At 42.4% G+C, this 121,789-nt stretch overlaps 2 protein-coding genes and 1 long non-coding RNA gene across 5 annotated transcripts; 2 read left to right on the forward strand and 1 right to left on the reverse strand.

The window, feature by feature from the left end:
* The first annotated feature begins 1,848 nt into the window (after positions 1–1,848).
* Positions 1,849–69,997, forward strand: LOC118211494. The gene is made up of 7 exons (XR_004762015.1): positions 1,849–1,938; positions 37,339–37,442; positions 57,352–57,549; positions 63,572–63,575; positions 68,627–68,630; positions 69,291–69,345; positions 69,580–69,997. It is a non-coding gene; the product is annotated as an uncharacterized LOC118211494 (long non-coding RNA).
* Positions 18,719–52,039, reverse strand: LOC118211493 (teashirt homolog 2-like). 2 transcript variants are annotated; one of them, XM_035388741.1, is made up of 2 exons: positions 51,733–52,039; positions 18,719–24,130 (listed from the first exon to the last, which is right to left on the reverse strand). In XM_035388741.1, the coding sequence occupies exon 2, from the start codon at positions 24,123–24,125 to the stop codon at positions 21,135–21,137; it is 2,991 nt and encodes a 996-aa protein (XP_035244632.1). In that variant the 5' UTR covers positions 24,126–24,130; positions 51,733–52,039; the 3' UTR covers positions 18,719–21,134. The 2 variants fall into 2 exon arrangements, with proteins under 2 accessions (XP_035244632.1, XP_035244631.1); XM_035388740.1 differs by having other exon boundaries at positions 51,514–52,038.
* A 3,298-nt stretch (positions 69,998–73,295) lies between the features above and the next one.
* On the forward strand, positions 73,296–117,587 carry LOC118210516 (sal-like protein 4). Of its 2 annotated transcripts, none has more exons than XM_035386742.1 (4): positions 73,296–74,019; positions 109,583–111,931; positions 112,523–112,803; positions 113,813–117,587. In XM_035386742.1, the coding sequence occupies exons 2-4, from the start codon at positions 109,624–109,626 to the stop codon at positions 114,248–114,250; spliced, it is 3,027 nt and encodes a 1,008-aa protein (XP_035242633.1). In that variant the 5' UTR covers positions 73,296–74,019; positions 109,583–109,623; the 3' UTR covers positions 114,251–117,587. The 2 variants fall into 2 exon arrangements, with proteins under 2 accessions (XP_035242633.1, XP_035242632.1); XM_035386741.1 differs by lacking the exon at positions 73,296–74,019 and adding an exon at positions 106,765–106,889.
* Positions 117,588–121,789: the final 4,202 nt, after the last annotated feature.

Genomic DNA, 121,789 nt, shown 5'->3' on the forward strand with positions numbered 1-121,789 from the left:
TCAGCAGGCCTGATTTATAACATTGGCTGGCTGCTGTTATCTTTTGTGAGAAGACAACTATTTTATTTAACGACTCTGCCTCCTTGTTTCAATATGTACAAATGTACGGCCCTGTTACATACAATAAATTGAGAGCTTATTGTGCGCTGTCTTAGGAAAGCTCTGATAGAACCTTCTGTTGCATCACTAAAAGCCTAATCGGCACATTATACAATGGCTGCTAAGAGGACAAATGTACTCAATGCCTTAACCAAGCTTATGTTCGCCATTTTGTTTTTTGTTTTTTCTAAATGGGTTACGTTTCGGCTTACGCCCCCACCCTTTTTGTATACTCCAGTTTCTTACCTCTGTCTGGTGGGGGTAGCCACGGATGACCCCTTTCCCTCGCCTTGCCACTCGACTGACACGACCTCCGTGGGATTTATCTTCATCGTAGGCGGGGCTTCATCAAAGGGGAGGGGTCAGACTGTCATACTGTACATCGGGTTATATAATAAATAATTTTCACCCAATAGTTTCCTGGTTGTTTATTTTACATGGTGTTCCTGTGTCAGATAGAGAAGAGTGCGTATGAGGGGGAAAATAGCCTTTTTTCTTTGATTTCTTTTGATTAATTAATATTCCATTTAATATTCATCTCCAACTGAGTTGATTATGGCAGTCCCACAATGCAGTCAGACATATATATTTAGAAATGATAAGATCGACAGATATACTGAAAATCATACTGTTTTTAAACAAGCGTTACATTTCCTTTTATTCTTACATTTAAATTAAAAAAAAGATATTGACCAGTGAAAGTGTACATATAATTCAATGAGTGTCAGCTTAATCTTTTAATTAGAGTAGAGGGTAAAGCGCCAATAGGGGGCAGAATGAATGTTTTAAAGGTGTTGAGATTCTGAATTTACCCAATGTCACCTGCAGAGGTCAGGGAAAACAGCTCGGGTAATGATCATCATAGTGACGGAGGAATGCTCCACACATTCAACTCTGAAATACTGAGTAAGGGGGAAAGGAATGCCTTAGACACACTGTCATCCAGCGCTTAATAAATATAAGAAACATAAATAATATCTCAAAATGGATAGCCTGAGACTACCACATGCAAAAAACAATAAATGACTGAAGGGAACTTGAATTAAAACCATCTGGAAATGTGAAATATTTTGCCCCATAAATATTTAGCTGGAAAGAGACTTTAATTGTCTAAAATCCATAATAACAATTTGTGATTCATATCTGTTGGCTGAGTACAGTTAAATGCCAAAAGAATGTATTCTGGATCAAGCCTTTGGAACTATCTTCATACAAGACTACTTGTTATCAGCACCCAGTGCAGTGAAGATCTAAAGAAGGTTCCGCATCAGTCCGTCGCTATTTGGGGAAAATGGTTGTAACGGGCAAACAATCAAAACCATTGCTTCTTCTGGCCATTTTTCTGGGTATTTATTTGATAGCAGACTGCATACCGTAGGCCACGCTTGAAATATTAAACTTTTGCCAAATCCTGTAGGCAAGCAAGCGAGTACATCTCTGTTACGCGATGATGGTCCTTTAATGAAGTCACGCCATGTATTTGGCAAGTCTGTGACATAACAGAATTAAAATCTTCTTCAAATTTGTCCATAATTCTGTTTTTAGCAGATAATTTGGGTTAGCTCCATAGCTTTGTCCATTTTGCTGGTGTGTTTCAGTCTACTATATTCAGTCTAAATTTCTACTTTAAATAATTTGTTGGCACCTATTTCTAGTTGAAAATTAGAAGTTGATAATTACTTTACAGTTTAACAAACTCGTTTGTAAAATTAATAATATTTGTCTGTGTGCATCATGCGATGACGTCACTTCCCGTTTAGCCACTTCCTGGCTCTGCAGAAAAACGAGACAGACATGTAATCCACTCCATCCACTATGAAGCATCATAGAAGCAATACCGTAAGTTGATTTATTTGACATTAGACATGTTAAAGATCATATATTAGTAAGTATTTTGTTAAAAATTATGTTTGATAAGTTATTTAAAAATGGTTTTGTTTATTGTGTACAAGCTAACAGCAATGCTAGTAGGCAGAGTAACTGCTACCTACAGTGCAAAACAGCAACGTATAATCAAATTTACAGATATGTACAATGTAATGTTCAGTTAAGAACACAGACACCAAATATTTTTGTATTGTTTTTATTCACAGTTTTCACCAGCTTGTTAATGAGGAAGTGTGATAGTAAATGGTCAATCTTACTACGACTATGTCTTCATTGGCTAAGGTTTAAACTTGGTGTTTAGTCAGAGTTTCAACCAAGCGGCCAAAACCAGACTTCATTTTTGAAGCTCACTTCCTGGTCTTGTTGAGAGACCTGGCTCACTAGCGCCACTGTGGTTGGCTCCAGTATAGGTGTTTCCATATCCGGTTTCTATGTAAGTCTACAGTACAAACGCGGTCAAAATACAAAGTCAATAATTTTTTCTCACAAGAACAAATAGTCACAATATGTGTATTTTATTCATCTTATGATTGTCCATGGGCCGATTTCATGATTCATTGTGTCATTTGAGCACTGTTATAATATTTGTTGTGGACCAATGAGGTACAATTTGCGTCACTTCCTGATTACTGCAGAGGACTAAGCTACAGTAGGGGCTACAGTCTATGGTCACTGGGGTGGGAGGTGGCGCCTCTTGGCCTTGACATTGCGGCTCCGACTCATTGTCCACAGTCGACCTGTGCGAAGTCAGAAAATGTTTTCGAGACCCACGGAGAGTCAATGGGTGACGTCACAGTAACTTTGTCCATATTTTCAACACACTGCACGAGAACACTGTTGAAATTCTTAAATTTGAAATATTCATATAAAATTGCATGAGATGAAAATGGACAAAGTAAAGGCTGTGCAACATGTGTCCATTGTTTGTGAACAATTTAGAAGTTTCTAGGTCCTTTTGTCTAGGAGCTGTTGAAATTGAAAGAATTTGTTTTCTGTAATTTGTTGACAGTCCCTAACCACTTGCATTGACTAAGCGGAAAGTAGGGAAGGGTTGGGGAAATAAGACGATACAAGACTGGGTGTCTGAATATCTGTCCGAATGTCTGAATTTCCAACGTTGTGACGACCGTTGCATTGTGTCTCTAAACCCTGGGACAAGCGGGAAATGGTCAGTGAGACTGGGTGTCCGAATATCTGTTGAATATCCAACTTGAAACCAACTTCACCTCGGTCATTGACCGAAGCTTCTCTGCTGGTTCCCAAGATGGCGGCGTGAAGATCATATTTAGTTACACTTACAATTTCTTTCAATTTTTTCAGTTTTTAAACTCAGACTTCCAGTTTTGCTGAGCGACATTTCGCGCAGATTTAATTTAAATAGCTGTTTTTGTCAGACTGATGCATTTCAGTAGGCTACATTTGAGGGATTCTTTGAGAAATCGCATGCGTCCCGTTGTTGGTCATCACTTGTTTCCCACAATTGTTTTTTGCAGTCCCTTTCCTTGTTTTGTACACCAACTAATGTAAAAAGTTATAACGGTAAAATATAGCAAGGAGGTTGGTCATGGTGTAGCCTAGTTCACAGGGAGGTCTTGCTAAATGTTTCAGAAAAGCACATTATGCAGTGACCTCTAGGATATGCATAAATAATGACCATTGATGAGTTGTATGATTGAGGGATAATATGATTGATGGGAAAGTGGACTGGATTAATAGGCTATGTCCGTTTGGTTAGTGCCATGTGTGTTGAACTTGGAGTTTTGGGCCTGTGCTGCCTTCCAGGGTTGCCAGGTCCATAAAAAATCCAGGCCAAAAGGTATTGAAAACCTGCGCAAAGGTGAGGGTGGGGGATTTAGGGTTAGTTAACTTATGGTGCAGGAACCATAACAGTTTGCATAACTGCTCCTTTTAAATGAACTGTATGGCTGACAGTCCAAGAAAAGTCACCTTTTCCGCAACTGCGCATTTTCAAACGGTGAAGCTACAGTTTCCTGCAAGACCTGTCTTACTTGAGCAATACCGTTGTGTGTCAGTAGACTGTCATTTTTTGTGATGGCGTTGGTGTATATTTGCAGACTATTTATTCTATTTCACTGTTCATTGGATTGAAGTAGATTCTGGTTTTGCCTGCTAGCCTAGGTCATGCCCTTTCAAGAACTGAAGGCGATTTATTGCCAGGGAGAATGAATAAAAATGAACTTATTATAAATATCATAAAATGCTCAAAATTGCAACAATTGAGTTTCAGCAATCGAGAAGCAGAACTTTCAATGCCATTAATATGGATCATCTTTAAGATCATTTTAGACACACTCTCATACTGACAAGAACCTTCTTGTTGAATGTGTATTCAGTTTAGAGCCATCCTTAGTTTCAAAATCATTTGCTGTAACAGTACTTTGTTTTTTTGTATGGTCCTGATTTCTCTCAGAAGATGTCATATTGATTTCCATGGGTTTTACTGGAAGTCACAGCTGCTGTCAGTGTTGTAGTGAAGGTTCTTTCTATTCAACAAAAAGTTGCTACTTTTTTCCTGACTTGAGCAATAGCGCAAGGTACACCAGGGATAATCTCAATGGGAAATGCATTTATCTACATCCTGAGGTTTTCAACGCTGTAATACTGTGTTGAAGTTAAAAATAAAAAACTTCCAGCAGAAGACATTCAGAGAAAGAATTGCTTGAATTCTGTGAGTAATTGCTCCCCTCTAGTGGTAGGAACATATATTTTCATGGCTAGTCTCAATGTGAAGGTAGTAAATTTACAATTTAAGCTCTTGGATGCTTTTCAACCAAATGGACTTATACTAAGACCACCACTGGAGCTGGATTTCAGTAAAGCTTCAATCAAATTGGTGGCCTCCCAAAGATGAGTGCCTCACGCCCTGTACAAGAAAGGGAGAGAAAGGTTAAGTTTTGTGTACAGATTGGGGTTGGAGTTATACGGTATTACCCGAACCCCTTTTAGAACATGATTTACTAGGTGTGTGTCCACTCAAGAGTCCTATAAATCTCAAACAGAACCTGCATACAAATAAAAAGAAGATTGGCAATATAACTTTTCCAGGGTGATGCATACTAGACTGGTTTGGTAAATTATTAAATTCACCTGATTTTATTCTGAATTGACTGAAATTAAATGTATGTACCATTTATAAGTTTTGAAATGGAGCCTTTATAAAATTACAAGCTCAACAACCTCAGTGGCTATAACGCAGGCCTGAATACCTGCCATAAAAAAATTTAAAAAACTTATATAAACCCCCCAAGGAGACGGTAATTTTTGAAAATGATGAAATTACCTATTTTTTGAGGACTTTAAGACAATTAAAGCCACAGTTAACGTCGCTGGAAGCAGAAAATGACGTTTTCTTTTTCTATTTTTATTATCTTTACTCGACACATGAAGTACAGAGTGCCTCATGAAATACAGAGGCTCTGAGCAGGAGTGATAGGCCCGCCTTTCAGTGCTGGCAGACCTCTTCACCGGGCTTCCCCCCACACGGTCTCAGTCACTTTACGGCATCTGCCGCTACCGGACATCAGTCTACATCACAAAGTCACTGCGATGCAAATTAACAGCCGGGGCACACCGGAGGGCCAACGGCTTCATCTCGGATCCTGTCTGCTCGCTGGCACCTTGCCCGAAATTAGCCAGCATTACCACAGGTGCCATCACCCCCTTCCGATGTCTATTTTTGAGCCACTCTCTACCACGTATGTGCTGTATGAATCTGCTTCCCAATTACACATGTCCAGATGTTGTTGGCACACCACTTATACCATGCGCGTCCTACTTTGACAGCCACGGCCAAATACAGTGGTCACCCTTCTTAACCACACACTATTAATGTTAAGAAAATTTCATTCCCATTAAAGGTTTTGATTGAAGTTACATTGTTACTAAATTATATTGAATCCACAGGTAGAATAAAAGCAGAAGGGAGACTCAAAGTAGGAGTGTTTTAACTGGAAAATCTCAGTTAGCTGGTCTCATTGTCTTTGTGTAAAAGCCAATCTGACAGATGTGTAGAGCTGTTTTAATCTCTTTAGCAGGCCTGCACCCCAGCGGTGATAGCTTGTCCTCAGTTTCAAGGCCTCTTGCTCTGTAGGGACACATATTCTGGAATCCCTCTTCCATTATCCTTACATCACCCCCCCCAACTCTCCCTCACAATCTGCAATTCTTCTCCGTCTGACTTGTCGCTTGACGAGGTATTTTAGCACAATGGCGGTTTCCAGCTCTGCTTTAAGTTGGACCCAATTGGCTCCGCTCAGCGTCTGAGTCCTCCGTGGCGTTTTTTTTACCATGACGGAAAGGGAGCTGCCTCAGTCATTAGGGCATGAAGGAAAAATCATTTCACATTATGTATCGTAGAACTGAAATTCTCATTCTCTGTTGTTATTCCAAAGCATCCGTGTAAGAACAAGCATCTGATCTGCTGTGTTTCAGGCAGCCTGATTGTTCAGTTGGAGGACTCTGCAAAGCTTTGTCTAGCTGTGCGATTTTTGCATTATTAATTGATTTTCTTTCTGTAGAGGGATATCGCTAGTGGCATTTTTACATTGACTAAAAGTTTTTTTTACAATGTACTCAGTGACAGTGCAATGGTTGCATTAATGCAGGATTCTGGGTTTTTTTTTTATGCAGAAAGAGAGCCAAAACTCGGAGTAAAAATACTCTGCGTTCTATAGATGCATATATTTCCTGGTCTTCTTTTAAAGATTACAACAGGTGATAACCCAGACTTGAACCACATAATTAGGCCTACTCCTGTTTCGTAGAGCCAATTCTCCCTCAGTGTCTGACAGTTATATTTTTTATTGATGTTCATATTTATACAGCCGTTGGTAGCATTGCAAGATTCAACAGTGGTCGTGTCAGCGCAGGATTCTGTGATTTTTACTCAGAAAAAATAGCCAAAAACACAGGAAAAAATACACTTTGTGCTATATAAACACATGTTCTGGTGGATCTTCGGGCAGCCCTGTCCTAGAAACTTATATTATGTCAAAAGATTAAAATACGTGAACCTTTTTTTCTGCTGGGTGTCAGGGGGAAATAAGCATAGAATCCTGGAGGAGATTCTGAACTCTCCTCTGGAGAGTGACCAGTGCTGTTGTTGTTTTTTTCTTGTAGACTTGATGTTCCTCGCCCTCCCGCAGGTCCTGCTTGGCGATGTTGATTATCCTCCACTGACTCTGGAGCTCGGTGGTTTTACAGACTTCTCTCAGGCCATAGAGAACGCTCTCAGCAGTCAGGGAGGACCTTGCAGGAACCTGTTGAGGGAGGCAGAGGGGGCAACGAGGCCCCAGACCCGTCTGGCTATAGACTACTCCCAAAATAAGTGACGTACATGTGCATCCGTGGGGGCAGTGCTCAGTTAGTGCTAAGTGCTGTTTATACATCATGAACACCCTAGTGGGAGACGCTTAATGAGAGGGCACTCAGGCCATGTCTTCTGGTTTATTTGTGAGGCATGTATGTGAAACATTAGTCCAGATTGTTGCGAGGTCCAGGGTCGGGCCTCCCCTCAGGAGTGTAACGGTATGGCTTGATCTTACAGAAGCCATAATTACTTCATAACTCCACGAGGTTAGCCCAGCCCTGGACAATCCCTTCCTGAAGGCGAAGTCCTGCAGGGCCCTATAGACGTAAGGGGTAACCCAGCTGTATGGTACTGTCAGGTCTGGCCTACACAGGCCCATCACCCGGAGTGGCACAGTACCTGACAAAGGTACCAGTGACCTTCTCCACCTTCTGTACATTCTGGACCAGTGCAGCCAGTTCCTGCACCAAGATGATGGTAACTATGTTTGGGAACCCCCCCCCCCCCCCCATTCCCCTCCTTCTTGAGAAGGACTGGCCTTTTATGCTTCTCCATGGTGCTCCCCCAGCCAAACCAAAAGGCCGTCCTGGCTATGATTTTACCAGGAGCCTCATCTGGGGGAAACACACCCCCACACCCCCCCCACCTCACATAGAGGAAAACGTGTTTTCAGTATCGTGGCTAAAACCTCTTATGGGAAACCATTCCACTGAGAAAGGTGTGGAGGGCCAATAATGTTTGGCTTGTGCCGGGGGAGGGGAGGGCCGGGGACTGGGGGTGGTGCGTCCCACTGAGTAAATCCCTCCCTGTTGACCCTGTGTCCAATCACGTACACCCCTGCCTGGCTGCGGGTCGTTTCCACAATCAGGATTAAACACCGGTCTGTGGGGCCCATACACACACTGCAAGTGTGCTAACAGTATGAAACGCTCAGAGGCCCTCACGTAACATATCTTTTGATGTTGGTTAATATTCATGGAGGTCATTTTACATTCTTTTATCCAGCTCGTAATATGAAATTGAAATCAAGTAAGTCCTCCAAGACTGCCTATCAATCATTTGGAAGAATGTCTTTGCAAATTGAGTTCTCTCTGGTGCTGCAGAATTATAAAGAGCTCCAACACCAAAATAACTTCTAATCAGACAAGGTAACATGTCCTACTTTTTATTAATTCCCGTAATTAAAAAAGCCAATTATATCTTGCATATACAGATACAAATGTAAATGGATAAGGAAAGATCTAAAGGAGATTCATTGCTCTGCTTCTCAACAGAGCTCACTAGACCTGTGGCCAGCTTTTTGAAAGGAACGCAGAACACCCCCGTGCGTTCATCTTCTTTTTGGCCATTCCCCAACTGCACTACAGACCGTGATCTAGCTTCGGTCCACATTTTCCCTTCCCTTTCACTTAATAAATAAAAATTTCTTCCCTGAAAAGTAGTTTAGCGCTCTCCAAAGTTTTTAACGTTTCAGAAATGTCATTTGTTCTTCTTTATAATTTGAGGTAAAGTACAAATATTGATTGAGTCCAGGCCATAATCTTTGTGGTGTTGTGGCTGTTTTTCCCCGTGTGTCAAAAGGGCCGGTAAGTGCTGCTACAGATCACTGCGAGTACGCCATTTTAAAGCTAACCTTGCACAGTTATTGTTTTATGTGAAAGACTTGATCAGTGAATTAAAGCCAGAACTTAATTGCCATTTCCTTCGTTGTCCCTATCCCATGACTCAGTGCACAGTTCTTCTGTCGCTTTTTGTATCTCTCACAGAAAACCACGTCTGGCACTTTCCTTACAGATTTTTCTTCCCCACCTACCCCTTTCTCTTTTTTCCTTTGTATATTTTGCTTTAGCACTGCTCCTGATATTACTGTAATATTGCCGTAAATAAACCTGTAACTTAAAAATACTTGTGTGATAAAAATGTGTGTCTATGTGGATGTAGGAGTGTGTGTGTATATTTGTGTATGTGGGTGCATTTGTGTGTTTGCGTGTGTGTGTGTGTGTGTATACTGCCACACAGGAGCCATAAGAGGTCTGTGCAGCGAAATGAGTACTGATTCCAATGAGGCCATAAAGCTGGGCCCTGGAACTTGATAAATCACGTCTGTTTCTCATTGCCAGGCCTTACAAATTGTAGAAATGAGTTCTTCGACATTCCCTGGCCATTATCTCTCCAGTGGCACTTTATTTCACAGACAGCGAGAGGGGACGCGGGGGGGGGGACCAGGGGCTCGGCACAGTTTATCAAGCAAACCCTAATGTCGTCCAAGGGTGGGGAACCTGGAAATCAATACTTCATTACCAAATTGTTAGAGAGAATGAGGAAAAACCGCGCCCACTCGTAGGCGGCGGCTGGATGACTTGGGGGCGGGAGGACCCGGCGCGTGCCAGGAAGCGACCTTACGGGGAGCCAAATGGAAAGAAACATCTCCGTAATGAGGGTCTGATCAGAGAGGAGAGAAGGGCCCATCGTCACCATTTTTGGGATAAAAGGAAAAAGAGTGTTCGCTGCAAAGGATGAGGGTAGTGTTCAGGAGATGGGAATTTCAAGGCACTCTTCTTTGAGGAGACCTAGATTTATAAAGCCTTTATTAAACTGACAAATCCATATTGGGGAAAGTTTGCAATCAAGAATGTGGGGCTCTTGTGCTCAGGAACGAACAGAAGCGAAGTACTCACAACCTAGGCTTCATGTAATGGTAAATGGCCTTGTTCTGGTTGTAGCTTTTGGCCCTAGCATAAGTTAACATGTACAGTAGCTTACTGGCCTGGACAGGTGATGAAATCAATTAGTCAATTGAGAAGGGATACCTGCTGTATCTTCGAGCTATATATGTACTATAGAGCATCAATATAGGTACTCCCTCCAATGTGTGCTTTTCAGTGAAAAGACGAACTGACGGAGGTGTCTGCTTGCCATGGTAAATTTAGGCTACGTTCTTGTATTAATTTTGCCTGTGGGTGGCTGCGAAAATCAAACCATCCCTCAGCGCGGTGACAGTTTCATCTCCCGCAACAGCTCCCCGCCAAAGACGAGGGGAATATGATTAGAAGCGAAACGCGGTCGCCGCAGGACCCAGCAGCTCCAGCCCTGAAGGCGCGCGGGTTCAGCTCAAGTTAACATTCCGCCAGAAGTCCAAACGGCATTAATCTTTTTTTTATGCCCCCCCACCCCCACCCCCACCCCCCGCGGTATAATCCTCGATTTGGAACGCCCAATCGTTTGCGGCCGCGCTCGCGCTGCGATCTCCGCGGCCTGTCCTCCGTGATTGCTGGCTGCTTCTTATCATGCTGCAGCGTGCAAGCTAAGCTCACGCAGATGTGTAGGCCGCGGGCGCCCGTTCGACCCACAGGGGGCGCCAAAGAGCGATGAGATGCGGATCCCGGCCGACTATCCTCCTCCTCACCCGTTGCCTCGTGGGGGTAATCAGCCACAGTCACCATTCGATCCCAGACCGTACGGCCCGTCCACATGCTGGAGCAGTGCCTTAACAGGTTGAGCCACCCAACATCCCTCAAGGGCTTTAATCTTTGGCGTGCTATTGATAAGCAGTCTTCTTGCCTGCCATTGCTGTCTCTGACCTGCATATACCTGCGCGCGGGTTCAGCTCAAGTTAACATTCCGCCAGAAGTCCAAACGGCATTAATCTTTTTTTTATGCCCCCCCACCCCCCCCCCCACCCCCCGCGGTATAATCCTCGATTTGGAACGCCCAATCGTTTGCGGCCGCGCTCGCGCTGCGATCTCCGCGGCCTGTCCTCCGTGATTGCTGGCTGCTTCTTATCATGCTGCAGCGTGCAAGCTAAGCTCACGCAGATGTGTAGGCCGCGGGCGCCCGTTCGACCCACAGGGGGCGCCAAAGAGCGATGAGATGCGGATCCCGGCCGACTATCCTCCTCCTCACCCGTTGCCTCGTGGGGGTAATCAGCCACAGTCACCATTCGATCCCAGACCGTACGGCCCGTCCACATGCTGGAGCAGTGCCTTAACAGGTTGAGCCACCCAACATCCCTCAAGGGCTTTAATCTTTGGCGTGCTATTGATAAGCAGTCTTCTTGCCTGCCATTGCTGTCTCTGACCTGCATATACAGTAGCAGTGATAGAGTCACCAGGCATGTCCAAGATTCTCAGTTTGCGGAACTATTCTCCAGTTTGAATTGCCACATACACCTTAAACCCTACTTCACTGGGCTGCAGTAATTGGTAAAAAATGTATATCCCATAAGGTGATGGGTAAATCTCTTTGAATGACACAAAGAGTAACATTTTTCCAGTGTTATAGTGGAGAGGCTACCTTCCAACATACCGGGTCTCATAAAATTATTTTTAATTGTGTCACTCTAATTCTAATTACTGCATCTTATAACCTGCTACTTCAAAAGGTTTTGCTGGATGTTTTGATCATTTACTGAAGAGGTGCCATTCTAAAACGCATTATATAAAACTGTACATGCATGTATGTTTTCAGAGGAACCTAAAGTGGAAATCGGAGAAGACTTATTCTGGAGGAAATTCCCCAGTCACCACCCGTGCCCTTTCCTCTAAATCCTACTAGGAACAGGAAGGACGCTTTTACAATCAATAAATAAGCATTTTCACAGCAGCGGAGCTTTTGTTTGACTGTGATTTCTCGGCACGGTTAATTATTTCCTCTTTTTTGCGTCTGATAACCAATGACAGTCTGGCAAGCCTTCCCAGAGTCGTGGGGTTGCCAGTGCCGGCTCGGAACATACTGTCAGCTGATGTGACATTTCACACACAGCTGCCAGTCAGTTGGGGGTGGGGGAGTGGGGGAGGGGGGGGGGGTAAATGATGGCAGGCCTGTCCTTGCTCAATTACCGCTCTGCGCTTTGCATATTTTCCACATTCCTGCTGATGACTGGCAGCTGTGACTTTCTCCTGCTGCCTTTTATTTTCATTAATTTTGACGTGATGTAAGATACGAAAAAGACAATTAAAAAATGATTGACAGAACAAAAAAAATGACTTGTCATTCTGGTCACGTTTTTTTTAATTTTTTTTTTTATATGTAGTTTTTTAATGTGCAGAATGAACTGGTTAAAGCTAAATGTGGTACTTTGATTTCTCTTTGTAGTTCGTAGCGCAGGTTAACCCAAGTTAAAGTACATGGGATTTCGTGCGAGAGGCGTGATGAGATGCTGGTTCTTGGCTGTATGTCATCTTATGATGGATAGCAGACTGCTGCCTAAAGCTCAACCTGGATAAAACAAAAAGGCTGTTCAGCCCCCCCCCCAGTCCTCGCCACTACAAAAACTCTCATTCAGATTTCATGCAGATAGGAGACTTCCCTCAGAGCACTTGCACCATAAGAAGCCTAGAGGTGACCCTAGATATCCGTGAGTGAGTTGGGCTTGCAGACTCTTTCTGTACAATTCCCGAAGAATCTGACCCTTTCTTACCGCTTACTCTTCGCTGTTCGACACAGCCGTGGCGCTGGCACGGGCAGAAAGTGCGATAAACCTCTCGCCAGTCTCCCCTGTGTCACTGAACCCTTGCGGATGATACAGAATGCAGCCGTACAACTTGCCTACAATCTTCTCAAGCATGTGCATGTCACAACCCCCCCCCCCCCCCCATCTCACAGAGCAGTGAATGGAACAGCTTCAACATGGGAGGGAGAGAGGGACAGACAGAGGCACTTGATGTTCACCAACAGTTAACTCAAGGTTATAAATGTGGTGTCTTTTTATGAAATATTTTACTTTTGTGTAGTGAGTGACACAAGTGAGCTGACTAAATATTCAAGAGCAGAAGTTGGCATGAAGTCAGAAATGGGCCTCTGCCCATCCCTGAGTTAACGGACGATGGTGACTGGCCAGGATGGATTTTAAAAGTACTGGACAGACCCTACTGTTGTGTCATGCAAATTTGGAAAACACTTGTATAAGATGTGTATTGATCCCTGCATTCAAGGAAAAGGAAAGCCAACAAATGGTTTTGTTAAATTTGTTTAAGGAAAACAAATCGAAATAAAAAAAAAAAACACTTTCTGTAATTGCAGTGCATGAAATATCATTGCTGTTTGTTAGTAAAGCATGTGTATTTAATGGAAAATAATTAAAATAATTCCTCACTTTCACAGTTGCATGATATCGTTTTAACTTTTGATTAAGATGTCCCTCTGTTTTTATCTAGACCGCCAAAGCAAAGCAACCGGGAAAACCACTTGTTTCATTTCAAATGTTTGATGAATCAATCCATCAGAAAGCTCCTGGCGGCGTGTTGATGAAACAGAACAGATGAAATTAGCATTGAATTGGATATGGAAAGCGAGCTCCGTCAAACTCATCGCTGCACTCGGCATAATTAGAATGTTAATTTGGCTTGTCATTAAGGGTAGTCAATCTGGAAGGGAGAGGAAATGTCATCAGTGTTGGCAGGTGAAAATTAACAGACAACTGGCAACCACCACAGCGTTACACAGGGACATACCCAAACTCACAGTAAGGACTGTGCACGTAGGGTTTTTTTTCCTGTTTGTTTTGTTTGTTTTTGTTTGTTTTAAGCTAAGGCTTTATATTCCATCAGACTTTTTTTGTAGTGAAACTGACATTTTTTGTCCCGCTTTTGGCGTAACGGGTCGAGGGTATCTTCCGTTTCCAGACGGGGTTTTTCCATCGCGTTTGAATCAGAGGCGAATTTGTTACGGCACGCATGCGGCCGGGAGGCGGCCGCAGCCTTCTCTGCCGCTGCACAGCCGCGTGCCACAGTCTGGAAAGCCGTGGCTTTTGTTGGTTTTCTTTCAACCGTTTGGTTTCGTTTTGAAATCGGCAGCCAACACAGGCCCGAGAAACCATGTGAAGAGATGTCCGAATAAATGTTAATCCGTCAATTAAGTGCTGAGTATCAGAGGAAGCCAGCAGACGTTAGAGCTGTACAGGAAGTCTGTTTGACACCTCTGCCGTTAAGCAGTGGTTCCCAACCCTGTTACTGGCGATCTACTAAGTCATCATATCTAGTACCAAGTACTAGATATGATGACTTTATTTCAGATTATTAATTTGTCCCATTGCTTTTGCTCCCCTAAAATGGGGTTGTATAAAAGTGGCTGTAATTACACAGATTGGCTCGTTATGGATATGGATGTAATTGCCCTCATATAAAGGCTGACAGTCTGCACTCTAACCTCATATTCATTGTGTTATTGTATTTCAAATCCAATGTGCTGCTGGAGTACAGACCCAAGGCAACAAAAATTTTGTCGCTATCCCATTACTGTTGCATTTAACCGTAATGGTTCTGCCTGACAGCTTGTTATGTGTATCCTATTGTTCGTTTTGATGATAGTTGAACATTAAAAGGTTTTGAACATGAAAAGGTGTCAAATGCAAATGTGATTATTTAGAGAGCTCTGGTTTACACTCAGTCTTCTACAGCTAATTCAGAACTGAAGAGCCTATGATGATGCAGTTAAGGAGTTCTGAAAAAAAAACATGATTCCTGTAGCCTAATTATTAGTTTATTTTTTTCTACATATGTCCATTGATTGGTTATTCTGGATTCTATACATTGCCGTTTCTCTGTGAAGCATTGTTAAATGCACGTTAATGAGTTTATTGAAGTGAATTCCAATTAAAAACCAAAGCAGTGTTCATTGAATTTTTACTGGACATTGTTAGGACTTCATAATTATTTTTCATGATGACTTCATATTCTTTTTGCCACAGATTAAATGGGCATTTGAATAGTTTTTATGCAAGATTTAAATCTGAGGAGACTGTTAGAATGTTGCTGCTCTTGCCTATATAGCATTCCACCTTTAACTGATGAGCAAGCATAATATTTGTAGCATATTAGCAGGGGTTTTAGTGTATCTAAACCACAGTATGTGAACAAATCAGACAAACATTGCAAATTGTCTCAAGTGGCACAAGATCATCCCCTGACTTTTGTGGGCTAATTAATCCTATACAAGTCTTGTAATAAGCTGCACGCTAAGCTAACTAAGGCCAGAGATGAATATATCAGAGGCACTTCAAATTTGGGTGCTGTATTTAGTTCCCCCCAGTAACCCCAATATTGTATTCTACTGGATCTTCTGCTTACATGCACCTGGTATATACAGAGAGAATGTATTCACTAATCTGAATTTATCGCAGACGCACAGCCAAAGTGTTTTAACTTTTTTAAGACATGAGATTTAAGACTGCTACAGAGCTTGGCTTGGCCTGACCTGCGTTTTTGATCTATGGAATTGTGGAACCAACTGCTTTGATAGCCTACACTACACCGCTGGAAAAAAGGTTATTTTAAAATGCTATAAAAGGCTTGAGAGTTGTTGGAGATTCATAGAGGGTAGGAACAAGCAGCTAAATTATTTAGCGGACACAGACATAAGCACACGTCTTCATTGCTGCAGTGTTGCGGAGATGGGAACTGGAGCATTTATGTTTGCCACACCACCCCCTTCTTCCCCCTCAAAATAAATAAATGAATAAAATGTTTATGGTTTTTTTTTTAGTCTGTCTGAGGGACGGGGGGGGGGGGGGCAAGCAGGTTTTCTTTTGCTGTAGGTCTGTGAACTCTTGGCTCCGTTTACAGGAAAAGAGAGAGAAATTGATGAAAATCTGGCAGATTCACTGCGCGCTGCTCTCGGTGAGTGATGGGTGACCGCGGGCAGCCGCCCTGACACCAGGACAGATTAAAAATTAACGGTCACGGCGCGCCACAGAGCGCCCCCACAGAGGGAAGGAGGGCGGAAGGGGGAGAGGGAGTGAGAGAGACTGGCTTGACCTCTCCTCCTTCCTTTCTAAGCCTTGAGAATGGATGTAGCAGAAAATGTAGCAGAAGGTGCTGTCGATGTTTGTTGTTAACAATCATTATAATTATAACGCAAAATGGTAACTGTGTGGTCATAAGTAAAGTTAAGTTTGTGAAATCTAACTTTAATGTCAGAATTATGTGGATAACTGTTTATATAATTCATATTAGCTTTGCAGTGGAAAAACTTCTTCTAAACCATCTGACTCTTCCTTAGAGTCAAGTCTATAAAATTACATATTGTTTCTCATCTGCACTTCATTCCAGTATTTGAGATTTTTCCACTATGAATTTCCTGATTAGTGTTTGTTAGACGCCTGTCCTCCGGTCAGTGTTCATCATTTGTCGTTTTATCTGGAGTTTGTCTTCTGAGTTCACTCAGTTCCTCTCGGGTCGGGAGGAATTAGCGACCCGTTCCAGACTTCCTCGGATTTGGTCTTGTGAAGCGGGGCTGACGATTAGGTATGACGATCAATAAAAGTATGGTCTTGCTGCCTCGGTGTGTGTTTTGGCGGTGTCAGGTTTGATTTCAGCCGGCACGTCGCTCTGGGCAACCAGTGGTGCCATGTCTGATGGAGGTGCCAATCGATCGCCGGGGCAGAAATGATTTTCATTAGACTATTTCACCTTGCCCGTGTGGTCATGTGAAGGTATGTAATAAGAATATTGTTTGATTGTTAATGCACCCTCTTATCCGCTGCTTACAGTACGTTGGTTTACCTTCTGTGCTCTTGCACGGGATACTGAAACGAGTCCATTTGAGCGCCTTGCTGGAAGGCTTAGTGGCAGCACTGTTAAGGCTTTGAACCTGCATCCTCTGAGAAGCAAAGCCTGGTTGCTTATGCATTTCACTGCTCACAGTGCATAAAATAGTCATTTTTGTTACAGGTCTTACCATTTTTTTTTACAGTTGTAAAAATTTACACACAAAGTATTGTCTTGCAAACCAACTGGTGCTGCATTGCTGCTCTGTAGTTAAGCTAGTCGAGTAATTCTCCCCTGGATTAAATCAACACTTGTCTTTAACGTTGCCTTAAAAATCTTGATATTCTTCCCACTTCCAAACACAGTAAAAAAAAAAAAAAAAAGAAAAACAACAAAATGTTTCTCATCAACTCCAGTAATTCCAGTACTCGCCAAAGTGTGCTTTGTGCAGGAAAAAGTACCACTTGCATTTATTTCCTGGTCAGAGTTAAAGTAAAGCTTTGATTTGGGCTTTATTTAAGTAGTTGTAAAATACAGCTGTGTTTTTATGGGTTCCCTTTGGAGTTTACTCTGTGTTGCTTTTCGTGCAGGGCTGACTCCGGCATGTGTAGTAACAGGCAGTCGTGCCTCACGAGGTGACATGAGGGGACGGCTAAAGGTTTTTTGGATTTCTGCTGCTGACGACCAAATACGGAAAGAAGCTGCTCAGTCAGCCACACTGTCTTTGGGGCCATCAGTACAACAAGCACCAGAAGAAGAAAAACAAATGGTAAAGACAGCCGTGACAAGCTGAGAGAGGGAAACGGGAGAACACGCTTGTATTTTTTCTGGCCAAATCAGACGTGTACAGTATTTAGTGGCATACGTAAGATATGTAAAGTGTCAGCTTTTCATTTTATGTGATGGACCTAGTCTTTATACCCCCCCAAATTTCACACCAACATGCATCAGTTGGTCACGAGAGGAAACGTATTTATTGTGCAGATTCGAGCAGGAAGACTTCGCTGCACGTTTATACCAGACTTGCACATCAGAAATAAGTACACTGATGCCAAGTGTTATGCATACATTTATCACTGTTTGATAACGTGTATATGAGAGAATCATGCACTACAACTATGTCTTGCACAAGGGCAGAATGGTAAATAAAGGTAGTTTATGATATTTGATCAGTTCCATGGAAAGGAATGGGAGATTTTTACATGGTTTTGAGTTTGTTGCCTATTTTAGGTGTTTGGACTCTTCCCTCGTTTCACAGTACTATTTATGCTTAGTGCTGATTATAACATCCTTAAGGAACCATAAGCAACCCCACCCCCCACGTTCTTGTCTACAGTGCGCTTTCTTCTTCAAACTATCACGTTTTTTGTCCATCAGTTTGAATTGATGGAATAACAACCATGTGAGCTCTGAAATTCACTTTCACTTCGCCAGCACACAAAGTGTTTCAGATTACGGTTTGTGTGGCGACAGGCTATAATTAACACACACATTGTTTTTAGAGCTGGGAATTATAGGGTTCTAACTGACATTTTTGTCAGAAATTAGTTATTAAAACAAGAATTCTCTTCATTATATTCTACACAACAGACTGAACACCTCAAATGGCTTTGTTAAATGTTACACGGATTTAAGATGCAACAGAGATGTGGGACATGATTAAGTCAACAATGCATTAATATAATAATTATAGTGTTAAAAAATATTTTATCCTATAATGCATTAATATGTAATCACCTGAGACCTTTAAAATAAAGTTTAAAAAATCAAGAAAGTTAACCACTGAACAGTTTGTTTGCTATATAATATTCAATAATTTATTGACAGAACAGTATTTGGCTCTTATTTTAAAGAAGATAAATACTGAGGGAGCCAAGGCTTGCAGCAAGGCACCCTTGTTTAACTGCCAAATTTCATAAAAGCACTTTATTTATTGTAGCATCAGAAAAGTGAATACAGTTTCCCATAAAATAAAGAAAGGTTTGTTAAGCACACAGATTGTTACATACATGGTGTGGATAACAGTCATATTCAAAACCTCGGAATACGATCGAGGATAATTTCTGTTTTTATCCTGGTGTCACTCTCTTAGAGAAACCCTCATTAACATGTATGGTGGTACGTTGTGTTTAATGAGTCATGCAGCTTTGCAGACAGATGCTAACATGAGCCACGATTCCTTCCATGCTCTTCTGAAGTTAATTAGCCGGCAGCTCTATACTATCTTGCACCTAACTCCTGCCCAGTGGTTAAAACCAAGTACATTTGGGCTTGGTAGTACCAGCACTCCTATCTATTGTAATGAATTCTAATTATATTCGTTCAAGTTTTGGATATTCCTCTGTGTGTACTTACAGTCTGTAAAATGTATAGCTTGGCGTGGTAAACTTACATTTAGCGCTTTAGTGATGTTGCATATACACTCGGCAGCCTGGAAATATTAATAGCCAGGTCTGACACTGTTGCTCATATAAGTTGAGTGAATTCACTCATGTTCTTTTACATTGTAAGTTGCTCTGGTTAAAAGTGTCTTAAATGAGTAAAAATGTAGTCGGCCACCTAAAAATGTTGTTGCTGGAAGTGGTGTTTGCGAGCCACTAGGGGTCAGTCTTCTGTCTGGACTGAGCAGAAGACAGCAGTGACAGACATCTGTAATGTAGGATACCTTGTTTTTCAGATGAGATGCTTAGCTGAGTGAGGTGAAAATATGGAAATAAATCAGTCATGCTCAATGGAATGGTCTATTGTACACTACCAAGAATATGTGTGAGGCCTTCTAAAGTTTAAAGCATACAGTAATATATTTGGAAGAGAAGGAACCCTTAAGTCTGTCCATACGCAACTGTGCAGACCATATAAAATTAACACTGAGCAAAAACTAGAGAAAGAAACTTATGACACCATATGACACAGAGACCAGTCCCATTTTGCAAGTTGGTAACTATCAGGCAGTTTTTAACCCAACCACTTATTACATGTAAGTGCTCATGGTTGTTGCCCCTGTCCATACTTCTAATATGCATTCTGTGCCACCTAAAATTCATAATTCTTCCAGTTCAGGTTGACATAATTTAACGATTGATGCACACTCTTTCATTTAGAAAGAGGCGACGCTGTATTTTTGAACCTTCTCACATGTGAACATATGCAGTGTCAAAAACTGCTTGATTTCCATTAGGCCAGTGAGGAACTCTATGTGGCTAATCAATGGGTAATCCTATCTGAGGGCACGGGGGTGAGGATCTCCACACTGTTGACTGAAACAATGTGTGGAGTAAAGTTGCATTTGTTGTGAGTGTTGGTGGCTGTGCATACGGAAGTCATTTTTAAACCAACTGTTCTTACACTGTTAAGATGAGGAGTGGTCAATATTTTCTCTTCTGTGAGGTTAGCAACCATGCAACCTTCATTGTGAAAAGTACAATGAAAAAAGAACAGAATTGGCATACTTCTCAGATCTTGATGGGATTTCTCTCATTTATACTACAGTAATGGACTTTCTGACTAATGTAGAAATGGTTTAGCTGTTGGATTTTCAGATACTGATTAAAGTAGCAACATAGAATCAAAGTTAGACATTAGAAAGTGGCATAATTTCTGTATGTGAAATTTAAATCAAGGTCTTGGAAAATGTTCATACTTTATTCCACTCTGCTCAAAATGTACTGGTCTCCTACTATTTTAGTGTCCGGTTTGAAAGGTATTTTGGATCTATCAATATTGTGTATGACTGTTATACCCTTACAGCCTTTCTACAATAGTTGTGCCATTCCAATCATTGACATGACCATTGGCAGAATTTGTGCCTGGTGATGAGAGATTTATTAAAGTGCTTTTCTGTCTTCTGTTTTACAAAGGAATTTACCATGAAATAAAAGTACATTTCAGTGTTGCTTCAGGTAAATCGTCATTAAACTTTAAATCACATTGATCAACATATAATTTGTGTACTAAAATGAAACCTTGGCATATCATACAAATAAATGGTCATAGCCAGTGCTATTGCATGCAAATGTCAGCAATTATTTTTCAAGCAGTAATACAGCTTATTATTGGTGATGCATCAAAACATATTGCAAAAAAAGGTTATTTATCCCTGATCTATGTTTCCATCATCAAAAAATCTCAACGGTCCAATTGTTAGGTAATGTGCATATCAGTTTTTCCAAAATGGATGGTAATATTTAGATAATGTTACTTGAAATTATGTAAAGTGAAACAGGCCTACAAACGGAAATGAAAATGGCAAACAATTACAATAAATACCAGTTACCTACATTAAATTAAGAACTAAATTAAATAGACAGCAACATTTGTTTTAAGTACCGATGAAGCTATTCTTGGTCCATTTCTACAAATTGTGAATGGCTCTCAGGTGATTTGCTGTGAGTTTTACTTAAATGGAGTTTGACAGCATGGTTGCTGATGAATGATCGACAGCAAAGCTTGCACTTGAACTTGGAGTCAATTTCATCCTCTGCATTCTGTGTCTCTGCTGGTCTTTCCACAACAGAGTTGGTCAACTCTGGCTCCGCTTTTGAACGATGGTCAATTGAAAGTTTGCCTAAGTCTTTGATTTGGAACCCGAGGTGGGATTCTAGATGGGATATGAAAGCAGCGGGTGTCCGGAATTTAGTTGCGCAGTCATTGCAGTGCAAGATGGGATGTCCAGAGTCCATGTTCTTCAAGAACTTTGTCCCTCCTGTTTTCCTCAACTGATATTTCACATTTGCCAACCAGTGGCTAATGGTGGTCAAGGAGAGTCCAGTAAACTTGGATATATGCATTCGTTCCTGAGGTCCAAGTTCTGATAGCAAGTACTTGCCATCAGTGGTCAGGAAAAGGCTGGACGCGAACTGGGCTTGCAAGATAAGGAGGTGCTGCGGGTTCCAGTTGGACTGCCTGCCCTTCCGCTTCTGCGACACATCCTCAAAGCATCGCATGTCCGTTTCAAGTTTCACCATGGGCGGTTTCGAAGGCAGTGAAGGCTTTGGTGTTGTGGCTTTTGGAAGAATCTTGACCATATCAGCGATGTCGGATAAAGCGTGTTTCCGCTGCAATGGAGCGCTCGACTGCAGGCAGGCGGTGCTTAGTTTAGGCCTTTTGGATTGCGTTAAGTCCATTGGCTGATCATTGCTCTCAGAAGTAAACTCCTTGGTCACCCTCCTTGGTCTGGAGGGAACGGTCGGTAAAGCGGGGCTCTCCAGATTTTTTCTTACTTTGGACAGTGTTGTCTGGACACTAGCGGGATTATCTGGTTCTGACATTTCATTGGATGGTTTGTTAGCTTTCCCCAGATGATTGTTAAAAACAGACTGCAGCGCACTCAGCGGGTTTGTACACATCACCTCAGGAGAGTTGCCAGCGAGTGGTGACCCATCGCTGGTAAAAGAACATGGGGATTCCTTACCTTTCTTGTCTGAGAGTTGAGGACTCAGCCTCTTTTTTATCACATCGTGGCCTTTTTCCACGCAGTCTCTGTGAACTGGCGGAGAAACCTCTTTGCCATCGCCTCCGTCCTTTTCGCCACGGCCAACCTTCCAGTTTGGGCACCCTTTGCCGACATGAGGGCCGCCATTCTCTTTTTTCACATCCAAGCCGTGACGCTGCGCTTGGAAAAACTTTGCCCCCTGGGCAGACCGGTGCGGCGGCCCCTTTGGGGCTATTACTCTCAGTTTGTTGTTTAAGGCCTGTTTCAGCTGGACAGGCTGTGACGCTGGCGAGTTTTTTGACAGTCCTGAAAACTGGTATGCCGCGTGGATGCTGGGATAGGCACTCCAGCTGGGGGTTCCAGTTTGAGCCTTGTTGATGGCAGAGGTGACCGTGTTGGCTAAAGATTTCAGTATATCACCTCCTCCAGTCGATACGTGCGCAAGGTCTTCTTCACGCAGGTACTGGACCTTGAACGCTGTGTCCCCTGGCCTTTCACCTTCAATATTCCGTTTGTCGTAGCCTTTTCCTTCAGCACTGCTGCCATTTGTGTCCTCTTCCATATTTTCCTCATGGATGTCCTTCTCAGCATCCCAAGTAGAGCTTTTCGGCAGTGCTTTATCGGCCTCGCCGGTATGCTGGGTTTCCTTTCCCGGGGATGGCGCAAGCGGCTGCATCTTCTCCACAGACGCGGGGTCCAGGGCTAAGAGTTTTCCCTTCTTAGACGCGGAGCTAGTTACCTTGACAAAGTGTCCTGTCACCATCATGTGAGCGGTGAGCTGCTGCAGAGTGTCGTGTGAGCTCCCGCACTCCATGCACTTCAGAATCTGGGACTTGCACGTCTCAAATTGAAACGCGTAGCTGGCACCGTTCTGGTACCCATACCCGGCATGGGAACTGTGAGAGGCAAATGACATTAGCGGATTGATTCTAGTAGCCAGCCCTGTCGTGGAGTCCGGAGAACAAGGCCTGGTGGCTTCATGCGCCCGCTTCTTAGCGTGTGGCACTAATTTAGGCGGCAGTACAGGAATGGGCTCTTTCAAAGGCACTTTTTGGTAATGCTTAGTCTTTATCATGTGAACGCTTAAGTCCTGGAGGGTGTCAAAAGAATGGCCGCAGAACATGCACTTGAGGACCTTCTGGGCATCCTCCTTACACTCCGAGACCTGCAAGCCCTTTTTTTGCCCCTTGGATGAGGAGCTGTTGCTCTGGGACCCATCCTGGTAGTGTCCGCTTCTGTTCATGTGGACCGTCAGCTCCACCAGGGTGTCGTAGGCTGAGCTGCAGTCCCTGCAGCGAAACCGGCTGGCCCCGGTGAACACAGACCCACACGCCCTGCCGCTCTGCCTCTGCAGGTGGACACCGCCGAACAGGTTCGTCTTGGAGGCGGGCTTCAGAGCGTGGCCTGGACGAAAGTGTTTAGAGAGCGCGTCCTGGTGCCAGTCAAATTCGCTCTTGGGGCCGCCTTCGTTTGTGCTATCACAGCTGCCCTTGCTGCCCTTTTTGCCCACCTTGAGGCCCAGCCCGACCCGCGTCCAGTAGGAGTCGGACAGGAAGTTGGCGTAGGTGGAGCTCCTTTTCTCCAACCCGCCATTCGTCCTGTTCTCCAGCTTTGTGCTTTTGCTTTCGTCATTCTTCTGGCTCTGGGCGGACGTGTCGCTCTTGTCGGAAGGTATATCGCTGACATCACTCAGGCGGGACTCTAATTCTGCCTCCTGATTGGACAGGACGCTGTTGGGAGAGTTTTGGCGGCTGTAGCTGTTTTTGTCATCTGTCTCTTTGTCCTTTGGCTCCTTTGGATTGGGCTCCTCAGGACGCTCTTCCCCAGCTTGGGTACTTTGCTGTCCTTCACCCTCTGTGCTGGACTCTTGAAAACCTGATTCGTCATCAGGCATGTACACTGAAAGAGAAAAACAGAAACATGATTTTTGTGAGCAGAATGTACAGTGTGGTTCAGATTTTCTTGGTCTTATAGAGGACTGACAGCAAAGTATGGATAGGGTGAGGAAGGGTTTGGGTTGATTTGGCTGTCTTGGTATCCCAGTTTATTTTATCTTTGTGGGAAAGTGTTGGTAATGATTTGTTACATGCACATTTTTGATAGAATAGTTGAAATTTCACTTTCAACAATCATCACTGGATATTTATTTCTTTATTCTCCCTTCTGCACTGTAAATAATGTATAAGTAAACTAGATCTAATGATGCATTAACATTTCTGGTGTAAAATGTAATGATTATGCTTAACAGGGTTTAAAACCTGTAATTTAGTTTGATTGGCCACATTCAAGAAGACTTAATAAAACGGCCATAATGCATTTGTGGGTTTATTATTACTAAATGAATTAATTCAATGGCAGTACTTAATACTGTAAGAACCTAGTATATAATATAATGTGTATCTAGTAAAGTTTAACCATTGAGTTAATAAGTATTTGAAAATAATTTGCATGTAAAGTGTTTAGTTGGTCAGCCATGGCACAAGTTAATGGTCCTGACAAACCAGAAACTTAGAATTGCCGGATGACTGAACACAAAAATTTTTCATGATCTTTCCCTCAAGATCTCAACTGGCTTGAGGACTGTGAGTTTCGCTCTTTTTATCTTTCTTTTTTCTTTTGCATTATGATGAAATGCTAAAAAAATATACTGTTTCCACTTTTGAGAACACAATTTATGAATATGAAATGGTACTACATTCATCCTCAAATCATCTGAGAATACTTTTTTTTGAATAACTGAAAAAACAAGGATTTTTTTCTTAGTATCTGACATCCTGAATTAATTCCATAAAAGACTCAAATTGACTGCCAGGCAAAAGACAAAAATAGTACCAAATTGGCTGATGTCTAAGCAGACCCCTCTATGTAACATGCATATTATTCCAATCCTTTGGAGTAAAGCATTTGTAGACATCGACATTCTGTACAAAAGCTCACTATCCCGTAGCTCACTACAATACTCTGTGGCCCAAAAACATCATGTTACGATACCATGTTACGATGCAACCTGACTCATGTACATCATGATGTAGACACAGTATGTCACAAACTCTAGGACTGTGTCAATGAAAATGAAAAATATATCCGAAGCTTAGGGTGTCCATCAGCAGTCAGCTGACTGAGGTACTTATAATATGATTTGGTTACAGTGTAACCCTTGTATTATTTCTGCAGCAGTAAATGTCTGAACAGAAAAAATGTGATGACATCTACACATATTACAATACAGGCTTTTAGCAGACACTCTCACCCAGAGGGACTTACACAACATTCTACATAGCATTTACTTTGCATCCACTTATACAGCTGGATATACATTGAAGTGATGCATGTTAAGTACCTTGCTCAAGAGTACAATTTCCTACCCGGGAATTGAACCTGAACCAGTTCCTTACCCATAATACTACACTGCCGCCTCTTATACACTATATACTACACACGTAGTGTAGTCCGTTAGTATTTCAACAGTGACAGATTTTTTTGTTGTTGTTTTTGCTCTGTACTCCAGTACATTGAATTTGAAATTAAACGGTGAATATAAGGTTACACGAAAAAAAAGGCCAAGTTAGAGTTTTATAAAAAGTACTTTTAAAAAACAGTAGAGTTCTGGAACAAACTCTAATTGACAGATGAGCATTAAGCTGTACCAAAGTGATGGAAAGAAAACTGTGACGAAAGACAGGAACTGCTCATGATCTATGAGTATCCCCCCTCATCTTGGAAACATCCTGGAGGTAGTGTTATGGCTTGGGCATGTATCTCTGCCACTGGAACTGGCTCACTTGTCTTTATTGATGATGTGACTGCTGACAGCAGCACTGAAGTGTACAGAAACATCTTATCTGCTCAAATCCTACCAAATGCCTCAAAACACGCTGAACAGCGCTTCACTTTGTAGCAGGACAATTACCCTGAACTTACTGTTAAAGCAACCAAGGAGATTTTTAGGGCCAAAAAGTGGAACGTTCTTGTCTGACCAAGTCAATCATCCAACCTGCTGTTCCAACAGAACATGCTTTTCACTTGCTGCAGGCAAGACTGAAGGCAAAAATCCCCCAAAACAAACAGGAACTGAAGATGGCTACAGTACAGGCCTGTCAGAGGAACAACAGGGAAGATACCCAGTGTCTGGTCATGTCTTTGAGTTGCAGACTTGAGGAAGTCATCAAATGCAAAGGAAACTACTAAATAGGATGAGTTTATTTCATTATGTTAATCTGTCTCCTAAAATGGGGGGCCTGTATATAAAAAGGGCTGTAGTTTCTAGAAGGACCACTGGATGTGGATTAAAGCTGACAGTTGGCACAATCAAAATTAATATGCATTTTACATCATTTTTTTTTTTTTTTTGGACTTATCCTTCATGTTTTTGAATATCATATCATTTATTTACCCACATTGTGAGGTGGCTGTACTGTATGAGGGCTATCACCTTCTTTTTTTTTTAATTCTCAAGGCAAGTGCAAACGAGATCTAATGGATGATTAGATGCAGAAAACCCGGTCTGAACTTGACTCAAGCACACTTTGACTTTAATGAAAGTTGCCACCTTTGACCCTCTGGGGAGCTGGGCAAGTCCAAGTTGCCAAGAGAGGAAGTGACTGAAAATCACTTGCATCTGTTAGCTTGTCAGGCCCTTCTAAAATAAATGAGAATTGGCAGTTTCTGTACGTCACAAAAATCAACAGCATGGTTCCCTCGCGCTTGCCTTTTGTCTGGAAAGCCCTTGATACAGGGAGAGGAGAAGCCGACATGTTCAGTGTGAAGAGATTGCCGTCACCTTTTCAGGCCAGTACGCTCGTACATTCCCTGTGGAATGAAAAAAGACTCCAAAAAATCTATTATAAACAGTACAGTCACTGGTTTTTCTTTTTTTCTTCACAAATTGTTTACTCCCATTTTAGGATCCTAATGAATAATCTTCAGTAAGTCTAGAGAGAGCAATAAATGTTGCTTGGTTTTAGTTTGATAGAATAGGCAGTGAAGCTGAACTTTTGAGTAAAGCGTTACCCAGACTGAAGAAAATATTGGCATCCTATCACCATGGTCCATTTGATTAAAATCTAAATCTTAACTGATTGCTATCTATCCACTTTTTTCCCCAGTTCATTTATCATTCTGTACTTCCTCTGATGCCCAAAACTCAAAAGTATGACTTCCACATGCATTGGGATTGTATTCTTGGAAAGAAAATGTCTCACTTTTCTATGACATGACTACTAAGTTGTACCACCAAGTATAGTGGCCATATGAACAAAAAAACCTGCAAACTGCCTGTTGGTGTTGAGTCAACTTGTGATATTTAAAACATAAAAATGCATGCTAAAAGTGTACCATCCACTTCAATTTGTGAGCAAACTTGCTTGATAGAGGTACAGTCTGAACAATTTCTGCACCATCCCTCAATCATTAATTAATGTCTTTAAATTATTTTATGTGATCACGGGACACATGTATGAGCAGGTTGCGCCACCCAGCAACCCCAATTGTTCATTTAGTTGACACTGGTAATCTTGCATTTTCCCTGTTCGTCTGTTGGCCGAATGCCGTCAGTGTTGTCCATAATGCCACGAGTAAAGAAGCTGTTCTGCTGCCCGCGTGAAGCTCCCACTCGAAGGACAGGTCGAACAGGCCTCAGCCTGACTGGGCAGTGAGGCCTGAGATCTGTGAAATGGCATTTCGTCATTTGTGTGCGCCACCGGACATCTACACACCCACGCAGGCGCAGACACACACACACACACACACAGTAAATTGCACAGTGTTAATTCATCTCTTAAGAGTTTATATGAGTCCACTCTGGCCATAGTGCACTCATATAAACACTGTTGGAGTTGATTTAACACTGAACATTTCACTGTGTACACCTACACACACACACACACACACACACACCACCCCTTTGGCCTCTTGGAACACTTAAAAATATCCTTTCTCCCGACGCTGTGTATAAACATATGAACATTGAGCCTCCCCCAGACATCCCCCCTCAGATTTCCCATCTGTTTATGCAAAGGCCCATCAACACACACATCTCCACTGCAAAAGAACAGAACTTGTTTTAGCTTTTTGTTCCTGACAGTCGACATCCTGTGGAATCAAACCACAAATTCCTCTGTTTAGACGATACTACCTTCACAAGCTAGCAAAGGTCTTGTGAATTTGATATGACTTTATTAATGCAGTTGGCATTGTACCCAGGTTTTTTTAGACTACAAACGCGTTTTTGCAGTTCTCTTACCTTCCCATAGTCTGTTAACTGTTTGTATTTTGACACGCGTTTTTGTATGGAAATTGGAATATGAACAGGAACATGCAAATAAAAAATGCAACAGAGAACACTACACTACAGAGAACACTACATTACTACAAGGCAATGTGAGGGATTAGAGAAACCTTATTCAATATTTTTTTATTTATTTTGTAGTTCATTAGGAGATAAGCAAGGCTTTTTGTTTATTATAAAGGCCTCCTTAATTCTGAGTTGCCTGTACCCACCTCAATATCCATCAGATTTCTGTTTCTGTTTGTACTGGTGTGGAGTCTCACAAACTGAGCTTGAGACACACAGTTTAAGGTTGTATAGTAACATAGTTAATTACCGAGCATGAAACCCTCCATTTCCTGACAGAGCAGAATAAAAACTCAAATGAATGATAAAGTGCAATATTTCATGATTCCTGCCTATATGCATTTTCATTACAGCATATTCCAGCATAGTCTGCTCTGTGTCACAACATTGCTCATTCACCGACTCTGCAAGTGTCCAGTCTCTTTGCAGTTTGGCTTGTTCAGTAATCACCAAATTTAAATCCCCACATTCGTTAAACAAAGACTACAATGCTTTTTGTGTTTGAATGAACTCATAAATGCTTACTGAATCCAGGCCAGTATCAACACGTTAATCGTTGACAGTTTTGCCAAAAGAGCATGAGAAATTACATTTAAAAAGTATCACAACAGTCGAAGTACACTGTTTACCATTATCGTTAGGCCCGGACTGCAGATCCAAGCGACCGCAATACCGCTCGAGCTTCTAACTTGCATTCATTACCCGGGAAAGCGGGTCGTTTATTGAAAGGCCGGTGGAGGGGGGGGGGGGGGGGGGGGGGGGGTGAAGCGGCAGACCGGAACAGACACCGGCGTGTCAATAAGGTTGCGCGCGAGGGGGGGGAAGGAGCGGGTTCGTGGGCGACGGAGGCGAGGCCGACGGCGGGACCAGTCGATGGAAATGAGTGGCAGACTTTCGGGGATGATTTACAGCGCGGCGCTCGGGCGCGGCGGGGCCCTTGATGGATGAGACCTGGGAAAGCGGAGAGAAACCATAAATCACGTCCTTTTGATAAAGACAGAGACAAAAGAGGCGGAGAGAGGGGAGCAACGGCGTCGACGCTCGCCCCGCCGATAATGTACACTGACGAGCCGCGGCGCGGAGCTTTAATTAAAAAAAAAGTGAACGCCCCGGCTCCGCTCGCCTCGCCTCGCCCCGACGACGCCGGCGGTAATTAAAAGATGGAGCGCGTTCCCCCGACCGGCTCGCAACTTTCTGCTGCAGCCCGAAGGAGCTCTCGGCCTGTCGCGCAAAACCGGATCTTTACCATGTAACGAGGGAGACGCCAATCATTCTGTTCTCCGCTTTTCAATCACTCTTGATTGGACAACACACACCCATCCTTGTTCCTTTTTTTTAAAAAGGCAATGCATTACTATACTGTTGAAGTAGTATCACTTTTTCGAATTTGTTTTGAACTTTGCGCATTATGTAGGCTACTTTAAAGGTGATGCGTCCTTGACAAGATGTTTTTATAAAAATGTTTCTCTCCTTTTTAGCTGCCAAAGACATTTCACATTAAGTATCTAATTACATGAGAAATGCAAATTCCCTTCGTATTGAATTTGAGCAAGAAAATAGGACTTCACAGCTAACTCGTAATGCCTCGATAGAAGCAAGTTCTTTGTTTGTGCATATAATGGATGAATCCTGAAGTAAGCTTCCATGACTGGCTGTCAACACCTGCTGTTGAAATGCAGAGCTCATTTAAATGCATGCACTATATAGACCAATTCTGTATATAGAACCCCAGGAATGCAAACGTGCGCCCGAACCGATGAAACTCTGCTAGGAAATGGAACACTTTTCAGAAGCGGAGACGTGCTCTGAAATGAACGCCTGCTCGAAAAAGCCAATTCCTTCTCCAAAAGTGGCTTGCAGGATTTTCCATGTAGATCTTTTAAAGTAATGCAACAGCCAGCTCCCTATATAGCTCAGCAATGATAGCCATCCAGCTTAAAAACAGTTTGGAAACTGCAGTGGACACTTAGGAAATTAATGTTGCACTTGTCATATTTATTTGTCTCTATATTCATCGTACTGTTTCCTATATCTATATATCAGCATATCCTAATCTACTTCTATCTAAATTTATGATAAAACTGACAGGCATCAACTTGGGAGAAACTGCAACAACAAAAAAGACTCGCCCATATACAACACTAACAACAGAAAACGTCACCCTCATACAGCACATACGATAGATAACTTCACCCTCATACAGCACATACAATAGATAACTTCACCCTCTCATACAGCACATACAATAGATAACTTCACCCTCATACAGCACTTACAATAGATAACTTCACCCTCATACAGCACATACAATAGATAACTTCACCCTCTCATACAGCACTTACAATAGATAACTTCACCCTCATACAGCACATACAATAGATAACTTCACCCTTTCATACAGCACATACAATAGATAACTTCACCCTCATACAACACATACAATAGATAACTTCACCCTCATACAGCACATACAATAGATAACTTCACCCTCATACAGCACATACAATAGATAACTTCACCCTCATACAACACATACAATAGATAACTTCACCCTCATACAGCGCATACAATAGATAACTTCACCCTCATACAGTGCATACAATAGATAACTTCACCCTCATACAACACATTCAACAGAAAATGTCACCCTCATACAACACATACAATAGATAACTTCACCCTCTCATACAACGCATACAATAGATAACTTCACCCTCATACAGCACATACGATAGATAACTTCACCCTCATACAGCACCTACAATAGATAACTTCACCCTCATACAGCACATACAATAGATAACTTCACCCTCTCATACAGCACATACAATAGATAACTTCACCCTCATACAGCACATACAATAGATAACTTCACCCTCTCATACAGCACATACAATAGATAACTTCACCCTCTCATACAGCACTTACAATAGATAACTTCACCCTATCATACAGCACATACAATAGATAACTTCACCCTCATACAGCACATTCAACAGAACATGTCACCCTCATACAGCACATTCAACAGAAAACTTCACCCTCATACAGCACATACAATAGATAACTTCACCCTCTCATACAGCACATACAATAGATAACTTCACCCTCATACAGCACAGGAAACAAAAAAACCTCCCGCTCATACAGCTGCTGTGCTCAGACCGCGGGCAGCTGCGGGCCTGCTCGTGACAGGGATGACGTTCCTCAGCCCTTGGACCCGTCGTCGTGTTGTTCTTGGACTGCGGTGAAAGCGAAGCGACAGCCAAAAGGGCCCCGGCGGTGGCACCGAAACCAAAAACCTGAGCGGCCATTCATCAAAGGCCAGACAGCCGGCAACTCCCCGAGGGGCACGGCCATCTCCCCCTGCTCCCGCTCTTAACTACGGCTCCGAATAATTCCACAAATGACAAATGATACTTTTATCTCTGGCCCGCGCCGAATCGATAGGCGAGCTGAGGCGCTATCCATCTTGAGAAGTATTGACAGCGCGGCCTGTCATTGGCGGAGAAGCAGTCTGGCAGGTTTTTTCAGACAAATTTCAGAGGCTGTCTGACAAAATGAAGTTAAAGAATGGAGTGTGCTTACCATACGGACACACAAACACAAAAACAAGTTGTATACACACAAACACACACACACACACAGTTTACGTAGCTATGCATTTTATCGATTAAATGCATAGATAGAGAGATGGTATGTTCGTTTGATTGGTTTCTTTCAGGGTATCTTACTGGCATTGTGCTAGAGAGATACACTATGCACAGCTGGTGCTGAACATGGGTAGCTGTCTAAAGGTCAGTTGCACAGTAAATCATGACCAGTCTCACTGACTCGAACCTTCCCTCGACGACGCTGCGACCAATTATGCCACAGTCATGGCGCCGCAGCCCGGTTAGCGCCAGCCTGGCGTACATCCGACAGTTTACCATGGGCCGCGCCCGCACACTAATCATTTCCCAACCGCTATGATTGCCCAAGCTGATGATGCAGATGCTTGACTGACAAGCGTATGAAATCAATTTCCTGAAGATCCGTTGATGGATTAAAATTTTTCGTGTAGGACTAAATCGCAGAAGCTGCAACCTTCTGATTTAAATATCGAAAAACAGTGTGCGAACGTTAACAGGTGTTACGTTCACTGAGATGGGTGAAAATGAGCTGACTGGCATTTGTGTACCAGTGCTCACAAAGTGATTTTCTCTCAGCAGTTGCAGAAGAGCTGTGGCAGTCCTAGCAAAAATATAAAATTTGCTCTGACAATTAGTAGCATTAGAATAATACCCTCAGTACATGAGATGTTTCAGCTGTTTTCTTATGCACAGAACTAATCTACATACAGTAGCAAGGGAGGCATTTTGTTTTGAAAAGTAATATTCCAAAGCTCTGTTGAATAATTTGGAGTGTGTGGACACCTGACATCGAACATCTCGTTCAAAATTATGAGCATTAATATGGATGGGGTCACGCTGAAACAGGAGAATGCTTTCCCCAAACTTTTGGAGAAGCACAGAATCTTATACAATGTTATTGTATGCTGTAGCATTAAGATTTGCCTTCGCTGGACTTAAGGGCCTACCCCAAACCATGAAAAACAGCCCAAGAACAAGGGGTATCCAGATACTTTTAGTCATAGAGTGTATATATAAATAGTGAAATCATTAAATAATACTCAGCTCATTATTATCAAATATTACTTCATCATACTATTTTCACAGCATTGGTTTAATTGATTTAACATTTTATTTTTATTTTTATAACCGATTTTATCTCAAAATGGCTTTTTCTAAAGGCTCCATTTATTTCATAATGCGGTACTTTTCAAATGGCACATTTCTGAGTAGCTCTTTTTTCATTTCGTGACAACACTTTCCATTTCGTGACACTTTCATTTCGGTTTTTGGTCATCTGTCAGTCAAACAGGAGTGGGTCACGGACAGACAAGATCATTGGCTGCTCACACAATCAATAGATGGCCTGCGTTCTGTTTGAGCTGAAGACCGGGAACAAAAGTGTGTCACTCGACAGCGTGGCTGAGGGCGAGGGGTCTGTTTCTGAGTCACTCAGAGAGGCAGCCAAGTCCAAACTGTTTGGATGGTATGCCTTCACCCCGGCCTCTGAGACCAGTGTCACCGCTGAAGCTGGCACCAGCCCAAGCCCTTTTCGACAGGGTACGATTTGTGGGGGGAAAAGCAGAGAGCACAATGTTTTTGGAGCGCCCATTTAGTCATAAAAATAGTCACAAAAGGTATAGACTGTTGTGTACCATGTAGGTCACAGTATCTGCTTAGGACAGGAGCTTGTCATACTGCTTCTTTGGGGAAAAATATACCTGAACCTTTTTGATCACTTTGCTTTAACTAAGCTAAGCTAATTTTAGTTATCTTAGTTATTTTTCAGTTAATGTGTTGGAGCAGTACATACAGTGCCTTGAAAAAGTATTTGCCCCATTCTTGATTTCCACTTTTATTGCATATTTGTCACACTGAATTGTGGGATGTAATATTACTCGAAGAGAACCTGAGAAAACACAAAACACAGTATTTAGTATTATTTCATTTATTTAATGAAAAAAGTCATAAAACACCCATATGCAAAACGTACTTGCCTCCTTAAACTTATAATCATTGGTTGCACCGCCTTTACAGCAATAACTGCAGCCAAACACTGGCTATAATTTGATATAAGTCTTTCACATCGTTGTGGGGGAGTTTAAGCCCACTCTGCAGAAATGCTATAATTCAGGCAAACCGGCAGGTTTGTAAGCATGTACTGCTCCTTCAGGTCCTGCCACTGAATCTCTATTGTGTTAAAGTCAGGACTTTGACTAGGCCACTCCGAAACGTGAATTTTGTTTCTTTTCAGCCATTCAGGCTTGCTTTTGTTTTGGATCACTGACTTGCCGCATAACCCAATTACGCTTCAGCTTCAGCTCACAGACAGGTGACCGGACTTTCTCCTTAAGAATTTTCTGGTACAGAGCAGAATTCATTGTTCCTTTAACAATGACATGTTGTCCATGTCCTGAGGCAACAAAGCATCCTCACACCATCACACTACCACCACCAGTTGGACTGTTGGTATGATTTTCTTAATGTGAAATGCTGAATTTGCTTTACACCAAAAATAATTTGGTGCATGTCGTCCAACAAGTTCCACGTTCGACTCAGTTGTCCATAGAACATTGTCCCAAAAGGCCTGGGGATCACACAGTTTTTTAAAAATGTGAGAATTGGCATTTTTCTTGGTCAGCAGGGTAGTTTTTGCCTTGCTGCTCTCCCATGAATCCCACTTTTGCCTAGTCTATTTCTTTATGTGGAGAAATGAACACTGATTTGAGGCTAGAGAGGCCTGCAGTTTCTTGGATGTTCCTCTGGGATCTTTTGTGACTTTCTGGATGAGTGGCAGGCCAGCCACTCCTGGGAAGATTCACCACTGTTCCAAGTGTTCTCCAATTGGAGAAAACGGCACTCATTGTGGATCATTGGCGTCCCACAGCCTTAGAAATGGGTCTGTAACCTTTCCAGACTGATATATTTCAACAACTTTCTTCTCATCTCTTCTGGAATTTCCTTTAATCATGGAATAGTGTGCTTGTAGAAACTTTGTGGTGAATACTTCACTCTGATGGTAAGGTTTAGAGAGGTTTAGATTCAACAGGGCTGGCTGCAATCAAGCCTGGCTGTGTTCAATCAGCTGAATCTAGGAATCAATTCAATTAGAGTAATTGGTTGACTCGGTAACTAATGGGGCAATTACTTCACATGAGTGATTTCGGTGTTTGATAACTTTTTAAATTAAGTAAATGAAATAATAATTTTAAAAATGTGTTTTGTGTTTACCCAGTTTCCCTCACATTTTCTCTGATGATCTGCAATCAATCAGTGTAACAAATATGCAATAATAGAAGAAATCAAGGAACTTTTTCATGGCACTGTATGCCCAAGTACCATAGAAGAAACGCTAATGTTATTTGTTTAATTTTGACACAAATGTGATTCCATTAGTCTGCGTATATCAGCCTCTTTAAAGTTTTGGTTTCACATGTTTGTAATTGTGTAGTACAATACATAGTGGTGTAGCAATGGCCACTCCAAGAAACAAATGAAAATTTGACTTGGATGCTGTATTTTATTGAAAGTGGTGCCTGAAGAATCGGTAAACTGGCACAAAACAGTTACAAACTCCAGTTCCGCTTCAAATGAAATGTCGTTTTTCAAAGGAAATTGAATTTCATTGCTTTGAAAACTGCCAGTTCAATCCTCCAGTGATAAATGCATGTTGTCCCTTCTTTATATTATACCAGTTGCTCTCATTTTTTATTATAGAGACTTACTTTTACAGAGTTATGAAGCTACTAATAGAAGCGAGAAACAAAATGCATTTTATAGATGCATGAAATTGCGTCCTGAAATTTCCTATTTCAAAGGATGACAGAACCATCCTCCTGTTGCCAATATGCAATTGTAACACTCAGTTACTTTCATGTGTTTTTGTTTCAGCACATAGTTTGTTGCTGTTTAATCAGCTGACTATGCCGTAAATATAGTTGACATTGCATACCAGGTGTGCGGTTGTGCCCACTAATGGCTACATTTCTTATTGGATTTAAAAGCTACAGTAACAGATATGAGGAGGGGGGAGAGTTAATGATGCCTTCTCTTTTGAATCAAATAGGTGTAACTAGTGCCAAGATTTAAAAATTAATTAAAAAATAACAAAAATGCACCCCGGTTGGATGATCACAGTAGCCTCTTCGATTCCACAGCCACACCACTTTATGAAACCGAAACGTTAAATGAGAGATCTCCACATTTTCAAAACATTCAGAGCAAAGCGCACAGCCCACACATAAACGCATCCAATATTCCCGGTTTAGAAGAAAGTAAATATCAAATTTACATTTTAAACATGTTCATTTACATTTTAATCGTTTTTAATCACACCCTCCCCGATGGATGTATTCCAGAGCTATACTGATTATAAATGCAGGGATGGGAAGATAAAACAAAAACCAACTGCTAATTCTTGAGAAATGCTATTAAAAGAAGAACATGGGGGGAGGTTTGTGGGCCGTCACATTAATCATGATTCAGGATCATTTATTTTCTCATTCTGTGGACAGAATCAAACTGGCCACCATTGTATTTTCTGACACCTTAATCAATCAAAATACGTGGTCAGAAGCAATACCTTAAAACTGAATTCAGCGAACCACAGTCATTATTCACCTACTGTAGCTTTTGTGTATGTAGCTTACTTTTGCCAAAATGCAAGAGAATCTAGTAAATTTTGAAGCCTAGATGCCAGCTCTTGAAACCACAGCATGTAAGTAATATCGGTGCTAATTGTTTACTATGGCATGAAATGGCAACTAAAAGACGCACATATTGTCATAAAATATTCATTCAGACCTTCTCAAGTGCTCTCCAAATGTGAAAAGAGGGCTATTTTCAAACAATCACATTCAACTAAACCTCATTTCATGCCATGTCTCAACAGCAGTCCCAATTAACCACATTTGCAGGTTTTGGCTTATTCTTGTTTCCCCAAAACCAGCTATGGATCTGCATCTGGACCCGCACCATCTAATCTGAAACCAAGCCCTGGATCCACACATCCTACTGTTTGTCCCAAACATTCGCTAACATTGACTTATTTAATCAAAGTGTTGTTTGATAAGTTCACAAATTGTTTGAGCCATACCTAAGTCCAAATATACATCCAGGTTTTTTTTTTCTTTCTATTTACCCAGTATCAGGAATGACTGAGACAGACACTGGACTGTCCTGGGCGAGCACAGACGCCCTGAGCTCTTCTCTGCATGTGGAATGGACTGGATTTGAGCAGGTCTGGCAGGTACCGAGTGTTTCTTATGCCTTGGGGCTTTGGGAACACTACTGCAGCTGAGTCCGGTGGCCGCCTTACAAGACTGTGTCTGCTGATCCGCCGCAACAGAGACGGGTCACGAAGGCCCCCTGGATGCATTTAGACCAGTAAATGTCTGTCAGCTTTGTTCCAGTAAAAGCACGCCCCCCCCCCCCCGTTGAACTGAGATTTTTCAGACCCGTCTCAATAATAACCCCAGTAATATCAGTATGAGACATGAGTGTTGATTAATGTTAATGCCCTGAAGGATTGTACACAAGAAAGCAACATCCTCAAAATGCATTTAGAGCCTCATTGTGATCGACTTGAATTGGTATTCTAAATCACTTTTATGTAGGCCTTTGCTAATCTCATACATTATGCAGCATACTGTTCATTAATTTGTCATCGTTAAGTAGCTACGCATGGAGACGCCGCCGCAGATCGGCTTTGAAAGTGCTTCGTTGAATATCTTCAGCGAAAAACATTCTGTAATGTTAGTTCACCATGAGCCGCAGCTCTGCAATCCCTGCGCTAGATTGAGCTTAAACCTCACATACCTTAGACAGGGTTTCATTAGCGTAACCATGGAACTTACTCTTTTCTAGTGTCCTTCTTTGTGCTAGTTTTCCACTGAAAAGTATTTTCTTTTACAAATGCCTTACGCCAAACTGTGCCGCCATTCAAAAATTCATGCAGCACATGCTCTCATTTCGAATAGTCCCACACCATGTGGTAATGGAAAGCTGTTACCTGTTACATACCTTGTATACCTGGCTTACTGTAATATGAATGTTACCATACGTTATCTGCTAAGCATTGTCAAATACTATATGTGTAAGCATGTTCTTTATAAAACCATTATGTGGAATACTGTACCTAAAATATGGCTAATACATGTCGATATTAAGATCAGTGAATTCATAAAATTAATTTTAGATCTGCTTCTTTTTTATTCTTTGTCAATGCTGGCAGCCGCAGGAAACGGTGTGAGTGTAGGAAAAAAAGGGGAAGATTTCTGGTCCCTTCGGAGAGCGGCATCAGTTAAACGATCCTCAGCTCAGGGGAATCTCCACACCTCCGAAATAATTTCAATCCCTTTCTCCCACAACTGCTTTGAGTCCATATGATAAACGACACCTGTCATTCTGTCACTGCCAAACAGCACAGGAGGGAATTCTGCTGATGTATGATTCACTAGAACAGGAAATCAACTCCCCTCCTGTTTCTTCCTCCCCATCCTCTATCATTTTACTGTTTGCCAACTGAATCTGACCTGGACACTATCACAGCACAGCTGAGGCTGAAATTTCTAAAAATAACAAAGGAATGCTTTAACCAGCTGATAAGAATCAAGTGATATACAGTAGCTGGTTTTAGTCATTTACTGAGAAGTTGTAGTGGACCTCACTGGTCACTGATTTTCTCTGTTAAGTTCGGTAGTCTGAAAAGCTAGTCATAATTTCATACTCGTGCCACTTTTGTAGTTTTTATTTCAAGAACTATATTTTGTTCACTAAGGAATGCACATTTTAGTCATGTTCTCAAAAATCTCAGTATCTGTATACAGTGCTTTTTATAGAATGTATAACAAGGCTTAACTGCAGACCCTGGCCTACACAGCCCACACAAAAGTAAGCCTATTCATAGTAAGTTAATAATAATAAAATCCCAATACAATGTCATAAATGTGGCAAAGCTGGATTTCACATTCATGACATCCTATCATTGAAATTTTAGCTAGATTTCAAAGCTATGTGAAAAAAACAGGACTGGTGTGGGGTTACACAATGACAAAGGATATGTGTTTATGCAAGACTGTTGCTCCCCATTTTCAAGAGCTCATTCACACTGCTGGATGTAAATGTTAAATTTGTTAAACTTTATCTATGAAGAAAAGTTAAAAATGCCCAAAAGCGAATGGTAAATTTAGCGTGTCATCCGGGCTTTATGCTAGGTTTTGAAAGTACATCCAGCAGCATTCCATTAAAAATGATACTCACTGCTAAATGATTGATTTTCAATCCCTTGGAAAAAGGCTTATAATGGACTACTTTATGAGGTATATACTTCAGCTTAACAACTAAAAGAAGAAATGTCTTGTTGAAGCCAAAGATGTTTAATCAAGATCACAGTCATTTACAAAGCAATTAAAAGTGCTTTTATCCTTTTTAGCTGCTTTTTTATTTTTGCTTGGTCTGGCTTCAGTCAGTTTTTTGCTTAATAAATAGATTCAAGTTGTTGCAGGCAGCATACCCAATTGATCAGACGGACACCAAGCATGGGTCTCTTGGCCTACAAAGGGATGTTTATTTATTCAGAACTGGGAAACAAATGAACCAACTGAAACATCTTTTCTCAAAACAAAACCAGAGAAACTTTGCCGCTCACCCTCACAGGTATTCTGGTGGAAATAAAGCCAAATCAAAAACCAAAACTTTGCAAACACTTGTTTGAAATTGTTCCCCTTTCCGACAATTTCTGAAACCGAGAACCCAACTTCTCTTCAGCTCCTAGGCACGTAGTCAGAGATGAGAGGCCCGTTAAAATCCTCAGATACGATCAAATGAAATGCAAATCAGATACGCATATATGCCTGGAAAGAAGTGGCACCCAAGCAAAGCACACTGAACTCTACACATGCCACTCCCCCAAAGAGGAGTGGCCCTGGTTTGCCCCACCCCTTTCTGTAAGCAGTTATCCTTCACACGTGCTCTTCAAAAACAAACAGTTTTAGAAGTTTAGCGATCACCAAAAAGTTGACTGCCAAACTGTGTTTGCAATAAAAAAAAGCAAGGGGAGGGGGAAACACTCGCTTGCATGTACTGCCAGAGTTGAAATTCAGGTGCTGATTGAATCCTGGCTTTTTTGTAAGAACAAATCTGTCGCACTCGCACACATTACGCAGCGGAACACAGTGTTCCTCCGAGCGCCTTGATTGCTGGCGGGACGGTTTCAGACTGCAGGGCTCGTGTCTATCGCCGGTCCTGTGAAGCGGGCGGCTTCGGTAATCTCTTCCCTGCTCCGCCTTTCCAATAAACCGCAGGCCTCTGCTTCAGCCTCCCTCCGGGGGTGATTGATTGCTGCCAGTCATGAAATGCCATTCCTCTCTGACTGCTTTCGGTCCCTGAAATAAGGAACTTTCTCAGTTAACACCCACCAGGCTATTAAAGGTCAGCATTCATGCGGTGCCAAGGCGAGAGTGGGCGGGGTCAGCGGCGTTGGGGCTGAGTATCGGCTCACAGTGTTCTTTTTGTTCAAAGCTGGTCCTAACTTAACTAAACTCACAGGCTCTGGAAGTAAAGTTATTGGTCTACACAGCAGAACAGCACTGAAAGATGGGGACGCCTTGTGTTTCTCTATCAAGATCATAACTGATGTCAGTATGAATATTAATCAATGAAACCAAATTTAATGTTACAGTTGGGCAAGATTTATTTCTTTTATTTGCAGATCAGCATTTCAAACACAGTGTTGTTTACACTACTTTGACGCATGTTACCTGATCAGGAGATTTGTCATTTTCTTTCCATAAAGTACACCTGACTTTGCTCACAATTCAATCCATCAGGGCTATCCCAAGCCACCTCCTGAACCTTGTGGTCTGCCACCCCTCCCTCTGCCCCAACCTGCCACCGCACCCCGGGACCGCCGTGCCCAGCTGCCTGCACACAACCAGTCTCCCGACGTTTCGAAAAAACTAACTCAAACCCTCTTGACCCCCTTCCTCAGGAGGAACCTTAATAGCAGGGGAGTCGGCTCAAGTTATGGGTTCAAAATGGCAAAGTAGACATTCCGGTATTCGCTTCACACTATACGACCTTCTCAACAGGGTGCACCGTGACGATGTGTCAGTCATTGATGAAGCAATAGCGGGGCCCTAATAGTCGGCCACACACCTGCCGGAACACAGACTGATCAAATGGTTCTGGGTGGCGGCAGACAGCAATAATAAAGTCGGTAATATCACTATCTTTCCCCTCCTCTCTAAAGGCATGCTATAAACCCATTTTGAAAATTGCACCCATATATTTGCGGGAGACAGTTAGCTCATCCACTCGACAGGGCAAACTTTCAGGGGAGAATAATGCCGGTGTCATTCCCAGACATTTATCCAAAGTGGTCAATTACTCACAGGGTGAAATCTCGCATCAGAGTGCAGTGCCCATAGCCTGGTAGAAAGCCACTGCAGGAGACTACCGGAGTCAGTAGTACATACATATACAAGTACACAAATGACAGGCAAGTGTCCTTAAATAGCACACTTTTACGGGTGTTAGAGGCCATATATTTACACTGACATCTACATATAATACAAATTAGTTATTTTTCCTCATTTAACCAGTATTTAAACAAGGTCAATGCGATTAAAAAGAAGGGGTGGGCTATAACATTTTATACCGTGTGTCTATTCTTACCACAGGTTGAGACCTATTTATCATATGTCGTGGAGTCAATATATTTTCCCTTTATGATTTGAGCTGTAAGGTCTATAATGGTTTTGAAAGTCACAATGCCTCCTATAGTACTGTGTTCCCATCATGGCTTTGGGATATTGTATTTATATGACCATGAGGGAACAGCACACCCTACCAGGGCACAAACACCAACATTTTTTTTTCTACATTGTCTTTTTTCCCCCCACCCCTATACCACAACTTTATGGCTATGTTGTAAAAAGGTTCAGTCACACTTATTTTCCACAGGAAACCATTTTGAGGACATTTTTGTGATCTGACAAATTCACAAGAAACGCATGACTGGATTGCATGCCATAATTGCCTGTTAAACAGCAGATATGCTGCAACAGAGCGGGAACAGCGCATTCAAAATGTAACTGAGCTGTGGGCCAAGCTTACTTACCTAACTTACAATGCGTTTATTTATCTCCTAAGATGCTATCTAGAGATGTTTCCCCTGGGGAATCCAAAGCAACCCAAGCGACGTTCTTGTGAAGGATTACATCAGATGAAAAGAGATTACCAGAGCCTTCATCTGGGCCTTTGTCAGGAAAGGGCAGGAAATGCTTTAAGCAGATACTTTCTGAGCTGCCATTGGCTTCCCTGGGAGAAATGTTACATCTGAATAAAATCCAGGAACATCACACTACTCAGTCGTCAATAGGGCTGTACTGACTCACAGTTTCTGTTACACTGATCATCCCCAGCTGTCTAGGTCAGACGATTCATGAGGAGCCAGAGGTGGATATGACTACAGACATGTACCGTAACTTCCTGTAACCGATATTCTATGTTGGTTGCCAAATGTGGAGAAATTCTGTCACAAGGGTCATTGTCAAATTGCATAACCAACGTTTACTGTGAATTTCTACTATTTTAAAATCAAAAAAGAAAATTACTCACAGTGACACTATCCCAGAAACCACACTCATTTCACATTGTTCCTGATACATTTTGTATCATTAGGTTAGTTTATACTTTTTGCAATCCTGGTTAAAAGTTTATTTGTCCCTCTCTCTCTCTAAACAAAACGACAACAAACACCATCAGCACATCCTGGTTTGAATAAACAAATCATAAAACCAAATCATAATCTGTGACTCAGTGGATACATGCATATTTGTTGCAAGTCAATTTAGCCTCGAACGCAAACAAGGCACACAAAGGAACAGGCATTCATTATCATTGTCTGTTCCAATGCAGGCATGATCGAAGATAAAGAGCACACATTCTATTGCTTCAACTATAAATGAAAATGGGTTGAATCCAGTGTGTTTTTCTTTGTAGACATGATGTACGGCTACAACTGCCTGTGTGGCTGAGCCTCCGTGGCCCCCGCATTGAGTTTCTGAAATTCAGGTCAGAGAGAGGGAGGGAACCGTATCACCAGATGTAATTTCAAGAAAAGAAAAAAAGCGGCCGGATCCAGCTCCAGTTTGCGTTGCAGCGCTTGCCAAGAGGAGGTGGAATGAATATGTATGCCCAGAGGTGAAAGGGGAAGGAGATTTAGAGGCTGATGAAGTCCCCAAATGAAGGCTCTGGACAATGGCTGAATCTCCCGGCTGGGACTCTGCCAGGGTGCAAGTACTGACGCAGAGCAGGACAGAACACACACACACACATACACAGCATACACACCACACACACACATACACTTACACACACCACACACATATACACATACACATACACACACACATACACAGCATACTCACCACACACACACACACACCACACATATACACACAGGCATACACATACCATACACACACACCACACATGCACACACACATATACTCACACCATACACACACACATACACACACACAAACACACACACAAAATCCGGCACATTCGCACGCACACGAAAGCTCTCGTGCACCCACGCACGGACAGAATGTGACTCAAAACGGCCGTCTCACGGACAAGCCCGTGCCAAGAAGTCTACCAGGTGCAGCAGTGGCCACATGGGTTCTGACATACCCATGAATCTCTCTGATTGATAGCACAGGGGAGGGCCTACAGGAAGCAATGACTCCCGACATTCATGACATGTTGTCTTTCTGGGCTTCTCGGAGCAAGCCTGGGTGATGGGGCCTAACTGGGGGAAAGAGTGTCCATCTCTGAAAACGCATCACTACTGAAAAGGCTTCCAACAGTTATTTAACGTGATTGTCCATTATAAACCCTTCATACTGTACGAGTTCCACTCTGAGGTTGTCTTAGCTCAGATTTCACAGGAGTAAAACTGATGGCAGAATGGGAGCTTGTTTTTTTTCCCACATTAAGTATTAATACATTGATCTTTGTCCCTATTGCCATTCCGAACATGTCTCCAGAACTCTCCACAGCTGGGAGAAATGCTTCCTGATGCTAAAGCGTAATTTACCTTCCGCTAACGAAGAGCAAACCCCGGCCAGTCGCGGCCGTCGCCCGGCTCGTTCTCACGCGCGGCGAAGTGTGAAGCCCACCCCGGGGCGGATTTGTAAAAAGGGGCTCAAGGTCGAGGCGCGAGCTGCGATCCGCGCTCGACGGACGGGGGAAGCAGATGTTCGGCCCGCTGATAAACCCCTCGGAAAAAAAGGGCGCGCGGCGATATGGGACGGGCACAGCGCGGCGAGGTAGAGGCAGACCAAAAAAAAAAACGAAACGGGCGGAGTCCAGAAAAACGCAGAACCAACGAAGCTCGACTGACCCGCATTGTTAGCCGGGTCACGTGCGAATGTTGTTTTCCTCCTCTTTTTTTTCCTCCTCCCCAAAGAACAGTACGGAACCGCGACTCCTCGCCATCCATCACCTGACTGTGAAGTCCGCTGGCTTACTTACCAGGTGCCCGTACACCACGGAGATCTTGCAGTGCAAGAGTTTTGCCGATTGCGAAGAACTGACCAACGATGTAGCAGGCAGTAACAGGAGGCCATTGCAGAGGGGTTTGTTCAGTCCATCCACAACGTTCCTTGACCTTCCCTCCGGCCAACAATTTTTTGTATTGGTTACATTTTCACAGCTTATACTGTATATTTTCAGTCTTCCAAGTTTCCAGATTTTACATTGAAATTCACTTTTAGTCCAAAATTATTGCAAACCTGATAACGGTAGCCTACTGTATTTGAAACACACAGAGGGATAAATACTACACTGCCTGCCCAAAAAAAATGTTGCACACACTTTATTTCGTTGGACCGCCTTTAGCTTTGATTACGGCGTGCATTCGTCATGGCATTGTTTCGACAACCTTATACAACGTCACAACATTTATTTCCGTCCAGAATTGCATTATCTTGTATTGACGACGGGAGAGTCGAACCACTCTGTAAAGTCTTCACCAGCACATCCCAAAGACTTTCAATGGGGTTAAGGTCAGGACTCTGTGGTGGCCAATTCATGTGTGAAAATGATTCCTCATGCTCCCGGAACCACTTTTTCACAATTTGAGCCCGATGAATCTTGGCATTGTCGTCCTGGAATATGCCCGTGCCGTCAGGGAAGAAAAAAACCATTGATGGGATAACCTGGTCATTCAGTACATTCAGGTACTCAGCTGACTTCTTCCCGCATAACGTTGCTGAGCCTAGACCTGACTAATTGAAGCAACCCCAGATCATAACACTGCCTCCAGAGGCTTGTACATTGGGCACTGTCCAGAAAAATCCAAACAGCGACTTTTTTGGCCAGAAAATATGAGAAACATTATTTTAAGTTTAGTATCACAAACAGATGTTTCAATAGCACATTGTAAATATTTTTATTCATTTAAAGTAGCACTGGTAGTCATTTTTGGTCCTAAATATTTAAAGTATGTCAGTAGGATAATGTCAACATTTTTTGAGAGAAATTGAGAAGAAAATATTTATATAATCTCTTTGCAGTAAGTATCAGTGGTGTGTTATCATCTTTCACTTAGTTGTATCATTCATGCTTCTGTACAGCAAGATAAACTCTGAAAGCACAAAAACACCTACACATTAACTCTATGGATACACACTAAGCAGTGTGTGCCTTTATGAAGCATGTAGTTCTCATACGCTGGTTAGATAATGACTTTAAAAAAACTGTTTAAGTAGGTGGTGGATTTTAAGATTCTGCAAACAATAGGTTGTCAGCCACTGACGTGACTCTACACCCACAATTTAATAACAGTAATCGTTCACGAGTCAAGTCAGTTCTTTCAAGAAACACTGCCATCATTGCTTCTACAATATAAAGGTTGGACACATCAGACATAAGTGTTTCTGTTTAATATAATGCTAAGTCATTTGTAAAAGCAATCATAGTTGTAAATCCATCATTATGGAAAATGGGTTTTTGAACACCCATTTTCTAATTTACATTTGTATTTGTGATTAGGCACTTAGCAATTCTCTTGTCCAGAACAACTTGAATCAAGGATAGTAGAACTGTAGGCTGTAGGAAGTCAATGAATTCAGACCAATGCAGCCATTTAAAAAATTTCTTGTGTGGGCAACAGATTTACACCAAAATGTTGTTTCTCCTCAATTGGGAAATTCCAATTCTGCAGCTGCACCACACACCCTGACAAGAAGCTGATACACGCAGAAGAATGCGTTCCAAATGCTCCTCTGTGTCTCCATAGAGGAACCCTATCTAGTTCAACAGTTCTTTGTCAGGGCAAAATATAGGGTTCCATAAAAAAAACTGAAAAGGATTTCCGTATGAACCCTTTCAAAACCATTTTTTCTAAGAGGGCATACTCACCAGTGAGCCAATGACTATTTTACACCCATTTACAGTCCGTACCACACTAAAGGAGAGACCTAGTGACTGGCTTACATCCTACAGTGCACACAGTTCTACAGGAGAGCTAGAGACCATTTTCCATCATACAGTGCACACAGTTCAGTGCTCACAGTTCTACAGGAGAGCCAGGGATGATTTTACACCCTACAATGTACACAGTTCCACAGGCTAGCCAGGGACTATTTTACACTACAATGCACACAGTTCTACAGGAGAGCCAGGGACTATGGGGACTGTGGGAACTCTTGCCAGCTCTCAATTTCCATGGTGGGAGCCATGTTGCTGTGGACGTTTAAGTGCTCTGCAGCCGATGACATGTCCAAGGCTAAACCTGAGATGCCTCAGCTGTAGGTTCTAGCCTTCACTTTTCTCACCTTTAGAAAAATACATCCGGTAGAGTAGAACCTCTGAGTTATGAACGATTCGGATTACTCAGATCACTAAAAGGTCTGTAACTTTGTCAACGACATCAGAATAAGCTAATTTTATTGAACCTTACGGATCCTAATTGTTATTACTGTGGCCTTACTGTGTTAATGCTTTTTGTAGCCGTACATCTGTTTAAACAAACCAGTAATCCAACCAGCAGTAATCAGGTTCTCATTAGGACATTCATTATCTCACACCTCCACCCCCCACCCCCACAGCGATTTTCTGAAGGATACATTTTCAGTGACTCTTTTGGCCTCTCTTGAAAACAGTTTGACTTTACTCTGGCCCTTCTTCACACTGAACACTGCTGATCGTATTCTTTTGGGCTAAGGCATGTACCTTTGTTCAACTTTGCCTTCTGTTTGTTTGTTTTTTATTAATGGAAAATGTGACTAGCTTCAGTTTTACGCTCGCCCTTTTTGCATCAGTGACATTAAAGAGCTTGATATTGATAGAGCATAACTGTGTAAACTGCTTCCACGTTCATACTGCATTGGGTGGACCCATAACTGTGTCCATAAGGCTGAGGTTTGTATCTTTGTGGTTCTACTATAAACAAAATGGTTTATTAAGAAATGAATTACATAGCACACAATGATGTCGTTAATGAATACTTGCTCATTATAAGCGAAGGAGAGATGGAGACAGGAGTGACAGGAACAGCTCCATCATCTTTAAGCATCACCTCGTTGTTTTGACCTCCGTTATCATTTTGATTACATTACCTCGTCGGCTGGATCTTGAGGAAGAAAGGGCTACCTCAAATTCGTGGAGGTGATCCCAAAATGGTCGCTTTCCTGCTGGATGATTGCTACAAGAACAGAGGCGCCTGTGTAATTGTGTAACAGCCTATATATATATATATTATTATTTTTTTTTAAGTAGTTGTGCCATAGAAAATAAAAAGCTAATACTATAATACGAAGGAACGCTGTGGCTTTAAGAGAGAGCGTATGCCTTGCATCTTATCCTAATACCTTACTTCCCTTGTTCTTCCCGCTCACATCATTAAACACATTATTATAACACGACTGTCAGCCTTCATCTCTTTGCCCCTCTCTCCCTCCGCCAGGTAATCAATTTGTCGTCATTCCCCGTAACCCCAGTAAAGTCATCAGGCGAAATGAGTTACAGCTGGAGAGAGCCTTCAGGAATATAAAAAGAGGAATGACAACACAGCCAGGAATACTCCAGCCTTGGCGTTCCGCGGGCCCGGGCTCCCGAAGATGAAATATTAATGCGCGATTTGTTTATCTGCGGGCCCACATCTTCCCAGCGCCGAGCTGTTAATTTTCTATCGGCGCAGACAGCGGATCAGTCAGTCATGAACTCTTCACAGCCATTACCCGGAGACATTTTGATTAAGTATTCCTAATGTAGCGGACAAGAAAGAATGAAAACACTCTGCCTGCCAACTTTTGATTGACCATTAAGCCGCTGATGAATGTGCCTGTCAGGGAGGAGACAATTACCTCAACAATGAAGAGACTTCTGGAAGGCTTATTTCTCCACAGGGCTGACACATTTACCAGGTTACGGGCTCTGCGCTTTGAAAGCGCACAAACTCGGCGCCGGGGAATCTTCGCCGAGGTTCTCAAAATAATTGTACATATATAATGTTAGATAAAGGCTGCTGCTGAATGAAGTATGAATGAAGGGCTGGGGGGGGGGGGGGGGGGGGGGGGGCCCGAATGGGGGGTACTGGAATGTAGGGACTCGCATGAGTGTATTCAATTCTTTTGGGGGTGGGGAGGGGGGGGGGGGGAGAATCTACCGTTACTGGCACAGAAAACCCACCATCTGGAATCTGAAGGCTAAACCGTAAGGAAGAGTGATAATTGCCCAAATGGCTTTTATGCTCGGAAACAACGGTACTGTATTAGGCATGGTGAAATTCCAGCAATGCAGTGCATTTATGTCACCATCTGTCACTTTATGAAGGTAAACTAGCAGCAGAGCAAACCGCAACGTCTCGAAAGAGAGCATGAGGATTAAGGTAGACTGTGAAACATGTACCTAGAAATCCTACAAGACAAATTCATCTTGAATAAAATGCTGACAAATTATGTTTATGTGCAGTAATTTCTAGAAGACTGAACCGCTTCTGAAGACAACAAATAAAGTGCTGAAGCTAAAGTATTGAAGACTGATATTTTGAGTCTCGTTTTGACAGAATATTTTTTGAAATTCTATTCTTTGTACATTAATAGAAAAAGCATCATAATCCAACTGCTTGGATCCTGGATTAATCAGTGAAGAATTGACTGTGATAATGTACGACTCTGTTCCTTTTGAACTTCTCATTACACAGGCATTGTTGTTCAAATAATAACATGGCTGCAATGTGTCTGGAGGGCTCCCACTCAGATTAGTGTTTCTCATGAGTTTTCAATATTTAGAATATAACTAAGATTCAATGATTTTTATTTTTATTTATTTATTTTTGTTGATGTACTTGTCTAATCCTCAGTGGCTTCTTTGAAGATGAGGGGAACTGCTGTAAAGACACATCACTTACAAAATATGTTGTGCTTTCACATACTGTTGGCAGTGAATGCTAGCCACCAATTACTTCTGGTGATGGACTTAATGTAAAAGCCAGAGAGCTTGCCAGTGCATTACCAATAGCAGCACACTAAAAATTTTAGATTTGATAGTAAATGCCATGGTGCTAGACATTTATTAAGAATAATTGGGCTTATTTCACATAAGGTAAAGAAAATGGATAGCACTTTATTCTAGATCATCATTTTCAGGGAAAGTCTTGGAAGAACCTTATGGAAATCCTATGGGACTCTGTGTATCTTAGCCCTAAAAGACTAGCCCTAGATCCTAGCCTTAGGCAACTTTTTAATAATTGTTTTTCTTGAAAGATTAGGTGGTTATTGAGTTCATCATGTCATGTACTGTACTTACACAATCTATGTGCATGACAGACACCCTCATCCAGGGTAAAATATTGCCTTCATTACATGTCATGACAATCACTCAGCTTTCATTTGACATTAACTGTTTCCAACAAGCATATGTCTTTAACTTTGACTTAAATTGTTCATTTTAATTCTTCTTTTGTTTAGCACGCTAATTGTGGTGACTGTTGAAATGGGCAAACTGTGCTTGTGAAGATGGAGAAAATCCACCACATTTTTTATCTGTAAACTAAAGGACAAATTTAGATAAAAATCCTGACCATAATATCCATTTACAAAACTTGATTTATGCACCAAGGCAATTTCAATGAAGTACCTTGTTCAAGGGCACAACAGCAGTATCCCACCTGAGATTCAAACCTGCAGTCCTTCAGCCCCCTAAAACTATGCCACACTCCATTCTCGTGTAAGGCACTTTGAGGACGATCCCTTACTCAAGGGGCATGGATTTCTTTTCGAAACATTAATCCTGCTTTGAGGGTGGAGGCGGCTGGGGTGGGTGGAAGACCATCCACCCACAATATAACCAAAACAAGACAATAATTGTACATGTCTGAACTGGGGGGACTCAAAGGGCAGGCAATACGTCACCAACACACATGGGTTACCAGCGCGAGTGACTTGTCATTTATCAGGGACTGATAGATCAAAGCGCACCCTCCCCCTCCCTATAACAGGTGATCAATCAAATGTCAAATCTAAATCTGGCAATACAACAGAGGGAGAGCGGGAGTGAGAAAAAGAAAATATATTGGGACTATGGATTACCAAGGTTGTGCATGAACACGCAGGTCCCTGAATCGATAACAAGGAACATCAGAAATCAAAAGAGATCGTAGCTGCATATAAAATGCGAAGTAAAGGAATGCCAGCGCTTCATATAGGCTACAAATAAAATAGATTACGACAATTCATTGCCAGCCTTTTGTCTTTAACTACAGCATGTGTTCTGCTCCAGTCAAGAAGTAGGCTAGTATACGAATGTTAGAGCCTTTCAGAGTTTCCAGCGAACAACTTCTGATCTGTTAGAGAATTTTCGTCTGCTATTCAGTCACTTGCATTACTCGTGGTGATGTTTTAATACAATTACGCCTTCCACATAATGTGCTCCTTGTAATAACAATAGTTATCCTTATCGTCTGTCTAGTAACTACATTTTAGAGAAGAGGCTGAAACAGTTTCAATAGTTATTTTTTGAAAGAATTCAGCGAAATCCAGTTCATTAAATAACATTTGGTAAAGTAGGCTATGTGAAATTTTGAACGCATATGGAAAAAATGATTCATTTGGAGACTGTGATGTCGGCGCTTGGAATGGGACATAGACTTGAACATGATCCAGATATTTTAGCTGGCGCGTTCATCAGTTATCCTACAGCTGAAACCGTTCAGAAATCAGCATATTCCCTGTAAAAAAGTTTCGTCTCTAAGAAGCGTGAAAGAGCGCAATATGGACGCATGATAAATGAATTTACCCCCTTACCCGCAGCCCGCTTCGGCGCTTGCTGTTTTCTTCTTGGCATCTTTGAACCTTCAGATTCGCGACGACTGTTACCCAGGTAAATGCGTAGGCTATGTGATCTGAAATATTACTCAAAAATACCAATCCGTACTATTTTAGTAGCCTACTTACGTTCTCTTCTTTATAATCCAACACCACAAAACGTTTCTTGAAATCATATATCATAGAGAGGTTTAAAACCTTTAATTCCAGGTCTCCGGGAAATTATTTCCTTTTCCGCTATCAAAGCTTAGCTCTTGCTGTCCAATGCTGGTCTCTTCGCTCCTGTATGTAGGCTATAAAGCAAGCACTAAAGTCCTGGGATACACTGTGACAGTGACACACGCATCACTAACGGGGCGAGGCCATGCCAGCAAAGGACGACCCACAGAACAAACTGAACATTACACTCCTCCCTCCACGCTTGGACTTGACGGCAGCAAAACATTTGTTTGACTACATCCACGAGTCTATTACAGAGGCAGGAGGCAGGAGGGGGAGGAAGACTGCACTGAAGTGAAATGACAAACGTTTGCAGCATTAGTGGTAAGGCAAGAAAATAGACTAATCGTAATGCAACCTGCCTCTGTTAGGTAGGCTACTGATTATATATTTTATGGGTAACCTACCTATTATTTTAACGAAACATTATGTCCGGTTGTTTCAATGGTTATTTCGCAGGTAGGAATCCGGTAGTTACTTGGTGTAAACTATGCTGAAACCTACATTGGGGGTGTCTATTCTTCGTGTATTTATTTATTTATTTATTTATTTAGATCTAGCTGGCTGAATTGTTTAATTAATATTACAATAATTAAAATAATAAAACATCAAAAAGTGTGCTTCCATGTTGTGTTTATTTGTCATTTTTAGAAATATTTTAAATGAAAAAACCTAACACCTTGTCGACGTCAGACATCCAAAAGTAAATAACTAAAATGGTATATTATATTCTGTTTGGTTCACGACCTCGGGTGCAATGCATGTGGCTCTGGTAAAATAAGTGTTTTATTCCCTTGGTCATTACTTGAATTGAGGGACATTGTCTCAGTGCACGTCTTTTGATGCTGCTATGATTATGAAAAAAGGAAGGACTCAAGTAATGCTGGGATCAGACTGCACAATATTTTTGTCTTTCACGATGGTCACCATGTCAGATTAGGCAATCATAGTGCCATAAATTCTTGCCGTGTCTTGGCCGGGAGACACTACAAGTATGACCCCGACCAATCATCGTATGCTCTTTCACGACCTTGCGCGAGTTCATAGGTCGTCGGGGAGGAGGGTCAAGAAATTGTCAATCATGGCTACAGATGCTGGCGGTCTGGTGCACCAGAGAGCACTCTGTCGTCCTATTGGTCAACGTCAAGGAACACGTAGTAGGAGTTGTCAAACTAGGCAGGAAAATACAAAAGATTCTGACATGCTAGACTTTTCGCTGGGGTGTCGTGGTCCGTCCCAGACGCCACATCGCTGTTCTTCGATTGTGTCACACTACAAGGGGTAAAGACGCCCGTTCGTCGTTCCCGACGTTCATATTCGGGCCCGACGCTGGAATTTTGTCGGCGACGACAAAATCGTGCTGAAATCAGGCTGAATTTGTGTACTCTGATCCCCGCATTAGACTGTAACACCATTTACTTCCATTTTAAATATGTGAAACCTAAAAATGTAAAACATAAGCAGTTTAATTTCTCAAATTCACATAAAAGGGAAAATGTATATATTAATGCCTTCAGGTTTTTTTTTTGCAAAGGGGACCCTATAATTAGTAATAACTTTCTCCTCCTGAAAGGAAGAGTAAATCTGCATAAGATTCATAATTTCCTCTCAAATTAACGCTCATATACTGTTGCCTTAAAGCATTTGTTTATATTTAGGCTGTGCAGAAGGCTCAGCATTGGGTGCCAGCCTGGCCATGGGTGGGTGGCGGGAGATGGGAGGGGCGCACCGAGTTGATAATCTGCTGCAGTCAGTGTTACCCTCTGCCCTGCAATAACATATTTCATCATCCCCTCTCTTTTCTCCGGGACACAGGGGTGTCATTCGCCCGTCGTGTCTAAGCCTCTCCTGAACTCCTTCTGAACCTACGTGATCAATCACCTTGGAAACCTACCGCTGTCAGGCCCCGTCTGACAGCTTTTAGCACCCCCACCCCCCCCACAAAACATGCCCACGCTGACAGGCCCCATACATCCCTCCCCTGGAGCGCTATCTCCGCCGGCACGCTCCGCTCCGCCGCTCGCCCGGTTTCCGCGTCTAGTCTGACCTCGTCCGCACGTCCGCCGGGAGCCCGGGGCCGCCGCGGCCCTTTGTTTGCGCTCCCGCGGCGAACGCAGGCGCGCGCGGGTGTCGTCCGTCCATCCAGCTCTCGCCTGCAAACAAACGAGCGCGTGTCAGGTGTTTGCCGAAAGACCAGAAGTTTAAAGCGCGAGGCGTGAAGTGTTGACACGGATGAGTCAAAGGGCCCTGTCTGTCGTTTTTTGAAAACCGTGAGGATATAAACTTTACGTTGACTGAAATTACACAAGGCAGGCCCTTACTGATGTATGCATTACATAAGTATAAGAACATTGCCAATATTAATACATAGGAACTGATAATGCTGATTAGCAGATATTCAATTTTAATTTGCAATTACATACTTAAAGATGAACCAGTTGCTACTCATGGTAAGCTGCAGGGGAATTTTTGACAGTAACTTTTGTACAGTGTAGGCCTTTGACTTTAATATGCAAAACAAGATGGTGCACTCAACTACAGTACACATCTCTGCAAACAATCAGCGTCACAAATGGGGATGTGTAAAGGGTAAGCTCTATAAAATGCAAGTCATTTAAATCTCCCTTGACAAGGAAGTTTGCTAAGCAAATTAATAACGTCATTTAAACCCAAGGGATGAGAGAAGAGATCTTTGATAACTTCCAAGCATGCTTTGACAGAGGGATTTATATGAGTTTTTCACTTTTCTTCAGGATATAAATATGACAGACTTCATGCTTTATTTGATACAGAGTATACTGAAAACATCCAAAACTCCTAATCACTTTCTGGCAATCTGCAGTCATCTGTACACTGCAAAATGGCAAATTACTGCAAATGCTATGAAATAGGGAATATTAACATATGTGTTTAGGGTCATTGTCTTGCTGCAGGATGAAGTGCCAGCCAATGAGGTTGGAGGATATGTCTTTGTACAATGCCAGACATCATCTGCATTCACACTTCCAAATGCATCCTACTCATGCCATCCTCCATCACATCCTCTGTATAGGCGAGTTTCACAGATGAGGTGATATGCTGTGAATCATGGACTGTCCCTGTCTTTCTCCACACTTTCTGCTTGCCATTGCTTTTGTAAAGGTATATTCTCATCTGTCCATAAAACTTTGTTCCAGAACTCTTCAAGTTTGTAGATATTTTTGGGGAAATTGTAATCTGGCCTTCTTGCTGCTGATGAGAGGTTTGCATTTTACAGTATAGTCTCTCACATTCTGGTCTCACAGTCTTGTGCATACAGTGGAGTGCACCTGTCCTCTGGAGACTGCAGATGATGACACTGACTGTTGTCTTAGGGTCTGCAGCCCTTAGGATTCATCTGTCATCAATTGCACGTGTCTTCCTTGGCTGACCTGTATGATGTTTATTTCTGGGACCCTGAGTGGTTTATTTATTTTTCAAGACTTTACAAACTGCTGTACTTGATATACCTAATTTCTATGCTATCCATAATCACTTCTTCTGTTCTCTCATCTTACAGTTTTATTATTTTTCAGCCATATTTAGTTCACTTGTCTTCATAATAGTATAAATCTTCTGACTCCAAATGCAGTCTCCATGGATGAAAAAAGCTAATGCCAAGACTAGGCTCTTTATCTGTGAACAATCCATGCAAAACTCGAGCAGCAGTTTACGCCTGTCACTCATCCGTTTACTTAATTTTGCACGGCTGAAAATGGGGTGCTCAGCACAAATTCAGCTGTTTCAGTAAAATGGCAAAACATACATTACGTGGCCAAAACTATGTGGACACCTGACATCCAACACCATATCCAAAATAATGGACATTAATATGGAGTTGGTCCACCCTTTGCTGCTATAACAACCCCCACTCTTCTGGAAAGGCTTCATAATAGATGTTGGGTCCTTGCTGCAGGGATTTGCTTCCATTCAGCCAGTAGAGCATTTGAGGTTGAGCACTGATTGGGGGATTAGGCCTGGCTCACAGTTGGCTTTCCAACTGATCCCAAAGGTGTTGGATGGGGTTGAGGTTAGGGCTCTGCACAGGCCAGTCAAGTTCTTACACACTGTTCTTGACAAAACCATTTCTATATGGACCTCACTGTGTGCCCGGGGGCAATGTCATGCAGAAACAGGAAAGGGTCAAATCAAGTAAATGATTATGCTAATGAAAATCCCGCCAGGCACGAAATCCTGAAATGGCCTACCCATTTCTTGTAGCCCTGCATCATAGCGTATCATACGAACACCGATCTCCATAACAGCTGGAAAGTCTGAGCATGAGGAAAAGCCCATTCAACAGTCATTTTAGAAATGGAGTTTCCAATGGTCTAATGACATTAATTCACAGTTCAATGCTCTGTTGACATCACTCACAGTGCTGATCAGAGTCTTTGTATCTTCTTATTCCTTTGAATTTTACCCTTGTTCATATTAATTTTTTTTTTTTTGCTGTTTTGCAAATTGTCTTGACAGATGGGTGGCTGATATCTACAAATCAGTCCTGAGCTCACTGGCAATGTATTATTAGACTATTCATGAATAGATATGATCTGCAGATTTCAGTGCGTTTTCAATACGATTATGAGAAAACACAGTGTGTTCTGCTTCCAGTGCTGTTCTGTAGTAGTCTTCTTTCAAAGTGCCCGCATCAAGAAAAAAAACCAGGCACAAAGGAATAAAATGAAGGAGTATCCCATTTTAATCTAAACCGCACGCAATGTGTTTTATGTTGGAAGAGAAGCGTAAGTGATCCCGGGGGTTCATCCATTTAAAACCTTTCCTGAAAGATTGCATCAGGTTTGTCATCTAAGAAACGAGCAAGTCATTATCATCCCTCATTGTGTTCACGCACAGGCCCGAATGACATCAAGAGAAAGTAATGTTCAGAAATGTGACTCTTTTTTCACGTTCTTTTGTTCTGTGACCCTGTTCAAAAGATAGAATTACAGAAAAATATTTCTGGCCAAATATTTCGTAATGGAAGGTAGAACAGAAGAAGTGAAGCAGTACATTCACACAAAATGCTATTTACTTTTGAGAGTAATTATTTTATCTTGTATTTTTTATTTTATTTTATTTTTAGTGCTGGGGACCAACACTGATATAAAGATTAGATTGAATTAGCATTAATATAAATAAGATTTATTTCTTATTTATTATTGTCTCTTTTTTTGATACTGCAAGGTGTGGATTTCAGTTCATTTTTGTGTTTTGTGTATTTAGTGATTTTGACATGTTGGACATTTTGTTGGCGTGTGTGTGTGTGTGTGTGTGTGTGTGTGTAATCATGTTGTATACAATAACATTTTTTGCCCACTACAGGGAACCCTGTTTCTTACAGCACCGTGTTTCTACAGATTTTACAGATCTGAGTGGGCACCTAAATTTTGGATGTTGATGGCTGTAATGTTTAGTGTGTGTGTGCATGCGTCCGTGTGTGTGTGTGTTGGGGCATTTCTGCATCAGCTTGACTGTCGCTCATCATGCGACGCTCGGGCGTGTTTAGTTGTGCGGACGGCCTGTCCGCCCTGCGTTTGTCAGCCGGTTTTAGCCTGACCCGTCCTGTTTGATTCGCAGACGCTGACGGACGTTTCCGGAGCTTCCTCCGAGGATTCGTCACCGAGGGCAGAGCGAAATCGTGGCACATCTCAAGCTGATGTTTTGAAATACCTTGACAAATGTAGATGGTGGTCAGCTGTTCTGTCATCCTCCATCAAAAGTCCATCTGTTCTGATTCCGAAATTGAGGCTTCCTCCAGCTCATTAAGTTCCATCAGTAAGTTTGATCTTGGCATGATATTTAACTTCCTTCTGTCTTTTTAATATTGAAATTCAAATGATCATGATCCTCTGTACGTCTATGAGATGACCTTGGAGGAAATCGTAGTCACAGTCACGGCTCTCCCGCATATTGTAAATATTATCTTACTGTTTTCTATTTTATTTTCTGTTTTCTGGTCTCCAAAATGTACAGGACTGGACTCTATCAGCATACATCTTTGACTTGATAGCATGAGCTTTTATTAATCACAAAGATTTTAGTGGGCAAACTGCAGTGATTGCCAAACTCACTCACTGAACTGTCGAAAAACTTTTTTTAAATGTATTTTACTTAAATCACTTTCTTTTATTTAAAAGAGTATTTTATTATGAGTCGAAGTGTAGGACAAATATTGATTGCCTCCAAGCGTGAGTGACAGATTAGGTTCTAAAATTCCTTTCTCTGTTTATTTATATTTTGTGAGTTTTTGTGCTCTTTCAAATGTCAGATGCAGGGCTGTAATAAGTAGCCTAACAATGGTATCGGCCTTGTTCTTATTTGATTGAGACGGTGACACGAGCTCTCACAGGAATCTGGTAATGGTTCAGACCCAATTTCAACAGACATCACGGCTGTCAAGTAATTAAAAGCGCCACCGAAATCATTGTTTTCCAAGAGGGGAACAAGCCCAAGTTTAAATAAGCACGTATTAAGAAGGCAAACAGCTGGTAAGTGGCACGCAGATGGTAGGTGCTTGGCATTTCCGGGGCTGGATCACACGTGCAGATGGCTCATTATTCTAGCATTTGGTTATGCATATTGCACAAAACTTTCTCCTCGTGCTTAACAATCAGTGAATTTAAAACAGGTGTTGCTGTGTTTTACGCTTCCAGCCAATCGGCGGTGTTTCACATACGCGAAAATACATACACGGGGAAGCTCGAACGACATTCGGCTTTTCCTTAAATTTTGCTTGCGATTAATGCAGGTGGTACTTTTTCCCACTTCAAATACAGGTTGGGGAGGTCACTGTATCGATTGCTCGCTAAAGTTGCTTGTGAACAATCTTATTGCTCAGTTTCCTCAATTGCCCAAGCCCCTTTTATAATACACAAGCTATCTCCCCGACCTAAATCCATTAGCCGTAGACATATGTGAACCTTGGGAACAAAAGGTACTCTTTCAATGACACTTCCAGGATATGTCAGCCACAGCAGGTCTTTATTCAAGTCGCTCCACTGCTCAGGCATACAGGATTTGCCCTGGGGCAAAACTGAGCACTTTTTCCCCAGAAATAGCTTTGCCTAATTTTTCATAAAGAATGAAATTACCCTTGGAAGAGATTCATCTGAATTCTTGTCCTGTGATTGGCAGTGATAATTATGTTTTATATTGAAGTGCTTAGTGTTACTCTGTGTTCTTTTAAGGTCTTGTGGCTTGCTTGGTCGAACAATAATCATGGAAATAAAAACATAACTCAGAAGTAGACAGGCCTGGATTGGAAGAAAATATCAATATTAAATAAATATTGTTCCCAGTACAAACATGCATTAATTCAGTTATTTCTAAAATTGAGTTCTCACATGTGGCTCCAGGTTTTTGCATTTAAAAACGAGTAAATTAGCATGACTAGAGGTCCTTGATTGAAGAATTCTGTTTTTAGTCATTTTCACTGCTGGCTATATTGCAGGGGGCTAATATATTCTCAATCATAACACGCATTGGTAATTTGATTATGCAAAATGGAAGCGTTTAATTAATGTGAATTAAGCCTATTTTTTCAGTGCATTACATTGTCAACTCAAACAGATACAATGCTGAAGTTAACAACAAATTATATTTCAAATGAGATATTTGGGTCCAGCAATTATACCTCATAAATGATATGATGAAGTTACATTGACACATTGGCCTGGGTTCAACAGAATGTGTCAATTGTAAAACAAGGTATTTGTTAGTTCCCTTGTTTATTTGTGAATGTGCTTGTATATGTGTGCTTTGTTCAGTTAATTTTTCATTCACAAGCTAATGCACATGAATGATTTGATTGGACCAGAAAGAAAGTCACTATTCTTTCAATGCCTATAAACACAAGTAGACTGTCTGTTATCAGACAGTAACCAGCAAATTCATACATGTTATACTTTGCATTACAATCCAAGAACATCTGCTTACTGGACCCATGTCTTCTCAAATTCACCCCCACAATCCCAATACAACTTGTGAAAAATGTGTTTCCCACCCCTCTTCTACTGACAGCATCAAGAAGGCTTTGCTAACTTGTCACTTTTCTGTTTCTTCGTACAACGCCCTGACTTTCATATGACCACGCCTGGTATCTTGTGGGACCTCATCAGGTGCAGCCTGTTTCCCTCTACAAAACCTGACAACCTTTCTGTGGCTTGAATGTACCCCTCTAAAGTGCACATATATTAACAGATTTGATCAATAACAATAGAGAGGCTAAGTATTTGGCTCTTGGTTCTGTCGTATTGAATATCTTGTAAAAATGAATGGTCTTTCACTCACTCCACTCACTCAGACACACGCACACCGACACGCACGCTCGCGCACACACACACACGCACACACACTCACATAATGCATTCATTTTAATTGGAGACAAAAATCTGGACAGTCATTCTCCCCTGACATATTTGTTCTTTAACCAAGAGAAAATACACTGCCATCTGACGGCAGGACAATGGCAAGATGAAGATCGTCTTCATTAAGCGCATTAATATTCATGGGAAGCAGAACGTCCGACTCCAAAGAGGACGCACTTGGTAACCTTTAGTCATATTAGATTTTTCTTTTCTTTTTTTTTTTTTTTACTTCTTGACACAATTATAGTCCAGCGGTGTCTTAATTAATGCTACTGTCTGTCAACGGGTTATAAAGAACTGCAGAGCGTGGCCACCGGTCCACCGTCACCCAGGAGTAAATGTCCATCAAACCCACACCGGAAAGAGTCTTTTAACTCTTCATTCTGAATCCGTCCTAAAAAATGTGTGTCAGTTACCAAGGTTTGGGAATTTCCCTGCTTGGTTTGTGGACCCGTTTCAGTCCTCTTTTCCCGATGTGGTTTGGTTGACTCACGCAAACGAGGCGGAGGATTTACACTCACGCGCAGGTCTGGATGCCAACAACCCGGACCGTAAAGGCCGTGGCTAAAGCAGCCACTTGAATTGATTGGTTGACTGACTAATTAATTGATGTGATTGCTTGATTACTGAGGGGAGTGATTCAGCCAGCAGGTGGGCCATGTTTGGTCACGCACCAGGGACCCCTCCCGCTCTGGACAGTAGGGCAGCCACAGTCTTCCTGCACAAGCTGCATATGCAGTGTCCTTCTCTAACAAGCTGCATATGCAGTGTCCTTCTCTGACAAGCTGCATATGCAGTGTCCTTCTCTAACAAGCTGCATATGCAGTGTCCTTCTCTGACAAGCTGCATATGCAGTGTCCTTCTCTAACAAGCTGGATATGCAGTGTCCTTCTCTAACAAGCTGGATATGTAGTGTCCTTCTCTGACAAGCTGCATATGCAGTGTCCTTCTCTAACAAGCTGGATATGCAGTGTCCTTCTCTAACAAGCTGGATATGCAGTGTCCTTCTCTGACAAGCTGCATATGCAGTGTCCTTCTCTAACAAGCTGGATATGCAGTGTTCTTCTCTAACAAGCTGCATATGCAGTGTCCTTCTCTGACAAGCTGCATATGCAGTGTCCTTCTCTGACTCTCTGCATCTGTGAAGCTCATCCAGTGGACTAAAGTTTGGAAATGAGCAGCACTGGACATCACTTGCCCTCAAAGGAGAGGATGAGGTTTTCGACAGTGAGCTTGGGGCCCCAGGGGGCCCATGAAAGTGTCCCGGGGCATTCTCTGTAAAAATTAAAAAATTAAAAAATTAAATTAAAAAACAGCATTTTTGCCTTTTTAATATTATTTTCTCATGTTAATATGTTTCATAAATCGCATATTGTCGACAGTGGGACAAAATGTGATTTACACAAAAGGTTTCCGTGCCCTTAATAATATTGGTGCCATTCTCATGTAGTACATTATGTTTAAATTTTCATAAATGCTTGTTGAATAGTGATCCATAGCATATGAAATCCACTTTTACACATGCACTGGTGTGTGAAATGGCCACTTTATTGCAGGATATAGTAGATGTTCAAGTAGGGGCTCAACATATACCATTTTATTATTATTATTAACTGGGGGTCTTCCAGCAAACAGGTCAATATTTCGAGGGGCTTGGATATTCAGATTTTGGGTGCCCCTAATTTACTATGCTGAGCACTCCAAAGCAGGGGTCGACGCCATCATCCTCTGTGACGGACTCTTTGAAGGTTTACTGGACTCTACGACGGACATGAACGCTTTTTGGTTTTGAAATGGCAGTTTTATTATTTTTGAATAAACAACTATGGACGTGAGTTTTGGTGTCCCTGTTCAACCCCTGCTCTGACGATCACGCTGCACCCATGTTGAAAAAGCATTCTTAAAATAAGACTGAATTAATGAGCCCGCGGAACAGAAAAGGGCTACTTTCCACGCTGCTGCGCTTTCGGACCTGCGCTGGATCGTTTCGCCGCTGCGTTCCTGTTTTGGCAAAGTGGGCTGAGCCCTAACGAGGTTCTGGACGAAATGGGCCCTTCCAAGTATGAAATTGCCATTCCTGACAGATGCACACACAAACAGATTTGTCACATTAAGCCATTGAGCAAATAGGCACGCGGGACAGAGACCGCGTTGAATCAGGTCTGCTCCATTACAGAGGAAGGGGAACTGCCAGAGCTGCCGTTCGCCCCTTCGAAAAGGACCCCTTGACCTTTTTTTGCGCTGGCCGGCCTCCGAACGTCGAGCAACGCTTTTGCACCCACGTGGACGGGAGGCAAAATCGATAGCCATAGCGCTCAGCTAAGCTAGAGCCCGCTGTTACACGTGACCTGCATCTTACGCGTACCAGCCGAACTTGCTCCTGATCGAAACGCAGGAAAAACTAATGTGGTGATGGCGAAACACATTCTGCATTCAAATAGGAAATGTAATGAAAAGAAGCACAAAACTACATTACCTGCAAATTTAAAAAGACCCAACAATTTAGTATATCTGTCCTGTATGGTGGTAGGGAAAACGAACGAGCCTAGCTCCAATGTAAATACAGGCACGTTTCATTTTTAAGCTGTATGTTCTATCTACAGAATATGGCCTACCTTTAATGTGCTCTTTAATGTATTACTCTAACAGATTGCTCCCACAGAAGGTAGGTTATTATCCTCTTATTTTTGAAGCATTTTTATATTCATCCTTAAAGACGCTCTGCAGTCAAAATGATTCGATATAATGGCCCTCTGCAATTGACATGATTTGATAAGCCTATGTAATTCAGTTCAGATTTGAAATGAGTTTATTTTTGTCCTGAAAGGAGCAACGTTGTTATACTGCCCACTACAGGAACGTGTGTCTATGGCGGAACGTGTCTGTGTCAATCAGCAGTGCAACCGTTTAGTGGGCTGCCAATCGTAAATGAACTTGAAGCGAATGAGTACCCAAATAGTGACATACTTTACACACAAGGGAAATTGCAGTACTTTTCTGGTTAGACTTTTTTTTTTTTTAAATGTTCATCTTCATCTTGTGGCCCAAACAACATTTTAAATACTAGTATAAATAAGTTTTACAGGGGCTTTCATTTATTGGTAGGATAATCAAACATGAATGCATTAACAGGAATTTACATTCAGCTCCTGCTTGACTAGATTTGATGATCTCCATTAGCTGAACAGTAAGGCTGTGGGCTTAAAAGGACCCTTGTATAACAGGCCAGGGTCATCTAAAGGAATGTTCCAAACTGAAAATGGTCATTTCAATAGAGATCTCAAACGGGGCTGCCCTGAATGTGACACTTCCAGGAAGTGACTTTTGTTACGTCGTCATCAGTAATTCCACCGGTAGCGCGAAGAAAGTATTTAGGGTGGACATCACTCATAAACGTAAGGAGCTGTAACTCGCGGTGTTTCGAGAGTGAGTTCCGTTAGCCGACTACAAGTGAATAGATGTTGATGGAGGACGAACATCTGGTCGCTGTTGACTGCTGACGAAGCGTAATTCACGGTTCCTGTCTGTGACTGATAGTGTTGGAGCGTGCTCTGAATAGGAAGCTTTTAGGGCGTCTGGAAAAAAGAGGCCCCAGTTAAGCCAAATTCACGCGTCGTAAGCCAGGACAACTCTGGTCGTTTAGTGCTAAATATGCGCCTGGTTTGTATCCCGTTCCGTGCCTGATTGCAGTTTGATTTGTTGATTTTCAGAGAGCAGGCGCTGAACCTGAACCTGAACATTCACAGCCTGAACGCTGAAATGGTATCTCTGGAAAATCGTTACCCGAGATGGAAGGTGGGACCTGTATTCATCAAAACCTCGCAAAAACGTGGAAAGGAACGGGAAGCAACAGGAAAAGCAATCAACGACATGCGCAGCCTTTTCCATTGTCTTGGTCTTGCATTATCCAGATAGCTTGCAGCTAGTGTATTTATTCAGCAGGCCTTTTTTAATGAATCGGTCATAGATTTTTGCAGTATTGTATTTCATTCTCAAAAATCCTTTTGTGTTAGAAATGTGTGGAAAGACTGGCGTGGTCCTCCCTTCCCAGGGCTTACTGCAGTTTGAGTTGAAATGGCGGTAAAGCTGAGACTCAGGAGCTTTGTCTGTTGGCAGGCTGGTGTCTGTGACTCATACTGTCGGAGGGGTTTTGTTGTTGTCACTGTCAGGGAAGGGATGGAGAGGTTCCAGAGCTGCCACCGCACTGTGACACCGGTGGGGCTTCGCCATGGCAACATATGCCGCTACAGATGTCCTGTTATAATGGAGATTGGACGGCGTCTAGGTATTGACACTTTGGGGATTCGGTCTAAATTGCGCGGGGCTTCCGCTCTCCGTTTGGGGCATTATGTCATTTCTCTTCAAAGGATTCAAGTGCAGAGCCAACCAGGGTCTGTCTAAGCAGTTAAATTCTAAAGCCAGAAAAATCATTGGTAAAAGGAAAATAGATATGTATATCTGATATGTGTGTGTGTGTGTATATATATATATATATATATATATATATACACCCCTCCCAAGCCAGCCTCTGTTCATCCACTTATATGCATTCATTACTATGCTCTAAAAAAACGTGACATTGTACACATTCTGAAGTGTGCACGTGTTCTCTGAACTGTGTGTGCTAATGCTACTCAATTCAGTTGTTTTCACTTATCTGATCTATCCCCTAATCTGTCCTACCTCTGGTCCCAGCAGTGTCAGATATCAGTGAGATTACTTTGACACATCATGTCAAAGCCTGTGCCATGTTGTGCACACAAATTCATAAATAATGGAAATGGTTTTAAAGCTTATGAGCATTATCTGCCTTTGCATTTTTTGTTTTGCAGACTTTTGTGATTAATCATTTATTGTGTTTTCTTAGTCAAAGGCAGAGAGAAACAGTGACATGTCTTTCTTGAAAAGAAATCAAAAAGAAGATTCGCTCTGGAACCACAGCAAAGGTTTTGGTAAAGCAATGTTTAATGTATGAAAATGAGTGATGTAATGGATTAACAGCCCAAAGGCATTTTCTGTTCTGTCCTCTAAAGTTCTTTGTGCCCAAAATAACTACATTTGCAATGTGAGTTTTCATCAGCTGGGTCCTGAGAAATCAGTTGTCTTCCTTCCATTGTTTTTCCATTTCATTCCATTCCATTGCTATGCTCCAGGAATCATGGGCCTGCAGCTATAAAAGTGAGAGAAAAATGATTTTTTCAAGCTTCTTAGTGGACAGAAATTCCATCATTACACCATCCCAGAAAAAGATAAATACAGACTATGAGTCTACCTCACAAATCATAATTCTGATGAATGTTTAAAAAAAATTAGCTGGATAGAATTGAAGGTTCTCCTTTACATTTGATTCCTTCACCTTCATGCTAAATAGCACAGAACTGCGCATACCTAATACGTCTGGCCTAGTTAGCTAAGCAGGTCTTTGTTTATGACAGTCAGTGATGGCACATTGAGGAGCTGTTGATTGAGCTTGGTGTTTGTGAAAGGCGGTGTTTTGAAGCCTCCCGGTCCTCCTGGGGCGGGGGGGGAGGCAGGTGCAGCCTGACGTACGCTTGGAAGCCTCGGTGCATACAGGTCTATGCGGGTTCACATGACTGCGGGGAACAATGCGCATCCAAGAATACCTCTCGCTGAGTCTTTGAAGCGAGCCATTGATCATCCAGGCCTCTTTCACAGGCCTGTTTGCTAGTTCAAATATCCATCGCTCCTGTCTTGCGAGGCCGCTAAGGCACCGTGTCCTAAAATGCGAAGCTTGTTAACAAGGCCTCCTTTGGAAGAAATGAAAAGTGTTTTTTTAATTATCTGTGACTAACAGAAAGCAAAATTTAAAAAGTGTCATTCTATGAAAAACTTCAGATTCATAAGCTAGCTTGTTTAGTCTTTAAGCGTTCTTGTCTTTTTTTTTTTTGCAGAAAACTGTAATCTAGACACACGGTCGGTTCAGCGAAGTTGGCCAGTTTCATGTTTACGTTTTGTGACAAGTCTCATTGCTGCCGATAATTGCCGTGGAAACCGCATCGCACTGAGGAAGTGGGCGGAGTCGGCCCTCGAACGGGGAGCCGGCCGTCCAGCTCGCCAGCCGCCTGCGAGCGGGCTGAGATTACACTGAGGGAGTAACGTCCTTCAGCTCTTTCATCGCCAGCGCCTTTGAGCTCCCGAGGTTCGCTCAGAAGTGACAAGTTTGCCGAGATACCATGTCCGGGAATCAGAAACGGTTTCATTACATCAGCCTTGCCGACTGGGACTTTGCTGCAGAAAAACATGTTTTTGTTCTTCATAAACCATGCCACCGGGGACTGGAACCAAGAAGTGACGCTGTCATTTCTGAACAAAGCTGTAAGGCTCCCCCGTGGTAAAAATGTCAGACTGTACTACCCTACACTAGCTATCCTCCCTGAGTATAGCTCCTTAGATATCTTAACCATTTTGTCTTGAGTTTTACTCTTTGTAAAGAATTAATTTAAAGAATGAGATACTATGTAAAAAAAAATTTTGTGAATGCCTGGAAATTACCTGCATTTTTTGGTGTGAAAAGAGTTTTGGTCACGACCCCCTGCCAGGACATGAGATAGTCGCCTCCAACACCACAACATGCATTTAAGACCTACCAAGCTGGTCTCCTGACCAAGTATGTATAAAACGAAGGGTGAGCCAATGAGACAGTTGCTGCGGTCTACATGGGCGTGGCCATGTTCACACTGGGCATACACATCCAATCAAACATACTCAACCCTTACATGTTCTCCACCAGGAACTTGTTTGCTCAAGTTTTACTGTGAATGCAAAATAGTTTTTAAACTATTGGCTCATCCTTTTTGGAACAGATATCCGGGTTAATAAATCATGATGCCCATAAAGTATCAGAGTAATTACATGCAGTCTGTGACTGACATGGGTGTTATGAAAATGACAGGCCTCCACATGGAAGTTGACCACGTGGGAGAAATTGTGTAAATTTTATGAGTGACAAAAGAGATTACGGAAGTGATTTTTACATACAAGATTGGCCTCTGCAGCACTACACTTACAGAAATGGGTATGTGGAGGATGTTATGAGTGGGAGACTTTGGAGGGGAAAAGAAGACCCAGGGTGCCAGCAAACTCAAAACGAAACTGGTGTGTGCAAGGCCCCTTGCGCAAGCTGTCCGCAAGTTCTCAGACCTCACCCTGTCTGTAATTGGTTCATCCGAATACACATGGTTGATTGTGTCTCGTTTGACTGGGGGGGGTGGGGCAGAGTTAAACTTTTTTACGGTTCATCTCATTACTGTACTGTCCTGTGGTACCATCGTCATGGTCGTGACGGGAATACGTTTGAGATGAATACTTTTTGAGTTGCTGAACTTGTGCAAGAATATTATCATCTTCTTGATCAATCCCGTAGAGATTTTAAAGACAGCAACTTGTCAGTATAATGTTTTTTTCTTAGCAAATCCGATGTTTGTGTATTTGTAGATGATGTGCAATGAATCGTTCTTCAGGAGATTTAGCTCTCATTGATACATTTTTGAGATCTATTACAATCAAAGTTAGTGGACCGATCTCATGTACTGTAAGTTGGATAAAAATGTTCAACATGCAAAGGTGTGGTGAACCATATGTGCCCAGACTTATACATTGTTCTGGCATACTGGAAATTTTTATTGAAATGTTGACAGATTTTCAAAACAACTGCTTCGGCGTTACCATGATGTTGATTGGTTCCCCAGGGCAGGGGCGGGCCTTTGGCTGAGGGGCCTTTTTGCCAGATGATTTCTGTTGAAAAATTGGAGTTATGGGAGATACAGAAGGACAAGAAAAAAGAATTAAAATAACAGGGTCTCAGCGACTGGCACTTGGACAACTAAGAAGCACGTAAACGATATCTGCCATTATCTTTTTATTGTCTGACAAAAGTTCCATTTATTTTCCGTTGGAATAGAATGTATTTGAACTCCATCTGCAAAAGTCTGAAGTTGTTCTGAGGTCTGGGAGACCAGGGGGTGGAAGCATGAAAGAGCAGATGTCCAACCTTGAAGAAGGATGGGTTCCTCTCTGGACTCATGCCTGTGGGTTACTGCACGCTAAAGCTCATTCACATTACCGGTGCATTTCTGTGCTGCTGGGTTACTGTGCTAAAGAAGTTGATCTGCATCACTGCAGCAGTGCTGGTCGCCTACTGTGTATTAAAGCTGATTTGCAGTGCAGGTGGGTTACTGTGCATTAAAGATTATTTACATTGCTGCAGCAGTGCTAGTGTGTAACTCTGAGCAGCACTGCTGGTTAGTTATTGTGCATTAAAGCTGGTATGAATTGCTAAACTGCCATGAGGAATGGCTATGCCCGATCCAGTGCTCCTTACAACATCGGTGACTTGTGTCAGCTTATGTCTCTTTTATTAAGCTGTGATATTTCGATTTTAATCATCTCACGCTGGCAACGTATAACACTTGGATCCATGTCAGAAATGAGGAAGAAGCACTGTATCCCTTTTAAGTCAGAACCAGACAAGTTTATTTTACATATGCATGATTGAGCACCCAAACCATAAAATATTTTGTGTCTCTGAGAAAAAGGTGGCATTTCTATTGTTAGTGCTTACATGGCCCAAGATGTTCCTCTCAATAAAGCAAGTTTCTTTCATCAAGTATATGGGGGCTCTTCATGATAAGTCAAATGGTGTTTTAGGCATTTACAAAGATATCGTGTCTCTTCTTGGCAAGAGTTGGTGTTCATCACAGTCTTGACATTAACTTCTAGGGGAATAAAATAAACACTCTTTCAACTGGAAAAACATCTTTGGGTTCTCACTTAATTGACAGGTCTAAACTGGATTAAGGTTGTTTGAAAAGATTATGTCTACACAAAATGGCATAAATCACTCTTAAAAGATTAATTTTCCTGAGAAGAGTGGGAATTTTTTTTATCAAGCAGATTTTCATCAATCCGCTTCAGCAATTATTCCACGGAAAGACACGTACAGCATGTGATTAGGACTCAACGGCTATAAAAGATTAATCCTTCTTATCACAGACAACAAGCCTATATTTTTTAAGTGGAGCCATAATTTGACAGCAGCTGCACAGGGAGGTGAGTGTCCTGGATTCAGTCCGTCCTCAACTTTGACTCATGAATAAATGTAAGCTTTGGTTTTTTCTCCTTCTCAAACAGTTCCAGAAAACACCATAATTAATTTCCCAGGCGATGTTTGTGAAGAAAAAGAATGGTGAGTAGTGATTATGTATTGCTTTTGTTGTTGTTGTTGTTGTTGATAGTAGTAGCAGTAGCGGTAGTAGTAGTACTAGTAGTAGCAGCAGCAGAAGCAGTATCAATTTATTATTTGTTCTGACTGCTAGCTTGGTCAGAAGAAGTACAGAAGTGTGCAGGTAGATCCAGATCCAGAACTCAGACATCACTGTCCGCTTCCAGCTCACTAGTTCAATGTTTCAATCACGGACAGTTAGGGAGGCCCTGACAGGTGGGATGTTTGCAGCCAGCTGTTTCCGTGGGCTGACGCTTCACGGATGCTCAGCCAAGCTGAAGGATATCTGGGAGAGCATTAAACAAAGTGACATGCAGAATGACTGCATTCGCTGTCGGAAAGGCACATGCTGTTTGCTTCTCACGCACCCTTTGCAGAGCCAAGTGGGCAAAGGCCTGGATTCAATCGACGTTCGTCCTTAAGTTTGACTTATAAACAAGAGCTTTCTGTCCCAAGTGCCCGTACAGAGACTGGGGGAAAAAAAGGCATTTATGTATTCTGTACCTTCGGACTGGAATAAGTTACAAAATGACTTAAACCTTAATGTTTTGATTTTGTTGAATGCTTTTAAATCCACAATGAAAGAACTGGAGGCGGAATCGATAGGATGTCAGTGTTTAAACTGAATTTTTGATGTGTTGCTTTTAATGCACATTGTTGTTGATTGTTTTGTATTGTAGTGATAATTGTTTGTTGTACTGTTTTGTCTTATTTGCAACATTTTTGTGCTGCTGCCTGTCTTGATCAGGGCTCCCTTGAAAAAGAGATTTTTAAACTCAATGGGACCTTCCCTGGTAAAATAAATATTTAAATAAAAAATAAAATAAATAAAAGAGCGATTGTTCATTTTTAGCAATCACCAAACTCGCCAAACTGTTAGTAAGGTACAATTAATTATGCGTTTAATCAAGTTAAGGATGTAATTGGTGATTGAATCCAGTGCAGTGGCATTAATCAGCTGAAGTCAAGTGCAGATGATTAAGCAGATATGAGGAAGGAGAGCTGTATTTGTTTCTGAATTTGTTTCTGATTTGTGTTAATTTCTGCTTTTAATTATTTAATTGGCAAAATCACTTGAATGATCTGGCATTTTAGCTCCATTTATATAGGCCTACATAAGCTCACAAACGACCGCTGAAGCCTATTCTTGCTTCCCTATGAAACGTTTTACTGTGGTTTTATCTGGCATAAGTGCATGTAGCTAATTGCCCTGTTTTTTTAAAGGTCCCATATTTCAGAAATCAGTGTACCTAGTTGTGGTATTGATTGTGCAGTGTAGCATGATTGTTATGTGCTGGTAAAATATGAACTCAATTCTTCTTCTTTTTGTTGCTGTATAAGAAAGTGCAACCATTCATCTAGCCAAAGGTTGGGTTTTTTTAAATAACTGAAATATTTTGGGTGGTTTTTACGACATATTTTCATAGTTGAGGGCATTTACAACATGTTATGCCCTACTAGTCTTAACCATCGTTTTGTAGGCTACCGACACCGGCTCCTGGTTTTTGTCCATGGCTTTAAATTCGAGATCCGCCTCTGGCGCGAACTATATGGGTTCATCGGTTGATTAACGGGCACCATGTTCGTTTTCTCATAAAGCGGGGGTATGGGGCGGGAGATGGGAGAGCCGCTTGTGTCGTTCCTGGTCAGTTAACCAATCAACGCAGAGCATGTAAAAACATTTTTTTTAAATGCGCATGCCCACCCAAAACGGCCTGCTTTGATCAAAGGGTAAGAAACTGACTGGATTTCTGTTTTTTAAATAAATGTGCTGCAGTACTTTCCCCTTGTACGGTAGATTTTGCGGAATAATATAAAATTGCCATAAATAGTAGGGACCTTTAAGTTAAGCAAGAGAAAATGGTTACGCTCTGTGAATTCAGTAGACCTTGAATTTACTCAATCAGCGTTCCCTTCATCTTCCGAGCAAGCCAAAAACCATCAAACCTGTGTGTTCACATTTGTCTCTGTAATAGGCACTGAGCTACAATGATGCCAAAGTTTATAGGCAAAAAAGGTCCAGCTTTTCATAGAAAATGTAACCTGCAGTGCTGCTCAGTCATCTAAGAAACATTAACTCTGCAGCTTATTTACCCGTGTGTGCCGTTATAAATCTCGGGGGTGCCATAACCCGTGTCTGCCTCACCCGGAGGGCCTAGCTGTAATTGTACCTATGAAATGAAATTTTATGGCCTGCAAAATTAGCCAACACTAACGCAAGGTCAAAAATAATAAAAATCGATAGGCGGGCTCAGTGATCTACGCGTTCACGGTAAATTGCAGGTGGGAAATGGTCTTTGGAAACACAGCAGAATGAGTCGCTCGTGCTGATGCGTTTTCGTTATGCCCGATAATTAGGCTCGCTTTGTATTCCGCAGCGACCGTCCCCAGCGGGGGTTCAGCGCCCTGAGTGTTAAGGGACCCACGCTTCCTGTCACTTTCTGCGGCCGTGAAGCCCCGCACTTCTCGATTGATTTGCGGTTGAGAATGACAGTATCGTTACAAAGCTTGTATAAGCTTGTATGGTTTTTTTTCCTTAAACCTTGTTCTGTTTGAATACTATTATTTGTTTGTTTGTTTGTTTTTGCTCTGTCCCTTGTTGCATTTTACTTGTACCGTTATTTAAAAAATAAATAAATAAATAAAAAACAAATGATGAAGCTCATAAAGATTTTCTGCAAATGTAATGCTGACAGATGTGTAAAAGTGCCTTTAGCACAATAACCTTGACCTTGTAATAAGAGTGGCCCATTAGTGAAATTCGCCTACAGGTAAAAGATGACCCATAGAATGGTTTACAGTGTAACTGGGAATAGAGTAGGCTGGTGAAAGGGGGAGGGTTGGGGGATTTCTGGCCTTTCAATAGTATCCTGAAAGCATTATTACTGTGGCTGCATAATGTGTCATTTATATAAAGAAATTGGGTGTTGGTATAAAATGATCTTACTGGTATTTAGCTTGTGCTATTGAATTTTTGAAATAAAATACCATCAAAAACAAAGGCAGTGGACAACAGATATTATGTGGCTACCAAACACTGAAATCCCCTGCACATTTTTGTCTGCCATCGAGGCCCAAAACACGCATGCACACCTTCAATAAATCCAGCCCCAAATGTTTTTCTCAGTGTAGGATAGCTACCATTTCATTGATTTATCAGTACAAGAAGGCATAAACACATTAATGCCGCTCTGTAACACTGGCTACAGCTCCATCGCTTCCATATGGCAGCAGCCTGTCATCAGTTGTAGTGAGCAGGTCAGATGTGTTGCTCCCAACACAAATATAAATATGTATATGCTATAGTGGAAACTTAACTTAACTAGACTTAAGTAGAGTCTCTGAAGTATGCTTGTTCACGAGCCAACCCTCCCAATTTCTTACTTGCCTAAGTTATATCCTAATCATACTAGTTTTTGCAATACTGGGGAAAAAAAAACTTACCGGGAAAGATATTTCTGTTCTTGTTTTTTTCCCCACCCGAAACCTCATCTCATTCCATTGCATGTATTTTCATGTAGGCGGACACAGAGATTGATAATTGTCAATAGTACTTTTGAAACAAAGCACTAGTCTGGGGTACAAGGGAGTCCTTCTCGCGTCGCCTCCTCCCTTCTTCTCACTCCTCAAAACACCCCCTAATTACAATGCTTAGAATTGCGTCCGAACGGCTAGTCGCGATGTGTGCGCTTGCCTCGAGCTCCGCGAGCGTGTGCTGGTTGGGCGTCGCCCGTTCGGCTCCGATCGAGCGCGATGGCCTTCGCGCCGTCGTCGCAGGACCCATCGGGCCTGTCCGCTCCCTCGTTGATAGCGCTCGTCGTTTCCGAAGCAGCGGTTTTACGGAGGCCGCGTGGAGGCAGGAGGTGCAATCGATACACGAAATATGTATGTAACTTTATCTTCCGATCAGATGATATTTGGGGGAAAAATGGTGCGTGGTTGGCTAGTTTAATCAATAGGTGTTTTCTGCTGTGAAAACAGCATACAATACAGGAGATTTTCTATGAAGGTTGGGTTGTTGGGTTTGTATTAATATTTAACTCTTCCAAGTCAAAGGTAACGATGCATGTTGATTGAATCCAGGGCATGGTCAAGGCTGATTTAATGCTACTATCATCAACGGTAATGCTGTCATCATGGAGCACATACAATAAAAAACTACCAATAAAAACTGTTGTACAGTTATTTCTGCTAATGCATATGGCAGATTTTATACTATAACCTGTGTAATGCCTGGGTATATGTTTTATTCTAAATCTTAATCTAAAATTGGAACACTTCTACTTTTGGAGTGATAAACTCCATGAAGGAGTAACTCCTCTTTAAGACGTGCTGCTGTAAGAGTTTACAGTCAGTCATGCAACTAGGCATACCCAATAGCCCACCAGAATTTTGGCAGTTAATTCAGTATTAGCAGTTAGTTCAATATAAATGAATTCCAAATGACCAAATATTTGAGCGTGTCAATGTAATCACCGTGTCACTAATCTCTTTCTGATCAAACGGCACACGTATCATTTGGTGTTTTCTCTGACGGAGTTTCTGCGCTTTCTGGAGGCCCGGCCTGGGAAGCTTGCTATTGTTTACCCGATGGTGAGGGGGATCCGCTGTATGCAGATGTGTCTCGTCTTCAGCTGGGTAAGCTTGTCTTTCATTCGCCATTAAAGGCCGGCTCACACATACGTACAAACAACTGTGACTGGACTATTGTAAGCTGTTTCTAGGACTACAACCCAAACAAAGTAAAAAATCTCTTCAGATCCAGGGCCGATTTGAACAAATTCCGCCTGGCTGGCTTCACTCTGCCAGAAGTATTGAGTGCTCTTGCATGTATGAGCTGTTGGATTGTGAATAAATCATCATTAATTCAGGGCTTCAGTACTATACAGTGTTGTATGTTTGCGTATCATTAATATTTCCCCCCACTTTTTGTCTAAGCCATTTTGTCTTAGAAAGGAAAGCACAAGCAATGAAAACAACTAGCTCTACATCTTTCAACTGTTGCTAGACAAACCAAAGGACTGGAACAGTGCGTTGTGATTGGATTTATGGAAATGTTCATAACATTGCAGTACGTCAATTGATCTTGATCTTATCCGGTTAGAATGATGGTTCACACCTATAAGATTTATCTTATCCAGGTAAAATGGAGATCGGTGTACATCTGTGCAGCTGGTTCCACTTTGACGCAAGCTAGTCGGCTGTGTGTTGACTGATTTGCAACATGCTGAGTTCATACTCACGCCAATCAATCACTTCACACCAGCCAATCACAGGCCACTAGCCAATCACAGACCACTAGTTTGAAAGTCATCTGCCTGCTTATCAGATTTTTTTTTTTTTTTTACATCTGGCAAGAGAAAAACAAAACTTTCTTCCAATTACAAAGAAGAAAAGTACTCCTGCTGAACATTAATTTAGACTTGGCAAACAAGATGAGCATGACTTGAAGGAATTTATCATGTTTATTTGACCAATCCATAGAAATCTAATTTTTTAGGAATTTTTTCAATGCAAGAAAAATGGGCTCGATTTTAAGCACAACGTTACCAGAGAGGACAGATTTGTTGCTTCTGCGTAGATCTACCATGTATTACCATATATAGCTTAACAAGTCTCTTCTAATCAGGATTTTGCCACCAGGATAAGTAAATGAGAAAACTGTAAAGCATTGAAAAAAACATTAAAAAAATACTTGCCTGTTTATGTGCATATTATACCCTGATGCAATGACAAACGTTTAATAGATTAATATTTTTTAATCTGCAAAATATGAATATGCACAGGACAAGAGTTTTCAAAACCATCAGTGTAAAATGTGGATCCCTGTCATTACAGGACGGAGTGTGGCACAGTGGGTAAGGAACTGGGCTTGTAACCGAAAAGTCGCCGGTTCGATTCCCGGGTAAGGACACTGCCGTTGTACCCTTGAGCAAGGTACTTAACCTGCATTGCTTCAGTATATATATCCAGCTGTATAAATGGATACAATGTAAAATGCTATGTAAAAAAGTTGTGTAAGTCGCTCTGGATAAGAGCGTCTGCTAAATGCCTGTAATGCAATGTAATGTACATGTGAAGCCTATAGTAAAGTAAGCAAAGCTGACACTCCCCCAACTCTCAAATGACACTCCCCCATTTGACCTCCCCCAACTCTCTCTCTCTCTGCTCCTTGACAGTTCAAAGGTGAAGCAGCAGCTTATTGGCTCAGCAGGGTGAACGTCCGTGCCCCCTGGTCACTGGTCACAGCTCGTTCCCCTGCTGCTATAGATGGATTACTGCTTTTAGGGGAGTTTGTCTCCTGACATTTTTAAAAGGAATCATGCGGCTGTGGCTTTGTGTGGACGTTAGCTATCTAGTACTATAATTTTATTATTGTTGATTATTTCCACAGCACTTCTGCAATGACTGGATGTTCTCTTTGGCTGTTATTTCAACCTTGTCTATGACTTCATATTTTCACCTCTGTCTTACTTTTTAGAATGATTTCATCTTCCTCAGGAGAGTGCCCTGTAATTTATGTCACAGAAGCAGGGAATTCTGGGAAGGGTGTTTTATCCACAACTGTATATAAGACCTTAACGGACTGCAAAAGGTTTTCCAATTCTGCCCTGTAGGTTTTTTTGATTTAAAATTTTTTTTTTATAGGATAAGTAATTTATTTATGAAGAAAACCTTATCTTAAATATTCCGTTAAGTTAAATAAACCTTTAAATCATGCAGAATTAGCGATACCTGTCATTGACATTCCATTTTGGTCGGAGAATAAATCAAACAAACTAAACTAACGGACCGAAAATATGGGCTGCCCACGTCATTGCCGTCCTGCGTGCTGGCTCTCTGTCATTGAGTGGAAACGCGGGACTTAGCAGCGGCGCTTTCACAGTGGAAAGAAGGAAAGGGTGCGAGCCCCATAATAGAGCGCGCTATAATCTTCATTTGCCGAGGCTGCTCTTTTTTGGGAGACAGGTAATTTATAATTTAGGCGCCCATTAATTTTAACGAGTCCGCTATCATTCATTTTAAGGCATCCCACCTTTCTGTGACACGGATAGTATTTCTTCTTCGTTTTTCTCTCTTTTTTTCCCTCCCCGCGACAGGACCGGGAGCGTAGCCCTACTTTCTACTTTGTTTGTTCTCGCGCTCGTCTGCCTCTTTTAACGGTCAGTCCGTCTGCGTTTGGAGGATTGGGAATACGGAATCAGAGCGCTGCGTGCAGCTCTGCAAGGACACTGGGCCTCAAGTTTCACTTTCACGAGACGGCTTTTGGAAAGTAAAACGTGAAAAACTATTCCCTGCATTATCCTTCCAGTGATTTACTTGATGAACAGCTTTCAGTTTATCTGTAATCCACAAACACAATTCTTTTGGACAGTAACTAGGTTTGTAATGTTTTCCATTTTTAGAGCATGTAGCAAATAGATAGCAACAAAATGAGAGCCTGCTTGAACAAAAGTTTAAAGCAATACACATAACCTTGTGAACGGTTGATTGGGATGGTCACTTGCATTACTATGAATTTTTTGGGAACTATTTGGGAATGGGGTTGTTCAGAACTCTTAATGTTTTGAACAACCCATTCCCAAAGTGTTTGTGTCACTGAGGTTCTACTGTATTACTTCCTATTTCAAGCGCGGAAGCAAAGGAGTTCAAAACCTTTGCAAGGGGTCTGAAATATTTTTGCAAGCAGCTTGCAAAAATATATATAGTACATGTATGTGTATATATAGCCTTTGTATATAAGCTGAGGACAGAAGCTGGTTAGTTCTGTCGGAGCATGTTTTTACTGGGATTCACATCTGCGCAGCATGTGTTGATGAGATTTCCCATTCCGATTTTGGCAGCCAATTTAGGGAGTATTTCAGAGCCTACGTTACAGTAATCCTGAGTCATAAGGGAAGCTGCCGTGGAAACGCAGACTTCCGTGGAAATCTGCTGCGTCTAAACAAACAGCCAGAATAACTCATAGTTTTGATATATATTCCCTGCAATGTAGCAGCTGTTACAGAGAGAAGCAGGAAATGACACAGAAACCAAAAAAGCCTTTAAAAAAATCTGGAACAATATTAAAGCAGACGGCCTGGCAAGCCAACCCTGTGTGCAACACAAACAGGTTAGGGTGATGTATGCGTGAACGGTGGAGAGGTTTTTAAGGGTTAATGGCAAAACGAGGCTGTTAATCCACATAAATGAGTGGGAATCTATTATTATCTTTGCCTCACTCGGCTCAGGAAATGAGATTTCCCCCCGCTTGCGCCGTGGCATCCTGTTCACACCAGTGGTTGGCAAGTGCTACAGAGAACTGCCCCAGCTTGGCCTGCTCTCTAGCAGTTTGAGCCCTGGTCTTGAATGTGCCAGCTCCCTCCCCATCAGTGAAAACCTGCTGCCCATGCACACGCTTCCCTTTCGTCCCTGCCGCCTGTTTCCCCGCACATATTTTCAGCATAGTGTTTGGGCACAGAGTATAGTGGGCTCACAGTGTTTGGGCACAGAAAATACTGGGCTCAGTGTTTGGGCACAGACGTAGAGAGTACTGGGCTCATAGTGTTTGGGTACAGACACACAGAGAATACTGGGCTCAGTGTTTGGGCACAGACACAGAGAATGCTGGGCTCATAGTGTTTGGGTACAGACACACAGAGAATACTGGGCTCAGTGTTTGGGCACAGACACACATTGAATACTGGGCTCAGTGTTTGGGCACAGACACACAGAGAATACTGGGCTCATAGTGTTTGGGCACAGACACACAGAGAATACTGGGCTCATAGTGTTTAGGCAGAGATGCACAGGGAATACTGGGCTCAGTGTTTGGGCACAGACACACAGAGAATACTGGGCTCATAGTGTTTGGGCACAGACACACAGGGAATACTGGGCTCAGTGTTTGGGCACAGACACAGAGAATGCTGGGCTCATAGTGTTTGGACACAGACACACAGAGAATACTGGGCTCATAGTGTTTAGGCAGAGATGCACAGGGAATACTGGGCTCAGTGTTTGGGCACAGACACACAGAGAATACTGGGCTCATAGTGTTTGGGCACAGACACAGGGAATACTGGGCTCAGTGTTTGGGCACAGACACACAGAGAATACTGGGCTCATAGTGTTTGGGCACAGACACACAGAGAATACTGGGCTCAGTGTTTGGGCACAGACTCAGAGAATACTGGGCTCATAGTGTTTGGGCACAGACACAGAGAATACTAGGCTCATAGTGTTTGGGCACAGACACAGAATACTGGGCTCATAGTGTTTGGGCACAAACACACAGAGAATACTGGGCTCAGTGTTTGGACACAGACACACAGAGAATACTGGGCTCATAGTGTTTGGGCACAGACACACAGAGAATACTGGGCTCATAGTGTTTGGGCACAGACACAGAGAATACTGGGTTCATAGTGTTTGGGCACAGATGCCCTGAGAATACTAAAATAAAAAAGGGGCCATAAATTTAGTATGAGTGTTATTCTGTTTCTCGCCATGGTGTTCTGCCTCTAAAACTGATATGAGTATGTCTTTGAAAGTTTATAGTTTGTGGGATTCAGCACCCAATTATCAGTTAATACGCTTGAGTGAGCACGTTTATTCCTTTGATTTTGAAGTTTAAACTGAGAAATGAAGGCTTGATAATGTATTGTTATTATTATTGTTTGCTCACAAACTCCTGAATGATATTTCTAATTGACAGTTATGCAGGCATTAAATACATGTACAAGATAATGTACGCAAGGTAAATCAAGCTTATTATGCTTATTTGATTAGATATCATTCCAGAAGTTGCTGCCATCTTGGTTGATGTAACATACTCTAGTAAGTATTGACTAGATCAGGTAATAAATTTCATGGCACCTAACCATTTACTGTAGATAAACAGGATTTCTCACATCTGCACCACGTTTTCACTGCGCCTAATAAGACTGAAATGAAAAAACAACGGACCGAGTTTTTAGTTTGTTTCCCTTGCCGCCCTGCCCTGAACAGCCAAGCTGGCATCGCCAATCCTCAAAAAAAGCCCATCCTGTCACCGCCTGTGCCACTGCGCCATCGATCATCAGGGTGCTTGGCAGCGTTTCCCCACGAGAGAGGAGGTGTCGGCGGCGGAGTCAAGGACTTTCAGGTGCACCAAAAAGCATCGCCATTATTTACGGATCTTGCTGGGACGCGTAACAGGAGACGTCGAACCGCCGTTGTGGGTTTTTTTTTTTTTTTTTTAAGCCAGGGAGGGGGAGGGGGGGTGGGTGCAGTCGTCCCAGAACCACCGGCTCCTTTGCTGAAGTGGGTCACGGACGCCTTCCTCAGGCCGCGCGTGTGCGTTTCCCCCGAACAATGGCGAGCGCCCGGGCGGTGACAGTGACTAATAACCGGGGGCCACCGCGGAGAAACGGCCGGGCTGTCACATGAGTGATTGGGCCAATAATCACACGGCGTTGTCACGTGGGCGGAGACAGGGTGGTGGGGGTAGGGGGTGGGGAACAGCAGGAATGGCTGAGTATGGGGGGGGGGGGGGGGGGGGGGGGTCAGTTAGAGAAGATCACAAGCTGAAAATCATTACCCCCCACTCTTGGGCTACCTTACTCGTACGAAGCCTTGCTAACTGACTGTCACTTTGGACAGCGCAGCGGTACGTGCTGTGGTGCGCACTGGTAATCGGTGAGAGGTCACGCGAACCTGCTTTTCCATCTTGACCTCTTTTTAAAGCGCACAGTAGCTGTCTGCGCGGCTGGGGGGAGAGCCGCAGGCTGAAGCGAATCACCGGCGTTCGTCTTGGCTCCTTGCCGCTCCGCCGTTCGTCTCGGGCGGGCCAGGAAGGAACGCTGGATTTGGCAGCGATGAGTCACGGCGCAGCAACAGCTGCTGGAGCGCCCCCTACTTGAGGCTGAACAGCACAGCTGCTCCTCCCAGTACAGCAGAATATACTGTACATACACAGTACAATATATAGAAATAAGCACAGCTAGAGACATAGGCAAAATAGTTTGGAACATCATTAAGAAGAAAGAGCACTGGTGAGCTCTGTTATCGTAAAGGGCTTGGTTGGCCAAGGAAGACCTCTACAGTTGATGACCAAATAATTCTCACCGCAATGAAGAAAACCCCTTAAACATCTGTCCAACAGATCAGAGACACTCTTCAGGAGGCAGGTGTGGATGTCAGTGACTACTTTCCGCAGAAGACTTCATGAACAGATCTCGAGGCTACACTGCAAGACGCAAACTGCTAGTTTCAGCCACAAAAACAGGATGAGCACTGGTGAGCTCTGTTATCGTAAAGGGCTTGGTTGGCCAAGGAAGACCTCTACAGTTGATGACCAAATAATTCTCACCACAATGAAGAAAAGCCCTTAAACATCTGTCCAACAGATCAGAGACAGTCATCAGGAGGCAGGTGTGGATGTCAGTGACTACTTTCCGCAGAAGACTTCATGAACAGATCTCGAGGCTACGCTGCAAGACGCAAACTGCTAGTTTCAGCCACAAAAACAGGATGGCCAGGTAAGTTTGCTAAGTAGGACCTAAAAGAACCTGCCTGGAAAAAGATCTTGCAGACAAATGAGACCAAGATTCACTTGTATCAGAGTGATGGCAAGAGCAAAGTGTGGAGGCCAAAAAGGAACTGCTCCAGATCCAAAGCACCACCCACCGTTTGTGAAATGTGGTGGTGGGGTGTTACGGTTTGGGCATGTAGAGCTGCCACAGGTACTGGCTCGCTCATCTTCATTGAGGACGTAACTGCTGATAGCAGCAGCAGAATGAATGAATCCTACAATTCCAGTACTTTGTGCCGTATGCATCTGAATTTCATGTGCAGAATGAATTCAGATTTTCTGTGTGTAGTACAGTGCAGTGGGAAGGTCTGGCCCTTACCTCATCACAGACCTCCGCGGGGGCAGAGACCCTTGAGGGGTTCAAGTCCGGGCTTGTTCATACGCTCACCACTCTTTCTTTCAATGCCAGATCATTACCTCTACCAAAAACTGTGCTTCACTGTAGTCACCCGTGTCTTGGATATGCTGTAGGTTTGAATGCAGGACCCTGATAAGTATGGGGTCATGCAGTGTGGGTCTTTTTAACCTTTTTGTTAGCTGTGACAACCTATAAAGGCTTTATAACTTTCAAAACAATATGTGGCAGACTTATTTTGGCCTGAATGAGCCCAGCTTCCGATGAGCTCCCTTTTCTTTGTAGTCCTGGAGCAAAGCAGCACTCTAATGCTTCCTTTTCTATGATTCTTATTGAGGATTTAATTTAAAAATACCTTTCTCTCAGATTTTTTCCTGAATATCCTAATATATTTGGTGACATTCATAGCTCATAGCTCACTTAGAAAAGTGAGATTTCATTAGAGTTAAATGCCAGAATGTGAAGGCTGCGCTCTGCATGTTTTTGAAAATAAACACTCGTCTTTTGTTTTGAAGCGTTTCCTCTTTCTGAGGGGGTGTGACGGCGCGAGCCCCCCGCCGAGCGCGGTTAGACCTGGGCGTGCCTTCGTCTCCCGAGATTAAGGCGTGCTCGCGCGAGAGGAAGGTAGAATTCAACGCTCGCACGTCCCCTCTCTCCCTTTAGCGGGAAACGTCTACGGCTCCGCGTGATCTCTGAAACGTCGTCTTCATTAGCGAAAAGGCAACGGTGCACAAACTGTAACGCAATGTGTCGAGCATAAAAATAGGTTATGTAGACTGTACACTGTGCAGTGCTCTGTGTGGGTTGAAAGAAATGGAGGTAAGAATTGTCAACCAGAAGCTATAGGTCAGTCATAGCCTCAGTATAGCCATTTTTATTATGATTTATATTTTAGTGATCCAGACACCCTCATCCAGGCCCAAAGGCATCCAGGGGACCCCCATAAAAAAGTTTTTAAAAAAATGGTTATATATATTTTTTTTAAGTTCTTATGTTTTGAAATATTTCCCCAAATCTATCGTCATTGCATATCAAGTCTGGCCAGGGACTCCCTACAATACCTTCAAGGACCACCAGGGGACTGCAGACCCCATGTTGAAAACCCAGGGTTCAGTGTAAACTAACCTCACCTAGTGTTTTTATCGTTCACCATTCAGCAAAAAAAATCTCCCCATACAGAAATGTTTGTGATTTTAAATACCTTCATGCCCAACACATAGGCTATGGCCACTGAATGCAAGCAGTAGGCTCGTATGGCTTTTGGTGATTAAATGTTGTTAGCTGGATATTGGTACAAATCAAACAACCAGCTAACAACATGGGGATACGGGAATAAAACCCACAGAGCAAGAAACCGTCCATCGATTTTAATGTTTCAAAAAGGGCTGTTACAGTCGTGGATCAAACAAAAACAACACTGCATAACTGAATCATTTCTGTACCCGATGCTTGTTTTACGGTTTCTTCTTTGTCTTTATTCTTTTCTCTCTCTTTCCTGCTATTATTCAGCTGTAACCCTGGATGTTTTGATGGCTTTGCAATTTATAGACTGTTGAAAAGCCTTCTGGGACCAGGTGTTGCAAACTGGCCTCTTGCTATAAACGCTTAACACAGTGCATCTGCTGCTTGCTACTTACTGCATGTTGCGCTGATCATACCGGGATATGCACGTGGAAATATAGAAATTAACCCATCAAGCTCACCCCAGATTATGTCAGTGTTGCTGAAACATTACTGCAAGGAGATGGTATTTGTAATAATATGCAATGTTATTTTGGGTTTTCTGCTGTAAATTAAGTATTAGAAATGGGAGAGTAGTCTTCAGCCTGTCATATCCTTTTGCCCCCCCACCCCCACCTCATGCCAGCTGCAGAGCAACGCAAACCCCCTCCCACTCCCCCACTCCCCACCCCCGGAAGCAGAAGAGATGATTCACAGTGCGTAACGCCTGGTGTGACAGGAGCGCGTTAAATAGGACTTGGGACACCGCGGCACTGTGATTCCCCATCACAGCGGCCCATAAGTATCTGCCAGCTTTTTTGCGCTGACTCTGCTGTCTGTTACAAAAAGTGGCAGGGAGGCCATTTTATCTCTGCACATGTTTCACAGCAATTGAACAATCAGCCACTGTGGTGAAAATCCATAAGCATCGATCGGCCTGCATCTCCTCCATAAGTCTCCAGCAGGAAATCACTGATGACAAATTATATCTGCAGTGCTTTTTGATTGGTGCTTTGATGTAAGCGATCTTAGAGGGCAGGCGGGGGGGCTCTTCCCCGGGCTTCATTAACGCGTCTGACCTCGGGCTGCCGCGACTCGCCGCGGTTTCTTTTGAGAGTCAAAAGCACAGCTGCTTAACCTCCGCGAGAAGCGCTATGACGCCGTAAGCCATGAGGTTCAGTGATGGACGGGCGTGAATGGGGAATGTGGGCTTCCAGGCCTCGTGCGGACGTTGTCTACTAATGGGGTCTGAGCAGGGAAGCAGACATTGACGTGGCCGTAACTGGGAAACTGAAGCTAATGTGAACGTAACGATGAAGCATACGCTAGCGTGGGCATAGCAGGGAGCGCACAATGATGACGCAGGTGACACACTGCATACTACAAGGAAATGTGACACGAACCCAGAGAGAGAGAGGACGTTTCTGACTCGGGACCAGAAAGCAGGAAAATCGCTGCAGGGTGTTTAGAATTTCTGAGCAGGCACTTCGCAGGGCACCCCAAATTGCAGGGTCCTGATGAGCCCCAGCAAAAGGAAGCCGGTGATGACGACATCATCTTGCGGAGGGAAAGAGGGTGCTGAGGAACCTCCAGGGGGCAAGCGGAGCTGAATGAATTACGGATAGATAGTTTGGAGAGATTTGGGTTGTTGCCATGGAGGTGAAACTCTGGGGTGGTGTGATATTAGTGCCCGCAGAAGTGGGCTATGACCTTGCACAGCGGGTGAAGGGCTATGGCCTGATCTGAACCAACATCCCGACCAGCTGGTTAAGTACGCAACGCTCGCACCCCAACCCCAACCCCCCCCCCCCCCCAAAAAACCTCTAACGGAGCGCCGACCTCATGCCGTAAATCAAGCTCCATAAAGAGTGCGTTACCCTTCCCCACCTCCGTCAAGCGATGCCATCCCTCACTCCGCGCGAATCCGGCCGGGCGGGAGGCATCCGGCGGCCCCGAAGCGGCAAACGGTCGCCTCTCTCGGGAGGCCCGGCGCGTGCGACTGACGGCACGGACCGCGGCCGCGTCGGCGACGCTCGGCCGCTCTGAAATACGACGGTGACGCACGGCTCCTTTTTTTAAGCGGGAGGCTGCCGAATGGAAAAGGAGGAAACGGCGAGATGGATGGGTAATCTATTAATAGGCTCCTCCACCTAGAACTGTCACGGCGAGCATTTGTTCTGTGGTGCCTACCTCAGCTGCGTGAGCCCTTCAGACGGGCCGCAGCACAGACACCAGCATGCAGCACTTTTCTGAGGTCTTGCAAAAGTTTTTTTTTTTACCCCCACAACTTTTTACATTTTAGGCATTTTGCAGATGCTCTTCTCTTGAGTGCATTGCACAGCTGTTATATTCATATAGCTAGATATACAGAAATTCAGGTGCTTTGCTCTTGGGTGCAGCAACAACCCCCTACCTGAGATTTAAACCTGTAACAACGCCGGAGCTGCAAGCCCAGCTCCTGACCCATCATGTCAATACTGACCCTACCCGATGCTGACCCCATTGTTACAAGTTCCTCCTGTTTCGAGCAACAGCAACAGGTCGTACAAACATTTCTAAAAAGTTGGGCTAGATGCTCTGCAGGAATCCATCATTTCCTGAGTTAATATCTAAATACTGTCCCACAACATAGGCTAATTGTGAATTTTACAAGATAGGCTGTTACTATCCAACTTCTGGTGTTCTCACCCCTCCTAGGGTGTTGATTTGAAATGTGTCAACAGAACTGCGGCCCTCTTGTTTTCTTTCATTTGACCAAATCTTATGCATTGCCGGATGTCTTTTGATGTCCGGGCATTGTGTTTGAAGGGAGACAATTAGCACAAAAAATGTCATTGTTCGTCTCTAATTGTTTTTTGTTTGTTTTTATTTTATTTATTTTTAACCTTTACCCGAGAACATTCGGCTGTTTCTGAGCAGTGTCCCGCCTGTGTGTTTAAGTGAACTGGTCCAGTGCAACGTTAAGTGCAGCTGATATGAACACAAGGCTAATGAATCCCGTTCCTGCTCCGCTCCTCATTACATCCGGGCTGCAGCTCAGCGTCCACCGCGCGCCCCCCGATCCATCACCGCGCTCGGGTACGAGACATCCATGCAAGCTGCACTCTAATTGCCTTTTAATGTCGGGGTCCTGCTTCCAGTTCTGTTTCATTTTACCTTCTTCCTTTTTCTCCCTGGTCTGCTGGTGGTGATGTTAAGGCGATCGTTTATCAGCGCTCCGCTCGAAACGGTGCTAGAAAAAATGTAGCCGAGGCTACTTGAATTGCAATCAGGGGCAAAATGTAAAACGTGTCTCTCTGTAAACGCATCGGCACCGTTGCGCTAATTAAACAAGGCTAATCAGCTTTTCGGTTAGACGGCCCCCTCCCCCAGTTTCCGTTTCGTACGCTGGCTTGTTTGCAAGTGTATCTTTAATAAGCGCGTTGTCACGAGCGAGGAGCGGAATAGTGCGGGACATTGAATCCACGCGCGTCCATTCTGTGGACCTGTTGGCTTTTCTCATTCTGTGGCCCGAAGTGTCTCCTGAATCTGCCGTAGCCTACGTCAGATTTCACTTCCCCTCCCCTCCTTGCCCTGCCCAGCTCGCCGTCTCGCGGAAATGACCGGCTCGGAAACCGCGGATGTCTCCCGCTCCTTCGCCGCCCGCGTCCGACGCCCGTGACGCGCTTTGTTGTGCGAAGGTATCAATCAGGCGGAAGCAGATTATTAGAGCGTCTGAAAGAGATCAAACAATGTTGCCGTCTCCGCTCGCACATGGCAGATTTATCGGCGGCCTGATAAAGTGCCGCGGATCTCTGTCAGGGCGGCGTGACAGCCCGCCGCGCTCGGCGGATAAATTACTGCCCGGGACGGCGGTAATGCCTTTGCCTAGCAACCGACGGCTGGCGGGGAGCCGCGGGAGGCCGCTCGACGCCGCAGCGCCGTCGCGTCCGAGGGTCGGCGTTCGCTGTAACGAGGGGGGATAATGGCCGTTCATTCGCTCTTACTTTATTCATCGTCTCACCTTTCAGTTCCCCCCGCTGGCTGAAGAGCGTTTTCAAACTAGAAGTGTGAAGTTGAGAAAATATTCTTCACCTACAGCAAAACCTTACTGCGGTGTTGTAAAGTGCTGTGAAAATGTCTCCTGTTCACTGGATTTCCCTGCTTTTGACTTCCTGTGGGAGGACCATATTTATGACTCAAGTGCTATCCATAAATTCCCTGAAAACATGTGCTGAGAGAAAATGGCCTCCCTGCCAGCGCAGTGTCGTTTATAAACAGCCTTAGGCCCAGTCTTGTTTACGATAGGCTACTGACGCCCATATAACAGCAAGTTTTTGGTCCGGTGACATTGTAGCCTCCTACACCCAAACTAAAACTTTTGTGTTTGACCACTTGAGTCCATTTTGTTTTGAGAAATGTAGGCTACATCCCAATTGTCTTCCTCTCCCCTCTCTCCTTCATTGCAGAGTCCCCCTGGCAGGCTGTTCTACTGACATCACTGAGTGGGTCAGCCGAGGAGGGAAACGGTGAGGGGAGGGGGTGGGAGGTACAAAATGGCTGCTTTGGGGACTGCTGTCCCCAAAAGATTTGGCTGTCCTGTCAAGTGTTTTTCCATAGAAGGACAAAATATGCGCAACACATTACGCTGGAGTCCATTATTTATCTGTAATTGAATTGCAGTAATGGAAAGCATAGCAGTCTGCGTAGCTGTTTACAGCTGTGTGATCAAGCATCCACCATGTTTTTGCCTTGTGTGTTAAATGGTTAAACCTGTAGTGTTTAACCATTTAACACACAGAGCTCGTCAGAGCTGCCCTGCCCCTGCCCGTCAGGTAAAGAATTGTGGGCAATCAGTTTCCCCCCCTTGTTCTAATGGCTTCACAGAAGGGGGCAGTTGAGGAGGCTACAAGTCAGCCGCCCTTGCTTAGACTCTCCTGCTAAAGGGACTGACTCTTCGCGGTGGGGGTGCAGGGAGCTGGTGAACAGGGCTGCTGGATGAGAATTGTGATGCAACTTAAATGCGCTTTGCTTTTTGTTTGTCTCGTTAAGTGATATAGGGCAGGAGCTCTCAAGATTAACTTTGGGGTCTGGCGAAGTTAAACTGCCAGTATAGCTTCTCGGGATGCCTGGTCTTTCAGTAAAAGTAATCAGTTATATATATATTGCTGTATTGTAAATGTCTCCTTACTCAACAACCAAATAAATAGGTTCGGACTCCTGTGGGACTCAACCACAATGTTGTGTTGATCGATAAATTAAAAAATGCTTTGTTTGTTCCCAGGACTTCCATGTTTTAAAATTTTTCTTCAAAGGCTAATGCTAAAGCTATTTTTTTTAACTTAGTGACTCAGCAAGGAACAGTTTTCAAATTTCATGGCAAGCAAAAGTTAGGTCATTAAAAATAAATGGACATATAATGATGAACTGGGGTTTTACACACCCATAAGATGTAGCACTTTGGTTTAAAAGTTTGTCTGGCTTTGGAGTCAGGCATACTGTATGAAAAGGAAGGAATAAAAAAAAACTGTCAAGATCAACTGTAACAGCTAGACGCTGTCAATCAAATGGGATTAATATTTTAGTATCTTTCAGTGTTTTTTTCTCATGGAAATTTGAGACGAGCTGAGCAGATCAGAACTTCACTGAGTCGCAGACAGAGCGGTGAGGAGATAGTGGATTGTTGCCTTATTTTAAGGCTGCCATATGACGCAAAACGCCTTGCAGCAAGCCCACGGCTGCGTTTACTCAAGCTGTTTCTGAGGCATGTTTTCTGCCGTCGGGTGGATGTGCTGGGGGTGTGTACTGACATAGCGAGTGACGTCGTTTGAGCAGTGATGTCACTGCACACAACTGCCCTCTCAGCAGGCACGGCAACAGCGCAGCATTTTCTCCTCTTGACTGGAGCCCAGGTGTCATCGACGCCTGAAGCTCAGAAGGTGCGCGCAGTCGCGTCGACCAATGGGGCGGGCACAGAGACAGACGCAGTCAGCTCAGCCGGAACAGCAGGTGAGGGCTGAGTCGAGAGTCGCTCATGTGAGGCTTATCCAATGGGGCGAGTCCAGAGACACGCACATGGTCAGCCAATGGGGTGGGGCAGCAGACGCATGGAGCAGGCTCAACCAATAGGACGGGTGAGAAATGTCTGCATATGAAGCCTTTGAAGATAAAAAGAACCTGCAGTGATTGAGCAGAACCCACAGGAAGCACACAAGACTCAAACTCCAACCTGCTGGAAAAATAATATTTCGTTAATTCATATTCCTTTCAATGATGGACACAGACCAGCAGTGCTACCTTGCAATTCATCAAGGGCTTTCTGTCCAACGCTCCCTTGTAAACTTTAAGACTATTCCCTCCTTCAGTTGTGGCAATTCTTCACACCGCCCCGCAAAATGACCTTTCTTTAATTAACTGCATTTTGAAGAGCAGACCAACGGAATATGTGACGGTCAATTAATGGAGCATCCCTGCTCGGCCTTGAAAATCGCGGCCCAGCACCTGACAGACGGCCTACATCTCCCAGCCTCGCCTGACATCTCATTAGCAGCAGCTGTTTAACTGGCGACTCACCCGCAGTCTTTGAAACAAGGAAATTGTCTTGAGCAACGGTCCCTGTTTTTACAGTGGTCTTTTCCTTCGGCTGTTCTTTTTAGAAGATCCGTATGATAAAGTGAAAATGAGAGCATTCTAAATGTAGGGTCCATGCACAGTGCGGTGTGGGCGTTGTGACTGTTTTCAGCATTACCTTGACACATTGCTGAATCATTCACTTGTTATACATTCTTGAAATTATAGCACTTGTACCTAGTACTAAGTGGTAAAATTTCAATTCTGACTTAAAGGCCTTGTTTTCTTGAATTTCTAATGTGATTATACAGTGTTTTCTCTGAAGGGGCTGTTTCAATTAGATATTGGAATGTGACAGTAATTTCTTGCCTAGTGCAATAACGACAGCCATAATCAGTAATGTTGTGTTTGGCAGTATTTTCTGTTGGGTGCTAATACATGGGGTTGATATGCATGTGGCTTTGATGCAATTTGATCATGAGGAAATCAGCATGCTCGCCATCCTAAAATGGTTATGGTGCTGGGAGTAATAAATCCCCTTAGTTCAGAAATTTCAGTTAGAATAAAGACTTGCTGCTGCACACTTTTTCAATGCTAATGAAGAAATCTGTTAGAGAATAATTTCCAAATAATTTATTTCCTTTTTTGAAATAATTTTCGATGCAGTGCTTCATATTACTGGATAAATTAAAACGAATAAAATATTGCCACGGATGGGTAAACCAGACAAGGTGTATTTTATATGAAATCAAAGCTATTTTATTTATGACAGATAAAGCGGGTGGACTGAGATTGTAGTCATGGATCTGGGCTCTATCAGTACACATGCCAGCTGCTGGCAAGGCAGTGCTGGCCCCTGCAGTACCTTCAGGGGCCTCCAGGGGGACCCCCCTGTTTAAAACCGAGGTTGTACAGCACTTATTAGGCCACTTTAATCCTGCTTATCTACTACGGGGGAAAAAAACTATTTTCACGCGGTAGATCAGCGGGCTACGGCAGCAGACGGGAGCAATTCAAATTTGCACATGTGCAAAGAAGCGCAGATTTATTTCCGGCCACCCTAGCCGTACCCGCAGCCATCAAAGCTTAAAATCTCTATTGACGGCGTAGTGGAATTTCAAGGCGGGAAAAGGACAGTCTTCATGGGCTGCTCTCTGTTACAGACTACTTGGAATCGAAATAAGCGCTAAGCATTGACTTAGACTGCCTGCAGTTCTGTCTGCTCTCAGCTGTACTTGCTACACCCCCTAGTGAAATTTACTGGTATTACAAAACATTCAATAATTTGTTGATTCATTCCATTCTCTTTTCAGACTTTGGAGCAAGAAAACCCACATTAGCCTAAGAGCATGCAATTCTGATCCTGGAGGGTCAGTATGTATGCAGGTTTTTGTTTCCACCAATTACCCTGGCTAAATGAGCTAATTGGCTTCATACACCAACGCTGGTTCACTTGTAGACAATAGTAAAGGGTTTCATATTGGGACTGCTGTCATTCAGGCACATATCAAGAATTGTCTCTAAAATGTCAGATGGCGTAAATGTTAGAGCTTATTAAGTAAAACCAGAAACAGATATGGCCCTCTTTGTCCACCTCTGCATTAGCCCTACATTTGATTTACAACAGCTACATTTTTATCATTCCTATTGTTCAGATCTGGAGGTGCAGTTAGAGACATTCTGGAAATGTTTTGTTTTCCTCTGAGAGCCATTTTACAGAAGATTTTGCAGCTTTTTCCCACTTAAAGGTCTAAATTATATCACCATGTGACACAAGCTCACCACTTCTGTATTACGCATCTGAGCGTTAGCACACAATTTTATGCTAGCAGAAAGGATCTGATGTTTTCTGATGTTTCTCTGTGTAATATAGTTTGAGGTTGACTGATCTGATACCTATGCTAATGTTTAAGCAAGAAATAAGGCTGATTGGCTGATGTCTATCCTGGGATCATAGGAAAATTTATAGGAAAACCTGTCCAGGCAATATACTTTCAAATTGGGGGTTGTTTGATCTCTGCATGTATTTGAACACACACAATTCTGCAAAGCACTTATCATCAAAATCATAGAAAAACAATATCCATCTTGAGACGTCCAAGGTCACATACTGTGGCTAAGAAATCAGTTTTTATCATACGTCTCTCACGTACATCAAACTTGGGTACTTCTTATCGATCTCCACCTTATCTTGATAGGCTCAAAATAGAGGATCAAATGCAGACAGACAACTTTGCAAATTATGTGTAAATACTGTCATATGTGAACTTAGAAATAGCTAAAAATATATATATTTAAATGTATTAAAAATGCTTTTTATGCAGAAGTACACTGAAACCCATATCCCAACACTGTGAATGACTTAATATATGAAAATAATATTTCTATGGATATGTATTTGCATCCCCATATTCAACCACCACCGACATGATAAAAAAGTGGGAACCTCCTGGACTGTGTTGCAATGTTCCAAACTATACAGTGCAAGAGAATTACTGTACTTTCTGGTCTCATTGCACAAACGTGCCTGTAGAGGGCAGCAAAGAATCACTTAATGTTGTTTTTAACTGGTAGCTCAGTTCAAAAATAAACGTGGTGTTATTTGGTTTTAAGAGTACAACTTTAAATGTATCATTTCTGCGAATGTTTTTGCCCAGAAATATAATTAGATGTTTTATCATCTATGAATAATATGGAATTATAGGCTGTAAAAGAAAAGCCAATTTGAAATGCTATTGGTATCACCATTACTCTGGATATCATCATCATAATATTTTTTGCATTGTAATTTTGGCATAATGTATCTCACTGAGAGGCAACATGTGTCTCCATTTGAAAGCTTAAATCCAGTGTTTTGTTAATCATGTGGGGGTAGGGGGGTTTGATGGTGGCAGAGAGAGAGAGAGGGTGGAGGTGGAAAACAGAAAAGAGAACTGTTGATTGGCCAGGGATTTTTTCTAACATTCCACGTCTGCTTTCTATTCCAATCAGAAAGTCATGAGGGAAACACAAGACCTAAGTTGTATCTGTCTGAGCCATTGTTTTCTGTGGAATCCTTAAACCTAATCTCTGAGGCAATTCTCTCTGCAACATTCAATACAGGGCATCATAGATATGTCCAATGTGAACCATATGTTACATAAGTATTATGAATATATTATTACATGTTTGGGTTAACTTCTAATACTTTCATATTCAAACCAACAGAAATATAATTTAGGGCTCTATACTAACATTTTTTTCCAAGGACCATGTGCTAAGTTGACCAATTTAGGAGCGCACTAATGCATCCCAATTAGTAGACATGCTCCTAAATTATTTTTCCAGTTAGCGCACATCAATTTTAAGGAGCAAATGCTCCTAAAATGGGAGCCCTACAGAGCCCTGTTATTTAATCTTAATGAGCTTGGTAATTACACAAATTTGTAAAATATATTCCAGAAGTAATACATGCATAATCAGGAGATACTTTGATTGGCATTTGTAGGTACTACATAATAAGCCATTCATATGTATTTCATGTGGAACAAGTGTTTGCATTTGGACTGAGCTGAAAGATGAAAGGCTGGATTTCATTTTGGAGACCGGTGGGCCCTGAGAGAAGCATGAGGTCACGTGGCACCATCCGTTTGGGCTATCAGTAAATCTAAATGTGAAAACATGGTATTTGAAAGGGCCATTTGCATTTGGATTCATTTGTATGTGGGCCCCAATGTGTGGCTGCATATATTTGAGTGTTTGACAGGATGGGTTGTGTGCGATATTAGCTGTGAAACTGGCCCCGAGGCATCTCCCCTCCAGAATTACCCATTTGTGTTTGTGTCAGAGCCATTAAGGTACTGTAGAGGTTCCTGGATGTGAGTTCATTCATGCAACTGACAGTGATTTTCTCTGACTCTGCTGTTTTTTGGCTTGCATTTGTATTTATGAGCGCAGTTCTGTTTCCTGTGGAGATGGCCCTATTGTGATAAGGCCACTTTTTGAAAGGTTGGAAGCAGTATTCAGTCGTTTTGAACCGGTCCCTTGAGAGTGGGGATAGGTATAATTTTTCAAACATTTGGAAATGTTTGGATGTGAAGAGGAAGAGTCATATAATAAGCTAGTATTATTCCCTGCTGAATGTAAGAACAAAGAAACAATTAGGAAATGTAAGGTTTTTCATTACTGAATGTGATACTGTGCTGTCTGTTGGCAAAGGCAGGACTCAAATGCGATTTCAAACCGCTTCTGTTTGGGCTGTGGTAACATCCAGAAGATTCACGCGTGGCATTTATAACTGATGGCTAGCACTGGCGCTCGCAGCTAAATGCAAATCTGGCCAATGAATCAGAGAGAGGCGCTGTTTGTTTGGTTGTTTGTGTGCCCAGGAAGTAACGCTGTCAGCAGATTTCTGTGTGCTCTGTCATAAAGGGATATAAAGGGACGGACACCGTTCATCTGGCCTGGTCTTTGTGTTTGTCGTTTGACCGTTTATTCTGAAGTGTAATAAAGAGACACACATGTGCAAACAGAAAGACCGTTGGCAGAGAGATGGTGGGGGGGGCCACATGTGTGGTCCAGTTAAGAAAGATGTGGGCTAAACTTTATCAAAACCAGGCTCTGTATTGATCAGTGGTTCCCTGCCACTGCTAGCACTTTTCATTTTCTCACACCGTTAAACTGGGTTCACTTTGCACACACCGATGTGACAAAGCAAATAAGAACATTTCACTTTTGTGTCCGGGGAAGGGTTACCTGATCAACAAGACTATGAAAGTTACATGGAATTCAATGTATATTTTTCACAGTAAATATACTATTGCTATACATAGTAAGTGAACAGATCCTTTCGAATATGTCTTGTGTTTTATTTGAGCACTTTTTCAAAAAGTCAAACTATACGTCAAATTGAAGTGTGTGAAATTTAGTTACAGCAAAGTCACAGCTTCTGTTCTGGCAAAAGCACCGCTGTGAGACAGCAGGCTGTTTGGAAAGCATCCCGTCGTTTCATCTTCATCTCTGAGTTGATTCAGAGCCGGGTGGCCGCACTCCTTAAAGGGAGAGACTGGAGGTAAAGCACAGCCCACTTTTTAAAATTTCATCTCCCTTCCTCATCCTCCATTTACGCTTGTAAAAGTGCCAAATGAACCAGACACCCACTGGATCTTCAGCTACCCCTGCTCTTCATAATTAATGTTATAGTTGTTTTACTATGAACTCCTATTTAACACCGTGATGCTTTGTTTCAGCTGTGTCACAGTCTATGATTTATATCCATATTGATGTGAATATAGCCTTTTTGTACGCAGTTGTCTAATTTACTCAGGAAAAGAATGTCTACTAAGTAAATAGTGCTGTAAATGTGGACTCACACAGTGCTCAGATATCAGTATCGTGGATTAGCTTTTAGTGTAGAGACTGTAGTGCATACATTTCACAAATATGCTAAGCGGTCAGCATCGGTCAGTGTCTCCATAGAATTGGGCACAATTAAAAGTTCAAATAATGACTTGAAGCTGCCTTGTTGGATTGTTTTAAGTTGGACACACCCACTGCAGTCGGAGGATATGAGACAGACCACATGGGGTTGGGAGAGCCTGGGGGGAGGGTAAAAAAAGAGTGAAGTTTTGACTTTCGGCAGAACTTTGATTTTCTTTGAAGGGTTTTATTGTCATTTGTGTAGAACAAGAATGATTGACACGTGCCGAGTTGTGTGTGTGTTTCAGTGGCTGGGAGAGGCTGGACAGTAACAAAGTGAGTTTCTCTACCCTCCACAACCAGCCCCCCCCCCAGACCCATGTCATGGAAAGTTTTCACAGGAGGAGGGGGAAAAAAAGAAAAAAGAAAAAAAAGAAGCCAGGCCCTCCCCTCCCCCACCCTGACCAATGACAAAGGTCACTCTGGTGCATGCTGACCACTGGACAGTGTGTGTTTGGCCTCCAGCTGTGGTGAACTGTGGAAACGCTTCACACACAATGTAACTGCCCGCTGTGTCATTATATTGCCGTAACACCGATGATTCCAACCAAAAGGTGAATTCCTGCACTCTGTCAGGAGTGTTTGTGGCGTGGCGTCGCAATTAAAAGTCCGCCAACTGCCTGAAAACACACACCAGCTTTACAATTCCTGATCACTGCGATTATTATTCAATACATTCTTTCATTTTTAGTGGTTGAACTACAATAAAATAACAGCGTCATGCATTCCAAATGTAGTCCTGAACCAGTCTCCGGTTGTGACTGATAATGGAAAATATCGGATTTTTTCGCCGCGTAGGTCTGAAGGGGGATTAATCCTCTAAAGACCCTATGCGCGGCCCTGCAGGCCAGAGGAACAGCTTCCTCTCTCTTCCGTCCTCCATATTGTTGCAATTAGCCCCTCCGGTGGGTGGCTCGCCCACTTGAATGGGGCGGCCCAGAGCGCGTGAAGAATGAAAACCCCGCACGATTACTTATGCTCCGCAGAAAAAGTGATATTTCATTTGAGCACGTGACGGTTCACCTTTCGTCCTGTAGGTCGACACCTGTTCACATACTGCACCCAAAGGATCCCACAGGCGTGCGTATGCCTTGAAAAGTGCATAGAAACTAGGACACAGAATATGGCTGACCGTGCAATAAATCAATATAAAGTCACAAGTACAGTAGGAATATTACATTTATAGAATAGAACAGAATAGAACAGAATAGCTTTATTTGTCCCAGGTGGAACTTCAGGTGAGGGAGCCCTGCATAAAATATATTAAACAATTTACATAAGTTGCTTTAATAAATAAATTTACAGAAATTGCATTAAGAGATTCCTAAATGACATTACTGATTTTACAAATTAGAAAATTAGGAACTGTATTAAAGAAATTTTAGTAAAGGCTTCCATACTAACAATTACATTCAATTTATATAAATTACTTAAAAACAGGAAAAGCTAAATTCATTTTGGACTATGCTAAATTAAGAATTAAATATTACAAATCAGCTGTTTTGTGTTATTAATGAGGCAAACAGATGTTGACACACCACTGTTTAGTTCTATTCTTGTTTTAAAGGATACAGACCTCTCAGTTCGGGTGGCAAAAAACAAGTTTCTTCAACACTAATCCAGTAAGTCAAAGTAATGTTGTGGAGGTATAATTTGGAATGTGTAAATTTTCTTGGTAGAAACGTGGCCTTCCACTTGAGTGGAAGCAAAAAGGTAATCATAATCAGAAATGGAAATGTAAAATATTCAAAAGTGAAACAATCAATTTTAGCCACGTAATGTCCAAATTCAGGACATTGTTGGATGTTTTCTACATTGACTGTGTTGTATGCCTAAATCAAGGGGATTGTGTTGGAGAACTATTCTGATCCTAGAATACTTTAAATAATCTACATAAAATCAGGTCTTTCTTACAGTCTTCACTTCTAATTCTGATGAGTCTTGCTTTCTCGCAAATTTTTTTTTAGAAGCCTTTCAGGACCTTCAGCTTTCTCAATAGAGATAATGTGCTCAATAGCATCGGAGATCTGAACAGAGCAAGCCAGAGCAAGGAATGGTTTTTGTCTTTTTTTTGAGTGCAGGATTAAGCTATGATGCATTCAGCCCCCGAACAACCTCTTCCAACTCAAACCCAGGCATGCGCCCATCCCCCTCTCTCTGTGTGCGTGTTGGTGAGAAGAGTGGTGGAGTGATGTCTCCAGCCATCTGTTTAGCTGAGCGCTCGGAGCAGGGAAAACAACAAGCACTTCCTCACAGACTCTGTCTCCTCAGACGAATTCCCTCACAGTGCGGTATGGAAGCCACGGAAGGCTCACCGCTAGCGCCCAGACGTCCCTATCTGTGGCTGATAGCAGGACAATGAAAGTCATAAAGTTCCTCTCACTCAGAAAGGGTACAGCTGTGTTCCCAGCAAGCAAAAGCCCAAATCTGGATGTCTAAGGGGTGACAATTTAGGTTGAGAGATGTTTTAACATAAACAGACTTAGGTTAACCCCAATACAGCTCAGGTTTTACTCGAATATAGCCTGGCTACGTCCTAGTCGGCTAGAAAAATTTCACTTTTCAACCGAATGTTGCTGGGTTTTCTTCAGAAGGTCTAGATGACATTTCACCGCAAATAGTTTCAGTGGGTTCCCTCTGAATGCAAACTGGCCCCCAGTTTTTAATAATTCAAATCTAATAAATGTTCTGCATGGCCTGTAAGAATGACAGTTGTCATGTATAGCACTAGTTCCAAACATTAAGTCACCATTGAAAGGAAGCATGTATAATGTCTGGGCATTTCAGGTTTCAGTTCAATCAGCATTTGGCCTTAACTTGGCCTTGCAGCTTAATGTACATGTGAGTTTATATGTCTTCCCAAAGAAGCTTGACAGGTTGTCTTTGGCCATTGAACTTATTGCTGGATTTGAAGAAAAAGGACTTTTGACTTTATTTTCCATCCAAAGCTAAAGTTACGGACAAACGTTGATTGAATGCAGGCAGTAGTCCAGTTCTACTGCCCATGGTGCTCAGCTGTGCTGCTTCCTCAGGTGTGCCCAGATCAGAAAGCATCACTGGTTCCGCAGGACTCTTCTAAACAGTAATGTATTTCTTGAAACTGTTCTTTTTCAGTAATACAGAGTAGCAATTGAGCTGATTAAATGATGCAGAGAACCAGTGCTAACAACCAGAGCACTATAACCTTATGGCCAAACTATCAGCTGTGAATTCCTTTTCGAAACCCATGAATGAAAAATGGATTACTATGAAGTACTACTGTTTTCTACAGACAACCAAAAGTGTAATTACAGTAGTGTATTTTTATTTGTATTTACTATAGATACAGTAAATACAAATAAAAAATATCTCTTAAAAAAAAAAAAATATATATATATATATATATATATATATATATATATATTACAGAAGACAACAAGTATTTTCTCTTATATATAGTTTTGGATTTTAATGCTATTATTTTTTTGCTATATTAGCAAAATTGTGCCATTGTGCTCATTTCAGGATTAGCCAATGGGGTAAAATAATTTAACTTGACAAACATAAAGTAATTTAAAATTAGGTAATATTTTTGACTTGAGATTTAAAAAAAAAAACATTTGATAATAAGATTTTGAGTCTCATTACGAGATGAAAACACTTAAGATCTATGTAATTCACATTTATCAATAAATGAATACTCTGGAGACTGGCTTTTGAATACGAGAGCAAAACAAAACAATTCTAATTAATTAGTTGAACGCAGAACCTGGAAACTCACAATCCAGGGCTTCCTTTTTTGTACTGTAAAAGACCTGACAATGAATGGGCAAATCACAAAGCTGTTTGTGTGTGGTGGCCTGACAAGAGTGATGGACAAGCATTAAAGTGGGGGGTTGAAATGTCAGGTTTTTGTTTGCCAGGACAAGGGCTGCCGTTCCCTCTCTCCGCAGGGTCAGTATTTGTTTAATGAAACTCTATCCCAGGGTCACAAACCCCTCTCTGAATGGGGCACATTGTCGCATTATATTGCTAGTGTAACTGCAGCTGAGTCCATCGCTTGTAAAAACACAAACGGCCTGTCGGAGCATGTAAGTTTCATTCATAAGGTAAATATGCAGAGTATGTATAATGTGGTTAGGGTTTATGCACAGAAAAGCAGAAAAATAAATTTGTGTATATTTGTGTGTGTGTGTGTGTATGCATATTCATATGTTGTTTTTAAAGAGTTCTTCTCTCATTTTTAGTTATTTGAGCTTTGTCAAATAATTTGTAGCACCGCTGCTAAGCCTCAGTCTAACATCCATCATAGCTGACTGAAGGCATGTCAGGGTTAATTATGGGGTTGTCATGTCACCGTGCATTTGAGTTGAGAAGTGTGGTCTGGAACTGTGCAACTTTGTGCTCTTGTGTGTCCCTGTTGCTACCACAGAATGAGCTCCATGGCTTTATGATAACAACCCTGAGATTGCGTAGTCTCCAGAATGAATGAATTTTTGTCTGACGTTAAGCGCTGGCTAACGAACATCAAAACTGAAATTTCTTTAACTTCTCAATGTGTTGTCCCGATGAGGTACACCTATTGCCAAAGGTTCTGGTTTTTGCTAAAGTGGCAATTATTTGTGGGTTCATGGTCTGGTTTCCAGCGTTTCTAAGCTAACTGACATAGCATTGGGTCCTAGTTTGTAAAATATCTTTCAATTCCCAAATGTGTTGGGTCATTGACTGTTCATAGCAAACCTGTTCCTGAAGTTTTCATCAATCGCATATTTATTTGTTTGAACAAAGCATATTAGTGTATGTGTAGTATATGACGTGATCATATAGCACTGAAAATGAAACAATCTGTTTTCATGAGTGTTTTGTTTGACGCTTATACAGTGCATATTTAGTCAAATTCACAGGAAATTGACTTTTTTGGGGAAAGGTTTTTGAGGTCATTACCCTGAAGTGTAGGCACATAGGGCCGTCAACGTGGAAACCAAATGACCAACCCTGCCAAAGCAATTTGGGAAAAATGAATGGGGCGTGGGGGAGGTGCGCTACAGGGTATGTGTCACACCAAATTCTTCTGGCTTCATCTCTCTGGAATGCATCTGGTCCTGTTTCACCACTGAGGACTGATGTAAGATGTAGAAATAGATCAAATACGGCATGTCGCCTTTGAAAATAGACACACACAAACTGCAGGAAACATCATATTACTGTAACTAGACATCAGATGTTGGGGTAATAGAACACAGTTGTAGTTATTCTGATAAAAAAAGAGAATTTTTAGTGCATTATTCCTCATTTATATCATGCTTTGTTCATACAGACTGATGGGTTTATGACTTATTGGCTTAATGAGGAAACACAGCTCAGCCAGCAGGACTCCACACGCAGTTTAGTGAGAAGTTAGTTGTTGTTTTTTCCCATTATGGTGTCATCTGCTGGGGGAAAAAATTTAGTTTGCAAATTCCATTATGGCTCAGAATTGAGCCAGGCCTGCTTAGAGATTCACAATTTGTTGCATTGTAATTCAAGGGTGGTTCGTTTCAATATGGTAACATTTGGTTTTAATATTTTTTTCTGAAAAGCCAAACTGATCAAAGGTTGATTCAGGAGAACCGTAACACTATTTAGGGCTAAAAGTAAAATAAAGTAGCTGGGGAAGAAAGGAAAATGCCTCGACTTATTAATGTGATTTTTTAATGTGATTTTATTTTATTTTGTGAATGTCAACACAACTTCATCATCCTGTAACAACACATTTTAAAAATCACATGCATTTGTCAGAGATATCCTGGCTGCCAGATTTAGTAAAGTCCACTATAATAACCACAGGCCCCTCTGACCCGTGGAGGGAGTGACCTCTGACCCTATTTAGGGCATTTTTATGAGGATTGTTTTTTTTTTCAGCTCTGGCCAGATGGTTGAACTATCGGAGGCATTTTTATTGGACAGAATCTTCTGGAAAACTTGAGAACTTGAGCTGCATATTTCTCCCATTGTGAAGGTGAGGAAGGGTATTATAGTTTTGAATAAAGAAAAGAAACATGGAACTATATGTGCTTTTAATATAAAATCTCAGGACACACAAATACTGAACAGACTGCATTTTTAATAACATTCATTAGCAATTCTTGTAAATAATACACAGAGCTAGACATTCTTGTAAATAGTACGTAGAGCTAGCCATCCCTGGACTTGTGTAGCCCAGTCACCCTTAAAATTTCCTTGTCTGTTTTCTGTATATGTAGCTAGTTAATATATAGTTCAGCTTCAAGGCCCTTTAAATATAGGATTTTTAAAAATATTAGGTATATAGCATGCTTGAAGATTGGATGGATATATATTGCGTACTAAGCACAGTATATGGAATATTTGAGTATTGGGTAAATGTATTACTATTAGGTACATGCGTTTTATCACTGGGCATATGCCAGGGATACTCACATCTGGCCCTCAGGGCCAGTAGTATTGCTGGTTTTCATTCCTTCCTTCCAATATGGGACTAATTTAAACCTGACGCGCCAGATGAGTGTAATCTCTGGCCAATCAGTGACATTGTCAGGCTGAAGAGAAAACCAGCAGCATTACTTACCTTGAGGGCCAGTGGAGTATCCCTGGTATGCGCATTGCATATTAAGTAGCCTATAATGAATGTTTAGTGTACTTACTGACAATTGAGTATAATGTTGTGTTTCAGTATTGGGACGGTGATAAATTTTTTTTTTTTTTTTTTTTTTTAGCTCTGTACTAGAGCGCATTGGATTCAAAATGAAACAATGCACGTGAGGTTAAAGTGCAGACTCAGCTTTCATTTGAGGGTACTAAAGAAATCAAACCTAGATAATAATATCCTTAATAACTACAGTCCTATTTCGAAGCACAATCAAGGTACCTGAGTAAATAGTTTTTAATCAATATTAATTCCTCATAACCTAGAGATGGTCTAATCAGGGTTTAGATTCAATCGCAGCACAGAAATGGCTCTAGTAAAAATAGCAAATGATCTTAGATTTGCCATTGATACAAAGATAATGTCAATTCTCATTCTTTTAGATGTAAGTGCAGCTTTTGATACGATCGACCATAACATTTTAATCAATCTAATGGAAACCCGGGTCAGTCTCTCTGAAAGTTCTCTGAACTGGTTCCGAACATACATAACAGGGAGAAAATTATGTGTTACTCACGGCAATCACGTGTTCAAAGAGATACGTTTTAGCATAGCGCAAGGAAGCTGCCTCGGTCCCTTCCTGTTTCCATCGTACATGCTCCCATTAGGTCCTATCACCAGTTAACACAATGTCTATTTTCACAGTTATGCAGACGACACTCAGTTATACATTTCTGTTGAACCAAGTGCCCTATGCTCCCTGACCAACTGGTTGGCTCCTATCAATGGATGAGTGACAATTATTTTGAATTATATGAGGAAAATACAGAAATAATTTTAATCGAACCCAAATCTTTTTTCACAAAACTTGGAGGCCCCGCACACAAGATTAAATCAGCCATAATATAATCAGCCTTTTTATAAATAACATTTTTATTTTATTATTCTTATTTTTTAAGTCACTGAACTATATAAAGCACTTTGAGATGCAATCTCTGTGTGAAAGGTTATATACAAAAAAGTTTATTAGGGGTCCAAGCAGCGAAGCTGGTGGAACCCTATTGTATTTATTATTATTATTATTATTAATATTATTATGGCTTGGGCATGTATGACTGCCATTGGAACTGGCTCACTTGTCTTTATTGATGATATTACTGCTGATGGCAGCAGCAGGATGAATTCTGAAGCATACAAAAATACCTTGTCTGCACTGATCCAATAAAATGCCTCAAAACTCACTGGATAGCATTTCACATTGCAGCAGGAGAATTACCCTAAACTTACTGCTAAAACAACCAATGAGTTTTTCAGGGCCAAAAAGTTTAATGTTCTAGACTGGCTAGGTCAATCACCCATCCTGAATCCAACTGAACATGCATTTCACTTGCTGTAGACAAGACTGAAGGCAAAAAGCCCCTGAAACAAACAGGAACTGAAGATGGCTGCAGTACAGGCCTGGCAGAGCACCAACAGGGAAGATACCCAGCTTTTGTTGATCCCTATGGGTTGCAGACTCACATGAAAAGGATTTGCAACAACGTACTAAATATCACAATTACTGTTCATTTCTCCAATTACTTTTGGTGCTCTAAAATGGGGGAACTATTTATAAAAAGGGTAATTCCTATATGGATTACCAAATATGAAAGTAAATGCCTTCAAAAGAAAGCTGACAGTCATTGTTTCATTTAAGATCCAATGTATTGGAGTACAGAGCCATAACAACAAAATCTGTGTTACTGTTCATAAACTTACCGTCTTCATTGTACGTATTTCGCTTGTGTACTGAGTACTGGATACATTGAGCATTAGGTATGTGCCACATTTTATTACTCGGTATATGCGCTAAGTACTGGGTAGGCATATTCAGTATTGGGTATGTGTCACAGCCCTGCTCAAGAAACCCCCTCTATTGTACTGTTCTCGTAGTCTTCAAATCAAGCACGTTCTTCGGTAAAAAGACCGTTTGCCCTCCCAGCAGATGGCTGTGGATCCGAATCTGTAAGAGCACAGAAAATAAGCCGAGGGCGATGCTGGAGCAGTGCTCAACAGGGAAGCCGGCCGTGTGAATGGGAGCCCTGCCACTGAGCTCTACAGGCCCCCACCGGGCAATTGTGAGGTGATTTGGGACAAATTAGTTTGTCCGATGTGGTAGTTTTCGATTGGATTCCCTCCGCTTGTCCCCTAGTTATCCAAACATGCTCGTTCATACAATGACCCTGGCGGTTTCAGAAACAATGTTCTCCACGTGAAAAGATTTCATATTTAATGTGTATTTAATAAAGATTGAGACTTTGTTAAATACACTGAAAGAAGAATTTGTAATTTAATTTCAATTTTGCGACGTAAATTGTGCATGAAAACAAATTTGCTTTCAATTTCTGAGGGTGGCAGAGGAGGCAGAAGCTAAATGAGGCTCGCAGTTACTGTGTATTGTGTGCATGCGTGCATGTGTTTGTGTGTGTTTTCAAATTATTTTGAAGAAATCAGTGTGACTGTGAAGTTTGGGGAGCATACTTTTTTTTTTTGCTTGAATATTTTGCAGTAATCTAATATTCTCTGTATTTTATTTTTAAATAAATCTGGTAACCATAAATCTTTTTTTTTAGATATGGCTGTAGCTTCTTAGATAGATTGAATAGGACCCTTACATCACAATCAAGAGGAAAGCTGACATTTTGTTGTCCGATGACATATGACCTGTGAGATGGTGATGTTCTGGTTAAAGCTGGATCTGTCTGGATCACTCATCTTTTGTGGCCTTGAGTATTCATGCCATTAAAACCTTGTATAGTGTTCACAACCGTGCTCACAGCACCCGATAGACTACAAACAAACAATGTGGCACCAAACAGTAATTGCTTTTTCAAAAACGCACTGGTGAAACCCCCTCTGTGGAAAATATGAGGTTTTGGCTTCACTTTTCCTCTGAAGGTACTTATGAAGTTAGGGGAAGAATTTTGCTGTCTATTTTTCACCATAATAACAATCTTAATGACAGACCCATATAGTGAGTGAGATGATTACTTAGCTCATCCTGGATGATAATGTATCATGTATTATAAATCCTACATTTGCCAGTTATTAAATATGTTTCCAGTACCTATGAATGCTGACAGATTTGTACTGGCTAAGAATATTCCCCTGAATTACTGGATTACAAAGTATTTGAGGGACAAATTTAATCTAACTGCAAAACACTCATTATATAAATGTATTACAATACAGCATTGATTCTTTGATGTTAGATAGCAAATATGTTATGTTGTGTCCTGAAAAACATAATGCTTGCTTAGCATTAGGCTATGGTGCAGATAAATTGGGTCAGGGCCTTTCTGATGTTTTATGTAATTGAGTACACATAGCATATTGACTTGCATTGATCAGACGGACGGACTGAGCAACATTTCCTTCTCCACACTAATTAAACCCAACAGTATGTGGCATTGGCAAAGTTACTTACTAATCAAGTTTTATTTCATTGCCACTTCAAAGTCTTGTAAAACTTTTTTATCTTGGTGGAAAAAAGAAATTGTCTTTTGTTGTCTGTGCTTTCATCCTGGAGAGTGTTCTTGATCTGTTTGACAGTTGAAAAGGGTTTTTTTTTCACAATTGAAAGTATTCTTCACTCATCCACCACAGTGGTTTTCCATAGTCTACCAGGTTGTCTGCTGTTGCGGAGCTAACCCGTGCATTCTTGTATCAAAGAGTTGATTTTCACACATCCAATGTATTGGCGATGTCTCTGATCAGTTTATTCCAATTTTTCCACCTCATGATGGCCTGCTTTCCTGGCATTGACACTTTATGTTGAGAGACAAATGCAGCAAACTCCAAATGCAAATTCCACATTTAAAATCAACTCTAGACTCTTTTGTTAGCTTTCTTGTGCATGAAATACTGATACAACAACACGCAACAAGCCCAGAAACAGCTGGGCAGCCAATTGTCCAATTACTTTTGGTCCTCTAAAATGGGGGGACTGTGTATAAAATGGGCTACAATTATTGCATGGTTCATTCCCCCAATATGGATGTTAATACCCTCAAATGAAACCAGACAGTCTGCACGTTAACCTCATATTCATTGTTTCATTTCAAATCCAATGTGCTGGAGTACAGAGTCAAAATAACCAAAATAGTGTCACCGTCCCAATACTTATGGAGTGCACTGTAAGTCACCTTACTTAGCTTAAACACCATTGGTTTCGGCAGAAAGCGACAGAGCCAAGCTCAAGCCACTTATTGCTGCAATAAAATGTCTAGACGTCACTCCCCTTGCTATTCAATTTCTTTCTTCCCTTCTCTTTTGTTAGGGTTTATTTTATTTCATTTTTGTTTTTGCTAATTGTTGAATATTAGATTATCTCAGTAGTGCAATTAAGCAGATAAATTAGTTCACAGAGAAAAGATTTTTTGACAGTTTGAATTGTATTAATTATGGCAAAGATGCACTTTGTCTTTAAATCTGAGTGCCAAATAAATTTAAGCAAGCATTACGACTTTTTTGTCCTCTAAACATTTTTATTGATTTTAGTGACACACTGTAGAGGCAGCAAAAGTAGCAGAGGAAGCAGTGTATTTTACTGTCATTTAATAAATGCTTTATCCAGTCAGTTCTTGAATCATTTCAAGAAATAGGAGCCAGTGGTCACTACAATCAACATTTGTTCTAAACATTAACAGACCACAAAATGCCTCTCTTGTCCTAATGAAAACACAGTGCAATTTCCATAAATCTGCTAAAATGCTCATAAAAACAACTGTTGCTCTTTCAAGCTTGTTTTATTCAAATGATTGATTTAATGTCTAATAAATGTAACAGAATTCATAAAATCACATTTATTTTCAGTTTTAACAACACCTCTAATTAATGAAGTTTCACATATTTTCTCTGCTTTGGTTTCTTATTATTATTATTATTTTATTTTTTATTTTATTTTTTTACAAGAGGCCATGGTTATGCCTCTTGGACAGTAATCGGGTAAGTTCTTTACTCCACACATTCACTGAGAACTTGCAGAAAAGACATAGCAGAGACTCTGAACGTTATACTGTACTGGTGCCCTACTTCCTTCCGAATATTGTGACAAGCATGTTTTCCTATGTAATTACTGATGAAAGACTGGAAGTATAATGGTAGCAATAGGGCTACTGAAATTAAAACTTTGGGTTGACTTATATGGGAGCGGAGTTCATTCAAGCCCTTCAATTGTGTGTTTATGGGTGTGTGTGTGTGTGTGTGTGTTGGGGGATGGGGAGGGTGAAATAAATGGTAGAATAAATGTAAAAAATCAAATTTTTAATTCATCCTGAACTCTACAAGCTTCTGTTCTGAATGTGTAAAACAAGAGATAAAAGGAACAGTTTAGAAATTAAGATTTTTAGAAAGCCCTATTTTTGTCACTGACATGCCTTTGTCAAGGGAGTTTATCGTTCTCTCTCACACACGCATACATACACACACACATTCATTCATTCCTTGTATGGGCGCAACACCCCTCCCCCTTGTCGCACTGTGCGGTTATCATCAATGGATCTTATTTGAATAATCTTTACGCGCTCGGACTGGAGCCAATCAGTGGGAAGGCGCCCGTGAGATTCGCAATGCGCTATCGATAAACCTAATTACCTTGACATGCGCATTTCTGGTATTTTTCCAACTCGCAGCATTTGCTGTTAAGAAATAAACTTAGTGATGTGTGTCTAATGGTCGTACCATGTCGAGGCGTAAGCAAGCGAAACCGCAACATGTCCACTCTGAGGACCCTGATTCGGTTAAAAATGGTGAGTTTGGTTAAGCGAACGCATGCAACAGTGTAGCTCATTCAAGTGATATTGATCGCTGTATTGATCACATTTTTTTCTTCTTGGTGTCGTACACTAGGCCACATTCAGGATCACGACCCATGGAATTGATTTTGCATTTAAAATGACATTTAAATATATACATGTAGTATTGTTTTAATTGTATTTACAAGTATTTGAACAAGTTTTGTAATATTCATATTGGAAACCTTTCGTTTACATCTGAACATGACTTACCCAAACAATAGAAGGGTGCTGTCGAAGTAATTCGGAGCTGATTAAAAAGTTTGTATGTTCATAAAGGCTAAATGATTTGCCAGTATTTTACTTGGATAGAGTAGGCAAGACCTTTTGATATTATTTTGTTAAGAACAGTGTTTTTCGATGCATTTACCGGTTAGATGTTGTGTTTAGTTTTTGAGCATGGCGTGCAACCACAAACACTTTTGTCGTGTTCAGGCTACGCATACACACAGTTTTGGGTGGTTAAAATGTACATTCTCGTTACAACATAGATATTTCATCTGCGTTGCTTAAAGGTTTTGTCTTGCGTAAATGTCTGTAACATTTTAAACGTGTATCGCCGTTGAAATATGGAGGCCCATACACATTTGATAGCGGAGTAATTTTTAATGGTGTTCTAACCATTCTAAAATTTCAGTTATGTCCTATAGACTCCGGTTTATATCCAAATGCATTTCGGCATATAGGCTAGTTAAGGTACACCTGTGTGTTTCCAGCAATTTGGGTATGAAATGTTGTGTTTGTTTTGATCATGGTCAACAAAAGAACAGCCTTTACCAAAGTTTGAAAGTCTTTGTGATAAACTATATGATTGTCCAAGAGGTGCATGTAGCTGGCCATAGTTTGAATAGACAGGTTAGCTACTTAAGAGTATTCGGGAAGATCGATTTCTTACCAAACGTTGGAATTAAATGCTTGCGTTACATTTACATTGTACAGTATTTAAAAGTTTAGCTGGCGCAACACCTTGGCATCAAATTTCACGAGAACTGTGCTGACCAAAAGGCAATAAATCCTTAGCTGAATGCTTGAATGCATGCTGCCCTTGTGTGCATAAAAAGAGTGGGGGTGGAGCAGAGTGTGGTGGGGGTCGATAGAGAGTTCAAAAAAAGCTTGAATCGCTGGGTCTTGCGAATTACCCCATTTATGATCTCTGAATGTCATGGGTCTTTGTAGCCTGTCCTTGTTTGGATGACTGGAATTGGAAACAGACATAAAATTTGTCTTGACGTAAGTTAATATTTTGATGTGTTTGGTGTGGAAGTGCATGCATTGTAGGTCGTTCTTAATGCTTAATTATTCAGTAAACTTATTTGTGTCCGCTCCAGCGCCACTTTGTTGGTTATGTTGTGCTTCAGTGCGCCATCTCGTGGTTGGCACTGGCAAGATCTTTGGTGTTTATTAGATAATTGAAGTCGGTGTCTGGACAAAATACCATTATTTTCCGCCCAGTCACGATTTGTTAAATGTGGTATGTGAAGTGATACCGTGTGCATAAGTAAACATATACATATAGCCAACATATCAATTTTGATGTCGGTTTTGGTATCACTGAATCTGATTAATTGCTTCTGCCCGTAAACTTTACTTATCCGTTTTGCCATGCGGCTCAGTATTTCGTTTTCAGTCTCGCTCTAGTTTATTTTGAAAATCAGTCGTTGTTCACCTTTCCACTAACACTCTGGCTCTTAACAGGTCAGTCAAGGGCAACCCCCTGCCCTCGAAATAACCACATTTACATTTGACCGATGGGCTGCATTTCAATGGCGAGGCATTCAGTTGAGGTAGATATAAGGTTTATGCTGCGAGGCATTTTACTGAAAACCAAATGTGACAAAATTGCCTGCTTTTGTGTATTAATTAAAAAGGTATGGTCGGTCCTCTATAGTGCCTGCTCTCATAAGCACATTTCTTTGTATAATACTGAACATATTTTAAAGACTTGTAACAAAGTTTTCAGCGTAAACTGTAAGACACATCTATGACTGTTTCCATGTGCCTGCAGTCCATTTATGAAGTCCTTTAGTATATTGTGGTTGCCGAGCCAGTAATTGGTGAAAGCCTATGTCTAGCGCGGGGCGACGTGTGTGTTACAAGCGTGCCTTTGACCTGTGGCTGTGATGCCCTCCTCCATGCATGTGGCAAATTGCTTCCACTCCAAGTGGCCCAAGGTGGAACAATGCAACTCTTTTACTTCTCTCTCCTTCTTCAACCGTGCAGCCGGTCTGAAGTTTGGCTTAAAAACATGGCTGTGAACTGATCCGTGCCTGTACTGTTCTGGATGCTTAATTTATTTTATTTATTCAGGCCTGTGGATGAGGTAATTACAAATGTTTGAATATGAATAGTTTGGAGTTGCATATGTTTTCCTGCCGTTTTTACCTTAAGTGTTGCTTCTCACAGTAATTTACAGGCAATCCCTTACCCACAAGGTTTTTTATGCACTGGTTTATGGATGTGTGAAAGAAAAGACCTTGAAAGAGATCATTTTGATCAAAATGTTGATGTGTGTTGTTGCATAATAAAATAATAACAAAGAAGTCATGTATGATGTGGGAATAATATGTTCATCTGAACAGTTTGTTTCTGGCAGACCTTTCCTGTACCTGGCACTAATGTGATAAATTTTTCTCCTTTATTTTCTTCAGGCTTCCTGCAGGACGACCAGTTAGTGAACGACTGGAGCAAGATGAAGAGGAGCAGAACGGAGACGTATGTTTGCGACAAATGCTGCGCGGAGTTCTTCGACGAGTCGGAATTCGTCCGGCACCAGAGCGGCTGCGGCCAAGGCAGGCGGGTCCTCATCGTCAGGGACGACGATGCGGGGGCGCTCTCGGAGCTGTCGCACGGCTCTGCAGACAGCTGTCCGAGCGACCAGAGCGACAGCCTCTCCGGCGGTGACACGCACTCGAAGGGCAGCGCTTGGGCCGCCGAGAAGACGCGGGAGGCGGAAACGAATGGCGAGGACAGATTACAAGCAGAGATTTTCGCCGCCCGGGACACGCCCCGCGCTCCCGACGCCGAGATGGAAGAGCCCCGCGGCTCGTCGGGGGCCGTCGTTCAGCAGTTCCCCGGCGTTAAGCTGCCGCCCATCCCGGCCGGCCTCAACGCCATCCCCGCCATCTTGGAGCAGCTGCTGAGCCTGCAGCACCAGCAGCTCATGCAGATCCAGCTGACGGAGCAGATCCGAGTCCAGGTGGCCATGATGGTGTCCGATGGGCTGAGCTCGTTAGCCGGCATCGGCGCCGCCGTCGACCCCCTGAAGGCCCTGGGCGCCCACCTGTCCCAGCAGCTCTCGGCCGCCGCTGCCATGATCGGCAAGAAAGCCGGCGCCCAGAGCCTGTCACTCGAGAGCCTCAAGCACGGAAAGGTGCCTCTCTCCAAAAGCGTCCCCTCTGGGTCGGATCCGGCAGACCTGGCTCCTAAGGTTTCGTCTCTGTTCCCTCTGATGCCGGGGGCCTTCGGTTTCCACGGCCCCTTCCCCTCCAACGCGGCCGGCCTGGAACCTTCCAGAAAGGGGAAGAGCGCGCCCCTTAACGCGGGTCTGGACCCAAAAACGGATCCGGGGGAGCCTAACCTGAAGCGCAAGTGCATGTACTGCGGGAAGAAGTTTGGGAACGACAGCGGGCTCCAGATCCACCTGCGGTCCCACACCGGGGAGCGGCCGTACAAGTGCAACATCTGCGGGAACCGGTTCACCACCAGGGGGAACCTGAAGGTGCACTTCCAGAGGCACAGGGATAAGTACCCGCACGTCCGGATGAATCCCCATCCGGTCCCCGAGCACCTGGACAACGCGGCCAGCAACGGCAGCGTTCCCTACGGCATGCCGGCACCCACAGAAGACTCCGGCTTCGCCGGCGGCAGGCCCATGCTGGGGTTTCTTTCATCCGGCAGCCGGTTGGCGCCGATGACTCCTCAGGATTTCCCGGAGGGCGTGGCGTTCTCCCAAATGCTGCCTTCCTTCAAAAGCGAAGGTGCCTTCGCCATGTCGGGCGGACACCCGAGGGCCGACCGGATCTTCGCGCCCCTGGCGGGCCTCGACGGCCTCCGTCGTCCCGGCGGCATCGGCTTGTCCGGGGAGCAAGGCTCGGGCACCTCCAAGCTGCAGGAGATGGTGGACTGCCTGGAGAAGACGGGCAATCCCAACGAGTGCACCATCTGCCACCGGGTGCTGAGCTGCGCGAGCTCTCTGAAGATGCACTACCGCACGCACACGGGCGAGAGGCCCCACAAGTGCAAGACGTGCGGCCGGGCCTTCTCCACCAAGGGCAACCTGAAGGCCCACCAGGCCGTGCACCGGGCCAACGCGCCCCTCCGGACCCAGCACTCCTGCCCCATCTGCCAGAAGAAGTTCACCAACGCCGTGGTGCTGCAGCAGCACATCCGCATGCACATGGGTGGCCAGATCCCCAACACCCTCCTGCCGGATGCTGTGCCGTTGGGGGACCCCCTCGCCGCCGGTCCGTCTCCTCCCGGGGAGGAGAAGGCCGCGGGGGGCACCAACAGCTTCGGTGAGGAGGGCTCGGAAGATGACGACCTCGGTTCCCAGAAGGTTCCCGGCGAGCCCAGGGAAGCGCCGTGTCCGCACCCCGCCCCGAAGGAGGAGGGCTCTTCGCCTCCCTCTGATGCCATCGCCCTCGACAACCACATGAAAAGCTTTGCTTCCGCCTTGAATTTGCAGCTGAAGGCGAGTGTGGCGTCGGAGGTGGGCGGCGTGCTCAACGAGTTGCCCTCCGCACGAGAGGATTTGCCGAGCCGCAACGACCCAAGTCCCACGGCCAGTGATTCGGCCTCTTTCCAGTCTATGTCTCCGGTGCCCAGCCACTTTAAGACTGCGTCTCCCAATAATGCCGCCCTAGGAGGCCATGGTAGGGGAGCGCCGGCCTGGAGTGGCACACTGTGGGATCCAGACGCCAGCGGCGCTCTGGACCTGACATCAGCAAGTTTTTTCCCGAAGGCCATTAAAGAGGAGCCGAGCATGTCATTCTCAAATGGTGAGCATAGCAAGTCATAGCAAGAGGGGTGCTGGTTTTTTCCTCTATGTTCCTGCACTTAAGTTTTTAAGAGACTCTCCACTGTGAAAAAAGTAGCCAACCAAAAACATAATATGTGCTGACTTACTGAATTATTTGAATTATTACAAAGTTATAGTGAAGTTGTTATTGAAGTCATATTTGACACATTCCACTCAGCTAACATTTAAAGAGTATGTTGCTAGTGCATGTAAGAATCTTTCCTGGTTTGGATTGATTACATGAATGAACAGAGTCATATTTAAAATTTCTTGAATTCTCTAATAATTGCCTTGTAGAATCAGCTAATATTTAGGGTATGTTTATATTTGTTACGTACTCGTACAGAAGCCATCAGTGGCCTTGGCCCTTTCTTTATGTCACTTTGAATTCATTTTCCGTGCATTTGTTCTTGCTTTTAGTCTGCATCTGCACACTCTGACCATCTATTTATCTATTTACCAGTTTATTCTGACTGCCTAAAGGTAGCATGGATTTATATTTGAGATGTATTTAGTTAAAACCTTTATTTTCCTGTTTAACTTGGCCCTAATCACGTGCCTCCCGTTACAGGCCCCCCGAATCTGGCCAGGCTGGAGATGCACGTCCCCCAGGGGAACCCCTTCGGCGCCGACGGCCTGTTCTGCGCCCCGACGCTCGGGTCCGGGACGCCCCTCGGCTCCTTGGCGGCGGCGACACCGCGACGCCCCTCCAAGCAGCACACGTGCGCCACCTGCAGCAAGACCTTCTCCTCCAGCAGCTCGCTGCAGATCCACGCGCGCACGCACACCGGCGAGAAGCCCTTCGCCTGCACCTTCTGCAACAAGGCCTTCACGACCAAGGGCAACCTCAAGGTCAGGGCGTCTCCCCGGCCGCAGGCTCGCCGTCGAGCATTTCCTAGGCAACGCATTCTTTTTCTGAATGTCCTCCCCATCCTGAAAACAATTTATTTTTGGGAGGGCTGTGCGGCCAGGGGCTGGATTCCCGGCCCTCGCGCTGGTTGTACTGTAAACCTATCTCCATCTTCTCCCCTGTCTGAATTAAATAACAACAAAATACAAAAGAGGCAGGGTTCCCACTTTCATTTTTAAAATAATTGTAATTTAAAATGTAATTACTTTGAAGTGTTTCTCCAGACTAAGAACAGTTTCACATGTTTTGGGAGGGGGGCAAGTGTCTAGGCTGGCGTGGAGGAAATTTGTTAGGTTTACCTATTTTTATTCACTATTTGTACCAGTGTGAACAAAATTTGAGTAGTTGCACATGTCAAATATTGAGACTGGGAATTATTTCTAGTCCTTGTGATGGTGGGAAACAATTTTTCAATTAAAGAATATATTATAAATGCATTGGTGAGCACTCAAAGAAACATTTATGCTGTAAATCCACGTCAGAATGTTAAATGTGAAAAAGCAGCTTGAAAACTAATGTCCTCCATCTCTGTCCATATTTTTAGGGATATGCTTTTCTAATTTAGTTGCCAAATCTGTCAAACAGTTTTTCTGGAGAGCAAAACAAACAAACAAACAAACAAAAAACATTTTCAATGAACACTGTTATTTGGGGTGATGATGCACACTGCAAGTGGATTTGCTTTGGCCTTCTAATGCAGTGGTGCCCTACCATGTTCCTGGAGATCTACCGTCCTGTAGGTTTTCATTCCAACCGTAATTTGGCACACCTGATTGTACTACATAGCAGCCCAATGAGATCTCAAGCCGTTGAGTGAGGTGTGCTTTGTTAGTATTGGAGTTAAAAAACCTACAGGACAATAGATATCCAGGAACAGGGTTGGGAACCACCGTTGTGATGTCACCTGAATAGATGCTTTATTCACACCCGTCTGTCCTCGCCCACCCACAGGTACACATTGGGACTCATTTGGGGAATACGTCTGCGAGGCAGGGGCGGCGCCTGTCCTTGGACGCCTCCCACGCCCGATTGGCGACCGGGGCGGAGTCCAACCCAGCGTCGGAGATGGTGCCACCCCTGAGTCCTCAGGGGCCTCCCCTCATTGGTGTGGACTTGTCGATGCAGAGTCAGTTCGCCGCGGTTTACACTAACGGGCTGGCCATGAAGACCAACGAGATCTCCGTCATTCAGGGGGGTGGGGTCCCCCTGCTTCGAGGGCCTCCCGGCAGCCCCCCGGAGGGCTCCCTGGAGGCTCTCGTGAAAATGGAGGGGTCGCAGTCCGGCCTCCCTGCGTCGGCGACCAAAATGGACACGGCCGCGTCGGACGGCATGCCCCATTTCCCACAGTTTATGGAGGAACGTGCACTGTTAGCTGGGGAGCTGATCTGAACTGTGTCAGGCTGGTCTTCTAACCTGCTGCTGAAGTGGACAGGTTGGGATGCACGGCAGGGCTGTGAGTCACTCTCTCAAACGGACCAAAGTCGCTCTCCGTTTTGCTGAATCGCAAGAGCTTTACGGAGGAACCTTGCTTGAAGAAACGATTTTTGTGTTCCCTTGCAGTTTCTGATGATGAAGTTGATGAAGGCAGCTGTCCACTCCTTTTCTCCAGATATGAAACTGCTCGCCTCGTGTCGGTATTACTGTTAAACTTGAATTTAACTACTGTAAAGGCCTTTGTTTGTGTAATTGTATGTATTCAATATGCGGGTAACTTACACAAAAATGCCTTCACGTGTTCAGTCTTTACTTATGCCAGAAGTTGGATGTTTTATCTTTCTTGAAAGACCTTCAAACTGTGCATCATCTCTGGGATTGCATATTCGCATATTCTCCGTTTCCTGAATTAGAGGGATTGACAAATTATCGCAGCTATTAAATTAATACCATGTCATGTCCCAGTGTTGGAGATGTTACAACATATGCCTCAAAATCATTATTTCAGGGATTTGTACTCTGTTCGTGTTTGCTCCTGATATTAGATCTATGTTCTGTTCTTTCAATACCTTGGTAGCAGTCACTAGTAAACTTATGTTCTGTTCCTCTAGAGGAATACATGCTTCAGGTCACTGGTGTCACAGCTTCTATATTCAAGACCAAACAGTGTTTAGGGAAGTACAAGACACTTTGTCTTGTATACCTTGCAATACTATATTTTTGTAAAATGAGTATTGCTGTATATGCTAGAAAGATTGCACTTGAGAAAACCAAAAAGGAGAAATATGGATGTGTAATAAATGTTTTTCTTCTAGTCAATATATAGCTATTGTTGGCCAGTCCCACCATAGAAGTTTGTTCATGTAGTCAGTAGGAATTCAGTCCTGTGGGTAAAGAAGCCAACCTAAGGAGACCACAGAAGCACATAAATAATGACATGTATTATAATAAGCACAGTAATGCAATCTATCTGGAGCACAAATGTAAGCTTAACTCAGAGGAAATGGGGGGAAATGAATGGAGGAAGTCTCTTCTAGGATATTGCCAAGTGCCTACTTTGAAACCAAATCAAGCATTTTGAATTCACTGTTTTTTTGAAAACTCTACCTTTGCATTGAAGGCTTTCATACAATTTATTTTTTAGAGTTTAACCAAAAAATAATTGTCCGTTCAGGTTTGTGTGTGTGTGTGTGAGAGAGATGACACTCAAGGGCTCATGCACACACTAGATAACTTTTTGCCTTCTCCATCCTGTTAAGTAGTGGTTGACAGTGATTGACAGCTCATTATTGCTTGCTCCACCCACTACGTGGTTTGTGAAATCTGTTGTCATTACTGTAAGATGATTGGAAAGCAGTCATAACTCCCGTTAGAATACTCCTGAATGAAGCCTTTCCCGCACTTTAATTGATCTCCCATTTTGCATGTGCCACATTCTTTTAAAATGCACTTCAGGATAAATCGGTGCATTTTTTAAATATCTACTCTGATCTTATTTTCAATTTTCTAGAAGAAAATAATAAATAACCCAGGCGGTTTTTTAGTCATCAGTATCGCGCCAAATAATTGCTTTTCAGAGACCTGTTTATAAATTCTTGGTACAGCCAGCCATGTTCTCCTATAATTGCTTTTATTTTCTCACAGAATAACCTGGGTGGATTTTATGGCACTGCTGTGTGGACTGAATTAAGTGCTGAATTAACTTGCCGTATACTTGATTCAGGACTGCCATCTCTGTAGGTGGTTAAACTGATCGTTTTGCAGGAAAGAATAATACACACATTCCATTTAAAGCTTTTCCCATTTCTTTGTGCTCAAACCCAAGTCCAAAAATCTTTTGTCTGAAATGCAGATTTAGTGACAAAGTGACAAATTTAGGGATCACCAAATTAATGTACAAATTCCATTCACAATGGGGAAAAAGTGAAGTTAAAGATCAGGATCCATGATTGAATCCAAGGCTAGGCTATTATTATTATTATGAATTACGAAGATTTTTATACTAACGATAATAAGTGGGTGAAGGAAGTTTCAAATGAACATGGAAACACACTATCCCCTAGACCTGAGAAGATATACTCCTGCCTGCTCTTTTTTTTATTTAGAACACAAGAATCATATGCTTGATCTCTCTCTACCTCGCAGGTATATTTTTCTGTCCTGCCTTTTTTGTAATCTATTTTTATAAAAGGAATTCTGTAGGATTAGATTGTGAAATTGTATTGTGACTTCTATGGGTGGCTCATGTGATATTTTCACGCTACCTCCTCCCAATAACCTGCTGAGGGTTCATATTGAATGTATTGCCAAACTTGCTGCAAGCTGCCAGTCAGAGTATTGTTCATGTGTTTATTTCCCTGTTTTCAGTTGAAGACTTTTGTTACTTAGGGAAATGAAGAGGGGCTTTATTTAATGATCAGCATTACTGTATTTTTTTTCACCTTTTGTTTTATATGTGTGTATATATAGGGATGGTCAATAAATGGACTGGGCTCAGAAACAATGGAGATGAATTGCTTTCCAAATTGTGCTTTTGAACAGTATGGCAGTACAACGCTATACCTTTTCAAACTTAACAATGATAACCCTTACATAATGTTTTAGGAAAGGTCTCTTTAATGAGAAAGTTGAGTATTTTTTTACGGTGATGTACGATAAAGAGTGTGTGACAAGTTCCTCTAGGTTTGAAATGACAAAGCACAACGCTAAAAGCTATCAATGTGGTTTATGATACCGTAGAAAGGCTTCCCCCATACAATAAAGCATATATATGTTATAAATATATGTGTATGTTGCATATGCCGCTAAGAGACGCTTCCCACCCCCCCTCCGCCCCCCCTTTAGAGACAGATTTCTTGCAGACTGGATTTTATGTCATGTGAGCGTAGGGTCATGCGGAGTCTGCCCTCCAGATTATAAACCATGTGCTTCTGAGCTACTGGCCACCAGCTGTGCAATTGCAGGGGATACAGCATTTCCAAAAGGTAGAACATTTGAGTGAATGCTCATGCTGCTAGTGCCGTAACTCTTCAATGACAAATCTATCAAGGAACGAGTTAATGGTTTGCACTACAACGAAGCTAAAATGCAGTGTTTTTGTTCTGTATTAAATGTCTGTATTAAAACGTCACTTGCTTTAATATCTATAAAGACACATTGTTAAAGAACAGTCACATCCGCCCTTTAAAAAGTCCCTGGGTGTGTGCGACTAGTTTGTTTTCTGATAACCAAAGATGACTTCTTATGCATGTGGAATTTAATTTGAATGTAAATAAATTTGCTGTGACCCCGATTCTGTTTCAGATTTGTAAACCCTCTCAGTCTTCTCATCATTGAGCAGACCTCTCATCATTCAGAGATATCGGTGAAAAAGGGGAGAGATCTTTCACTCTCACACACATCTCTAATTTACACAGCTAGTTTTGTGAAAAGACCAGAAGTTAAGCTTAAGTTCTACTCGCTTCTTGAGTATCGTTGGGGGAAGACGTTTCTTGAACAGGCTAGCAGATATAATGCAGGGCTAATCCAACAACCTTTCACCTCCACAGGCTCGGTTTTGACCTGGTCTGGTTCACACAGGCAGGGATTATATCCTCTTTGGCCAGGAGTTGGGGGTGGGGTTGTGGGTGGGGGGGGGGGGGGGTTTAGGGGCTCTCGAACAGAACCGCAGAGAATGCACCAGAGGGGTTGTATCTGCTCAAGAGTAACGCAGGACGACGAAGGTCAGGCTCTCAGTTCGAGGAGGTCCACCTCCACATGGCTCAGGGGGGTGCTGGAGCCAGCTGTTAATGGGAGATGGATATACTTCAGCAAAATGATCAATCTGCAGTCAGTGTATGTGTGCTTCTGTGGTAAATTTTTGAGCCATCATGAAAGGTGACATTACCCATCACTGCCTTCTCTGGCTTATTCACTGGCATGTTCACTTGCCCTGCACAGTGCACTAGGTCTACAGGGCAGTTAAAGTTAGCAGGTTTAATACAGCAATTGCACAAAATGTTATCTGGCATTTAACTGAAAGTGAAACTCATGTTGCTATGGTTTTAGAAAAAAATTTGTAATATGTGCCATGATTGCCATTTATTTTCACTCAGGAATGACTCGTGTAGAAAATTTGTTTATAAATGGTAGTATCAAAAAAGGGACTGGTGTGAAAATATGTTGTTATATGCAAATGGCATACATTTTTTTCATTTTTATTTGTCACCTTCTTGAGCCTGATTGTATCTGGATGGAATTTCAGCTCTTTTGTTAGAGTATTGGTTTGAGAGGGAGGGGCTTAGGCAGGGATTGCTGGGGATTGGCTGGGGCTGGAGTCTTGGCGTGGGGTCCTGAGAGGAAGGGGGGCTTACAGGGATGCATTGCTAATTAGAAGCAGGAATTTAAGTGTGTGCCCTGGGAGAGCTGAAAATGGAGTACCGTCGACAAAAAGAAAAAGTGTGATCTCTCACTGTTACCATTCATTTCCCTTCTTTTGAAGCGGCTGCCTGTTTGCACATTAATGGGGTGCATGAGAGAGCCGTTCTCACGGCAGCCCCCTGGTCTGGCCCTGCCAGCGGCCTAGCTGGTCCAGCCTTCGCAGGAGCCCCACGGCCTGGCCTTCGCAGCAGCCCCAGCAGGGCCCCCTAAAGAGGGAGCAGCCCAAGCCAAACTGGAGCTCCTCTCCTTGGCAGGCCCCTGTTTGTAACACATTTACAATCGCCGCATTCTGTCTTTATCCTCAACCGGCCCCAAAATAACAGGTTTTGGACATGGCTGTCTGCCCAATTTACAAACAGGATGAATGCATCTACAATTTATTTTTTTTACAAATGCCCTCAATAAAACCGCAGGGCCTAGAGCCTTTTTAAAGATGGGGATAGGGGTCATAGAATTCACTATTAAGGGTTACCCCTCCTGCACTGCTTCATGTTTAGAGGTCAGATCATAGAGCTTTGCTGTGATACATTTTTTGAAAAATGACACATAGGTGGAAAAAAATTGTGTAGTGCCTACGGGGATGTGTTTGGCACCCTGAAATTGTCAGAATGGAACTTTCTTCCACCAAATCTTCATTGTCCGGTGTGTGAGAATTAAGACATCATGAGGCTTAGTTACCCATTCATGAAGTCAGTGTTGAAATAACTCGTCACAGTATATGCAGTCCTGAATGCCCACAGTACTATACTGTCTAATAAAATGGGAATCGTGCCAAAAAACTATAAGCTTCATGAATGTGTGTTGCCCAATAAATAAGTGTTAAACTGAAACAGAATATGAATTCCTCTATTGATTTGTAATTGTAGGTATCTCTGCTTTGAACCCAAGGGGCAGTTTGCAGTTTTGAAGTTTTCTACAAAAAACAAAATTCATTGATCATACAAAGTAGTAAATGTAGCTGAAATGTAATGAACTAACTGCACTGTGATATTAATGTGCCTTAATTTAGACTATTTCAAGTTACATACTTAAGCAAACAGCCAGTGGCCCCTACAGAGGTCACATGTCAGTATTCTCCTTTTGAAGTCACCAGTTGGCAATTCATCCTGAAAGACCCTTCCACCACTCTATGAAAGCTTGTCTTTGTCTATGAAACATCAGCTCTTTGGAGAGAAGTTTTCAGGGGAGGTGTGAAAATATGCTACTTTTGCTTTTTCATTTATAAACGGCATTCAATGTTTTAAAACCCATTAGCTAGGTTAGAAAGTCTTTTTAATTCAAATAACAGTTTGTATTATACATTAGCAGTACTGTAACAAACCTTCATTTATGCCAGCAAGTAAAATACTGTTTGTACCATAAACAGTTGACATCATAAAATGAAGTAACTCTATGCTGGCTTCACATTTCTATTAACTGGACTGAACTTATCATGTCTTCTGCCCGCTGGACCCGTTTTTCTCTCATAAAATGCTAAATAAATAAAATTTTGGGAAACGTTTTTGTGTAGTGTATCAGTCAGACTCTCTGTCCTCTTTTCTGGTGAAATGGAGGGTGCAACAAAGTAAGTTCACCCAAGAGTTTGCCTTTATTAGACCAACTTCATGGTTATCCCAGAGAAAAGCAATATGCCTTACAAAAATGGGGTCTTCAGTTGTCAAGATTTTAACAATAGTATACAAAGTCTTAAATTGAAGAATTTTCCTCTAATTGCAAGTACATGCTCAGCATGTCTTCTTCCTTAAGCACACTTTAAAAGCTTGTATTTGTCACAAGTTCTGTGCTACCGTACCTACCCTTCTAGCAATTTAGTACATTAACCGTTTGGAGTACATAACCCCTACCAGGTAATGCATTTATTGATGATTTCCCCATTAAGGTTGTGATTTAAATGAAGAGGTATGCTCATTAAATACCACCATCAAGTGTCTGTGTTTCGTCAGAGCGGGTGCTCTCAGGGTTATGTGGGTTTCTCTAATGTTCTGTGGTGAGGCTTTTTAAGAGAACGTGAGGAAACCAAACCACGGGGTGAGGTTCAGGGGCCAGGGAAACACAGCAATGCTGCTGATCTGCTCAGTTAAACACCATTAACCTGGATGTCTGCTTAACGTCTGCCGAATGCCTGTTCACCTGCAGGCTGTTATGAAATCCACATGCTCCCATCTCTCTTTGCAAAATCTTGAGCTATCAGTGCACTGCTGTCTCTTTTCTAAATTGAAAATAAATTGCAGGACACATCAAATATACACCGCACTCGGGATTATCATGGGACTCAGGGACCAGGGATTGCCTGGTAAAATTAGACATATTTAGGCCTATTAAATAAATATTGTATTTTATAAACCTATCCAGACATGCATTTGCTCCATTAATGTACTGTATGCTTGTGAGTCAAATAATAATAATAATAATAATAATAATAATAATAAAGAATTGCTGATTATTTCCACTATAAATGATTGCAATTTGACACTTTGATGTCACACAAAGTTTGAATGACCACATTCTCTTCAGATGATAACATGAAAAAACACAGGGTCAAGTTATGTGAAATAATTTAGGAAACACTGGGTAGCACGGGTTTTGAATACAGCCTGTTTAATTTGTGTGAGCTAAAATAATATTGTTTCTTGAAATATTGCTCAATTTTGATATCAGTACTTTTAATAGCAGGCCTAGATTTTGCACGATTGAAATAATGATTTAGACAGTGCTTTGAATGTGTTTGTAACTTGGCATTTTTGTACGTTGAAAATGTTTTGTTTTTTTCCAGATAATTCTAACATATTCTTATTTTGGGCTCAGAAAAAATGTAGTGCCTGGATAAATTTTAGTTTAAAAGAATAAAAAATTTAATTTCGACAGACTACATTTAGTTTTGAATGGACTTCAATGGGGAAATTTGCTTTTTGCCTGCGGAGTCTTACTAAACTGCAATACCTTGAGAAACCACTGGAGTTTGTGAGTTTCACGGAGAATGGCAATCCCTGGTCCCCTGACATAAATAGTGCCATGATAATCTCGATTGCAGTGCTTTAAACGCACCCTATATGATACAAAAATGGCATACCACGT

Source organism: Anguilla anguilla, chromosome 13 (assembly GCF_013347855.1).
Source record: "Anguilla anguilla isolate fAngAng1 chromosome 13, fAngAng1.pri, whole genome shotgun sequence".
Lineage (NCBI taxonomy): Eukaryota > Metazoa > Chordata > Actinopteri > Anguilliformes > Anguillidae > Anguilla > Anguilla anguilla.

Excerpts from the sequence above, each read along its gene's own strand:
- LOC118211493 (XM_035388740.1), bottom strand. The coding sequence starts at position 51,553 with ATGCCAAGAAGAAAACAGCAAGCGCCGAAGCGGGCTGCGG. Across the intron at positions 24,131-51,513 it reads AGCGCCGAAGCGGGCTGCGG|TGTACATGCCTGATGACGAA; the intron begins GTAAGGGGGTAA and ends TTTCTCTTTCAG.
- LOC118210516 (XM_035386741.1), top strand. The coding sequence starts at position 106,823 with ATGTCGAGGCGTAAGCAAGCGAAACCGCAACATGTCCACTCTGAGGAC. Across the intron at positions 111,932-112,522 it reads GAGCATGTCATTCTCAAATG|GCCCCCCGAATCTGGCCAGG; the intron begins GTGAGCATAGCA and ends CTCCCGTTACAG. Across the intron at positions 112,804-113,812 it reads CGACCAAGGGCAACCTCAAG|GTACACATTGGGACTCATTT; the intron begins GTCAGGGCGTCT and ends GCCCACCCACAG.